General features: G+C 63.9%; 2 protein-coding genes across 6 annotated transcripts; one reads left to right on the forward strand and one right to left on the reverse strand.

The window, feature by feature from the left end:
- The first annotated feature begins 24,980 nt into the window (after nt 1-24,980).
- On the forward strand, nt 24,981-52,124 carry NKD2 (NKD inhibitor of WNT signaling pathway 2). 2 transcript variants are annotated; one of them, XM_079916764.1, is made up of 10 exons: nt 25,004-25,199; nt 25,310-25,345; nt 25,679-25,776; nt 46,783-46,843; nt 48,040-48,167; nt 48,426-48,521; nt 49,232-49,379; nt 49,820-49,904; nt 50,393-50,520; nt 50,694-52,124. In XM_079916764.1, exons 1-10 carry the CDS (start codon nt 25,175-25,177, stop codon nt 51,257-51,259), a joined length of 1,371 nt encoding a protein of 456 aa, XP_079772890.1. In that variant the 5' UTR covers nt 25,004-25,174; the 3' UTR covers nt 51,260-52,124. The 2 variants fall into 2 exon arrangements, with proteins under 2 accessions (XP_079772889.1, XP_079772890.1); XM_079916763.1 differs by having other exon boundaries at nt 24,981-25,199; nt 48,040-48,521.
- Nucleotides 52,125-55,554: 3,430 nt separating this feature from the next.
- On the reverse strand, nt 55,555-97,994 carry SLC12A7 (solute carrier family 12 member 7). 4 transcript variants are annotated; one of them, XM_079917613.1, is made up of 24 exons: nt 97,848-97,994; nt 83,473-83,567; nt 83,074-83,196; nt 80,280-80,426; nt 79,004-79,058; nt 77,918-78,048; nt 77,453-77,694; nt 76,613-76,824; nt 75,942-76,109; nt 74,387-74,485; nt 73,771-73,828; nt 73,291-73,465; nt 72,527-72,645; nt 72,204-72,302; nt 71,791-71,910; nt 70,874-70,978; nt 70,261-70,429; nt 65,153-65,348; nt 64,751-64,920; nt 64,290-64,421; nt 63,557-63,664; nt 61,793-61,971; nt 58,118-58,251; nt 55,555-57,005 (listed from the first exon to the last, which is right to left on the reverse strand). In XM_079917613.1, exons 1-24 carry the CDS (start codon nt 97,969-97,971, stop codon nt 56,914-56,916), a joined length of 3,252 nt encoding a protein of 1,083 aa, XP_079773739.1. In that variant the 5' UTR covers nt 97,972-97,994; the 3' UTR covers nt 55,555-56,913. The 4 variants fall into 4 exon arrangements, with proteins under 4 accessions (XP_079773739.1, XP_079773741.1, XP_079773740.1 ...); XM_079917615.1 differs by lacking the exon at nt 97,848-97,994 and adding an exon at nt 92,294-92,313; XM_079917614.1 differs by lacking the exon at nt 83,074-83,196.
- Between the last annotated feature and the right edge of the window lie 40,162 nt (nt 97,995-138,156).

Consider the following 138,156-nt stretch of genomic DNA (forward strand, 5'->3'; position numbering starts at 1 on the left):
TATTTTCAGTGTTAAAACCATTTTAAAAAGCTCCGTCTCTTCACACCCGACCTGAAATTCTGTCTCAATCAACAGTGACTTCCTGAAATCCTGGAGTCCACTGACGGCTTCGCACCCCTGCCACGCGGAGTTTCATATATTTTAACATCTCTTAGGGAAAGTCACTCCTTCGTACTCTGTCTTTTTAGGACTTCCCTGGCTATTATTGGATTCTTTTCTCCAGATAAACTGAAGAATTAAATTGTTACAAGTTTCCAACAACGGCCATTGGGATTCACTTTACAGGCCAGTTTGAAGGATGTTCACTGAACACTGCGGACAAGTGTCCCACCTTCTCACGTGGCTTCTGGTGTGTTTGCTTTACCCTTTGTCTTACTGAACATTTCATAAAGCTGGTACCACGTGCTGTTGAAGCCCGAATGAATGAACTGGATTCTTCCTGCACATCACCACACACAGGTGCGGGGATGCCACACCGCAGCCCCTGGGGCAGTTCCTGTGGCAGCCCCCGTAGCCCGGCCCGCACCTTCAGCAAACAGCCACTCGTCACACTGGGAGGCGGTCAGGGCCACCACGTCTGCTCGAGAGCCTGTCTTTGTCCACGAGGCCCCTGTGACAGGGCAGGAGGGGACACCGTGCTCTCAGGCAGGTTGTCCTGGGGACCTGAGTGCTGGTGAGAGAGTCAGGCTCAGAAACGAGGAGGCCACGTCCGCTCACGGGAAGCACGTGACTCCTCCCAAATCCAGTTGCATTTGCAGACAGCTGCTGGGACGGGGTGTAGCCGTCGAGCGGTGGCGAGGGCCCAGTGGGGTGTGGACCCGCCCCGCCCGGCAGGTCCACAGGGACCCGCGGGGTGGCTCCTGGAGACCTGCATTCCTTTCGTGCATTTGCTTTTCTTATTTTCATGCATTTATCAGTTGTTCCTTCCCTACAGCGAGGATGACGAGAGCAGTTCTCAAGCCGCCGTCCGCTCTCCCCTGAATGGCCGTCAGCTGGGAAGTCGAGGGCTCCGTGGCCCGCACGGCAAACATCTGCTTTGTCCTTGTGGGCGCTGCCTTTTGAAACGGGAATAAGTAAAAGTTGTTCTGGTTCACTGGCTATACTTTCTTTTCCTCTCGACTTTGGTAGGAATTGTTTCTTCCTGCTGCCATCGAGCTCTAAAAGATGCCGTCAGAGGGAAACGTCAGCCCGCTCCCCGTGAAAGCCACAGCGGCGTGAAGCGGGCAGAGAGGGGGGATCAGGCCAGAATGTGTCTGTAAAAACAGCCTAGTCTGAACGTTTTCAAATAAAGGATTCAATTGTGCGCCTCTCTTCCTCTTGTGCCATCTTGGCTGGAGGGCCTCGTTAAAGCTTTCCTGGAAAACAATGCGTTCCTCCTCTCCGGAGCACTTTGGACGCCCCAGCGGCTCCTAAAGGGCCCTCTGTGGGGCTGAGCCTGCGGAGGTGATGGGAGATGGGCCTGGGGGGGCACACCTGTCCCCGCCCCCCCCCCCCCGCAGCTTCCACACCCCTCAGACCCTCAGGGGTGGGCTGTGGGCGGCCGTGGACCCTCGGGCGTGGGGCGGGGCGAGGCCACTACAGTGAAATGGACCCGAGCACCCGAGTCGCGTGGCCTGGACAAACGCACCGCTGCCCGTAAGGGAAGTCTTCTCAGTAAACGGTGTCCAGTCGACCGAGGATCTGCATGGGAGGGGAACACGGACCGTGAGCCACACTTCACATCAAAAACGAAAATAAGTTTGAAATGGATCTGAAAGGACACAGGAAAATAGCCTCATGACCCGGGGGCAGATTCCTCAAACCGGGCAGAGACAGCATGACTCAGAAGAAAAGAGGGAGGAACGGGGCAGTATGAAAGTTGAGAACGTCTGTGCATCCAGGACTCCAGGGAGGGAAGGCCAGCCCCAGCCCGGGAGACTCCGGGACATGCGGGTCTGACGCGGGCGGCTGGAGCCCGTCAGGAGGGAGCTCACTCCGGACACGAAGGCACATCCAGGGGCTTTTCCAGGCCAGAGCAAGGGTTCCGTGTCCCATTAAGCCGGGAGACACAGCTCAGACCACAGCAGCAGACTCTGCGGAGGCCGCGTGGGTGGTGGAGCCCGAGGGGCAGGCATGGGGGCCGCGGGAGGGGAGAGTCGGGCCTCCCGCCGAGGCTGCACCCGCAGCGGGTGAGTTCAGGGCCTGGCCACCCCCGGACGGAAGCTGCACCGACCAGAAGCCAGAGCGGAGAGCAGCCGCTCCCGGGTCGGGGGTGTGGGGGGGGGGGGGCGCAGCCCTCGGCGAAGGCAGGGACCGGGGCGGGCACCGCTTCCGTCTCGGGTCAATCCAGCTGCACGTGGGAGCCGCCCTCCCGAACGTTTACCCGCGTCGAACAGGAGAAACAGACGCACACTGCTTGCAGGTCCTGCCCCGGGCACCTTCACTCCCGAGGAAACCACGCGTGTGTCTGGGGGCGGAGCCCTCCGCCCGCACCCGAGTGAGTGGGCTGCTCCTGGCCCTGAGCTCTTCCCTCGGGTGAAAAGGGATTGGGAGAGAAAAACACACGGTGAAGACGTTCTCAGGGGCACTCAACCACCCGTTTCCAGATTGGGGCTCCCAGGGCCACGGGCAGCCGAGCAATGCCGCCTGCTGTGTGTGGGCGGCTGCGGTGTCTCCCGTGCAGAAAGCAGCAGCGTCTCACCCTGAAAATGGCTCAGTCCGCGCTGGCGCTCGCCATACACTCCGTCTCTGTCTCTCTGTATCTCTCTCTGTCTCTGTCTGTCTCTGTCTCTCCGTATCTCTGTCTGTCTCCGTCTCGCTCTCTGTCTCTGTCTCTCTGTCTGTCTCTGTCTCTCTCAGCCTGGGCAGGGCTGAGTCTGCTCTGGGTGCTGCCGTGAGGGTGTGGGTGAGAATGGGAATGAAATTCAGCAGGAAGAATCCATGATTCCCTGAAACTCCTCAGAGGAACTTGTGGCCCCTGGGAAGAGGTGGCATCAGGCATCCGTGCACACTTCCCAAGGTCACCTCTGCGCCCATCTGAATATCCGTGCATCTGAATGCGGGATGCAACGGCCAGAACCCGCAAAGACCTCTGCGTTCTAATCCCCGGACCCGGGAGCAGATACGTTAGGCTATGTGGCAAAGGGGGATTAAGCTCTGACCAGCTGGCCTCGAGGTGGGGGTGTGATCCTGGGTCATCGGGGTGGCCCGGTGCAGTCACAGGGGTCCTTCCGGGGCGGGGGGAGACGGAGAGTCAGAGGGTGCACTCAGCTGCGATGCCGGCTCTGAGATGGGGAGGGCTGTGAGCCCAGGGCCACGAGGGGCCTCAAGAAGCCGGGAGGGACGGGAATGGAGTCCCCCCTGTAGCCCCTGGGGTCCGGCCCCCTGCACACCTGGAGCGGAGCCCAGTGAGACCTGCTTTACGTGTGGCCTCCGGAGCGGTGGGGCAAGAGATGTGACGTTCGTACCTGGTCACCAAGGGCTCGGCCCCACAATCCATCAGGATGGGGACCTGGGGGGGGGGAGGGGGCAGGGGGAGGGGAGGCCACGGGGGAGGGGCCAGAGCTGAGCCCTCCTCCTCCCTCAGGATCCTTCCCCGGTACCTTCCCCAGGGGCCCCTCCTGCCAGGCCGCAGCCCAGTTCCCAGGGAAGGTCAGGGTCTTGGTCTTCAGGCGCAGCCCGGCCCACGGGCAAGGGCTCGAAACAAGCGGCTGCCCTACCGATTCCATGCGCTCTGTCCTCCTGCGGCCCCTAACGTCTCACACACACGTCCACTTTGTGTCCAGAATGTCTTGCGGTTGCCGTAGACACGGGGCCTGTGGTGGCTGGTGCGGGAAGCTGCCCCTCGGGGTGCCCTGCCTGATGTCCCCCGTGACCCCTCGCCTGCCCCGTTCTCCCGGGGGATGTCAGACGGCCCGACAGTGTTCCTGGGCGGGGCGGCAGCTTCCCACAGGGCCGCAGCGGGCGGGAAGGGCAGGGCTGCACGGCGATGCCCACTCCAGGCCGGAACTCTTGCTTATGTTCCAGAGCCTTCTGTTCATCCCCGTCCCTCTGTCAGCTCCAGCTGATGCAGCTGGAGGGCGGGGGGGGCGCGTCCCCATGAGGGCAGGGGGCACGTGGGATACTAAAGGGGACGCAGACAAACCACGTGCCCACGTGTTCACACAGCCAGATGTGCAGACAGCCCGCGTTCCCCAACTGATGCTCGGGTAAGCCGGGTGTGGCCCCCCTGCAGTGGGATCCCCCAGCCGTAAAGAGGGACGGGCTCTGGCGAACCCCATCATGCATGAGCCTCGAAAACGTCGTGGAAGAAGCCAGACACACATTCCATGACTGTGAAATGTCCGGAACAGGCCAATCACAGAGGCAGGAAGTGAGTGGGTCAGCGCTGCAGGGGCTGGGGGAGGGGGGGGGAGAGGCGGGGCTTCTGTTCGGGATGATGAAGATGCTGTAAGCTTCGATCCAGTTGATGGCTGTGCAACTCAGTGACGAGACTGAAACCACTGGAATATACACTTGAGATGGGTGAGTGGTGTGACTTATATCTCAATAAAGCCATTAAAATTTTAACAAGACCTCTGAAAATAATAATGTTCCCACAACTAGAAAAAAATTAATGTAACATTTTTCGGTAGATTTTAAAAGATTGAAACAGTATATGCTCAGTGTAGAAAAAATTTTAAATATAGAAAGCTACGAAGAAGGACATTAAAACTGCACCTAGGGCTTCCCTGGTGGCGCAGTGGTTGAGAGTCCGCCTGCCAATGCAGGGGACGCGGGTTCGTGCCCCGGTCCGGGAGGATCCCACATGCCGCGGAGTGGCTGGGCCCGTGAGCCACGGCTGCTGAGCCTGTGCGTCTGGAGCCTGTGCTCTGCAACGGGAGAGGCCACAACAGTGAGAGGCCTGCGTACCGCAAAAAATAAACCCCAAAACAACCACACCTACACCTTTCAGTGTAGGTACCACGTGTTTTCTGGTTTTACGTCTGACTTACTCATGTAAAATTACGAGTGTCTCCTGTGTCAGCAGAAAGTTTCTCCGACGGCATTTTTACGTCTGCGTGGGCGTCCGTGCTCCGGTCACCAGGCTTCACCAGCTCGTCCCCGCTCGTCCCTCCCAGTGTGTCCCAGGCCTTCACTGCTGTCAGGACAGCCGTGAAGAACGTCTCTGGGCAACAATCCTTCTGTTCAGTGGTTCCTTAGAAATAATATCTAGAAGTAAAATTATTGAATGAACGAAAATGGACTGTATTTTAAAGACCTTTGAAGAAAAAAGGGAGTAAGCGTCCCCAGGCTGTGGGCTCCTTTGGGCTCTAGTGTGATCGACGGCACCTCAGTGAACCTGGTGGATTCTGGCCTGAGTAACGCTGACGTCTCTGACTGTCATTTGGCCACAGCAGACAGCGAGCCGGCTGTTTTCTGTGGAACGACCTTACTGAGGTTAGAACAACAGCGGGGGTTAATGCTCTTTCCTCGTAGACAGCATCTGGCCGCTGGCTCCTGGGATCTCTCTGCTTCTCCAGCCCCTGGCAAGGGCGTTTCCGGGGCCCCAGTGGGACGCTGCGGGGAGCCAGGGCCGCCAGCTTGCCCGCGGCCAGCAGGGATGGCCCCAGAGCACCCCCCGAGCAGGGCCACGCAGATGCCCCTCCGGGGGCTCCCGTGCGTCTCACCTGGCCCTTCCCGGCCTGGGGGAGTGCGTTATCATCCTGAGATGGCCCGGAACTCACCCGGGGGCCAGCCGGGGTCCGAAGCCAGCTGCACCCCCTTCTGCCCCCGGGGCCCCGGGATCATTACCGTTCTCGGGCCTGGTCTCAGAGAAAGCTCCAGGGCTAGTGGGGGAGGCAGGGAGCCTGGGGCGCCAAGGCCTCCCCAGCAGGGCTGGGCGTGGGGTGGGGACCTCCTCCTCCGCACCCAGGGCAGCCACAGCGGCGCCTCCCCGACGTGTGTCTGGGTATTGCACCTGCTTTAGGCCAACAGTGCAACCCAGCAAAGGAAACCCTGCCGTGGGCATGACCCCTCCGTCCAGAGCTCAGTGTGCAGAAGCCCCCCTGGGGTGGTCTCCGGGGCCTCCGTGCTGGGCCCACCAGGTGGGTGTCCCCTCCGTGCCCTGCTCTGGCTGTTGAGGAGAAGCCAGGCCACACGTGGTTGGCCCCCAGCCACCTGGGCCTGAGCTGTCGGGGAGCACGTCTGTTCCCCACCACTGTTAGGAGTTCACTCTCGCTTTTGAAATTCAGGGGGAGGCCGTGACCTTTGGCTCTGTCATGAAAGGGTCAGATGGCAGACGTGGGTGTCTGGGGAGGGGACGTGTAGCGGCTCCCTCTGTTCCTTTTTTTTTTTTTGCGGTACGCGGGCCTCTCACTGTTGTGGCCTCTCCCATTGCGGAGCACAGGCTCCGGACGCGCAGGCTCAGCGGCCATGGCTCACGGGCCCAGCCGCTCCGCGGCATGTGGGATCCTCCCGGACCGGGGCATGAACCCGTGTCCCCTGCATCGGCAGGCGGACTCTCAACCACTGCGCCACCAGGGAAGCCCTCCCTCTGTTCTTAAGGCCTGGAAGGCTTGGTGATGTTGCGCACAGCTGTGTGTGCACGCGTACTTGTGTGCGTCTGCATGGGCACCACGGGCATGTGTGTGCCGTGCGTACACCTATGTGTGTGCACGGGTGGGGGCAGGCGCTGAGCCATCCCTGGGTCCCCCGGCTTCTCGCCCCTCGAGCCCTGTCGGCTGCTGCCCTGCTCTCCTGGCACCTGCAGGAGGGACAGAACACGGACCAACGACACCTCCCGGGGTGAAGGGCGCGCTGGGGGGTGCAGTGTGCCTGCAGGGGAGGGGCCGGGTCTCCAGCGGGGAGGGAGGAGTGACAGGCGGAGGGAACTGCTGAGATGGCCTTGTCCACAGGTTGGCCCCTGGCCTGGGGGTCCCTGTCCTCTGCTCAGGCCCCTGGTCTCCCTCCACACCACATACCTGTTGCCCTCTCAGCACGTGTGCAGCTGAGGGAAGTTTGGGGTAAAGGAACGAAAGAATAACATCTTTTCTTCCCCTTCAGCTTTGCTTGGGTCTGGGCCGTTGGTGTCTTTAAAGCCAGAGAGAAGCTCTGTTTTTCTTTCTCTTCACTGAAGGAAGAACACCCACCTTTCCCGGCATGACCTGTGAGGCTGATTTACAGAACCACCTGGAAAGAGAAAGGTCTGCCCGTGGGCTGTCCCTGCAGAGCCCCCGTCCCCCTCCAGGCTGTGGACGCAGCACGGGGGCTGGGGGTCCAGGGTCCAGCCCCCGACGGTCAGAGAACCAGCCCAGCGCTGGGGGTGCGGTCGCCGAACGGAGGGTGGCGCCCAGAACCCAGCTGCTGGGCTCGACGTCTGCCTGGTGCTGGTGACACCGGCCTGACCATCGCGGCCCTGCGTCGGCTGTCACCCTGGACATCGGCGGAGGATCTTGGTACTTATTCTTGTCATGCGTTCAAAGCCAAATGAATAAACCTGTACCCACCCAGGCCACGCAAACTCGGGTCCCATGCACTGGTCTAAAGGAAACCAAGCTCTCAAAGCATCTCCTTGGCCTCTCTTTCTGGAATTGCCCCTGCCCCTTGGCCCTCCCTAGTGGAGGCTGCCCTGCCTGGAGCTGCAGGGCTAGTCGGTTACCTTAGAAGCAAGGCCAACTGCCTGAGCGCTGGCTAACCAGCTAACCAGTCCTCTGAGCGAGACTGCCCTGCAGCGGGATCCTTGCCCACCTCAACCCCACACGCAGTCCCCGGAACGAACGCTCCCGGGCAAGAGGGGGCCACACTCTGCCACGCTTCAAGCCTTCTCCTCACACTTGCAATTTTTAAAAGTTTCCCCCCATCTATTTAAAAAAATGTGTTTATTGTAGAAAAGAAAAAGTCCAGAACTGAAACAAAAGTCTCCCACCCCCAATAGAAGTAACTTCTGCTAACAATTTAATGTGTGTCTTTCCAGAGGTTCCCCACGCAAAGGCAGACAGAATGATTTTTGTACAAATAGGATTGTGGCAAAAATATGTTCTGAGACCGGCTGTGTTTTCTCTCAACAGCGAGCCCTGGACACTCTTCCTCACGAGCTGGTGCAGGTTCTGACCGTTTTAAGGGCTGCGTGGTGTCCTACCCGGTGGTGTGGTCACTGTGCTTCTTCCCATTGGCGAGCTTTAGGGCGTTTCCAACTATTTCATCTATTAAAAGCAGGGCTGCGATGAGGACACACACGTGCACATGCGCACACGTGTGCACCCCCAGGTGTGTCTGTAGGGGGAGGTCCCGTGGGCGGCGCCCCTGCTTCTCCGCGGAATCCTGGGCCTGACGAGGCCACCACGTTCCCGCTCAAACACCGCCCCGGATGAGCCCGCCTGCTGGGAGAAGGGGTCGCCAAGCCCTGAGGCCCCTTCCTTCTCTGTCACGTGTGTCCAGTGCCCGCCCAAGCCTCGAGGCCTCATCACCGAGATCAACAGAAGCCCCTGGGGCTCGGCACTCAATGCAACACGGCCCTGGCATTAACAGCTGTCAGAGGCCAGCGCTGGGCCGTGGACGCAGCTTCTGAGAGGTGGACGGAGCGCCTGGCCCAGCCTGGGTCCTTCCAGGCCACCGTGAACATGGGGCTGAATTGAGTTCACGGCGCCCGCAGGGACATTGAGGGGACCACCGGAACCGAACTCTGTCAGCCTCATTCGGGGCAGCAGGTCCCAGTCTGGACAGCCGCCATGACCGTGACCGCAGTGGCCCCGGGGCAGACCCAGCGGGTCTGAAGGGTCAGGAAGCCTTGAACTAGGGAGGCTTGGGCCCCTCGGTGGGACCCCCACGGCCATGCCCTGGGAACTCCTCAGAGCGGCTGAGAGGCCCACTCCCGGAGGCCTGGGGGCCCCGAGGATTCCGGGTGGCCTGCAGTGCACTCAACCGGGGGTCACTTTGCTCCCCTGCCCCTTTCAGGGAGGAGGGGACACTTCCCGCAGCCGCCTCTTCAGGCCGACTGGCCACACAGGCCGGGGTCATCCTTTCTCTCTCTTCTGCCTCTTTCTGCAAATTCTTCTGGCCAGCACTTGCCCGGTGCTTCCCAGAAACCAGCCCCCGGGTGGTGAGAGCCCAGAACGAAGTTTTCCTGGGTCCCCGAGGAGGGGCGCTCCAGTGAAGGTCTGAGGGGCTCACGGGGAGGCCGGCCCTCCACCTGAGAGGTTCTACTTTCTCCAGGGGGACTGACCACAGAGAGGCAGCACCTCAGCGGAGGGTGTCCCCAAGGGCGTTTGACTGCACGTCCGGGACCCTGAGACCCTCTGCACACCAAGGGGGCAGCCTGCCCTGTCCCCTTGAACCTGGGGGATTCTGATGACCTCAGAGAACAGAACACAGCACAAGGGACACCCCACCCCCCCGAGCTCAGGCCCAGGCCGGAAAAGACCAACCTTTCCCCTGCACACGCCGAGGGCCTTGGGCCTCCAGCACTTCCAGGTGTCCCGGTGTCCGGAGGAGGGGATGTGGCATTTGGACCACCCACTCCTGGGGACCCCGTTCCGTCACCCCAGACGGAGAAACAAGCACAGGGGTAGCAGGTCGGACCACACCCTCGAGGTTCCTGAGAGAACATTTCAGGGGATCCGTCACACGTGGTTCCCACACGCCTCCCCCATCCAAGGCGGACGTCCACTTGCAAACTGCCCAGGACAGCTCCCTGCCCCAACCTGAATCAACCTGATACGTCCAGGTTCCCCCCGTGGAGTCGCGTGGGAATGCCTCCCCTTCTAAGCTGGACTTGGAAGATCCTCGGGGGCCCCCTTGGACCAGAGTATTTCCCCGCAACCCCCTAGGCGTTTAGAATTCTCAATTCATAAAGTTTCTATTGACCACGTGATATGATATGAATGGGATGCCGTGTCCTGCCGGGTTCACACATTGAAGCCCTAACCCCTCCGTGAAGGTGTCTGGAGGTGACCCGGGGGAGGTGAGCCCGTGAGAGTGGGGCCTCCTCGGGGGTCAGTGTCCTTGTGGGGTCGCGAGGGAGCCTCCGCTCTGTTCTCTGCCCGCGAGGCCACGGCGAGAAGGCGGCGTCTGCACCCGAGAGGCCTCACCGGAACCCCACCCCACTGGCACCCGGTCTCGGGCCTCCAGCCTCCAGGACTGTGAGAAATAAGACCCCCCCCCCCAGCCTGTAGGTTTCTGTTAGGGCGGCCTGAAGGGATTAAGACACACAGCCTCTCCCAGATTCTATATCCACTGGATATAGACTTCGCCTGTGAACGCAAGTGCAGGTGATTCCCCTGAAAGGTTCGCTCGCTCTTTTCACTCGCCCATTCACTCGTTCACTCATCCAGCAAGTGATTTCTCAGCACCTGTCCTGTCTGGGCAGTTGTGCAAACATTCAGATTCCCAGGCTCCATGGAACTTAGAGTGGCCGGAAAGTGTGTTCAGGCAGTAAACAAACACACAAGGAGGAGGGGGCTTCCTGGGGACCGAGGACGTGCCAGCCACGTGGAGGAGGTGGGGAGGGGCCGCAGAGGTGTGGGAGGGGCGCCCCAGCTCCGGGCCGCGCGTGCAGAGGTGCCGAGGCGGGGCCGTGCTGGCACACGTCCTACAGGCAGTGAGGCCGCCGTTGCTGAAGCAGAGGGGCGAGGACGCTGCAAGGGGCGTCCGGTCAGAGGGGAGCGGGGAGGTCTTGTGGGTTCTGAGCTGGGAAGTGGCCTTGCCGCCCCACTGGTTAAGGAGTCCCTACGCCTGGCGGGCTGGGCGGCAGCAGCAGGGACATGGGAGAAGGTGCTGCCCTGCCCGGGACGGGGCCCAGGAGGCCGGGGCCACAGCTGCCGCGGGCTGTGAGAAGGGGCTGGACGGCGCGTGGGCACCGCAGGCGGAGCACACGGGCCACCACAGGTGTGAGAGACAGGAACAGCTGGAAGTTTCTGTTGACTTGGGTGGATGCGAGGGGAGATTTGGGGGAACGGGAGTTGGGCTGGGACCCTCTGAGAGTGTCGTCCCCCTAGACAGCCAGGTTGGGGGGCTGCAGGCTTTTGCTCTCCTCCCTGTGGTCACGTGTGGGGGCCTGGGGGATGCTCCCACCGGGTGCCGTGGAGGCCATGAGGACACCGCCCGAGATGGGCCCGGCCCGTCTGGGCAGGTCTCTGAGCCTCAGAGGGGCCAGAGCCACCCCTTCAAAGCAAATCCTTTACGTGCTGTGTGCCCTCGGCGAACTCAGAACAGCAACCGTGTGGCGATGCTGAAAAAGCAAAGGCGGGCAGAGCGCGGGCGCCGGCTCAAGCTTCAGGGAGAAGGTGGCTGAAAGCTGGGGGACTCGGGGGCCCCTCTGGCTGCCTGGGGGAGGCGGCCCCCCGACACTCCCCCAGACGCAGCCCCGCCGGGACGCCCCGACACCCGGGGCTCCATCTCCCCCAGGGGGCGAGCGCGCCCACGTCTCGGGTGCCAGACAAGCCCAGCGTCCCGCCTGCTGACGGCTGCCTTGCCTTATCCTCACCACCCGTGTTTGGCTGGAGAGGCCATGATTATCCCCATTACAGGGGTGACAAGGCGGAGGGACCGCCCAGCATCACGGGGCCACGCAGAGCCCTGACCCCGGAGCCTCCCTCCCACTCGCTTGGCTACACACAGGCAGGCCTTGAGATACAGTGTACGGGGCCCCCACCGACCACCGACTCAGACTCCTGGGAATCTGGGGGGCTCACCGGACAGGATGAGAGAGGCGGCGCCCCTGCCCCCGCCCGGCTGAGGAGGGAGCAGGTGCACAGTGGCCTCAGAACAGGGGTCGCAGCAGCACGAGAATCCCCTGCCCTGGGCCGTCCCGGGGCTGCGTGTTCTCCCACCTCCTGTATGTAGACACCACTCAGGGAGGCGCTCGGGAGACTGGAGGCCTCGCCCTAGGTGCCCCCCATGCCCTACCCCGGCCAAGCTGCACTGGGGAGACAAGAGACCCTCTGTGACCGTCAGGCAACAGGAGCCCCGGAACATTCCGGATCTCCCCGTGCTGGTCACCGGGGCCTCTCCCTGTGCTGGGTCACAGGCCTGCCCCCCACGATCGCCCAGCTGCCCAGCAGGACACCAGACACCCAGACGGCCGGCCCCCCTGCGGCCGGGGCTTCCCCGACTCCCTCTGGCCACTGGGTGGCTGGGTGTCACGGGGCTCGGGGGGTGCGTGGGGCCCGGGGCCCGGCCTCTGTGTCCGCCCAGCCAGCTCCAGGCCCTGCGTGGCCTCCGGCCGTGGGGACTTGCTTACCGTGGCCGGGGGCAGGGGCAGCGGGGGAGGCGGGAAAGAGAAGGCTCTGTGTCGACCCTTCCGATCGCCGAACGGAAAGCAGGTCGTGCCCGGCGCCCCCCACTCCGTGGCCTCCCGCAGCCCCCCAGGCTCCTGGCCGCCTCCAGCTCGGGCCTGGCCCGGGGCCTCTCTACTCTGTCTCCCGCCCCTGCTCCCTGACCCGCGTCTCAGCGCTCAGATGTGCACCCGGCTTCCCCCGAGTAGGGGGCCGACAGGAGGGCCCTGGCCCCGGGTTGGCCCTGAAGGTCGGGGGGCGGGTCGAGCTGCTTCCCCGCTCCCGGGGTGATTTACGGGACTGAGCTGAGTGGGTGCCCAGCGCGGGGATGGTCCTTCATCCTCCCCCTCCCCACCCATCTGCTGCTCTCAGTAGCACGCGGAGCAGCCAGTTATCACTCCGTTTCCCGTGTCTGCGGGCGCGACACTGCCCCAGGCAGTCAGGGGTCAGCACGCGAGGACTGAGCCCCCTTTCTAGGGGAGCAGAGAAGCCCAGCAGCCGGGGGTGCCCCCGTGGGGAGCCCTTGCTGGAGGTCCCGTCGCTGGGCTCCACGCCGAGGCCTGGGAGGAGAGGCCGGGGGAGGCAAAGGGAAGCACAGCTGGGAGGGGCTCTTGTGCCTGTTCTCAGCCCCACAAAACTCTTCTGAGTCCTCATCGAGCCCGGAAGGAGGGACGTGGGGAGCAGAGACAGACTTGGAGGCTGGGGCCCACTGGCAGCAAGGAGAAAGCGCCCCGAGGGGCCTGGGGACACTGGGAGGGAAGGCCCCCAATGGAGACCCCTGTGCTTGCCTGAGGGCATCGAGCCAGGTGACCCGGGGCAGAGGGAGGCCCTCCGGCAGCAGGGACTCAGTGTTTAAGGTGCGTCCCAGCTTGGGATGTCTAGGACCCCGGGAAACCCAGGAAAGCAGAGGTCAGTCCGGCTCAACAGCGCAGCACCGCTCGTAGGCCCTACTGTGTGCCCTGAGCGTGACAGGGCCCGCCCTCGGGGGCGACGTAATTCTAAGTTCCCGGGGGCTGGCTGGGGCTCCGAGGTGCTGAGGACGGACTGGACACAGGGGACTGAGTCGCGTCCCCCGAGGCCCGCAGCTTCCCCAGTAGCCGCCAGCTGCCGGTCGCAGGCTACACATCCCCCGCCCAGCCCTGCTCTGAGGGGTTCTAGGACTGGTGGCCAAGGGCACCCTTGTCTGGCGCCAGGGTCCCCACTCCCAGCCCGGCGAGAGAATCCTGGCTTTGGGCTCAAGGCCCTTGTGGTACAGATGAAGGAGATGATCCCCTGTTAACAGCTGGCCCAGCACGGGGCCCACCTCCTCGCCTGCGTCCTGGGCCCACCTCCTCGCCTGTGTCCCGGGGGCCACCTCCTCGCCTGCGTCCGGGGGCCACCTCCTCACCTGCGTCCGGGGCCCACCTCCTCCCCTGCATCCTGGCTGTTCCGGCAGGAACGCACCCGCAGGGCAAGCACTGGGTGGGCACGGGGCGGAGGTCAGAGTTCAGCCCCCAGAGTCAGCCAGAACGATGGAATTTGTGGCTATTTCCTAACAGTCTTGCGCAAGCAGGAAGCAACTGGAATGAGGTGATGACAGCTTCAAACCCGCTTCAGTTTCTTGGTTGATTCCAAGTTTTGGAGGCTTGCGGTCGCGCTGGCCCTGCCTCTGCTGCCGGCCTGGAGGAGAGACGGGGCTGCGCGGCAAGTGGCCGAGGTCCCTGCGGGAACTAGAGCCAGGATCCCACGGAGGGGTCAAGACAGCGACAGCAGAGTGTTAAACCAAGCGTGTGGCCCAGGAATCGGGGACTAAGTGCAGAGGGTGGGGGGCCCTGGAAAACACCGAGGGCGCCTGTTCCCACGTGCGTGTATGTGCGTGTTTGTGAGCACGCGTGTGAACGTGTGTGTTTGTACAGGTGTGTGCACATACGTGTGTGCATGTGAGCACCTGGGGGGAGGAGGGAGGAGGACCCGCCCCACAATCCCCTTCTGCCTTCCGGCCCCGAGCTCACCCGGCCCTTCGGGGGGACACCGTGAGGGCCTCCGCATGGGACCCTGCAGGACCCGCCCCCCCCAGCCAGTCTCCTGAAGAAAGGCGATGTGGGCCCCTATGTGGCTTATTGAGTGCACGCAGGGCACTGGCCAGCAGGCGGGCCTGGGGCCCGGGAAACCGACTTGACGGCACGGGAGCAGGTGGCATCCTGACCAAAGGGCCGTGAGGAGGCCCCTGGAGCAGGCTGACGGGAGGCTACGTGCGGCACCCCTTTCACCAGGGCAGCTGGTCCGGCCCCATCGAGAGGCAGCCTGAGCTGAGGCCACCCAGCTCCTGCCAGCGGCTCCCAGGGTGCGGGCTGACTGGACCCCCAGGGCCGGGAAGGGCGACTCAGACAAGCAGGGCTGTGGCCGCCTGGCCAGGCTGCGTCCTGCTCGGCCACGACCCCACAGCCCTCAGGGAGAAAAAGCGTGCGTCCCCACTGCTCGGAACTGGCCTGGGGAGCTTCACCCTGGAGTCGTGTGACCTGGGCCCCTCGGTAGCTGGCCAAGGACATCAGGCGTCCAGGCAGGCGGCCGGGCTTCCTTCCTTCCAGGAAACCGGGGGTGGGCCTGGGCCCACGGGGGAGAGACGTGGTGACTGGGGAGTGCGCAGAAGACCCTCGCTTCTATGTCTCCTCTGATGGGGCCTTTTGGGAGCCGGGGGTTCCGGGGCTCCTCCCACCAGGGTCTCCCTCTCTGGCCGGATGTCCTGAGCTCAGGTCATGGGTCCACTCTGAGCCAGCCCTACCACCGGGACTGCAGGAGACGCTCTTTCCCTCGGGACAGCCCGGCCCCGTGGTGCTCCTGCTGGCTGGAGCTGTGGGCACACGTGCAGGACGACACAACGCCCGTCACTCAGGCACCCCAGCCCCAGGCTCGCCCTTGCCCTGCAGCACATACTCGGCCGGGCCCCTGGTGCTATGAGTCGGTTTCTAGAAGCAGGTGAGCCTGAAAGGGTGACCCCACTGCCCTCCCATCCTGCCGAGGCCGCCAGTTCGGGGGAGAGGAGAGCCAACGGCCTGGTGAGCCCTGCTGGACCTCCAGGTGCTCCAGTGGTGGACAAGGGGTATGGGGACACCACTGGGTGGTCACTGTCCACACCAACTGTAGAGCAGCCTGCTCCAATGGGCAAAGGCTCTCCAAGGATAAACACTGTTCAATTAAATAAGAAGAGAAAATGTAGGTTGTTTTTTTTTTTACTACATAGAAATGTTAAACTTCTGTAAATCAGAAGAAAAAAATACAAAAACCAAGTCTAATGTGGCATATGTATACAATGGAATATTACTCAGCCGTAGAAAGAAACGAAACTGAGTTATTTGTAGTGAGGTGGATGGACCTAGAGTCTGTCATACAGAGTGAAGTAAGTCAGAAAGAGAAAAACAAATACCGTATGCTAACACATACGTATGGAATCTAAAAAAAAAAAAAAAAAGGTTCCAAAGAACCTAGGGGCAGGACAGGAATAAAGACACAGACCTACTAGAGAATGGACTTAAGGACACAGGGAGGGGGAAGGGTAAGCTGGGACGAAGTGAGAGAGTGGCATGGACATATATACACTACCAAGTGTACAACAGACAGCTAGTGGGAAGCAGCCGCATAGCACAGGGAGATCAGCTCGGTGCTTTGTGACCGCCTGGAGGGGTGGGATAGGGAGGGTGGGAGGGAGGGAGACGCAAGAGGGAAGAGATATGGGAACATATGTATATGTATAACTGATTCACTTTGTTATAAAGCAGAAACTAACACACCATTGTAAAGCAATTATACTCCAATAAAGATGTTAAAAAAAAAAAACAAACAAAAAAACCAAGTCTAAGAGCAAACTGCGTGAATGTTTGCAACAAAATGATGGGGCAAACATATCCTTCATATACAAAAAGCTCTTACCCATCAATAAAAATTATGCCATAATAGCAATAGAAATGTAACTGTAGACATTGATACAGAGGCCCACCTTGATCATAGCCAAAGAAAGAAATATTGAAACAAAAATAAAACTTCATTTTCCAGTTTATCATGTTTTGGAATGTGATGAGCTTGCCTATAGGTTGCCGATGGAAGTGTAAACTGGTGAGGGCTTTTGCAAAGCAATGTGCCTCTAGACATCACAAGTAAGAGAGGTTCCATACCTCTGCCAGGCAGTTCAGGGGACAGTTAGAACAGAGACAGTGATTTGTGACAGAGGCCAGGTGTGACGATGTCACCTGCAATCATGACAGGAGGGAACCAGTGATACATGTCCTATGGTCGTGCCACAGAGCATCAGGTAGAAGTGTAAATTGTGCTTTTTAGAGACTATTCAGGTGTACAAGAAAGTGACCATGAAACAGCTTTCGGTAAAATGAGCAGAAATAAAGCCCTGGATAATGAAGCGGTTGTATCTCAGGGAGGTGGCGTCGGGGACAGTTTTATTGCCTTCTTCATATTTAATTTCTACATTTTCTAAATTATCTATAAGGATCAGCCAGAACTTTTATAATGAGAAAAGGTAAGGAACTTCTCTTTTTACAAAAAACCAACTCTCATAAAAGTGGATAAGGTATATTGTGAGTATCATGAAGCTTTCCGATCCACACGGGCAGATCTCCAAAACCGCAGGTGTTGCTGCCAATGTGCTGGCCCTTGGGCACTGCCGGGCCCCTGGGTGGCTCTGGGCCCCTGCTCCTGCCTGGCTCCCCGGGGGACTGGCCATCCCATATTGGAAAACCTTTCACCCTCCGCTTCACGGACACCTGGCTTGAATGGAAATACCCACCTCTGCCCAGCTCTGCTGATTCAAAGGCACTGGGTATCTGCGGTGGGAGGCGTACCTCCATGTGGTCCTCTCCCCTCCCTCGAGTTACACGTGCCATCCTTTCTGGAGGAAAACATTCAGTGTGGCTCTATTTGCAATAACTTGAGTCAGTCCCACTCGGCGGTGACAACAGAGGAGATCGGAGGGCTGAGGGTCAGAGACCGAGAACTCGCCGCGCTCGCCGGGCCTCCTGCTTCGGGCCGGAGGCGCTTTCGGGACCCAGCAGGTGAGGGTGCTTATTGACAGAGGGCTCTGCTGATCCTGGTCCGGCCCAAGTTCCCTAAATGAATGGTCCAGGCACCTGGAGCCGCCACAGGACCACAGGCAGGAAGGAGGCTCCCGGGCCGCTTCCCCGGGAAGGTCCCGGCTGGCTGTGGCAGAGCGGGGCCCCCGCAAGCTCGCGGCCAGCTGTTGGCTGCCACCCAGCCAAGTGCTTCTGCCCGGGAAGGGGCCAGGCCCTCCGTCCTGCGTCCTGTGGGGTGGCCCGTCCTGGGGGTCCTTACGGGATGCTAGGCACGTCACAGCACACAGACCCAAGCCTTTACTAACATGGTCAGACGGAAAGCATTTCCATTTAGCAAAAAGGACGCCCAACAGACGCCTGGCCTGAGGCTCCGGCGGCCCCGTCTGCCCCTCGAGGCTCTGGTGAGCTTCCTGCATGCCTGTGCTCGGGCCTCCCTCGGGGCGCGGGGTGTCTGGGCCAGCACTGCCCTCCGCCAGCTGCGTGTGGGCCCCTGTCCGTGGACGTGGGTCCTGGCGGGGGGTCCCAGGGCGGCCACCCCTCCCCCCAGCACCCAGGCGAAGGCTCGGGGTAGGCGTAGGGCCCACAAACTGTGCTCCCCAGAAGTCGATGCAGGTTTTCAAGATCGGCCACTAAACACACTGGGGGGGAGGGCGTCCCCACGATGGACCCCAGCAGCCACGAACCCCCACGCACCACCCCCTCCCCCGGCCTCTGCACTCGCACGATGGGGAAAGAAGCCCCAAAGGAACGCAGGCGTGTGACCCCGAGCCCCGCGGCGTGGAAGGGTGGGAAGGAACGTCCCAGATCCTGAGCTGGGGTAGGGCCGCTGTGCCCACGGGCCCACCCCCACCAGCCGAGCCCCTCACAGCCATCAATGGAGGCCACGGGCAGGGCATCCTGGGAACACAGGGCCCCCAGGGCTACGACGCATTTCAGAGCAGGAAATCCCCCGGCGAGCTGAAAGCGTTCTGGATCCGGCGTCCTCGTTGCCTGCAGCTCTTCTCAACGGAAACTCTCCCCGTTCCCCGCCCGCAGATGTGCTGGGTGAGGGCCGTGGGGAGGACAGAGGCCGAGCGTCCCCCCTCGGGCTCACCCCACCTCCAGACGCGTCTCCTCGTCTTAGAGACACGCCTGGGCCCTGATGCGATCGTGCCGACGCAGATTTATGACTAGAGACGCAGCTTTGGCACAGCTCTGCCCTTTGAAAGTGCTGAGAACTGATTTCTACCAACAGTGGAACTGTCCCAAAGGCGCCATGCCTGGAAGGGGGCTCAGGACGGGGGCAAGGTTGCCTCTGAGTGAGCCTGAGCTGGTCGCAGCTTCCGGTCCGCCCCGGTTCTCCACCGGCAGAGGACAGGACACTGCAAGTGTCCCCGCCCAGACTGCCCATCCGCGGGGGGCCAGGACGCTCAGAGGGGCTGAGCTCAGCAGAGGGGAAGGGGCCTCGGAGGCACAGGGGGCCCAGGCAGCGCGCCCGCCCTGACAGTGGATGGCGTCCCACAAACGGGCTGTGGCGAGGACACACCAGTCAGCGCCACGTGAGGGGGCCACACGCAAACCACACTGGTCTGAGACTTGCGGGAAGAACAGACGGCAACCCTGCAAGGGTTGCATCATAGCGAAAGCACCAACGCAAGCACGATGCCCACCGAACCAGTGGGCGACAAGGAGAGGCCGCCCCAGAGAAAGTCCAGGACAGGGACAGTGGCCAAGCCCACCCCTGCCGACCGGGGTAACAAAGAGGGCGCGGCCGCGTTGCACTGTGAACGGTCACAGCGGCTCCAGGCCTGAGTCTCAAGAACGCGCAAGCTGGGTTTCCCCGGTGGCGCAGTGGTTGAGAGTCTGCCTGCTGATGCAGGGGACACGGCTTCGTGCCCCGGTCCGGGAAAATCCCACATGCCGCGGAGCGGCTGGGCCCGTGAGCCATGGCCGTTGGGCCTGCGCATCCGGAGCCTGTGCTCCGCAGCGGGAGTGGCCGCAGCAGAGGCCCGCGTACCGCAAACAAAACAAAACAAAACAAAAAAGAATGTGCAAGCCAGCGGCTGTGCTGGGCCCTGGAGCTGGTGGCACATCCTGTAGGGACCCCAGCTTGGCCCCACCTGGGGGGACGGTCAGAGAGGGGAAGGGGCCAGCAGGTGCCAGGAGCTGAGAGTCACGGCGTCCCAGGGCCACCTTTGAGCGGGGATTGCCGGCAGGGTGGGGGACTGGGGTCCAGTGGAGGGTGGGCGTGAGAGGTCTGGGTTCAGCTCGGGGTGCCCGTCCCCCAGGGATCCGGCCCCTCCCCTGGCACCAGCGCATGTGAGCTCTCTCTGGGACCCGGGGTGGAATCCGTGAGCTGGCTCTGGGTCAGAGCTCCACCCCTCGACCGCTATCAGGGCTTCTTGTCTGCGTCCGTCTTTACATGCGGGGCACTTTCACGTGGCGTTGGTGTCTGGGCTGTGGCAGGCGCTCTATTCAGCTGTGCACGGTGGCACTGGTCAGACTCCCAGCGCTGTTGCCAAGTGTGTGTGCTCAGCCTGAGGTCCTAAGTGTGCATCAGCAAAGAGCCATCTGCAGACTCTTAACTTGGAGGCTCCTCCTGAGAACTGAAGCGATTGCTGCATCAGTGTGAGCAGAGACCTTGCCTTTCCTGCATCCGTGCCCTCCAGCTGGGCGCTGCCAAGGTCAGCGGGCAGGTGGCCTTTTTCGGGAGCCCAGGCTTGGCTGGGAGCCCGCGGCAGCCTGCAGGACCGGGAGCCCGGCTGGGGGACGGCACGGGGTGTGGGGCTCCGCGGGGAGCCTGAAGACGGATGGAAGGCAGCTTGAACCAGCTTCCGCTGAAGGGCCTGGTGGCCTGGGGCCAGACGGCGGGCGCAGCCTCGGCCCCCGGGGCCTCGTGGGCTTGGTCAGTGATCTGGCCAGGACTCACCCTTCGGTGGGGAGGCTGAGGAAGCAATGCCATCGGGACAGGGGCGGGCACAGTTAGAAGATAGAATTTTCAGTGTGTTTTATGGAGAAAAGGGCCTCCGAAGGCCAAAGTGCCCGGTCTGGGCTGCTGAGCCCAAGAGCTGGACGGACGCCCGCATCTTCCAAGCCGGCGCTGCAGACCCTCCTTCCTGAGCTCAAGCAGTGAGTGCACCCCGAAATCTGGGGGCAAGGGCTCCCCTCACCTCCCAGCCCCCCTGAGCCTGGGGGCTTGCCGGACCCTCAGGACACCCGTGGCCCTGTGTGGACGACGAGGGACACGCACAGGACCCACCCGCGTGGGAGGCGCCCGTGGGCACTGACAGCCCGGCCAGGAAGCTGAGCTGAGGAGGACTGCGGGCCCTTCCTGCCCCTCAAGGCACCCAGATGCCACCCCGAGCCCAGGGAGCGGGCAGAGCAGGGCTCGTGTCCCTCCTGCAGTAGGGGGAGGGCGCTGCGTGCCCCGTAGGGACGTGGCCGCAGCCTTGCCTGGTTGGGAAGCACAGTGTCCCGGGCCGGAGGGCCTTTCCGGCGTCTCTGAGGTCAGCGCCCCCGGACAGGGGACCTAGGTGAGAAGGGAGCCCGTGCTCATCCCTGGAGTCGGCAGACGTGTGGTCTGAGGCTCAGGAAGGACCACGTGGAGTCGGGCGGAGTCGCTTTTACAGGTGGGAACAGGAGCCCTGGGGGCCTTTCCGAGGAGCAGGTGGGGGTCGCCAGCGGAGGTGATGGTGGCACGAGACAGCGAGTGACCAGGACGCAGGAGACACGAGCAAAGCACAGCCTGTGGCCGGGCCCAGCCCATCCTAGCTGCTGCCTGGGCCTCGCCGGGAAGGGTCTGCTGGGACCTGGGCCTGAGGGCAAAGGGGGCCTGGAGCCCAGTCTGCTGTCTGCTCTTCTGTCAACGATCTGCCTGTCCAGCTGAGGGCACTGCGGTAGCAAGGGGGGTGGGGGGACAGTGGCCATTCTCTGGAAACTTCAACCCATGCACCCACTGTGGACCACCTGGGAGCCTTGCTGGGTGAGGCTGGGAAGCCATGGGCCACTCTCCACCCAGAACAGGACCAAGTGGTGGACACAGGACATTGCAAACAGACAGCACTTCTGCCTGGCCGAGCCACAGACGATTCAGGATTTCATAGACGGTGCACGGGGCACCGTATTGCCTCTGTCCTGGCCAGGACCCACACTCAGCTGGGGCTCTGTGAGGTGACGGCCGTGGTCCGTGTCAGTCCTGCCCCTCCCCCTTCCGCCATCACCCTCCCCGCACCAAGCACAGGAGTGGACGTTCAGCAGGCTGACGGCCACTGCACACAGGCCCTTTCTTGGGACCTTTCCAGCCAGAGCTGGTGGGACCGTCCTTGCTTCTTCCGCAGTTTTGGGTGTGAGTGGGGCTGCTGGAGCTGCCGTGGCCGTGTCTACACGCACCGGGGGGGCCCAGAGTCTTCGGGCAGAGAGACGCCCCAGAGTGTCCCGGTGGCTGAGTCCCCTGTCCCGTGCCCAGGCAAGCCCCACCTCTGCTCGTCCGTGGCTCTGGTTCGTGACCCTCTTTGGGGTTCAGAGAGTCTGAGTCGAGTCTCTTGCAGTTGAGAATTCCCGGCACCAATAAGCTTGAGGGACTTCCCAGGATGACCAGCTGTGCCCTGCCCCCTGGCTGCAGCCACGTGGGCAGAAGGTCAAAAATTAAGACTCAGAGAAATTGGAGGTATGCCACCAAAAGCACGATCAACAAAAGATGAAATGGATACACTGGAAATATCAAAATTAAAAGGACACCATTAAGAAAGTGAAAAGACAACCCACAGGATGGAAAAACATATTTGCAGATCCTACATCTGACAAAGAACTTGCAACCACAATATGTAAAGAACGTTTACAACTCAGCGACAAAAAGGACAAAGATTTAATAGACATTTCTCCAAGGAAGATATGCAAATGGAAAAGAAGCACGCGAAAAGGTGCTGACAGCGCCGCTCATCAGGGAAACGCAAACCAAAACCATGTGAGACACCACGTCACACCCACCAGGACAGCCAGGACCAAACGTCACAGGACGGCAGGGGCGCGGAGCCTCCCACACGGCCGGCGGGCTGTGAGGTGGGAGTCCACGTTGAGAACTCCTGGTGCTCAGTGGGCTCGTTCCTCTCGACGCGAAACAGAGGCCCCACGTGACCCAGGTGCGAACCCAAGAGAACTGGAAAGCTGTCCACAGGCTTGTGCGTGAACACCCACAGCCGCCTGAGAGAAGAAGCAAGCCAGGTGTCCACCAGCAGATGAACAGACCAACAGAACGGGGTCCATCCACACCACGGAGGAATGACGCCCTGACAAGCTGCAACGTGGATGAACCCTGGACACGCTACGCTGAGTGAAGGAAGCATACGTCACGGGACGCCCTTCACACGAAATGTCCCAAACAGGGCCATCCATGGAGGACGAACACAGGTCGTGCGGCTCCCTGGGGGTGGCGGGAAGACGGTGGGTGGTGGACTTGCTCTCTGAGGAGGGCGAAGATGTTCCGAAGTTGCCAACGATGGCTGCGCACATCTATGAAAATGCTAAGAATCATGAGTTGCACACGCCACGTGGGTGGATTGCGGGGCATGTGAACTAGATCTCCATACAGCTCAAGAACGAATTTAAAGAAAACAGTCACCAGCGAGCCCAGGTCAGGGTGGAACAGGTGTGGGGTTTCTGCTTTACGGTCCCACTGCCTCACGCCGCGTGACAAGGTGGCCGTGAGGACAGACACCAGGCAGCCCCAGCCTCACGCCACCCGCCTTCCCAGGACCCTCGCTCTCCCTCTGGGCCTTCTCCAGACCTTGTGACATCTGCACGGAACAAGAGCCAGAAAGAACGAGGCTCAGTGGCCTCTGCCAGCACACCTGGTTGGGCTCCCAGCCAGCACCCCTCCGTGGAGTGCGGGGAGTCCGGCTTTGCAGCCGCTGCACCAGTGAGCATGCAGGTGTCACGCACAGCCCCATCCAGGAGCGGATCTGCACACGGCGTCGCACGCCTACCCGAGCTGCCGCCGCACGTGGACATAAACACGATGCCTTTGGAAAGGCTGTAATCCCCGAGTGGTCACTTTCACAATAGCGTCATCATTATTGTTGTTGCAAAAACATTAACAAGACACATGAAACCACAAGATGACGAGCCTTTATATTCTCAGTTGGGATCAAAGGCGGTATGGATGGTGGAGAAGGAGAGGGAGGGCTGGGAAGAGCCTGGAGCGCTGCTGAGAGAGGCTCCGACCCCGGCCTGGAGCTGGGTGCCCCATGGAAGGCGGCCGTCACCAGGGTCAGAGCCTGGGCCGCCTGCAGGTCCGGCGGAGACCTGTCCCCCAGGGCTGGGGACGTCTGCTTGCATGGAGTGGCCCACTCTGCGGCCGGGCCTTTAGAAGGGACGAAGGGAAGGGCTCATGGGCCAGGCTGCCCACAGCACTGTTCACGCCTGTGTTCACAGCCCCCGGGTGCAGCTTGGCTCCAGGCTGAGGGTCGGCCCGGGTCACAGGAGCAGCTCTCCAGTTCAGCCTCCCACCCTGTCGCTGACCAGCTGTGCGCCTGCGGGAACCACGGGGCCCCGTGGGCCGCTGTAAAATGGGGCGATGCCAGCACCAGAAACCACACAGCCTGGAACCTGGACCAGATGGTGTGTGTGAACTGCCCCCGGGCTGCCTGGACAGTAGCTCCTCAATGTGTGTTGTGCGGGGGCTGGGCGCTGGGGGGCCAGGCAGCGGGGCGGGCTGCAGCGGTGAGCTGGGGAGGCCCAGCTCCGTTGAGGGGCTGACCTCAGCCACCCACGGCAGCCCACCTCCAGGGCTTGGTGCCGGCCCTGGGCTATGTGAGGTCACCACACCACCACAGACTGGAGATACGGCAGTGACACAGAGCGACGGGCACCTGCTGAGCTGAGGCCCCTGCAGGAGGTTCAGGTGCTTGGCGGGTGTTCGGGGGGTTCAGCTGAACGGAAGGGAGAGGCAAGCGGGGGCCCAAGCAGGAGGTGAGGCAGGGCAGTCTCCGGAGGCAAGCGGGTAGGGGCCGATGCAGGGCAGGCGCTGCAGGGAAAGAGCAGGGAGAGCGCCCAGGGGCTGGGCGATGCGGAGGGGGCCGAGCGCAGGAGACCCCCTGCCCACTGCCCAGGAGTCCAGCCAAGGCCAAGGGGATGGGGGGCAGGGCGAAAGCAGCCCTGGAGCCCCACCCCAGCCCTTCCCTGTCCTTGATGAACCCGAGGCAGAAAGAGGCCAGCGGGTCCCCACCAGCCGGGCCAGGACCTGCAGTTGGCTTTTCCCAGAGACCCCCTCCTCTACCTCCTGTTCCCGCCAAAGGACCCTCCCCAGGGGCCTCCTGTCCACTCGGATCCCCCCACCGTCTCTCCAAGACCCAGGCTACCACCAGACAGGGAAGCCGGTTGCCTCTGAAGTCCCGGGTGGTGCCCCAGGGTCCTCTCCTGCAAGTGGAAGGGCCTCTCGGGCGCCTCCAGAATGGGGGGTGCGGGGACACGGGGTGAGAGGTAGGGTGGGGTGGGGAGCTGTCCCCCAAAGGGCCCGCGCAGAACCGCGGGGACTACTGCACCCTCGACACCCTAAGAGGCCGCCTGCCCCGGGTCCTCGTCGCCGCCTGGCGCCAGCCGCCTACGCCCCTGGTTTGGCTCCGCCCCAGCGGGAGGAGGGCGGGAGTCCCGGGGGCCGGTGCGCTGCGGGCGGCGGCCGCGAGGGGCGCTGCGGGGGCCGCGGTTAAAGGCCGGGCACGGGGGCGCGCGCTCAGAGGGAGCCGCGCCGCCGCCGCCGCTGCCTCCGCCGCCCGCCCCCGCTCCCCGCGGCTGAGAGGAACCCGGTCGCCGGGTCCCTGCCGCCCCCGCGGACGCCGGCCCCCGCCCCGGACCCCAGCCCGGCACCTGGGCTCGGCGCCGGGAGCGCGCGCGGGCGGGCGGGCCGGGGGCGACATGGGGAAATTCCAGTCCAAGCACGGTGAGATGCGGGGCGGCGGGCAGGCGGACGGGCAGGCGGGCGGGCGGGCGGGCGCGCGCCAGCCACTCACTGTCCCTTCCCTCTCCCCGCGCCCTCCGGCCGCGCCGCAGCCGCTGCAGCCTTCAAGCGGAGAGAGAGCCCCGAAGGTGAGCGCGCGGGGCGGCGGCCAGGGCGCGCGACTGCCACCGGGGCTGGGACCCGAGCACAGAGCGCGACGCGCTTTCTGCCGTCGAGGCCGGGTGGGGTGGGGTGGGCGGGGGCGGAGAACCTTGCCTTGGGGCCTCCGGGAGCGCACAGGTTTCCCCGCCCCAGACCGCGACCCCGGTCCCCCGCCGGAGCCCCGCGCCCCAGGCCGCGCGGCGAGGGGTGGGCGCGCCTGGCGGCGGGGCATCGTCCAGGCGCAGCTCCCGCGGGCTTACCGGGCGTCTCCTTCCCTCCTCGGCGCCCCGTTTCCCGCGCGTCCGCCCACGGGGCCGCAGGGGACAGCTTCGTGGTGTCTGCGTACCTGGGTGGCCGCAGAGGCACGGAGGAGGCGGAGCGGCGGGGCTGCGTGGAGCACGGCACAAGGGACAAGCAGGTAGGCGTGGTGGGCCCGGCGGCCCCGCCGGGGCCAGGGGACCTGAGTAGCAAAGTTGTGCCCTCTGACCCGGACCCAGGACCCCAGGACAGAGAAGGCGAGGGCCCCGATGGCCCAGCGAGAGTGACTCGGGCTGGGCCAGACGGCCCCTCCCTCTGGGGGAGGGGATGTGGCGCGAGGCCTCGCTCTCTCAGGCTGGAGGAGTGGGGGCAGGGCTGGGGAATGACCTGCTGTAGGATCAGTATACCGCACAGCAGTGGCGGCCACAGCGTTAAAGGCCACCGTGCTGCCCATCTGCCGTGTGGGTGACCGCAGGCCTAAGGGGATGCTCACGGGAAAGCCCAGGGACACCCGGGCTGCAGGTGCTGTCAGGGGTCGCAGGGGTCCCACTCAGGACCCAGCGCCCCTGAGAGTGGATTTGGAAGGGTGTTCCGTCCAGGCCTGGGGCACCAGAGGGGCCTTGGGCAAACCAGACTGCGCACGTTCGCCCGGGAGGAGAGAGGCCGGTGGATGGTCTCGGGCGTTAGTGTGGACTGGAGTTGGGTCGGTGGCCGTGCCAGACGACGGAGACCCCCTCCTCCACCACTGCTTGTTCCCCTCAGAGTCCCCCGCAGACAGAGTACAGCAGCGCATGGACGTGTCAGCTCTCCTTTTGGAAAGACACTTTTCTGGCCGGTTGATAGATGAAAAGTTCTGAGTGTATTTGTAAACACTTGCGTGGCCTCGTCCCGAGAAGGGGCCCAGATACGCCCTGAGATCAAACACACAGTAGAGTTATGATTCCTGTGTCTGGGAGTGAAATTTGAATCCCACGCCTGTGAAGGTAGGAACTCCAGTTTACAGTGTTTGCTGGGCACTCATGGGAAGGTTGCGTGGACATGTGCTCCTGCGCACCACGGGGCCGCCCCAGCTGCTCTCTGGCCCTCCTTTGGTCTGATTTAGTTTGCCTGGGCAGGTGGGTGCTGATAACGGGACGGTGTTTCCTTCCCACTTGGTCCTCCTGTGTGTAGGGGGCGGCAGGCAGTCCAGAGCGGTGAAGGGCATGTCCACCACCTAACCCTGTCTTGCCAGCCACCCGGCGGGGCCGTCGTCAGCTCAGCACAGCAGGTCCCACACGCAGGCGGTGTTCGTCCCGGGCTGCGGGCTACGGAGATGGAAAACAAAACGCTTCCGCTCTGGCCGCGGGTTAGAGTGCCAGGTTATGACGGTTTCTTAGGCCAATGGATTCCATGCCCTCGGGACGTTCTTGAAAGAACAGTGTGGGGTTTGGCTTGGGTTGTTCCCTTGTTGTTTTGTTCGCAGCTGTGGTCTGAATGTTTGTGTCCCCCCCAAAATTCATGTGTTGAAACCTACCCCGCTGTGTGATACATTCAGAGGCTGGCCTTTGGGGAGGCGATTAGGCCCCGAGGGCAGAGTCCTCACGACGGGATCCGTGCCCGTATGCGAGCCCCAGAGCACCGCGCGGCGTTACAGGCAGAAGGCCAAGCCTGCCGGCCCCTCGGTCTTGGACGTCCAGCCTCCGAGACTGTGAGCGATGAACTTCTGTTGTTTATGAGCCACTGCTCTGTGGTGTGTCGTCGCCGCAGCCTGAACGTACTGTGACAGCCTCATTCATGACGCCACGATGTAGGAAGAAAAGAATCTCAGGATAAGGGATGGGCCTTTAAATGTAATACATTTGATCTTTTCTTGCCTTTTCCCATCTTTCCTCATCTGGCCATGGGGCTGTGAGCCACGCTGGGAGTTTAGACCCCCCCGGCCCAGGTGCTCAGGTATCTCGCTGCCGCACCGCCGACCCCCCTCACCGGGCACCTCCACTCCTGCCTCTGCCCGGAAGTTGCTCTGTCGGGGGACATTGGGGTGTCAGGTCCTACGTTCCTCCTGTTTCCTGTCCTTCCCCTTGTGTGGTGTCCAGAGCCCCGTCACCGTCCCTGCCCTCCCAGGCGATGTCCCAAGGAAGGCCAGCCTGACTGTGCAGTGCCCCCAGAACACCTGACTGGGGTCAGCGAGGGGACATGTCCTCCTGTGCTTCCACGCAGGTCAATCCTGGTGCGCCGTGTTGCCGCAAGAACTGTCCCAAATGACCTCGTGGAAATTAAGTGCATGTCCCCCACCTCACTCTCACCTGCCCTCACTCACCGTCCACCCCCCGCCCCAAAAATAAACGAAATTAGTGAGCCGTGCTGGCCCCTGGTGCCCGCGTAGTGCACGTCTAATAAGGTCTCTGGTAACTATTAGTGTTTTCGGGCAGGTAGATGCCCGCTTCACGGTCTAGAGTGGTCCTCCTCCTTGATTCTGAGAGACGCTGCCTCACTTCATTGCCGCGGGCCCCCAGGGGCCTGGGGTTGTGACGCGGGACATTGGCAAGAGCGGCACAGAGGGTGCAGCAGTGGGTGACTGAGGCTGCATGTGCGTTACAGTCCGGAGGAGAGGCGGCGGTCACAGCGTCAGCGCTTGACTGCGCTGTTCCAGAGGTGGGGCTGGCGGAGGTCAGGGCGAGGCCCTGTGGGGTCCAGCTGCCCCTCCCGGGCACGTGCTCACTCGCCATCTGCCCGTCTGATTTCTCCATGCTCCCTGCGGGGCGGGAAGAGTCCAGAAGACAAGAATCACCACCAACAACTGAAACTTTGCTGTGACTGAAACCCAGATTTCTATTGAGTAAGCGCAAGAAAGGGGATTCCAGCGGCTCCAGAGGCGTGGGGGCGCCCCGAGGCTTCTGGCTGCCCCCGTCCCAGTCACCGTGGAGCCACGGTGTGCGGCGTAAACCACACGTTACGGGCTGTATCCTGTCCTGTGGACGCCAGGGCTCCTCCTCAGCCGTCGGGCCGCAGCCGCGTGGAAGGAGCGGCCTGGGTGGACAGGTGGTGGCGCTGCAGCCACCGTGCAGCTCCGCAGGCCGACCCCTGGCCTTCCATGACCCGTGCTCTGGGACGCGTGATCTGTGGAGTCCTGGCCTGTGTGCGGCGTCTGGGCACCACTCCAGGAGCAGCCGGGGGGCTTGGCTTTCTCTCAGGGGCCCTGTTTCTGCCCTTGGATGTGGCCTGGCCGTGTGCGAGGCCAGCCCAGGTGCGCACGCAAGCCTGGGGGCTCCTCTGGGTTTGGGGGGGCACCAGCCACAGGCCTGAGGGCCCAGACCTCACAGATCGGCAGGGAATCCCCCCAAGGTCGGGTGGTGTCAGTGTCCCTCCCCCCGCCCAAGCTTCCGGAACTGCAGATGGCCTCCCTGGACGCCGCTTGGCCTACGGATGGGCCAGGTGGTCCTGACTGAGGCACCTCTGGGGGGCCGCTGGGCTGGGGACCCTGGAGCCACAAGGCCGCTTTGTGGGAAATGCCTGGAGCGGGCGGGGAGGACGGGGCGGCCTGAGGACCCCGGGAGGCAGCCAGCTGCTCAGTGTGTCCAGGGGTGACTGGCCTACGTGTGCCTCTTCCTCACCTGGAAACCTGGGTGGGTGCTGTCTGCAGGCGGGCCTCCCGGCGGGGAAGGGGACCCACCGTGCCCCACTGGCTGTCCCCGGGGTCGGGGGTGCAGGAGGTTGGGGTCGTTTGTGGGCCTGCAGCCAATGGCATCTGACGGCCAGTGGGCGTCGAGGGCACGCGGACGGGCCAGACGCCACGCACGGGGCACCCGCCCCAGCCAGGCACCCAGGGAGGGCGCGAGGGCAGAGCGTGTGCCTGCCTGGCACGTGCTCTGGCATCCTCGTGTGGTTGGCAAGGGCTCTGGGATGTGGACCCGGCGAGGCTGCGGCCGGCGCCCCGACCTCAGGGCCCGGGTGGTGGATGGTGTTCGTCGTGGCAGGGCCGGCGGGCAGAGGCTGTGCCCCAGGGCAGGACAGTGGTGGACGCAGACCCTGCCCTCGGGGTGCTGGTCTCTTGAGAAGGCCCCAGGTTTGGTGGGAGACGTGGCATTTGCCTGCCTGCCCTGGGGACACATTGGCACGTGACACTGACCCACCACTCTCGCGTGTGCCCTTGGGGGCAGCCCCCGAGAAGCCCCGTGTGCAGACCAGGGACGGTGGTCGGACGGAGGACGGGGAAGTTCATGGAGCGCCCCAGCTCGGGGACACCGTTTTGAGAGGAGGAGCCTGCAGGACGGTGGGGGGTCTCGAGCAGCCCAGTTGGCTGCTGGGTGAGCAGAAACACCAACTTTGCAGGAGTGAAAGCAGAGACCCGCCGTCACCCTGCTCTCCTCAGGGCGTGACAGGCCGCCGTGGGAGAACATGGTGCCCCATCCAAGCGGCCCCTGTCCCTCATCTCACCTTCGCTCTCCTTCGTGGAGAAGTAGTTAAAGGAACGACTTAGAGGGCTTTTGTCGAAGTCTTGCCTGTTATCTTCTTTGAAAATCCATGCCAGTCTGCAGTCTTCAGAAATCAGCCCTCAGCTCTGGTAGCTGCCCGGCGAAACTACCAGCTTTTAAGCGGGGGTGAGCGCAGACCCAGATGCAGTGGGAAACGCAGAGCGTCTGCGCGGCCGGCTCGGAGCTCTGCTGAGGAGCGAGCCAGGCCCTCACAGCCTCGACGCTGTGGGGTTCGCGGTGAGGTTAGGGCCGTGAGCGCCAGCGAGTAGATTCTGTCCTGGGCGCCGTGGCCCCGCCGTGTGTGCCGAAGCAGACTGATCTCTCATCTGAGCCACAAAGTGACCAACGAGATCTGTAGTTCAGCTTCACGTCCCTTGTTGGCGGCACCTGGTTCTCCAGCCGCCGTCACCTGGGCGGCCAGCGCTTGACCAGAGCTTGTTCGCGGGGCAGCACGGCCGTGGCTCAGCCGGTCCGCAGACCCTCCCTGGGTGGGGAGGAGGCGGACGGTGCTGCCCTGCCCCTCTGACCTGCCTCCCCAGGGGTCAGGAGTTAGGTCATGAGTCCCCATTCCCCAGGCCGGGCCGCACAGCAGGAGGTGAGTGGCGGGCGAGACAGCGAAGCTTCACCTGCCGCTCCCCGTCTCCCCGTCTCTTCCCCACCGCTCCCCGTCGCTCCCCATCGATCCCCATCGATCCCCTGTCGCTCCCCGTCTCTCCCCGTCGCTCCCCATGTCTCCCCGTCGCTCCCCGTCTCTCCCCGTCTCTCCCCGTCGCTCCCCGTCTCTCCCCGTCTCTCCCCGTCTCTCCCCGTGTCTCCCTGTTGCTCCCCGTCTCTCCCCATCGCTCCCCGTCTCTCCGCATCTCTCCCCGTCTCTCCCCATCGCTCCCCATGTCTCCCCGTCGCTCCTCGTCTCTCCCCGTCGTTCCCCGTTGCTCCCCGTCTCTCCCCGTCGTTCCCCGTCACTCCCCATCTCTCCCCGTCGCTCCCCATGTCTCCCTGTCGCTCCCCGTCGTTCCCCGTCTCTCCCCGTCGTTCCCCGTCGCTCCCCGTGTCTCCCCATGTCTCCCTGTCGCTCCCCGTCGTTCCCCATCTCTCCCCGTCGTTCCCCGTCGCTCCCCGTCTCTCCCCGTGTCTCCCCGTGTCTCCCTGTTGCTCCCCGTCTCTCCCCGTCTCTCCCCATCGCTCCCCGTCTCTCCCCGTCTCTCCCGGTCGCTCCCCGTCGCTTGCACTACTGCCTGAGCCATCCCCCACCCCCGTCCGTGGAAAAATTGTCTTCCACCCCACCAGCCCCTGATGCCAAACAGGTTGGGGACCGCTGGGTTAGGCCGTGTCTTCCTCTGGAGGTGAGACATCGAGGCCACCCATGTCCCCTGTTCTCACTCCCACCGTATGGCCAGGGGGCAGCCAGCCAGGCAGCCCCAGCAAGGTTGTCACAGAAACACTGCCCGCAGGTGACGACTGGGAGCCCCGTGACGTGGCCCTTTTGAAATGTGGGCGGCTCCCCCCACCCCCAAGCCTTCCTCTGTCCCGTTGTCCACGGGAGGCAGCCTGCGCAGTGGCCTCATTGCCACCCAGACCCTGCTCTGGGCCTGGAGCTGCCCGCCTGTCACTTGCCCTCACGTCTCTGGGCCACAGCCTGTGCTCCGTGGCGCGGAGGCCGCATGCCCCTGCTTGGGTCCTACGAGGAGACGTGAAGCGAGGGACGTGTGGAGAGCAGGACGGGAGCGGGCGCTGGTGCCGCGGGGCAGGGGCTGTGGTGGATGGCAGCCCACCCGTGGTCAGTAAGCGTGACGGGCCCGAGCTTCCTGCCTCTCACCCCAGGGCCCTGTGAGCTGCGCCCTCAGGTCAGCAGCCCCCCGAGAGACTGGGTGCTCCAGGCGGGCCCGGCGGGCGTGGGGTCGTGCTGGCCCCTTCCTCTCCTTCTCCCTGAAGAGGGGAGGCCTGTGGCTGCCGTCCCCAGTCCCCGGTCCCCGGAGTGGAGGTTCGGTCCCGGCCAGGCACGGCCCGTCTCCTGAGTCTGTCCTGCGCTGGGTTCGAGGGAAGCCGCCTGCTGGGTTGCTGCATGTCGCTGCCCTGGGCCTCGGGCCTCCTGGGCGTGAAGTGGAGCCTCTCCCAGGTTTACCCTGCATCAGACAGTCGCTGGCTTTGGAAGAAAACGCCTGTGTCGAATGGAAGCCCTTGAGAAGGATGCCGCGGCCGGAAGCAGGCCTGGCGTGCGGGTCACCGCAGCGCCGCCGGGTTGGTGACCAGCCCCCAGGAGTGCGCGGCGGGCCTGCCCTCCCCACGGGGCCCGGACGCCTGCGGCCCTTCCTACCCAGCAAGGTGCCCTCTGGACGGCTACGCGTGTGGAGCGAGGGGCTGACAGCATCGCAGCAGGAACCCTGGCTGCTGGGAGGGGAGGAGGGTGCCCGGCCCTCGCGGGGAGAGGTGGCGATGGGCCGAGTATGGGTTTCCTGGGGCAGCCGTAGCAAAGCCCCATGGACAGACGGACAGGCGGACGGACGGGGTGGCGGCCTGCTTGTCTCCATCCCGGAGGTGGAGGGTCCAGGTGTCCACCTGCCACTTCCCACCAGGGCCTCGCTCCCCTGCCAGGAGGCGCCGCCCCCCCCGTGTCCTCCCAGGGTCACCCCCCTGAGACGTGACGGTCTCTTCGTCAGGACACAGGCTGTGGGATCCGGGTCCGCCCCGGTGACCTCATCTTACCAGAGGGCCTCCGCGGCGACCCCACCTCCGCACACGGTCACCTTCTCGGGAATCGGGGTGCGGTGCGGCCCTAATGGGCCTGAGGCTTTCCTCGGCTCAGGGCCGGCTCTATGCCCTGCATGTCCACCCTCCACGTGCACCCCGTGCAGGCCCCGCCGCTGCTCTGACAGCCGACACTCAGCCAGCTTTCTGGGCTCTGCCGTCCCGACCAGGCCGGCGGCTTGAGTCCCTGTGCCGGTGCATCTCTGGGGCGGGGTCTCCTGGGGACAGAGGCCCGAGGGGGGCCTGGGCCTCGCACAGGGGAGGCTCCCGTGGCCGTGCTGACCAAACGGTCATCCGCCCTCGTGCGGCAGCTGCCTTTGCACCCCCGCTGGGAGCTGCACGGGCGTTGCTGCCCCGGGTCCCCCTGGAAGGGCTTCGGGGAAGTGGGGCCTGGGGGAGGGGACCGCGTGCCTGCCTTTCTGGTTCCTGCCTCCAGAGCTGAGGTCTGTAATCCTCCGGTTGTCGTGCTTGGAAGAGGGTGGATATTTCTACGCTGGTTCCACGGCCTCCCTTTAACAGCTCTCATAAAAGAGCCTCCTCTGTTCTGTGGAGAAGAAACCCTTGAAACGCGCCTCCCTCCCTGAGCACTGATTCCTTTCCCTGCAACCAGGAGGCAAAGAATCTCTAGGAGGGCCGGGCCCTGGGGTGTCTCACAACCCCGGGTCTAAGCCTTGCCCGTGGGGGTCTGTCTGCAGCTCCCGGTTTCACCCCCTCCGCTCTCTTCTCCCCCCACCCCTTCCCTTCTCCCCCTCCCCCGCCTTCTTTGGGCTGTAGGAGGTTGGCGACCCTATCCAGAGGCCAGTGGACCCTGACATCCTGGGGCACGTTGCATCCTGGCCTGAGGGCCATCTGCCCCTCAGATCTTTCTCCCCTAGGAGGACGGAGCCGTCCCTGCCTGGGGGGTTGCAGATGCCCACGTGTACACCCTAAACCCACGAGGTGCCGGCCCACTGCCCTGGGGTCCCTGGATCCTCAGGGGAGGGTTGAGCAGACCCCAGACCTCACCGGGAGGCGTTGGGAATTCTTCCTGAGGGAGGCTGGACCCGTGATCTTCCCTGTGGTCAGCAGGCACTGGGGCATCTGACCGTGGACCTTTCCAGAGTTCTAGGTCTTTGATGGCTGAAAGCACACGTTGGGAATGCCTTAAAGTTAAATGTTTTAAAGTAGTTATGTAGAAGAGAAGCCTTGGGCTCCCTTCGTGGGTCTCCTGGGGTGGCCGTGACAAAGTACCACCAACTGGTCGGCCTAAAATGACAGACGTTTACTCTCTCACCGTTCTGGAGGTCAGAACTCGGACATTGAGCTGTCCCAGGGCTGCGCTCCGTCTGCAGGCCCTGCGGGGGGCCCTCCCTGCCTCTTCCAGCTTCTGGGGGCTCCAGGCCCGTGAAAATGTAGTCTAACGCCGCGGATTTCTACGTGGGTGCGAAAGGGATTCCGACACTTTCTTTCCGCGAGCTGGTCGGGAAGAGGCCCTGCACCTCGCGGCCCGCAGGCCCGTCCGGGGCACCTGGTTTCTGTGTTCAGGGCTCGCGGCCTGCGCCCTTTCCTCCTCGGTACGCGCCCCTCGGTGGCCCCTCTGGCCCTTTGGCAGCAACAGGTCAAACGTCTGCGTTGGCCTCTCCCCGGCCTGGGAGCACCTGTCCGGCTGCCGCTGGGACGTCCACTCCCCACAGCCTGGGCAGAGCTCCTGATGCACCCCTGGACCTGCATCCACAGCCTGGCCTGCTTGGGACAGCCCCGTGGTCCCCGGGCCCTCAGTCTCTGGCATCCCCATCGCTCAGCAGATCTGCCAGCCCCCCGGTCGGCCTGGAGTCGAGAACTGCCCATGTGGGCCGCCTGCTGGGCCTCTGCGCCGGCCAACTGACCACACGCGGCCAGGTAGGCACGTCCCTCCGCCCAGAGCCGCCTGCTGCCCCTTGGAGCCTGTGCCGACCGACTCCCGCCTGCCCCCCCGGCCACCCTCGTGTCCGGTCTGCCGGGTTTCACGTGTTGCTCCGGCCCCTGGGACTTTTGCTCAGTCCTTGGCCTGGGCCCTGCCGTGGACATCTGGCCTGTCCGGGGGGCCTCAGGCTGCCTGCTAGGACTGTCCGCCTTGCCTGTTTCAGACCCCTGCCCTCTACCTGCCCGACTGAGTCATCTTCCCAGCACTGGCCAGCCGGAGCTGGGTCACTGAGGTCCCAAGGGTCCCGGGCCGGGGAAGCCCCGCTGCGGGGCCAGAGTCCAGCTGGCGACCTCTGTGACCTCGGCCGATCACCGCGTCTCCACCTGGGGGTGGGGGTGGGATTTGGGTGCTCCCAACCGGCGCTGGATGTGGGCTGTATCCACGCGCCCACAGCGGTCGCTGCCGGCCACGCTGGTGCCTGGAGTGTGGCGAGTGCCAGGGGAGCTGGATTTCTAACGTGGTTTCATTCATAAATTCAAATGTAAGTAGGCACACGTGGCTGTGGCTGCCACGTGGACAGCACAGCTCCAGAACGCTCCATTTGATGTCTGCTAAGCCCCGGGGCCCCTCCCCCTGCAGCTGCAGTCTGGAGAGTGCAGAGCCCCAGTGAGCTTGGCGGGTCTCACGTATCTCAAGGACACTGTCAACGGCCAGTGTCCGCAGGCATAGGCAAATCCCTGCTCATTTTTCAGCATGCTGGAGGTTTGGGTTTTCACATTGGCCGGAATCCTTTTAGATGCAAGAAAGCAAGGCAGATCGTTAGCACCAGGGGTTCAGTGGTTTTTGTTCGGTGAGCATGCAATGCACCTAAATGTACAAACGTGCAAATGGGGGCGAGGACCGTCGGAGACGCACACCTTGGCTCGGCAAGGAGGACAAGCTGAAGTTCAGCAACATTGACCCCCCTCCGTCCCTCGCTGGGGCCGTGAGCAGGGAGAAGGCCGTCCTCGGTGGTCTCAGATCCAGGTGATACGCCGCGGTCTGCTTCTAGCCCACAGGACCCTCTCCCCAGAGGGGTGTCAGCAGAGCAGCAGAAGCGGTGAGGAGTCTGTCTCACACCACAAATCAAATTGGCGGGGCCGCTGCCGAGGGGCCATGGGAGAGAACACGGGCGGGCACGGCCGTGCAGCGATCGTCCATGTCACGGCTCTTCCCACACCCGCACGTAAACGCACCCGCGAAGTCAGAGGTGCTGGAGTTTGTGGGTGAGGAAGGAGGACGGTGAAAGGAGATCTTGGAAGAGAAAGTCTGGGGTCCAGACTCCACTGGCATCAGCGTCCACGGCTGTCGAGTACACGGAACCCTCCCGGGCTGCCCGGGCAGCAGGCGGAGGACGGCAGGCTCAGGGCTCCTTCACGGGACGGCACACCCGCATCTGAAGCTGGTGTTCGTCTGGGTTTTCCTGAGTCACGTGGGGATCCCAGGTGGCTGTAAAGGGCGCGCAGAGGGTGCTAGGGTGTCCGTATGGTGGGGCAGCTCCTCCAGGGGTACTGAGTGCCCTGGGATGGAGGACCCCATGCCCACCCATGAGCCCGGACACCCGCTTCTCCTCTGAGGCTTCTTGAGGAAAACCTGGAGAAGGGCTGTGAGGCAAGAGCGGGTCTCCTGCGCTCAGGGTTCTTCCCATGCTCCCCAGAGTCTCCCAAACCACGCGGCTGCCCTGGGCCCGGCGTTGCTTCTGCGGCGAGATCATCGTTTAACAAAGACGCTTTTCAAAGGAAGAAATGCAGGTGGCCAACAGGCACACGAAAAGGTGCTCAGTAGCGCTAATCATCACGGAAATGCAGATCAAAACCACAAGATGTCACCTCCCACCTGTCAGGTGGCCACCATCGAAAAGAGAAGAGATAGCAAGTGTTGACGAGGGAGTGGAGAAAAGGGAACCCCCATGCACTGCTGGTGGGAATGAAGATTGGCGCAGCCCCTGTGGAGAACAGTCTGGAGTTTCCTCAAGAAGTTAAAAACAGAACTACCACGTGATCCAGCAATCCCACTCCTGGGTGTGTATTCCAAAGAAAGCAGAAACACTAACTCAGAAAGATAACACGTGCAGCCCCACGTTCACTGCAGCACTGTTCACGATAGCCGAGACACGGAAGCCACCTGAACGTCCGTGGATGGATGGATGGATGGATAAAGAAGATGTGGTGTGTATATACAGTGGAATGTTATTCAGCAACAAAGAAGAAAATCTTGCCCAAAACATGGACGGACCTTGAGAGCATTATGCGAAGTGAAGTAAGTCAGGCAGAGAAAGACGAACGCCATGTGATCTCTCTCGTATGAGGACCAGAAATATGCAGAGACGAGAGCTCTGATTGCCGGGGCTGGGGGTGAGGGTGGGAGGAATGGTTGAAGGAGGGCTTAGGCAAGGCGAGTGCAGCTCTCTTCAAAACACTTTCTGTCTTTCACGGGTGGGGTCTCAACTCCGTTGCTTGAAGGGTGGGTTTTGGTTCCTGTGTGTAGAATTGGGGAGGGGGCGCTGGGCTCTGTCGGCCTTGACACACGGGGGCCGGAAGCAGCCTCAGAGCCACGAGGAGGTGTTTCCGCCTGACACCACACAGGTACTGCCAAAGAGAGGAAAACCCTGATCGCTCTCAGAGCTCGGCCCTCGGGCTCCGGAGCCGTGACCAAGGACAAACCGTTAGCGTCTCCAGCCTGTTTATCTCTGCTGCGGGCCCTGGCATCACTCGTGGACACGTGAGGCCTTCTAAACTAAAAACGCAAGTGCGTGGGGTTCTTTTCTACTTTGGAGTTGATCTTCCTTTGAAATAGAAAACATGAGGCTTAAATATGAATGAAAGAATGAAAAGCCCAGTGGTTTTTCCAGAGGAAGAAGCCAGATAGAGGAAGATGAATCTGGGTCTGCAGCCCAAACCCAGTGGCGTTAAACGCCGTCTGAACGGGAGCGCTGGAGGGCACGGTGGTTCAGGCACGTGGGGGACGAGGGTCTTGTTGGTATTCTGCGTGTTGTGACCGCTGCGGCCAGGAAGCTTGGAGGGCAGCAGCAGGCCCTGGAAGGATGATCGCCCGCGATCTTCCGTGTTCTGTGAAGTTTCTCGTCGTTAGCTCTGAAGATGGAAACAGGAGCGGCACGACCGGGAGAGAAGCCGGTCTGCAGGTTTGTTGCGAAATGGTTTCGTGTTAAACAGAAAACAGAATTGCGGGCTGCTGAGAACTGAGTCACTGAAGACGTTTTTGGCGTGTTTTATGCGCACTTCTCAATTATCTGGGGTAGAGATTGTGGGGGGCATGCGTGGGCCTGCATATGTATACGTGCATGTGTGTGTGTACACGCGCATGTGTGTCTCCGTGCATATGTGTATGTGTACATGCACGTGTACACACGTGTATGCATATGCAGGGTGTGTGTGTGTGTGTGTGTGTGTCTTCTCACTGACCCTCCGCTTCTCGTTTTCCTTGCGCATGTCTTAGGGTGGAGTTATTTCCCCAGCAGGTGGCCTGTGTGCCCCCACCGCCCAGCTGTAACTTATTCACAGCCGTGGGCTGTGGACCAGCTCCTGGGCTGAGTCCCCCGGGGGGCGTGTTTTCAGGCTTTCCTGCCGCACGCGTGCCAGCCGTTCTCCGGTGGGGTAAGGTGACCTCACCCAGGAAGCAGGTTACGGCTGTGCGGGCACGTGAGGTCTGTAGGCATTTATTTTAGGATACCCTTTGATCCTCAAATGACTGAGTTTCTAGACCTCCAGTTCCAAATGTGGTTATTACCAGCCCGGTTAAACGGCGCTAAAGCAGGGGCACCGATGGGCAAATCTAGAAATGCCCCTTGGCTCCTGAAGTGCGGTTGTAACTTGGAAAGCAAGACGCCGAAGGCCTCTGTGGTTGTGGGCAAGTCCCGCACCGCCCCTCCCCCGAGGCCTCGCTGTCCTTAACTTTCGCTTTGAAATCAAGAGGTCACAGCCACAGCCGCCGTGGCCCCTCGAGTGGAGACCCTCTGTGGCGTCGTTGCACCTGAGTAGGAATTACTAAGCCCCAGAGCTGCGTCGTCACACCTGAAACTGTTCCGCCGCTGAAGCCGAGACTCCCACCGCCTGGCGTTTCCAGACAGACGCGCTGGCCCGGCGCCTTCCAGCCAGTTCTGCCCAGGCTGCCTCGGTCTCCCTTGCGGGTGTTTCTGAGATGTGTGCCCACCAGGCCTTCAGGCAGCGGGGTGGGCAGACCCCCTCTGCCCTCCGTTCTCTCCCGCCTGAGGCCACTGTCCCCCCTCCTCCCGCTGTCCCACCCTGCCTCCTTCCCCGTCCACTCTGCTGTACCCCTGACCTTTGACTCTGGGGCGTCTCCCCCGCCCAGCGCCCCAGCCCTTGGGGTTTCTGCCTTTGCCTTCTCGCGCATGGCCCAGTTCTGTCCAGTGCATGGTGAGCCCAGGCCTCCCCACCTCTCACCCCACACCAATCCCGCCACATCCGGCGTCCTGACAGCCCCGAGCTGGAGCCCGGCTTCCTCTCCGGCCCCCCCACTTGGCCCAGGTCGCCCTTGCCTAGATGTCACATCACCCCCGCCCCTTGCCCAGCCCCAGGCTCCTCCCAAACTGCCCCGAAGTAGCCTTGGTCGCCTTGGTCACTGACGTAGCACAAGCCTGCTGGGCATGTCCCCTGAGGACCTGCCTCCTCGCTGAGCCCCCGAGCCCCTGGCTGCCTGGGATGCCTGCTCCGGCCCCGCATCTCCACCCTCTGCCACGACCGGGTCCCCACCCCGGTCCCCAGCGGGCCGCCCAGCACCCGGGGCTGTCGTTTGCAGGATTAACCATGGGCGGGGCTGCCGTCCAGGGCGGGTGCGGCTGTCCTCGTGGCTTCTGGCGAGCCAGCTCCCTGGCAGTGCTGACCGCAGAGCCGGAATCAGTGTGGCTCCGACGGCCCCTTCCAGCCGTCCCCAGGGCCCTCCCCACATGCCGCTTCAGAGCTACCTGCTTCAGCTGCCCAGGGCGGGGAGGTAAGGCCAGGCTCTGTCTCTGATGATCAGAAACCCTGCTGGACTGATCGACATTCCACGAGGGCCGACAGCCCACGCGGGGGGCCGGTGTGAGCCGGGGCCGGGGTGGAGAGCCCGTGGGGCAGCCAGGCGGTGTGGCTGGAGAGGTGCCCTGCGTCGCTGGGAGGGGCTCGCTGGGGTGGTGGTGCGGCAGGAGCGATCCATCTGGTTTCCGAACGGGTGGGAGCGCGTGGTGAACAGCACCTTTGGGATGGTACCTGTGACCCTGGGCGTGGGCCCCGCAGGCCCCGGGCCCCAGGCGTCCTCCTGGCATTGAGGCCACCCTCTCCTGAGGGAGCTGGGGAGCACCAAGGATGTCCTACCAGGAGCCATTCGCTCTGGAGGGCGCCCCCAGCTGGCCTGCTAGGTCCCCCTCCTCCCCGCGGCCCTCCCGCTGCTCCTCCGGGGGAGCCCCTCCCCTCTCCCTCCCCCCTCCTTTCCCCTCCCCCATCTCTCTTCCTCTCTCTGACTTCCGGTGTTGTTCTCCTCCCCCTGCTTGAACTCCCATCCACACTGGGCCCCCCTCCTACCGCCCCCCCCCCGCAGACATCTCACCTTGGGACTCCGGAATTCACCCAGTCCAGGCTCTCAGAAGCAGCCTTGAACTTACATCCCATGGGACTGTATTTCCAGACCCCAAGATGCTCTATGGGCTTTAGCTCCTGAGCTGCAGGGGGGCTGCAAACTTCCCTGAGTGGATCACCCCGTATTTTTACTGTTCCAAGATCAGCGGTGGGACCAGAGCCGTCCCTGGGGGTGGGTGCATGCAGCCTGGCTCTCGCAGGGGGACCGTCTGGATTCTTGAGACAGCAACGTGTCCTTGGACCCTCCGCAGAAAGGAAATTGGACTCAACACACAGAGCTAGTTTTCCGTCCTCTGGGGAAAACTGGTTCTCAGAAACGCAGGCCTGGGGCCCCCTCGGAGTCCAAAGAATCCACTGTGGGAGCAGACGCGGCTCTCAGTCCGCCCTCGCGGTTTGCGTTGTGACCCTGGCTTTGGAGCGGGGCTGCGGTCTCCCCACCCCTGAGGCCGGAGGAGGGGCCTGGTCGCAGCTGGGTTTCTGGCCAGTGTGCTTCCCTGTCTCCCCTGCTTCAGGAGAAGGCCCTGTGGTGAGCGTGTGCGTGGGCAGTCACTCTGCACCCCGGCCTCGCGTCACTGGGAGGACAGCCGAGGCCGCGCGGCCGGCGGCCGGTTCAGGATTCTCAGCCGCCTTTCGGCTTCCGGGCGGTGCTGGACTCATTCTCATCCCAGGGCCCACGACTGTTACCTCATATGGAAAACGGGTCTCTGCAGATGTCATTAAACTCAGGATCTAGAGACGAGAGATGGTGCTGGTGGCCCAAACTGCCACCAGGTGTATCTCTGTAAGAGGAAGGAGGGGGGCGGGGGTGCTGACCCAGAATGGAAGATGCGCCCTGGAGAGGCCGCGTGGCCACAGGGCGGAGGTTGGCGGGATGCGGCCACGAGCCCAGAGACGCTGCGGCCCCCGGGAGCTGGGAGAGGCAGGAGGGACCCTCCCTGGGGCCTCCGGGGGAGCCCCTGCCACACCGTGGTTTCTGTTTCTCTGTTTTAAGCCACCCAGCTGGTGGCCGTTTGTTACGGCCGCCCCAGGACACGGACACACTGTCCTCCGGGCCCTGTGACCCTTGACAGCTCCTGCTTATTGAAGCCCAAATCCCCCAGACCCCCGCGCTAAGCCCTGGCGAAGAATCTGGGTTGAATCAACCTGGCTTTTTGAAGGAAACACAGTGCAGGGTCATCTGTTTGGAAAAGAGGAGACGCCTGCCCTTGCTGGAGCAAAACAAGGCCTGAACTAACCCCATGGGCTGCTGCCTGGAAGGGCCTTGAGTTTTCCCGGCAGCATCGGCGGGGGGTGGTGGCGGAAGGCCGGGATGTGAGCCCCCGCCCGCCCTGAGGCTTGTCACAGGCCCGCGGCCACGCCAGGACCCTGGGTGGACCCGGGTTCAGAAGCCAAGCAGCCCGGTGGACGCCGGGCGCCCCTCACGGCCGACTGCAGGGAAGCAGGTTCCCATGCAGGTGGGCGGCCACAGGAACGGGCGGCCGGGCCAGAGTGGCCGGGGAGCTGGGCTGCAGGATCGACCAGGAGGTCCCCCTGGGGTCTCGAGTTTGCAGCGGATTGTAAGGTCCTTCCAGGATGCCCAGCATGTTTGTCGAGCAGTTTCTAACCAGACCCTTTAACAGGCCGATGAGGAAGCAGGTTTGTAAAGGCCATCTTTTCACATGCTCCGCCCCGTTCACGGCTCCATGGGAAGAGCAGAAACTCCGGCCGCACCGATTCCCTCGGGGATCTTCCCGGGAGTCGGGGGGCGGGGAGCCTCTGCTCCGTCAAGAGTGTGGGGTTTCCAAGGAAAACGGGCGGCCCCGAAAACCCGGGAACATGTTTCCTAAGGCCGCAGAGCCGCTGAATTTTGAAGGAATATGTGAACGTTGACGTTTGGAAAGCGGACGGTGTTCAGGAGGTGATCGTTTGCATCACCGAAGGCTTCTCCTTTTCAATCAGCCAGACATCCCCACATCCACGTGGCCTTAAACAGGAGCCCATCTCCTGCCGCGCAGCCAGGCTCGCGTGAGGGGTGGACGGCCCAGCGTCGACAGCTCTGGCGGCTGGAGGGGGCACCCTGGCCGTGGGAACGTGCGGCCAGACCTCTTGGCTTTCTCACGGGAGGCCAGGGTCTGAGCTTTCAGGTGGTATGTCCCAACACCTGTGTGCCTGTAGGCCTCACCTGGGCAGATGGGCCGTCCCGGGCCTTTCGGCAGGACCTGGCCAGGCCAAGGGCCACTTGCTGGGAAGGACCAGGAATTCAGTTTTGTGCCGTGGCTCATGGAGCAGATGTTCTCGGGAGTCTGAGCTCAGGACAGAGGCACGGCAGGGTACGTGGCCTCTGGGCCCCCCCGAGAGCCCCTGCGGGTGAGGGGGGCACGGATGGGACCATGGGGACCCTGCAGCGAAGGCCGCGGCCACCCGATGTTGACGTCCAAAGAAGGACAGGGAGAATAAAGCTTCAGGATGCGTGGGCCCTGGTGCCGTCCCGGGGGCCAGCAGAGCGCCTGGCGGATGCCGGAGGCTGAACGCAGATGCTGCAGGGGCGAGGGCGGAGCTGCCCCTGCCTGGTGCCCCGGGGGTTGGCAGGGGCTCAGGCCCCGCATGGATCGTAGAGCATGGCGATCTCGTAGGCCCTGCTGACTGATGTGGGAGTCCCGGGGCCGCATGGGGATGGAGCCCGTCACCAGGAGAGTCAGGAGGTGGTTGGTGCCCAGGACCATCCGGTCAGGCGGGGAAGCAGGAAGCGGGAAGGTGGGGGCCGGACCGGAGAGCGAGGTGAGGGTGGAGGATTCTGTATGCAGGAGGCCGGGGCTCCTCTGGGGGCGCAAAGGGGAGCGAGGGGGGAGGTTGACGCTGGGGAGGGTCTGCAGCGGGGGCTCAGAGCAAGGGGGTGCACGCCAGCACGGGAGGGGCATCCCAGGAGGGGTGGGGCTGGACCGCCCTGGGGCAGGCGCTGCGGCGGAAGCGGGGCCCTTGAGCGGGGCCATCAGAAATGGGGCGTCTGTGTGCACCCCGGTCGTGCTTGAGGGCCCCGGTTTTCGGGCCACTTAGGAGGTCGCCCTGCGGGGCGTGGCCGCGCATCTGGTCAGCAGCCCTGCGGGAGGTTTTTTATGTTGCGGTTAAAGCCCTTGGCCCTTGTGTTGAGCCAAAGCGGTGCAGATTAAGGGGCATTTTGGTGCAACCAGGACGGATGTGAAGGCACCAGCCGCGGGAGAAGCTCGGTTGCGTTCCCTGCAGCGCTGTCTGTTCCCTGAGTGCCGTGCATTGCAGCGGTTGCTGTCGACTCAGATCTTAAACGCTGCGTGTTCTAGCCTCGGGGTGTACGTGGATGAACACGCGCAGCCGTATCAGGGAAGGAGGTCACGACGGGCTGTCGTATCCGTCCTGGCCCGTCGTGTCCTGACTGTGTCTGTGATTGTAGGCGAGCAGCTCAGGGTCCAGCCAAGGGTCTGTGCAGACCGTTTCTGTCTTGACCCTCCCCCAGCCCGAAGCATTTACCGTCTTGTCTGTAACCAACACAATACGCCAAAAGCAAGTCTCAAATTATTTTAGAACAAAAAATGGGATGAAGTTTTGAACTTGCAACTTTTTTAAGCTCACACGTAGAGGACTTGGGTGGGTCTTGTTTTTCCTCTGACCTCTCAGCCGGGCCAGGCGAGCGATGTGGAAACCCTGGCTTCCTGCCTGTCGCTCCAGCTGCTGGTGGCCGAGGCCTCCGGGCCAGCCGCCCCACCAGCCGTGCGCCCGGCGCTTTCCCAGAAGCGCGTCTCGGGGCCTCAGCCGCTCCACCCCGAGACTGGCTCTTCTAGCAAGGAGTGCTGTGCTCTGTTGCCAGCTGACCCGCAAGCCTCCGGCGCCTGGTCCGGAGGCCACCGCTGCTCCCCACAAATGCCTGGGACCTCAGCTTCATGACTTATTTTGATTTTACAGAAAACAATTTAACCAGAAATCAGGTTTTCAGGAAAAGTGACTGGAAGTTATCTTAACGTCCACCCGGGAGAGAGCTCAGCCCTGTCTTTGGGCGGGAGAGGACCTTGTGAGCCCGGGCGCTGCGTGTGCAGGGCGTTCACAGGACCCCAAGGACGCTTGGAGCTATAGGCGAAGCGGGTGCTTTCGATGCCAGCAGGCTGGGTGGCCGAGGGAGTGGCGTCTTAATAATCGGGTGACTTCTTCTTAAAACAAGTTCACTGCCCACCTGGCGTGCTGAGAGAACTATGGAAGTAGCCTTATTCTGAAGGGTGTGACGTGGAGGGGGTTAGGGCAGGGGATTAGGAGAGAGGAAGACGCCAGGGGCACCTGTAGGGGCTCTGGAGACAGGCGGCAGGGGTCCCCCTCCTTCCTGGGCCCAGCGACACCGTCTCCACCCCGCATCCTCCTCGAGGCTCCGTCTGGGCAGCGATGGTCCCTGCACCGTCTGGGTGCTCCTGTGGTGCCCACGGCCGTCAGAGCCCCAGGCCAGGTTCCCTGATGTCACGTGCGTAGGGGCCCCCAGCACAGCCGGGATCTCACCCAGAGGAGCCCGCGCTCTGTCCCTCGGTCCCGCCCTGCTGCACCCGCGTTCCTTGGGAGACCCCAAGGCCTGGGGGGGGTTCCCTTCCCCACGCAGAGCGGGGCATCTGGGCCGGTCCTCACTGAACCCAGGGCAGCATGTGCGCAGAACAGGAGGTGTGCGTCTGTCTCCTCGTTCCCGTGGACCCAAGTGTCTTAGGGTGTGTTTGGCATCAAGGTCTTCTTCAAAGTAATCAGTCTGAAGATCTGGGTAACAGCATTCCAGGTGTTTTTCGTGGGGTTTGTTTTGATTTGTTTGTTCTCACAAAGAACAAGCTAGAGACGCAGAGCTGTGTTTGAGGCTGGCCTGCGTCCCCTCTCCTCCTGCCGACGGACACGGCCATCCCGAGGGCACTGGTGGGCCTGGCACGAGGGGCTGGGTCTGGCATCAGGTGGCATCAGGCCCCTAGATGAGGAACCTGGGAGCAGGGACCAGTGTCACAGCCGCGTGGGCCGAGCCGGCACAGGGCCTTCTGCTGTTCCGGTGGTGGCCGGGGCGCCTCGGGCTGGCAGAGGCTCTGGCACTCACCGGCCAGGGCAAGGATGCCGCCAGGCCGCCCCCGCGGGGCGCAGGCGTTGTGGCCCCCTCTCCCTGCCGCCCAGTTGGTCCCGCACGTGGCCCCTCCCGGCCGGGCCTGGTCAGCACCCTCCGAGGCACCGGCATGGGGACACTGCTTCCACCCCCAGTCCACCTGCGTGAAAAGGCGACAGAGGGACAGTCTGACCCAACACCACCACCACGTGGAGATGACGTCAGGCCTGTTTGTGGACAGGTCGGGGCTGGTCCCCGGCCACTGCCCGCAGCCTGAGGGGCAGCGGTCGGAACCCTCCACCATCCCCTGCGGGGCCCCGAGCTTGTGGGGTGTCAGGCGACCTGGCGGGGCAACCCCACTGGGTCTCCTGCCGAGTTGACTCAGCCTGGGCCTGAGCCCTTGGGAGAGATGAGGGGCCCCAAGTGGCCTGGAGGTGCTGCGTCAGGAGGTGTGATAGCGCCTTGGGGCCCAAGAGGGCCGCGTAGCCAAGCAGCTGGGGGACCGTGTCCTCACACACATCTGAGCGTTGCATCCTTGGCCGGGCTCGCAACAGCTCTGTGGCTTCGGAGTCAGAACGGAAACGGGGGGGACAGAGACGTCCGTCTGCCCAAGAGTCACCTGGGGAAACACCCGGGTCCTGGGGGCGACGCCACGCGACCCACCACTGGGACACTGGATGGAGCCGGGCAGCTTCCCTGGCCGTGTCGCCCCTTCTTCCCGTCTCTGTGCTCTGACTTTTGTGGGCTGTCTCCACGGGCCACGTGAACTTCTGTTCTGTGGTTTCCTGGCTGAAACACCCTTTGGATACGTTGGAAGTCTTGTCCCGTTTTTCCGTAACGGGTCTTGGGATCGGCCCTGGAAGCCGGGGGCTTCTGTCTGTGCCCTCGGCCCGGCCGCCCTGGAGGAGATGCCGTCCCCCTGCAGCCCCGGCCCCTGGGTTCGCGGGGGTTTCGGGGGCAGGTCACTCGGGTCCTTGCCCGGCTGTGACGGGAGGTGCTGCGTGCGGGCCAGGGAGCAGAGGGCAGGCGGCTTCTGTCCGCAGCCCAGGCTTCTGGTCTGTGCCCACCTCTCACAGCAAAGGCCAGGCCGCAGCTTCGTTCTCACTGCGGCTGCGCCCTTGGGCAAAGGCCGTGCCCCTCGTGCGGGGCTCCTGTTGAAGCCCCGGCGCGCTCACGGGCGCCACGTCTCGTCCTGGAGACACTTCTCGTGGAACCAGACAACATCCAGGGATGTGCGTGTGTCTTACTTTCAAAAACCTGAGGCTTAGTGAGTGTGGAGAGGTTGGTATTTCTAGACCAAGAACTCTTGGCGCCCCAGGAGGTGGGGTCCGGTTCCGGCACCCGGAGCGCATGTGGGGGTGCACACCGTCTGCCCTGTCCTCTCTCCCTGCAGGGGCTGCCTGGCGGGGACCCCAAGGAAGGACCTTTCCGGGACGACCCGTGTCCCCTAGAGGGTAAGTCCTGCTCTCCAGACCTCACTGACGCCACACCGTACCCCAGGCACCTGCCCCCAGGACACCCTGGCAATGGGGACCACCCACACCCCACGCTCCCCGACGTATCCCAGCACACCCAGGCCAGCCCTGGCTGGTCGCGGGTCCCCACCGGTGGCCGTTTGCAGGTGCAAGCCAGGTTCCCCGGTCTTAAAAGCAAGTTGTTCTGAGATGTGCTTAGAAACACATCTCACGTGGGCTCCTCCGTGGAGCAGATGACGTGGACTTCGGTCTGGGGGTTGGAGAAGCAAAAGGCGAATCTCAGGGCCTGCGCCCGTCCGCGTCCCTGGAGTCCCGCGAGCCCGTGGGCGGAAGGACAGGTTCCGCACGGGTGTTTCGGTGAATCCACGGGTCACCTGTGGGTGTGATGTGCCGCATTAGCGTAAGGCGTCCAAAGTGGTCTGCGTGCGAAGCATGACCGCCCTAGTCACCGCCACACATGTGCATCTGCCGTGGAGTGGGTCCCCATGGCGTGTGACAGTGACCACCAGGCTTGTCCGAGGGTCAGGTGCCGGGTGAGTGTTCTCAGCATTACGTGGGCGGGGAGGCTGACCGCAGGGCTGCCTTCGGAGGGGCTCCGCGAGCCCTGCCCAGGAGCTCAGGCCCTGGGTGTCTCCTGGCAGCTGCGTGTCTCGCAGACACGCCCGGCTCCCGTCCTGGGGAGTAAGTGAGCCTGGAGACCAGGGAACTGCTTGTCCGTCGGGCCCGGAGATTGGGGAGGGGGCTGCCCGGCGCACAGGCAGCCTCCCAGGGGCTGGTGTTGCGGGCTGTTGGGAAACCGGACCGTGTCGCTGGGGAGGGGAAGCCAGACGGTGAGTGCAGCAACCCTCCCGGGGGCCCCTCGGGCCGGGCTGCCTGCCTGTGGGCCTGCGGGGCCGCCCTCTCCCTGCCCCAGGCTTCGAAGCCACTGCAGCCAGGGAGGCAGGAGCGCGCGTCCGGCCGCGGCTCACCCCGGGGAGGGCCGCCCTGGCCTCCGCTCAGGTCCCTTGATGCCGCGTGTTGCAGAAGCCCAGGCCCTCAGCTCAGACCCGTCTGGAGAGGTCACAGGCCCAGCAAGGATGCGGTGGCCCCGGGGCCACACCCCCTCCCCAGCCCTGCGTCAGCCCCCGGGCCAGGCCAGGGGAGACGGGCCCGTCCCACCCCTCTCGTCCCTGCAGTGGCCCTGCCGCCGGAGAAGGCCGAGGGCCGAGAGGGCCCAGGACAGCTCTTCGGCACAGACGATGGAGAAAGAGCAGTGAACCGCGAGGGCCCCCGCGGGCCGGGCAAGCGGCGCCTGAACGTGGACGTAGGTCTTTGCCCGGCTGCCCCTCCTGCAGGCGGCCAGCGCCGGGGGAGGGGCGCGTACCGCGCTAACATGGGGTCCCTGCGCCCTGCAGCTCCCACGCCGCAGGCTCTGCTGCCCGGCCCCAGTGCCAGCACCACGGAAGCGACCCAGGAGTCGACTGTGCAGACCCCTCAGCTCCCCAGCCCCCCGCGGTGGGGGTCAGGGCCCCGGCGCGAGGGCGAGGCTGGCCCTGGCTGCCTGTCCCCGTCTCCCCTGCAGGCGCTCCAGTGTGACGTCTCGGTGGAGGAGGACGACGGCCAGGAGTGGACGTTCACACTCTACGGCTTCGACAACAGTGGCAAGGCCACCAGAGAGGTGACACTCTGCGTCTGCACCCCACGGTCCCTGGAAGGGCGCTGGCCGCAGACAGACAACGATGCCCGGGTCTCCACGATGGGGACAGGCTGAGCCCCTCCAGGGCGGCGGGAGAGGCTGGCACCCTTCATAGACGGGCTTGCGCGGGGCGGGAGGGGAGCCACCGCAGGACCCAGGTCACCGACAGAGCCGGCTGGAGTCCGTGTCCCCTCCTGCGCCCGGCTGCTGTCTGTACGGTTCCTGGCAGAGCCCTGCACGCCTGTCTCTGCCCCGGCCAGCAGCCCCTCCCCTCCGCGGGGTGGTGAGGGCCCCAGGGGTGCCCCCGGCGCTCTGCTCTGCTGGCTTGTGTGTCCAGGAGGGGCAAAGTGCCTCTTGAAAGGAAGCAGGCACGTAGGATGACTGAAATAAGTGGGTATGAGTTAAAAGCAGAATCTGATAGCTTATCTGACTGCTAAGGCTTTGAACATAGATCGGTTTGAAATTTAAAAGGTCGGAAAGGTGTGATGCCAGCAGGGCTGCTGGCTCAGGTTGCGTGGTGCATTCGCAGGATGAGGAAAGGCGTCTCAGATGAGCTGCCTCCTTTAGCTGGGCTCTGCTGGGATGCCGAGTGAATCAATCAGGCAGGCAGCCTGGAGGTGGCAGCAGGCAGTGTGGGTGGGGCGGTCCTCCCCCCGTCTGCCTGTGTCCGTGACGTCCGTGCCCGCCCTCAGGACATGTCCAGCCTGATGCACACGATCTACGAGGTCGTCGATGCCTCGGTCAACCACTCCTCGGGCAGGAGCAAGACCCTCCGGGTGAAGCTGACCGTCAGCCCTGAGCCCTCCAGCAAGAGGAAGGACGGTCCCCCCGCCAGCCAGGGTGAGGGCCTGGCTCCTGAGCTGCAGCAGCTCCCTGCCCAGATGCCCTGAAGACCCTGCTTACACGTCAGCCCGCCCCTCCTCGCAGGCAGGCTTCCTGCCCCCCGCTGCCCCCACACTGCATCTCCCCAGAGCTCCCACCCACCCTGCCGGGGGGTGTTAACTGTGTCTACTGTTCAGTGCCCCCATCACAGAAAAAATCTCTATGGCCTCCTGAACATGGAAGGCGGGGCCTGGCACCTGGCGAGGGCTCGAAGCTGTTTGTTCAGTGAAAGAATGAGTGCGTGGGTGCCTGAGTGAGTGAGCGAACGAGTGAGTGAATGAATGAATGAGTGAGTGAACCAGTGGGTGATTGAATGAGTGAACGAGTGAGTGAGTGAGCGAATGAATGAGTGAGTGAACGAGTGGGTGAGAGAACGAGTGCCCACCTGCCTCTTTCAGACCGGGAGCCCACGCGATGCAGGATGGAGGGGGAGCTCCCCGAGGACCCCAGGGTGGCCGACAAGAGGCTGTCCACGCACATCAGGTGAGGGGCTGGCGTCCAGCTCTGCCCTCCTGAGATGCGAGCAGCCCAGCCACACTCCTGCGCCCCACAGGCCTCAGGGGCTGTCCCCTTGGGGTGGCCCGCCAGGGCGGGCACCTGGGCACAAAGGCCGGATGCGGCCAGGGAGCCCCGGTCCCTCCCTGCCATCGGGTGGGCGGCCGGCACTGAGGCTGGAGCTGGGCGCTTCCAGTGTCGTCTGAGAGGCCATGGGGCTTGAAGGGCAGCAGGCGTTTGGCCTCCAGACCCTCAGCCCAGCTGCTCCTGTGCCCTACGGCTCCACTCACTGGGGCAGCAGCCACGGAGCCCTAGCTGGCATCCTAGGTGACACAGAGACAGCAGAGGACACTGGGTGGGGCCGTGGTCCTGGGGTCCCCTTGGGGCCCTGCTTGTCGCAGCGCCCACCCTTTCTGGGTGGGCATGCTGCTCAGAGCATGAGAGAGCAAACCCTCGCCCCCCCCACGCTCCACCAGGAGGCCCACCGCCGACCCCCACCCCTGCCCCGAGCGGGGGCCCTACTGTGTGGACGAGAGCACGGAGCGGAGGAACCACTACCTGGACCTGGCGGGAATCGAGAACTACGCCTCTAAGTTCGGACCAGGTGGGTCCTGGAGACTGGGCCCCTGGCGCCAGGCCTGAGGGTTCCAGGCCCCTGCGGCGACCCCAGCTGGGGCCCCGAGTCCCAGAGTGGGCCGTTCAGGTGTGCGGGCAGGACCGGGTCCGGGTGGGACGTCCCAGGCCCTGCGAGGGGTCTCACGGGGGCCGTGTCTGCAGGGTCCCCCCCGGCGCAGGCCAGGCAGGAGCCCCCAGCCCGGGCCGCGCACCCGCAGGGCCGGTCCCGCTCCCAGGAGTCGGACGCGCACGCCGCGCACCATCGCCGCTGCCTGGGACCGGCCGAGCCCGCTCTGCTGGCCGCGGAGCCTGTGCCGCGGGCCCTGGACCTGCCGCCCCGGCCGAAGGGGCCGGAGAGGCCGTTCCTGAGGTCCCCGCAGGGCTCGGGGCGGCCGCCCGGCGCCCCCAGTGGGGGCAGGCCCGGGAGAGCGTTCAGCTTTCATCCGCCGGCCCCCCAACCCCAGGCCCCGCCCCAGGACGGTCACCATGTCCCGCAGTCCCTGCCCCCGCCCTACGGCCACAGGCGCTGCCGGCAGAGGGGCCGGGAGGGCCACTCGCCGCTCAAGGCCGCACCAGGCCAGCCCGCGGCGCTGGAGCACGAGGCAGCGCGGGAGCTGCCGCCCGTGCTGCTGGGCGAGGCCTGCGCGGTGCCGGCGGTCCAGCGCCACGAGCACCACCACCACCACGAGCACCACCACCACCACCACCACCACCACCACCCGGCCTAGCGGCCCCGCCGGTGCCGGGGACCCACGCGGAGGAGCCGCCTCCCTCCTCGGCGAGGAGCGTCTCCCGCCAGCGGCGTCCCCGTCCCGAAGCTTTCTGCGTCATCCATAAACACATTTGTACACTCGGACGCCTGCCCCTGCTCCTGTCGCGATGCCAAAGCAAGGCCCACGGGGTCGAAGGGACCCTGCTCGGACGGCCTGGGCGTGTTTTCCTCTCGGAGCCCCGCTGGGGGCGCTTCTCCTGCGCGGCAGGGGGCGCGAGGCTTGTCTCTGGCCCCGGGGGGCCGGGGGCTTGTGGTTCCCGTGGCTCATCCACCCTGAACCGGGGAGGGGCGGCTCGGGGCAGTCGCTGCTCGGGGCCGCGTGTGCGAGGCCGGCACGGATCACGGGGAGAAGGGTGGCCCCGCGGGGGGCCAGGGAAGCGGCTGGAGTCCAGAAAGGCGGAGGTGAAAGCCAAGAGGAGGGGCGGCCAGGCAGGGCCACAGGCGGTGCCGCTAACATCCTACGAGGACACAGACGTGGCCGGCGGGGCCAGGGAAGCGTGGGCGCCCCCGAGAACCGCACACGCGTGGACAGCTGGACAGGAGGCGGGCACAGCCTCAGCTTTGGAAAAGCACGAGTCCCTTTGGGAGGCTGGGAAGAGGGCCGCAGGCGAGCAGGACGCCTGGGTGTCCTGGAACCTCGGCCCGCGGATGCCCCCGAGGCAGGACGTGCCGCTGCTCGTCTGAGGTGAGCAGCTTGTGAACTGGTGCAGCTGGTTTTGTATTTGGCTCCTTGGCGCTGTTTTTAAGGATACAGCAAAGTGGTGGTTGGTCTGTGATCGAGTTATTCCCCCGTCATAATAAAAATACGTGCATTTTGTAACATGTCACACCTTGTTTTAAAGTGAGTTTCCAGTCGAATCGGTCTGATCCCCTGCACCAGCGTGTGGCCACGAGTGCAGACAGCTGGCCGCTCAGCCGGGACGGGCCCACGGTGCTCGGAGAGAGCATGGCCGTCGCTGTTCATACGTTTGTAGAAGTAAAATTAACGCGCACACAGCTCCGCATTTCTGCGTAACTCTTCCCCCACTTCACTGCTCTAAAAGAGCAAGATAAAGCCCTGAGCCTGAGGTTGGGTTCGTGCTGTGGGGACACCCCACGCCTGTGTGGGCTGCGCAGGTGAGGCTCGCGTGGAGATGCCGGCCCTTTGCGGATGTGCCCCGTCTCCACCTCCTCCGCCCCCTTCTAGGCGCCGTGTTCGTGGCTGCTTAAAGAACCCCTCCGGGCTTCCGAGTAGCTGGCGTCTCCGTGAGCTGCACCCGCGTGCTTAGGGAGGCGCAGGCGTCCCACACCTCAGGGCTCCGGGGGTCTCAGGAGCAGACGCAGGCCGGGCCTGGCTGGCCCAGGGGCCAGCGGCCGGGTGTGGCCCCGCGCAGACGAGTCCACGTTCCATTCTGTTGTCGTGAACCCAGCTCCACGTCACCTGCCCCTCGGCACGAAATGTTGGCCCCGACCCCGGTCGCTTCGTTTGTGTGCAGAGCTCCTGCACCCGGTCCCCACGTGAGGGGACTTGTAGTCCCAGCAGACCCATCCGGCCCTGCCACCGCCCACACCGCCCTCAGGCGGAGCTCGCTGGCCGGCCGGGAGTGTGGTGAGGCCTCAACTTCAGCCTGAGTCCAGACCCCGGTTTTAAAGACAAAATGTAACTGAAATGCCATTGAACGGACCAGCAGCTGAGTGTGTGTGTCTGCTGCCTGTGGGTCCGTGGAGGAGAGAAGCCCACCCTCCCTGCCGCCAGTGCGTGTCCAGGACGGCTGAAAGGGACAGAGAAGCTGTTTGAGAGCAGCGACGAGAAAGATCACTTATGAGCACACAGAGGGCGCCATGTGGCCGTGGACACAGGAACTAAACGTCCACATGTGGAGAACAGCTCGTCTCTCGTGGACGCAGCTGCTTGACCTGGGGCGGGGCCCCGGGACCACATGCATCAGGGGAAGCAGCTGCCCTCCTGGAAGAAAGGCTGTGAGACAGGTGGCCGGGGTCAGCGGAGCTGTCCAGCCTGCTTTGGGGGCAGCTCCTGCCCGCTGGGCCTGGGCGGGGGTGACGGGGAGGAGGCCCCAGCGCCGAGTCCACCAGGGAAGCCTCGTGGTGACTGGGCAAGTACAGAGAGATGCCTTCTGTAACGGAAACAAAGAGCCTCGTTACTTATTTAAGTGTAGATCTGGCTACTGGACGATCCCAACTGGACCGACCTGAGTCTTACTTCCTAAGGAGGCCCTCCCGGAGAGTGTGTTGCCGGAGAACCTGGCACGAGCGAAGGTCTTCGCGACACTAGGGGGCGTGGGCCCTCGGCATGGCCACCCCACCTCCTGGTCCCCGGTCTGCGCGCCGGCCTCCCTCTTGCCCCCTTCCCGGGCCCGTGCTCCTGGCCGCTCTGCTCGTGCGTGTGGCCCCTGCCGGCCCCCGAGCCCGCGAGTCTCTTTCCTCGTGTTCCTCTGAGCACAGACACAACGTGGTCACTTATGTCTCTGCACCCGGGGCACCTGGTGTGGGACGTGGGAGGAGACCCTGGACCCCACTCCTGCTCCCAAGGCCACTCTCTGCCTCATTCCCTCGCTTCTGCCCTCAACCCTCGTGCTTCTCTGCACCTGAGATGAGCCCCGTGCCCCGACCCCGCGTGCCGGGCCGGGCTCGCCTGTGCCTGCTGCCTGCGGGCCCCGTTTCCGTCTGCTCCTGGGGGACCCACAGCTTGTCCTGGGACCAGGCTCTTCACGAGGGAGCCCAGCGAGCATGGAGGGTGAGTGAGGGAGTGAGTGGGTGGATGAGTGAGTGGACGCCGCCCGCCACCACCAGACGCAGGACGGCTGCTGCCCAGTCTGAGCCTGGAAGGATGGGGTGGGTGGTGCCCGCCACTGGCCATCGTCCGAGAAGTGGGACCCAGGGCCTCCCATGGGCTCCGTGAGCCACACGCTCCCACCGTGCGTACGCCCACAGCACCTCTGTCAGGGTTGGGGGTGGCTGGGAGTCGCTGCCCCAGGGGGGGCCAACCAGGGACGAGCCGGCGCCCCCAGCTGCCTCTTCGCCCTCCGAAGCGCCTGGCGCCGAGTCTGGCGGGGCTGCACCCCCACGGCGACCCCAGGCGCTCCAGGCTGCGGGTCCACGTGCACCGCGGCGACGGCTCGACCGCTCGGCGCCTCTGCAGACTCGGCGAACAGCAGGTGGGAGACACAGCAGGGCGGCCGGAGTTAGAGCCGCTGCTGGCGTCCACGGCGAGGGGGCAGCACGAGGGGGGCGCTGGGACGGAGCAGGGGTCGACGTTGCCAGGGAAACCGGGGAGGCCCAGCCGCCAACACAGAGGTGGGGAGGCAGCACCGGGGGCAGCGGCCGGGGAGGCTGAGGAGTCACCACCTTCTTAGAACATTTCTCTTCACCCTAAAGAGACCCCGTGCCCGCCACGGACCCCCAGTCTCCACCCCCGCCCCTGTGGCTGCACCGTCAGCCAGTCTGGCTCTGGCTCTGCCCACCCTGGACGTGTAACGGGAGCGTGACGGTCGTGCCCACCCTGGACGTGTAACGGGAGCGTGACGGTCGTGCCCGGCATCGTTCTCACAGCAGAACGTTCTCGAGGCTCAGCTGTATTGCAGCACTTCATCCGTCTCAGGGCTGCGTTACACACCGTCACACGCGTGCACTGCGCTCGTCCACGTGCGTCAGCGGACAGGCACGTGGGCTGCTCTACAGCAGGGCGGCTGTGAGCGCTAGGAACCGGCGCTTCCACGTCTGCTCGGGCATCCGTTCCTCTTGGCTTTTACGTCCAGGAGTGGAACTGCTGGGTCTCCTGGCTTCACACACTTAGGAGCTGCAACGCTGTCCCCACGAGCAGTTTCTCTACGTTTGGGCAACACTTGTCAGTCTTCCTTTCTTTGGTCACGCCTACATCCTCGCAGGCGGGAAGGGCCGTCTCGCCGCGAGCCCGTGTCAGGACAGAGGGCCCCTGGTCACAGACTCTTTGCCGATTCCACCCTGATAGAAAGTACAGGTGGAGTCGTGTCAGCCAGCAGCAGGATCTCACTGCTGTGCTCCACACCCAGCCGGGGGGGGACGCAGGGCAGCTCCCCGTTGACAGCGGTTTGGTTTTTACTTCTTTCCGCCAATTCACGTGCTGACTCTTTCGCCATCTGAGTGTGCTTTGGCTGATAGACCTGAAATAAAGTCCTCCAAGAAGAGGGGGAGGGGGGCACCTCCAAACGTTTAATTTCTACGCTGAGCGAGTCACGGGAGGCCCTTCAACATACTCAGGTTTTATACAATTTTATTCTTCTACTAACAAAATCATACAAAGGACCTAAAAAAGGAAACCGTGAAATCAACTTTAAAATGGCTGCAGTTACGGTTACACAGTTGACAGTGTGGAAAGGATGCCCCGTGTAGACGGACACAGCAGGAAGCAGGTGGAGGGCGCGGGCACCTCCGTTCCACGTGAGCCGGGGTCATGTGACTTAGGAGAGGGACTGGCGGGCCCCTCCCCAGATGCGCGAGGGGTCTGGAGGCCTAACTCGGCACTGACCCGAGACCCCCCCACTCCCCAGCCCAGCTGTGGCATTTGGCACACGCTGTGGCCGCCGGACGCTGCCCAGCCACCCCTCAGAAGCGTCTGGAAGCACATGCCTAGCCCCTGCCTGACCTGAAATCCATGCACCAGGCCGATTCCCTTGGGAGCCCACGGAAGCCAGAGAAGGCCAACGGCTGGTCTGTTTGGAGCCCCTTTCACAGAAGCTATATCCTCAGGGTCAACTTTTATCACTCAGACTCCCCCAGGTGTTTAAATAAATAAATAAGCCATGGGGAAGTGAGGCACAAATTACTGCGACAATATACAATGGACGTGATCACGTGTGTAAAGTGCAAACAGTCCAGGATCATTGGAAGGTATCGTGTCAGTGCCCCCGATGTCGCTGGGTCCACCTGTCAGTGCCCTCAGTGGGGCTGGGACCACCTGTCAGCGCCCTAAACACAGCTGGACCACCGTCGGTGCCGGTGGGAGGGGACACACAGGCTCAGCTGACAGCCGGTTGCTGTAGCTGCTGACGTCACGGGCCCTCCCGCGGCTGCAGCCTCGTCCCCTTTCTCCAGCGTGAAGCGTGGAAGCTGAGCTCACAGGGGCGGGCGCATGTCAGATGCTAAAGTGTGTGGCGCTCCCGGCCCCGAAGGCTCCCCCTTTGCCTGCAGGTTCCCGGAGCATAAACGCAGGCGGACACCCAGCTGGGAAGCGCCGGGGCCTGAGCCCGGGCCCCTGAGGAGCCTGCACCCAGCTGCCGACGCTCCACCTCAGTCTGTGCGGCTTCTCGCGGGTCGGGGGGATCTGAGTGAACGTAACTGCACGACAGCCCGAAGATCCAACCCAGGGAAATCGATTCTAGAATCCAAGGGGCTTCCCACCTCCTCTGTCACCACGAGACAGCCAGCCACGTCCCAGGTCACGGCCAGCCTCGCCGGGGCGGGGGGGAAGGGGGGCACGAGGGCTTCGCGCCTCCCCTCGGCCGCGAGGAAACCTCGAGTCACGTGCCGGCTCTTGGCCTGGACAGGAGAGCCCCCGGGGGCATCAGGTGCTGGTCCGCGAGCATCGCAGCGCCATCCGCACACCGCCGGGCACATCCCCGGTGCGGCCGAACGTTAAGAGTAGATGGTGACCACCTCCCGGCCGCTGCCCCTGACCAGGAGGACCCTGTTCAGCCCCTCAGTCAGGACCTCGAGGAACTCCATGTCTGGGGGCACCGAGTTAAGGACAAAGCCAACCCAACCAGGTGCGTGGCTGAAAGGGTGAACGGAGCACCTTCACCACCCAGGAGCCCACGGCCAGTTAGGCCTTGGCTGGAGAAAGAGACGAGGACGGGACAGGGAAGGCCGGGACCCAGGGCCTTCGGGGAGGAGACGGCCAGTGTGAGGGAACGAGGGGCACTGACCCTGCCAAGGAGGGGCCTGTCCACCCCCAAGACCCTGGATAGGCCGGGGAGTCCTGGTTACCACGAGGCACAGACCCGTGAAGCGTGCGGTCAGCCTGAGGCTCAGAACCCGGGACAGGCTGCGCGCCTCCTCCCACCTCGTCCTGCCCCCGGGGGACCGGCCTGTGACCCCGAGGCCAGGATGACAGCCTCGCGCCCCGCGGCTGACCCACGAGGGCTCCACCCGCCAGGGGGCTTCAGGGCACCTGGTGCCGGGAAGGGCTTGGGGGTGGAGCCACGGCTCTGCCACGTCCTGGAGACGGGCAGGGAGGGACCCGGCCGGGCGGGAGCTCAGAGCCCGGCGCCGACGAGGACCCAGAGCCGGAGCTGCAGCAGGAAGGATCGGGGTCGGTCACGCGGTGACTCCCCGCCGGGTCGGTCTCTGAGCCCACGTGCTCCTCACACACCACCCTGATCCAGGGGCCACTGTGATCCTCGTGGAGGCCCCGGAAGGCCCCCTCCTCAGTCACGTGGCCACACTGCCCCTCGGCCCCACTGCTCACGCCCGAGGCGATCAGGGGCGACTCCTGGGGCTCCCCCGCCCAGCTGCCCTGGGGCCCCAGCAGCTCAAACGTGGGACGGAGAAGCACACTCGCCCCCTGGCTCGCGGCCCCCTGCTGGCCACGAGGGGCCCAGGCAGCCGGCAGGAGCCGCCCGCTCGCAGCCTCTGCGTGCGCCTGCCCACGGCCCCGCGGGCGGCCCGGGGCAAAGCGGCTCTGGTCTGGGCCACCTGGGCTGGCCGCCCCGCCCGACGTCGAGGGCCCTGCGGCTCCTGACCCCTGGCCCGGGTGTCTCCGCTGAGCAGGAGAGGAGGGGGTGTTACCCTGCTGCGGCAGCGGTGCCCCGACGTGGGGACGGCGCCCGGGAAAGGATACAGTTCTCGTCCCCCTGCCGGTTTCTGGGGGGGCCCGGCATGTTCAGCAGGACCAGCTGGGCATCCTGGGACTTGTCAAGGACGACGCCGTTGAGCTTCACGGCCGTGTGCATCCTCCGCACGTTGGACTGGTCCCTGTGGGAGGAGGACGGTCACTCGGCACCTCCAGCCGCGGTCCTGGGTGCCGGGCTCAGGCCCCACCCTGCCCGCTCCACTTCCGTCAGGAAGGCCGGGTGAGAACAGATCAGACCCGCCACCCGGAGCACCCCCGGCACGGCGACTGCACGCGGAGGCCAAGATGACAGCCGGGCACGTCAGCTTCTGCTCCCCGAGCACCGCCCCTTGGGCGGGAGCAGCCCCTTCGACGGCACAGCGTGCACCTCCTGGTCACGGAGTGTCTCCCGTTGAGACCCCTGCCCTGCAGCTGAGCCTGCCCTAAACGCTGCCCCTCGCTGCTTCCGACGCAGAGGGTGAGCGAGGAAGGGCCCAGCCCTCCACCCGCTCTGGAGGCCCCAGGTCGTGGAACAGAGCCAGAGGTGCTGGCTGAGCGTGTCCGCCATGAGGCCCAGCCCCGGCTCCGTCCACCCGGCCGACAGCTGAAAGACGAGAGCCCCCGCCCTTGGAGACCCGGACCCTGTGCCCGTTGCTCCCTGCCTGCCCGGTGCCCACACTCCTCAAGGCGGGCGGGGCATCCACTGCGCACCGGTGGTTCTCGAAGCGTCCCGGGCAACCAGGTCTGGCAGCGGCCCCCAAAGCAGGATCCCCAGGGAAGCAAGACTGGGGACACCAGGTGCGCAGGCACCTGCGTGCTTGTCCTCCCCCCTCCCCAGGTCCCTCCCCAGTGAGCTGGGTTCCGAGAAGCAGGGGGCAGACACCCCGGCTGGGAAGACCCGCCTCACCGCACCAGCACCCCGCCTGCGCTGGGCGCTCCAGCACCACCGCCAACCCTGGGGCCGCACACAGGATTCGTAGCTCAAAGGCCACCCGTGCCTCAGACATAAGAAGGACGGGCGGATGGGCAGACATACAGACAGAGGCCGCCACACAAGGAGAAAGGCCCCCAGGATGCATTCCAGGCCACACCCTTTGCTCAACGCAAGCCTTAAGCTAAATAAACCCAATTACAGCCTCCAATCACCAGGAGGGAAACAGGGAGACGGAGCTCTGCTTTCCTCTCTCCAATTTTATCTGGTAAAATTACAGGTTGGGTCTCTGTCCACAGCAGTCAGGAGTCTTTCATTACCAGAACCGTGAATCAGGTGCCAGGACGGACCACAATTACCAGTGCGTTTGGGGACAAGGCGATCCCAGGAATGCGTGTGTGACACTGAAGGGCCTCTCAGGGTTCACAGTCTGAAAACACTTATAATCTTAAAATCAGGAGTTCGGGTCTGGACAGACCCGCAGCTCCAAGATGACAGGCCCTGTGGAGGTGAGAGGGGCGCGGACGTGGGGCGGGGCAGCCCGTGTGTCCAGGAAGTTAACGGAAACCTGCACTGCCTCCACAACCGGCCACGAGGCCACCAAATGGAAGCACGTGGCCATGTGCTGAGCCTGGAGAGGGGCTTCCCACATGGGGTCCTCTGAGGCTGGGAACTGCGGCTGCGGCGGGGGCCGCCCGGGGCAGAAGAAGGCTCCGTGGGGGCAAAGGTGGAAATCCAGACCCTTGGCTCCAGACGGAGACACGGAGGAGGCTGGCGAAACAGAGATGCCCACACGACCGGGGGCCAGCGAACCTGCCGCAGGGCACCCACCGTGGGGAGCTTTAGTTGGGCACGTGCCACTTGTGGGCCGACCTCCAACCTTCCGGGAGCCCCTCCAGCCCACCCCGAGGAGAAGCCAGACGGGAGTGGGGTTCCGTCCGCCGCTCGCACCCTGCGGACCCCCGGCAGGCGCACGCGGGGCACGGGCCCACGGCTCACCGCGCCTTCTTGGGGGGGACACGCACTCCTGTGTCCACGGGTTTGTTTCTGTCTTTTTAATTAGGAGGCTTTACTCGTAGGACACTTCAAGGTCGTGAAAACACGGCAGGAAGTGCAGGACTCGGCCCAGCGTTCCCCGACTCATCTGCACGTTTTGCTCCCTCAGGGTGTGATGCACTCGGGTTTCGGGGCTGGAACAGGAAGTGCACCCCAAGTCCCGAGGCTCCACGGAGCACGCTGGCCGGGCTCCCACGGGAGGGACAGCAGTCAGAAAATCATGGGGGAACAAGGGGTGGACAGATGCACAGACAGACAGCAACCCCAGGCGGGCCCTGCAGGCCTGGCCCTAAGCCTTCAGGGGCCGGCCACGCAGCGGTTCATCCACATCCCTTCCCACGAGACTAAAGGTGGCAGCTTCCTATGGGGCAAAAAGGCACCCGGTGCTGGGCAGACAGGAGGAAACGCCGTCCTGGACGAGCTGAGATGAGGTCCGAACCCCCAGCCCCAAGGGATGTGGGTGAACGATTGCTACCAGCCTCAGGCACAGCACACGCTCTGCTCCGCTGCAGAGCCGCTCAGGACCAACCTCCCTCCAACCTCAGTCCTCACGTGCTGCCCAGAGAAGGGGTTTGGGGTGCGCCCTGAGCCGCTCCAGACAGAGTGAGCAAACTAAACAGGCGAGCGCCACCTGCACGCGGACATGCGCACGTGGCCCAGGCACATATACACGGACACGCACACACGGGCCGGACGCATATACGAGGACGTGCACACACACCCGGACACATACACGTGGCCCAGGCACATACACGTGAACACGCACACACAGACATGCGCACACGGCCGAGGCACACACACACGGACACGCGTACACACCTGCTGAGCACACATACTGGGACGTGCGTGCACACACAGAACTTGGCACACACGTGTACACGGGCACACACACAGGGCCGAGCACGTATGCATGGACACATGCACACACACCGGGACGTGCGCACACATGTACTCACGGGCACACCCACACACGGGGCCCTGCACACACACAGGGCTGTGCACACACTCGGACATGCACACTCGGTTCACGGGGGCTGTGCGTGCAGCGCATGCCAAGGCAACCACGGCTACGAGGTCCCGCGTAAAGGGAGTGACTTACAGGCTTCCCCATTCTCTACATGGAAGAAAAAACAGAGAGCACGTTACTTTAAGCGGAAACACGACACACGCTTTGAACCGCTACTCGGCTCATCCCCGCTGCCCCTCTCATCTGACTGTGGCCCTCCTCAAGCACACTGACCCCTCGGGCCCCCTCGGGCCCCCCAGGCCCTGCCGATGACTCAGGGCTCCAGGGCTCTGCTCCGCCACCGAAGACCCGGGAGATACTGTCCTAGTCTCCCACTCGGGACCCCTCCCCAGGTCCAGCCACGCCACCGACGGGCACCTGTGCCAGCCCTGGGGGCCCTCAGCTCAACAGCACAGCCAAGAGCCGAGGAGGGGGACGGGCCCCGGCCCGACGGGGAGCCTGGACGTCACCGCGGGGGTTCAGGCCTGACCCCTAGGTGCTGGGACACCCACCAGGAACACTGACGGTGGCACCGCCGCCAACCCGCCACCCACGTCCCCGCTGACTGGCGCTGGAAGGAGGCTGCGGCCCGGGGCCGGCTCTGGCCTCTCCGAGGCTGGATGTGCCCGCCGCTCCTCGCGGAGGCAAAGGGGCCCCTCGTGGCTGCGGGCTGCTGCAGGTGGACACTCACGGCTTCAGGCTGAAGAGGTCCTTGAACCCGGACACGCCGGTGTCCTTGTTGCGGTACTTCTCGGCGACCAGCTTCTCCTTCGTCCAGGTCATCTGCACCTTGTCCAGCGCGCACGGGGCCTGGGTCCTGGCGGCCACGGCAGAGTGGGAGGTGGTGTTCCTGTCGTGGATTAGCTGAGCCTGGAGGGAGAGCAGGACAGTGACCAGCCTTGCCGCGACGGCAGGAGCCCAGCCCGGGGGAGGGCGCGTGCGCGGGGCGAGGAGCCGGCCAGCCCCGGGCCCCACACAGAGCACAGCCGACGGGGCCTGGGGACATCTGGACCGGCCCTCCCAGGCCCCTCCTCCTGGGCTTCCAGACCAAACCCATCGTTACATTTCTGTCTCCTCCTGTCCCAGCTCTGAAAGCCCCTGAGAAAGGACCTCTTCAGACGTGCTGACAGGAGATGTTGACATGCACGTCTCCACACTGCACATAGCCCCGCCCCCCGCACACACAGGCTCTGCTCGACCTGCTCATCCTTCCATCGATCCATCTGTCCATTCATCCGTCTGTCCAACCATCCTTCCCCTCACCCACCCACCCATCCATCCATCCATCCTTCCACCCATCCACCCACCCATCCATGCTTCCATCTATCCACCCACCCACCCACCCACCCATCCATCCTTCCATCCATCCATCTGTCCATTCATCCGTCTGTCCAACCATCCTTCCCCTCACCCACCCACCCATCCATCCATCCATCCTTCCACCCATCCACCCACCCATCCATCCATCCATCCACCCACCCACCCACCCACCCATCCTTCCATCCATCCATCTGTCCATTCATCCGTCTGTCCAACCATCCTTTCCCTCACCCACCCACCCACCCATCCATCCATCCTTCCACCCATCCACCCACCCATCCATGCTTCCATCTATCCACCTACCCATCCATCCTTCCATCCATCCATCTGTCCATTCATCCGTCTGTCCAACCATCCTTCCCCTCACCCACCCACCCATCCATCCATCCATCCTTCCACCCATCCATCCATCCACCCACCCACCCACCCACCCATCCATCCGTCCTTCCCCTCACCCGTTCACCCCCCCTCACTCGTCAACAGCAAAGGGGCTGTCAGGGAGCCCACATCCTTGGGGTGGGGCTGTGAGCGCCATGGAGTCTGGGGAAGGGGAGGTGCAGGGGGAAGGAGCTCCCATGTCACACGAGGTGCCCGGGAGCTGTATGCAAAGATGGCACTGACGACAACTAGGAGCCGGAGGCCTGTGGGGGTGAGGGGTCAGCGCCCCCAGGAAACCGCAGCGGCCTGTGTGGCGAGGGCAAAGGTCACTCAGGCAGGGACAGGGTCGGGCCGTGCAAGGCCGCAGGGACACGTGAGCCGGGGCAAGGCTGGGAGGGGTGTAACGAGTTGGTGGCTGCTGGTTTGAGAATGGAGGGACAGGAGGAGGTGACCAGTCGGGATATGATGTAAGAGAGACGGGGCCGTGCACGAGCAGGACGGCCGGGCAGACACGGGCCCTGACCCCAGAGGCCTGTGAGGGCGTGACCTCGAGCCACGTGGCGAGGGGAGGTGGGGGCAGAAGTCGCGCCACCAGCTGTTCACAAAACCAGGTGTGGGGACAAAAGCTCGAGGAGGCCTCAGGGACGCTGTCCTGACAGTCACACGGGGTCCGGGAAAGGACAGGCCAGTGCGGCACCGGGGGACACAGCCCACGCTGTCCAGGGGCCCGGCAGCACCCCCGTGTGGCCCCACGCACCTCCCGCTCCTGTTCCGTCTTGGACAGCTGCATCTGCTTCAGCATCTGCGACCTCTGCTCCATCACCAGCGTCCGCTCGTAGGTGAAGGCCGAGATGTCGTTCTCAACCTACAGGTTCCGAGGCACGGAAGCAGACACGAGCACAGAATGATCACCACTCACCCCCCGTCCCCCAGCGAGCGTGCTGCGGGCCCGGGGGCCCCCGGGCCGCCCTCTGTGGCTCACAGCCCCGGCCCCGGCGTCCCCACCCCTACGTGTGAGCGTGCAGGTCACGACTGAACGCCCTCCACCTACCCCGGGACCCACATTCACTGACACACGAGACACCCCCGAGAAGGCACCACAACCGTGGGCTCCGGGCACAGGCCGGCCCACACGCGCCCCACAGGATCGACCGTAACCCTCCCGCCGGCCCCGGAGCTCAGATTCCTCAGGAGGCGGCCAGCCCCGTGGTCAAGCCCGGTCCAGCCGGGTCCTCCTCCCGTGAACCCACGACCCAGTCCAGCCACGAGAAAAGCATCAGGCGAACCTAAACTGAGGGACTCACTACACATCGCCTGACCCTCCTTGAAGCTGTCGAGGTCACGGAAAAGGAAGGAAGGAACCCGAGCCGCCGTCACAGCCAGAGGACAGAGAAGATGCCGCGACGGCCCAGCAGACCGGCCCTGGGCTGTAAGGGCCGTGGGGACCCTGCAGGTGAGAGTTGCGTCCGCCCGGTGCCCGGCTCCCTCACCATCTCCACCACCTCCACCTCGGCGCTGATGCGCAGGTGGTACAGGAACGTCTGCAAGTCCTTCTTCATCTGAATGCTGTTGTCGTGCACCTGGGCCACCGTGAAGATGCGCATCTGGCACCTCCTCCACACCTGGGGGGCGGGGGGCGGTCACTCCTGCCCGCTGTCCACTCCCTTCCCCAGTGGGGCCCCTCCCCCGTGTGGCCCCTCCCCCGTGACCCCTCCCCGGTGTGACCGCCCTCCCCCGTGTGACCCCCCTCCCCATGTGGCCCCTCCCCCGTGTGACCCCCTCCCCGTGACCCCGCTCCCCGTGTGACCCCCTCCCCTGTGTGGCCCCTCCCCCGTGTGGCCCCTCCCCATGACCCCGCTCCCCGTGTGGCCCCTCCCCCGTGACCCCGCTCCCGTGTGGCCCCTCCCCCGTGACCCCCATGACCCCGCCCCCTGCGTGGCCCCGCCCACACCTTGTGCTGGCGCAGCAGGAAGGGCAGCAGCATCAGCAGACCCCCGTCATGCACTATCCACCACACGTCGATGTGCCCGTCGCTGAAGCGCTCCTGGTTTTGCGGAAACAGATCCACGTTCTTGGCCACCAGCAGGGCCTGCTGCGCCGCCGTGGTGTCACGGACGGTGTCTGTGGAGAGGCGGGCAGGTCACGGGGTCACAGGCCCACCCGGCAGAACCGAGCGGCCTGGACTCACCAGCGGGACGGGGGCAGGGGAGCCCGGGGTCCCCACGAAGCCCCTCGTGGGGCACGCCCCCTCATCACTCTGCGGCCCAGCCGGGGCGCCCCCGGGAACCGCCCAATGGGGGCAAGGCCAGGGGGAGGGGCTCCCGTCACGCGGCTTCCGAACGGCCCGACCCACCAACGAAGTTCTTCCAGGAGAAGGGACTGTCCTCCCGCTTCCAGGCCTCGGGCCAGGCCATGAGCACCGTGTTATGCTTCATGCCCCCCAGGCCAGCCGACTGGATCAGGTGGGACATGCCGTCCCGAAGGTTGGACGACACCACCAGCTGGCAGAAGCCCTTGGCCTTCTCGGCGCCCATCAGGGCCCGGATGTTCTGCAGACACAGGCGGGTCGGGCTTGGGGTGAGGGGTGGGCTGGGGGCAGCAGGTCCCAGCACACACTCGCCTACCACACGGGGCCGGGCGGGCCGCAGGTGGGCTCACAGCCTCACGCGTGGGGGCCAGAGGCTCAGCGGGCGCCCCTCGGTACCCGAAGTCGAGGCCAGGGCCCGGCGCTCTCGGGCACTGCCTGCGTGTGCACGTGAGCACCAGTGCGCACACGCGTGCGTGCCCACAGGAGAGCGGGGTCACAGGCCACCCCGTACGGCACACGGACACCCTGGCCCTCACTCCTAGCTTGCGGGAACCTTGGTCAGAAAGCATCAAACCACACAGCGCTTCCTAGAAGGTGGTGGTGCGGGAGTGAAGTGCCCGGCGGGTGCACTGCGGCCGCTCAGCCGCATGCCACGCGCTCGACTGGGGCAGCTCCGCGGCACAGCGCAGCCCGGCACACCGTGGCCACGGCAGGCCTTCTGTCGAGGTAGCGCCGCCTGTGAAGCGGGTCCTCTGCCGGCGCGCCGACCGGCCCTCGGGGGCCTGGCTTGGGGGTGGGGCCTCAAGCCACAGGGAAGCACTACCGCCCGACACCAAATGGAACTGCCCCCTGGAGTCCAACCCCCCGGCTCCTCCGATCTGTGCCTCCCCGGCTGGGACGTGTCCCCCGTGCAGGTCCCGCAATGCACTTTGAAACGCGGACTGCTTATCTCCGAGTCGCACAGGCTGTGGGCAGAGGGGTTCTGCCCAGGATGGACTCCACTCAGAATCTCACCCACACCTGAGCCAGGTGATTTAGAAGACGAGATTTGGGACCTTTGAACTGCGGGTACTTAGACGACATTCCTCACTTACTTGATGTTGTAAGGGGTTGAGACTTGGGAGGATGCAGTGATGAGATAAACGTACTTTGCACATCAGGCAGGTGTGCATTCTGGGGGCCAGAGGACAGACCACAGTGGGTTAATTGATGGTGGCCCCCAAAAGATACACCCACCTCCTAATCCTGAGAACCTGTGAATGTGGCCTTATTGGAAAAAAGTCTTTGCTGATGTAATTAAGTTAAGGGTCTTGACGTGAAACCATCTTGGATTATCCAGGTGGTCCCAAATCCAATGTCAGGGACAGGAGAGAAGACAGGCACAGAGAAGCCACGTAAAGACAGAGGTGGAGGCTTCCCTGGTGGCGCAGTGGTTGGGAGTCCGCCTGCACATGCAGGGGGCGTGGGTTTGTGCCCTGGTCCAGGAGGATCCCACGTGCCGCGGAGCAGCTGCGCCCGTGGGCCGTGGCCGCTGAGCCTGCGCGTCTGGAGCCTGTGCTCCGCAACGGGAGAGACCACAGCGGTGAGAGGCCCGCGTACCGCAAAAAAAAAACAAAAACAAAACAAAACAAAAAAAGAGGTGGAGACCGAAGGGACGTGGCCAGGAGCCCAGGGACACCTGGAGCCCCGGGAGCTGGACGAGGCAGGAAGGACCCTCCCCTGGAGCTCAGGAGGGAGCTTGGCCCTGGGGCACCTCGATGTGTGACTTTTGGCCTCAGAGCGGAGACAGAGTGAATCTTGGTTGTTCTAAGCCCCTGTTGCTGATACTTGGGATGGACGCCCCAGGACCTCATATGGAAGGTTGGAGCCACGTCCCCCCTCGACCACCCGGACTTGAGCCACCACGTCGAAGGGCTGCTGGCTCAAGAAAGAAGAGTCCAAACAGGTGCTTGGATGTGACCCAGGGCTGCCGTGGTGCAGCCGCAGTGCAGTTCAGGGATCCCTGGACCCACGCTTCCTGGAGACCAGAGGCCAGGGGCTCGGCCCCGTCAGGACACGGTCGCTCAAGGGGCTTAAAGGTCGCATGCTCTAGCTTTGAGACCAACAGCTTCTCAGGTCACTGGTGGAGATGCTGACCTGATGCTATGGCTTCAGGGAGACACAGCGGGGTTTTGTGGTTCTTCTGTCCCGCTGCTGGAAAGCCCACTCCGCTGCCTTGTGAGGTGTCAGGGCCCCCGCTACCCTGGCCTCGCGGGAACTTCGAGGGCCCAGCGGTATCTTCGGGGCCTCGGGCACTACCTCCACACCCAGCTCCTGGGGCCCTGAGGACCAGGCCCTGTGGGACCTCAAAGTCAACGTGTGAGCCCTTCCCTGCCCCACAGAAGACGAGCCTCGTTCACGCCCCCGGGAAGGGGAGCGCAGAGCACAGCCTCTCCCACATCCCGGCCAGCGCGTCTCAGCTGCTGAGCCATCTGACGTGAGCTGCTCAATCCCCCTAACCCAGCAGGAACCTATAGGGCTCTACCCTCACGAGGCCTCTGCTTCCGCGGCGGGACACACGCTGAAAAACTCGAGGAAGGTCCAAGTGCACTGCCCGGTCTTCGACCTACAAAACCGGGTGGGTGCCCAGTGACCCTCCAGCGGGTGAGACGCTGTGGGCTGCACCCGACTGCAGCATCCCTGGGGTCCTCACCCTCTGAGACCCCGTGAGTGCCTCCACCCAGCCCCTCCCCTCGGGAACACACTTGGCCCTGAGCTGCATCCGTGCCGGACATCTGGGGCGAAACCCCGCTGTGCCGTCCTCTTCCCATGGCAGCAACGGGACAGAGCCCTCCCAGTAAGAGACGCGGCAGAGAGGGGTCTGGGGTCCCCCTGTTCCCGGCCACACGGACCGGCCTTTACGTAAACTACCCGGCAGACCAGAACTGGAACCTGGCTCAGAGCCTCAGGGGCACGGCACCAGGGAGGGAGGCTCTAACCCCAAGAATCCATCCTAAGAGCAACCCCCGTGGACTACATCTAAGTGGTGCTCACACCACACTTCCTGACACCGAAGCAACGGGAACCACCTCCGTCCCCAGGACAGCAATTCCACGGAACAGAACTCAGAGCACGTCCACGAAACAAACACCGTGCGGCCGTCGTAAACAAAACAAGCACCCGGCCGACTGGAGAAGCAACAGTTCAGAGCGAAGTAAGTGTGTGAAACGGTGTTTCTGCGGGATCGTCTGTTTAAAACAAACCAACAGGAGAAAGTCCAAAAGGACACACACCGGGCTATGACGTCCTTGTCTGGAAAGAGGGCTGTGAATCCAGCCGAGTCAGCGCCATCTCAGGCAGGGGCCCGGAGCCTTCGACCCCCTGCTCGGCGCTGGCGCCCACCTCCCCAGCCCCACTGTGCCCCTGCCCATCCCCGGAGACGCTGGGAGGACAAGAGGACCCGCGAGTGTGCGAGAGGGAAGACGCTCCATCGGCGCCTGGGCAACGTCACAACGAGAGCTGGGACCTTCCCACCCTCGGACACGGGTCTAGAGCTTCTTCACACCGACGCAGGGAGCTGTCGAGAAGGTCGAGGCGCCAGCACAAGGAGGCTGTCCCACCAGCGAGAATGACACACCACGCCTACACCCAGGGTCACGGCCACGACCCCGGCATCTACACCCAGGATCACGGCCATGAGCCCGGCATCTACACCCGGGATCACAGCCACAACCCCAGGGTCCACACCCGGGGTCATAGCCATGGCCCTGGTGTCTACACCGACATCACGGCCACGACCCCAGCGTCTACACCCAGGGTCACAGATGTAACCCCAGTGTCTAAACCCAGGATCACAGCCACAACCCTGGTGTCTACACCCATGGCTCACAGATGGCCAAGGTCACCAAAGAAAATGTGTGAGATCACCCAGGGAACTGTAAACCCTAAGGGTTGGGCAGGGGAAAAGCAGTCCAAGAGTGAATGAAACTGGAATACCAGACAGGAAGGATACAATTCTCAGACAACCCTGGCATCTACACCCACGGCTCACAACCAAAACTGGCATCTACACCCAGGGTCACAGCCATGACTCCAGCGTCTACAGACAGGATCACGGCCACAACCCCGGCGTCTACACCCCCAGCCAACACCAACAACTACCCCGTTAAAGCTCTGGGTCACGACGATGCTGAGAGAATGGCTGGTGCCGCTGGCTGCCAGGGCGGGTCCCCGGGGGGCCGGCTGTCCGGCCAACCAAGGAAGGGGCTGTCGACGCCTCGGGCTACACAGGCCACGACCCCCTCCAGCAGCCGTGCCTCCCCCAGGTGCTCTGGAGACCTCTGGGCGCAGCCCGGTTTACAGACGCCTGGACAGCAGGGCTGACCCGGATGCCCGGGCACAGCGGGCAACCCTGACGTGGGGACGGCTGACGAAGGACCCACCCGAGAGCAAGACCCCGACGCCCCAGCCTGACGGGAGCCGCCTGAGGCCAGCAGCCGGCAGGCTGGACACGGCCCGTGGACGGACGGGCGTGGTGGGGCTGCTGTGAGAATCGCCTCCTGTTTCAGAGACAGACACGCGGGGTCTGGGGTGAAGAGTGAGTGGTGGGCCGGTGTTGACACTCCCGGGGTGGGGCGGGCAGGCAGAGGTGACAGGACGTGGGCCACGCTGGGACGGCCACGTGGTACATCTGCTGTTTCTACGTGTCTGAAATTGCCCACGAGACGGGGTTTGAGGCTCAGGCCCTGGGGCTGCCCCGGACCGAGATCAGAGGTCGCAGCGGCACCAGCTGAGCATCCGAGTCAGGGTGACGGAGGCCTGGCCTGGGTGCCTGTGACCCGCCGCCCCCTCTCTGGTCCGTGGAGCCTCTGGACGGGCTGACCCGGCAGCACAGGCCCCAAACGTGGGAGCAGATGCGACAGGTGTGGGGCCCGCCTGTCGGGAGACCTGCCCCGAGGCTGCTCTCAACAGCCCGGAGCCCCACCGCCGTCTGAGGTCCTGGGGCCACGCACGTCACACTCTCCTCCGCAGGTTTCCCTCCTGCTGGTTTCAAACTGAAAAAGTGCCGCCCGGGTTGAGACAGGACGCGGCGCGACACGCGGGGCTGCGCTCGGGCGCACGGCTGGAAACGCGACGGCGCGGCCCCGCCGCCCCCTCCCTGGCGCCTGGCCCACCTCTTCGGCCTGCCGGGCCTCCACGTGCTGGTCCAGGAAGGTGCCCTCTAGCACGGAGCCCACGATGGTCAGGCCCTTGCCGGCCTTGAGCTGCGAGGTGAAGGACAGCAGGCGGGGGTGCTTCACGCACTGCTCGGCGTTCAGGTTCACCAGCACCAGCACCTGCGGCCTGCCGGGGCGGGGGGCAGGGAGCTGTCACCACGGCGACTCGCCCCCACTCTCACGCCAGGTGAGCTGCGTGAGCCCCCTCCCGGGCCACGTGCCCCAGGCTCCCTGCTGGGCAGCAGGCTTTCCGTGCAGCTAAGCCTCGGGTTCTGCAGGGGCGGCCTCCCCTCCCTCCTCCCAGAGGCGAGAAGACTGTCAGTGCCCTCCATCCACGGCAGGCCCCCGGGTGGGTCAGCTCGCCGCCCTCGTCCCCCTCCACCCCCGATGCGTGACCAGCGGGCGCTGAGACCCGAGCTGACCAGCCCAGGCTGACGCAGGGACAAAGGTGCTAACAGCTTCCTTGACAACCGTCTCCTGACGGGGGTGGGGGGGGTGGGCACCGTCTTCTCTCTGCAGCCTGCCTTTAGGAACAGGCATCCGTGGGGTCAGAGGGCATGGGGACACTCACCTCCAGTTCTTGGTGTGGAGGGGGCCGTGCTCCACGTGCAGCAGGGCGTAGCGGGCGGCGTTCAGCGACAGCCCCCGGATGCCGTCACCCCACTCCTTCTCCGCCCTGCGGTGGGGGTGCAGTGGTGAGGCCCCGCCCACAGCGCACCCAGGTGGCCACTCAGGGCCTCTCGGCGCTCCTGTGACAGAGGAGGGGGCTCCCCAGAACGGGCGGGAGTACGAAGCAGCAGGACATGGGGAGGGGCACCTGGTGGCACGGGGAGGGTGGCGGCGGCACTGGCACCCACGCAGGATCTCAGAGTCGGGCCATCGATGGGGCAGAGGAAGGAGAGGACGTGGGGTGGGGGGGGACTCTGACTCACAGGCCGTGGCCCGGCTCACCAGCAGGAGTGGTCACGGCCCCCAGACCCTCCTTCCAAGCCACCCTGGAAGAGCTGGGAGGGACTTCAGGCAGTGTCCCTGGAGGCCCTCCCACCCGCCGTGCCCTGAGAAGCCCACCCCAGGTCCCACCTCCCCAGGGCCTCGCCCCCTGGGGGGGTCCAGGGGGTCCAGGGGAAATGCCCCAGTGACGGACCAGGGGCTCTGAGATGCACTGAACCTGCCCGCTGCTTCGGTTTTTTACGGTGTACCTTTCAGAAACGTCTATTTCTGAAAATCCATTGCACATCAGTGCTACTGTTAAATAGATTTCAAAGTTTACAAGGAGCACTGTTACACTTACACACAGATACACGTAGATAAACCTAAGGAAACGTCGTAACAAACGACGTCAATTAGAAAGAGTAAACGTGGCCATCCACTGGTTAGGAGCTACAGGCAGGAATCCACGCAGCCCCCCGCAGGAGGCACGGGCTTTGACCCCTCCGCCGCTAGAGGCCCCTGAGCCCTCACCCGGGAGAGGGGCCGGCAGCAGCTCACCCACGGTACTCGATGTACTTGTAGATGCAGCCGGCAATGAGCATGGCGCAGAGCGCGTAGTACCAGGAGCAGATGAACATCAGGGCGAAGCACAGGCTCATGCCCAGGAAGGAGAGCGTCCTGGGGGACACGCAGCTCAGAGGGGGCCCGCCTCACCGCCCAGGCCCCCAGGCCGGCACCTGAGCAGCCGCCTCGGGCCCCAGCAGAAACCCTGCTTTGGTCTCATCAAGAGCACGGCAAGGCTGCTGGGACCGGCTTCTCCACCCGGACCATCCCAAGGGCTGAAACGGCCCCTGGCTCGGAGACCGGGCCGGTCCCACGAAGGCTAGCCAGGGACCCGGGTGGCAGCTGGCCCCCAAGACGCACCGCGTGCCCCAGAGGAGGGGGGGGCCGGGCTCCCCACGGCCACTCACCAGTGGTAATACTTGAAGCGCGGGCGCCAGTTGGGCGTGCGCAACAGGGTCTGCAGGGCGCAGGCCAGGTTCACGAACATGTAGCACATGAGGAAAAACCTGGGGACGCGAACAGCAGCGTGAGGGGCGGGCCAGGTCCCGCAGGGTCCCGCTGAGCTGCCTGAGCCCCGTTGCCCACATCGCGGTCGCCTCCCGTGGGGTCTGCCTGCCCCGTCATCCACCACCTGGCCCCCTCCTCTGCCCTATGCCCTCCCGTCTGCCGTCCCCTGAGCAGGGGCCTCACATCCCAAGGGTGGCTGCCAATGGGGCCAGTGGCCACTCACATGGAGAGAATGGGGGCCACACTGTCCAGAGAGGCGATGAGGATGCCGGTCTCACAGATCAGGGCCGTCAGCAGCAGGGCCCACGTGGGCTCCCCGTTGGCCTTCCCGTGGCCAAACACCTGCCAGGAGAAAGGCAGGTGGGCTGGGGCCACGGGCAGGTGGCTTCGGCGGGCGTAGGACGCAGGAGAAAGAGCTCGTGTTCAGGCGAGAAGCCGAGCTAGTCGGGTCCAACCCGAAAGCGGTCTCGGAGTTGTGGCAGAAACAGACGGACTTTTCACGACATGGCCTGGACCTCACCCAGCCACGTCCGGGAAGAAAACCCGACACTCAGAGGGCAGACGGCGGCCCAGGTACCGTCAGACCCCAGACGCCCTCATCGAGCGCAGGCAAGGAGGCGACACCCTCGAGCACTGGACGGGGCTCTCCCCACGGCACACACCCGCTGGGAGGATTCTGTGAGGGCCCGGCTGCAGGCCCTGGGTCCTGGAGCACAGCCCTGCGGGAGGGCAGGGCTCAGGCTTTCCCACCAGCCTTCCCCCTGCACGGCAGTCCTGAGAAGGGAAATTCAGAGCATACAGCAGACACAGGGTGGAACAGAAATGCAGGCCTCGGGGTGGGCTGCCAGTCTGGAGGCGGGGATGTGGGTCCCACCATCTTCAACCGTAAACATCACGCTCCCGGGCAGGATCTCTGGCCCCTCCTGACGCGCTCCTTCCGGGGTGGGAGTGGGGGGGGGCGGTTCCCGCTCTCAGCAGCGGGCTCACCTGAAGGAAAGGGATGATGCCGTCCCGGGCGATGGCCTGCAGCAGGCGTGGGGCCCCCGTCAGGCTCTGCAGGCCAGCCCCACAGGTGGAGAAGAAGGACCCAATGACGATGACCCAGGGGGACGGCCAGGCCAGCATGCCAATGACGAGGTTCCCCTGCAGGGCCTCCCCGAACCTGGAGGGGCGGCGAGCTTTCAGACACGAGCTGGAGACGGAAACCTCCTCCCACCTGCTGAGTGGGAACAGCCTCTCCCGGGAGCTCCCACACCCCAGCTCTACCGGGGTCTGAGGTCACTCTGCGGGCCCCCAGCTCCAGGCTTGAGCGGGAGACAGACGCACAGATCAGACCCCAACACGTGGCCACAGGGCCACCTGCGACAAAGCTAGAAATCCTGGGGTTCTCAATCTCAAAGCTAAAATCACCTTCGAGAAAACCAGCCCTGGCCCCAGGAGTTCCCAGAAGCCATAAATGAAACGTACTTATCCCGTAAGATCACGCCTTCGATGCAAGCTCCGAAAAGCACGATGCAGGACAGGTCTGCGGCTCGGGTCAAGGACGCGGTGGGCACGATGCAGTAGCTGAACCAGCCCCGGACCGACCCCACGCCCTGCCCAACCCGCCCTGGGCCCCGTGCCGTGTCCTTGCTCTGGGGACCTCAGCTCAGCCACGATGGGCCTGGCCTGCAAGGTGGCCACCACAGGCACCGGGCTGGAGACCTCGCCGGCTGGAAAGGGATGAGCTCAGTGAGAAAGGCTCCATGGGCACCTCAAAGCCAGGAGCCCACCTGACAAGACCGTGACGTGAGCACACGCGTGGCTACACCTTAGTGACACGTCACAGTGTGGTTACTACGCGCGGTTCTCGGACAAAGCCATGTTCTACCACCAGCCCAGGCTGGCGTCCAGGAGTCTGTGCTTATTTTCCTAAGTCAGGCCAACGCCAGCCCAGCCCCCTCTGAGAACGGGTGTTGGGCCAGAACTACCCAAAGCAGGGAGGCCCGCCCGGAGGCACAGAGGGCCCGGCAGTGAGTGGAGAAGGGCACAGAGCCGTCGACCCTCAGCACCTGGCCGCCACGCTCGACCCCCCCAAAGATACAAATGAAAGACGTGGTCACGATGGCCAGAATGGTTCCAGTGGGGATGGACTTCTGGGCGTCCTTGAGGTCCCCGGACCGGTTAGAGCCCGCCATGATGCCTACGGAGACGGAGGGAGAACTGATGGGTCACAGGGACTGATGGCGTGTGGGAGATGCCACCCGCCTGCCCGCCCACCCTGGCCCATCTGGGGCAGAGTCAGAACGGGCCTGGGACCTCCTCACGACGCAAAGGAGAGACCCCAGCCTGCGTGCCGGGCCGCACAGAGCCAGGCTGGACCTCTCTGCATGTCTTGGGCAGGCTGCTGCAGGGCACGTGGGCAGGTGCCCAAATGTCCCCCACGCTCTCCACGGGGACAGCCAGCCCAGCTGTGGAGCAGCCTCCACGGTGCAGGCCAGGGCACGGCTCATCCCAGACACTCGCCACGGACGCCAAGACCAGACCATCGGCCCCGACCGCATCCCCACTGTGATCTGTTGATCCCCGCGGCCGGGAGTGAGAAACTCCCTGGAGAGTGAGGCCAAGTGCTGACTCACTTCTGGGGCCAGGCCTGGGTCAGAGCGTAGCCCAGCCTCAGCACAGACTCCTCGCTGGCCTCAACCCTCCTCCTTCCCACGCGGTGACTGGCCACCACCTCTGCCGCCGCCGCCCCCCACCCCGCACCGGTCACTCCACTTGGCACATAAAGTGTAAGTGATTCCTACCGGGATCAAAGAAAATCCAGGTGGCGGCAGGTTCGCTCGACACCTGCGATCCCATCCCAGGCGCGGCCTGACGCGCCAGCACAGAGCCCGTGGGCGTGCCACGGGGCGTGGAAAGACCCACATCCACAGAGGGGGTGTCCCCACCCTGATCACCGACAGCGGGGGACAGGAGTACAGGAGAAAGACCCCCCAGGGGCCGGATCCACAACCCCCCACGCCCGTCCAAGTGGCGCCATGACCCCGCCTTCGCGGGGAGGGACCTGCCCCAGCTCCGGGCCTCGGGGAAGGCGGAGATGAAGTTCGGAGCGGGGCAAGCAGCCCCTGGCAGGCCAGCCTCCCGGAGCATGGGGACAGGCCTGAGTGGGGGCCAGGCGCGAGGATGGCCCCGGGCCCCTCGGTTGGCCAGCGCCAGCCTGGGGGGCCGGGGCTCCACTGTGCTGCGCCAGGCTGAGGAGCCCCCAGGAGCAGGTGTGCGCCCACGGGTGCGTGTGTGAGCGTGCGGACCAGTGTGTGTGTGTGTGTGTGCACGTGTGGGGGACTGTGCACCGGGGCCCTCCGGGAGGTCAGCAGACTCTCTCATAAGGACAAGGACGCTGCAGTTCCCGGCCTCTGACGGCCCTCGGGTCCACTGCTAAGGGTCAAGGTCGCAGGGCCGCTCCGAATAACCTGGCTCTCTCACAAGAACACGGACAAGCCCCTTGACACCCACAGCTCCTGAGCCCCCGGCTCAGACACGTGGGGAACGGAGACCCCGAAGCTCATCTTTGAGCCAAAAGGAAAAGAGAGACGGGGCGGGGGTGGGCGTGTTAGAGCCGACGGGGCCCTGACCCGCCGGGAGTGCCGAGGCCTCACCGGTCACGGAGGGGAAGTAGATGCCGACCAGCATGGTGAAGTAGGTCGTGATGTCGGTGAGCACGTAGGGCAGCCCGCCCGCCCTGCTCTCCTCCGGCACGGGCACCGACGGCACGCCCTTCTTCTCCACAAACACCCCCTTCTCCGCGTAGGCACTCCACAGGTTATCTGGGGGGAACAGGCGTGTCACGAGACTCCACACCTGCCATCAGGGCTCCGGCATCGGGTGCCCATCCCCACCCCAGCCTCCAACTTCACACCAGGACAAGGACGACTGACCCGGAGAAACTGCCCTCTAAGAAAACCATCCTCTCCTGATCTCTGAATGAAAGATTTTGGTCCTTAAGTCAAGTCTGATGAAAAAACTTACCTCGTACCCCTGAGAGCTGCCTAAGGGACCCCACCCGTTAATTATTTCCCTTATCAACATGCGAATCCCCCGTGCCTGCCGCTTTGCAATTCTAAAGATAAAGGGTCAACTTTGAAGCCCTTACCTGCTGCCTGCAAGATTCGCCTGGTGTCTATGGCTCTGGGCAGAATCAGCCCAGAGGGACCCCAATGGGCCAGCAGCTGGGGGCGGGGTGACGTGGCCACAGGTTGGGCGGAAGGACAGGACCCAAGGGACTAGGCTCAGAAGGCCCGGCCGCGGCGGAGACCCGCCGGACGCTCACCCAGGAGGACGCCGCTGACCACACCGGGGATGCCCTGGACCTCCGTGACGTTGTTCTGGGCGAAGTACTGGTCGCAGGAGATGCTGGCCGTGGAGCCGTTGCAGAAGAGGCCCCAGAGCGCAGTGGTCACCGAGCCATTGCTGGTGGCGTGGACTTTGGCACAGACGTCGAAGCTACGTCGGGACAGCGTGCGGTTCCCCAGCAGACAGACCCTGGGTGGGAGCAGGGGGTGAGACGCCTCGCCCACCGCTCTTCTCCGTAACCGAGTGGAGTTCGCAGGTCCCTCGTGAGGCGCTTCGGACCCCCTCCACTCAGGGCGACAAGGGCATTCGCGTGAGGGACCGGCCCTCAGCAGGTTTCCGGCAGCACCGGGCCCCGGTCCATCCTGCCGCCCTCCGCTCTGGGGCGCCTGACGCGGAGTGAAGGGCCCGCGTGGCGTGTCCACGTGCGCAGAGCGGCCGCCCCCCACCCCGGGCTCCTCCTGGCCCAGCCCGTGGGGCCGCACAGGGGCTCGCGCGCTTGCTCTGTGACCCGGAGCTACCCCGTTCCGCGCGGCATCCTCTCCCGGCAGGGGACAAGAGAAGACCCTGCTCAGGGGCTTCCATGAGGACAGGGCCACGGCCGGGAGGAGCTCGGTGCTGCTGGAGTCACCAGGCCTGTCCTGTCCTCGCAGCCAGCACGGCCACGAGAGCACCGTGACCTGTTCGCCCTCGACCTGGCCAGAGTGGGGACGTCTGCGGGCACAGGGCGCCATGCCCAGCCCAGCCAACGTGGTCAGCGGTTAAGGCCCGGGCCACAGACTGGGCCGGAAGCCGGCCCGGAGCCGGGCGGAGGACTCACGGGATGTCAGGTGGGTCGAAGGCGGTCTTGATGACGCCGGCATAGATGGCAAGGATGGACAGCACGACGCAGGCCAGGAACACCAGGGCCAACTTGTTGACGTACTTGACGCCCACGAAGACCACCGTGGCCATGAGGGCCAGCGTGCAGGTCCCGTACACACGCATGTTGTGCAGCAGGGCTGTGGCCTCGCCGCCCGCCCCCTCAGCGCGCACGATGGCCGCGCTGGGGGAGATGTAGGTCTGCAGGGCAAAGCGAGGTCACCCACCCCTCCCCAAGATGACCGCACGGGAGCGCAGGGCCAGGCGCGCCCCTGCACCTCCCAACGGGCCCTCTCTGAGGGGGCGCGGCACCGGGCTCCCCCCGCCCCGTGAGCCTCCACGCCAGCAGACGCCTCTGGGACACACCCTCAGGTCGCGCGTCTGCGGCCTGGACAAGGGAACCCGCCCGAAACATAGCACTTACCAAAAAAATCTCAATGGTCCCCAAAATGTACATGGCCCCCGCGAACGTGGTGCCCAGGTAGAAGCAGAGGCCCACGGCGCCCCCGAACTCCGGCCCCAGAGACCGCGATATCATGTAGTAGGAGCCGCCCGCTGCAAGTACGCCAAACGGGAGCAGCGGGTTACGGACCTGCCGCCGACCGCGAGCACAGACTCCCGGGGCAGACGGCCTCGTCCGCGGGGCGGGGAGCCCGGCCGCGAGGGTGGGGACACGCGCCTGCGTCCACGGGCGCCCTCCCCCTGCTGGCGGCCGTCTTTGGAAGCTGTGACTAAAGGAGGGCAAGCCACAGTCAGGGGCCTGGACCCCGACGGCCGTGCCCGTACGGAGCCTGCGGCTGACGTCGCACCCGAAACCTCCACTCAGCTTTCGCCAAGAAGATTTAAAATACCAAGAGCTCTTCGGTCATCCTCTGTGTGTCACACCTACAGACACAGTGACACCCGCGGCCTCGCCAGCCCGTCCCCGGTCGTCCTGTCGGCCGGCTGAGACCCCACTCGGACACTGACCAGGGACCGTGCGTGACACTGGGCACCTGGAGGACACCTCAGGGTGCAGCCCCCCCCAAAGAGCAAGTAGTGGACAGCGTGAACGCGACAAGAAAATCCCTGGAGGCATTTACGTAGATTCCCCGAGGAGAACCCCAATTTCTCAGGGACCCCAAGCGCACGGGCAGGCTCTGGGGGACAAGCCGCAGGGGTCACCCCTCCCTGGCCTTAGAAAAGCCCCACTGTGCCCTCGATGGGGGGGCACGCCAGGGGGAGCGTCAGGTGCAGGTGGGGGCCGGGAGCCGCCTGAGTTCCGCTGCCCAACGGCAGGGTCACTGCCGACGGGGCCTCCGGAAGGGAAGGGGCTGGCTGCACCACGGGGATGTCCGCCCCTCCAGATGTGGGGATCCATCCTGCAGGCGGGTGAGGGCGTGTCCGCGCTGGGACCCGCCCTCTGCCGCCCCTGAGGCCGCCCGGGGTGAAGGGTGAACGTCACACTCCGTCCACAGCGGAGCCCGCTCGCTCACTCCCCGCCATTCCCAGCTCCCCGCGGCACCCTCACCTGGGACCATGCCATTGGTCGCGATCGCACTCATGGAGATTGCGGTCAGCATCGTCTGCAGAAAGACGGGGGCCTTTTAGAAGAACGAGCATTTCCAAGAGCCACCCCGGGAGGCGGACGGCACCAGGCCTGGGGCGGCGCCCGCCTGCCGACTCCCGGCTGCCGACCTCAGAGCGCTGCTGGGTAACCGGGCGCCATAATGCGCAGGACCGCAGCCCTGCTCTCTCCCACTAACCCCCAAAGCCGAGCTCCCGTCAGCCCCCAGGAAACACCCGACTCGGGACCGCCTCCTGCTTCCAGTGGGCGCCCGCTTCCTGATGGGATGCGGGGGGACCCCCTGTAGGCCCCCACCCCACGGGGCTGGGGGACTGTCAGAGCCTGTCCAGGGCGGGCCTTCTCACCCGCTGCTCAGGAAAGCGGTCACACCTGTGGGCTGGGGAGCAATTACTTCACAACCCGAGGACCGGAAGAAACAGCCCCCGGGAAGCCTGCAGCCTCAGTGCCCACCTGACTGGCTCCTGCCAGGGACATTTCTAGCTTGACAAAGGCCCTGCTCTGTCTCCTGCTTTTCATCGGCTCTTATTGGGGGAGAGGCGGGGTGATTGCTCCAAAGACACTTCCAGGCTCATTAAGCGAACGCAGCACGTGCGGAACAGCGAGAACCTTCAAGCAAGACCTTCAGACACGACAGCACAGGAGCGGGAAGGCCGTGGACAGAGGCGGCCCGGGGCGGTCGGGGGACGCAGCTGGGGGACAGGCAGGGCAGCAGGCTGGGGTCGAGGGGACCCTGGCTCATCTGCGTCGTTGGATTCTTTCAGGCAGGTGGCACTTGGGGGGCTCAGAGCAGCGGAATCACCCTCCTCGTAACAGCGATGGAGAAAGGGGAGGAGGGAGGCGGGGTGGGCAGGTGTTGAGGGCCACTTAGGGGTTGAACCAGGCACGACAAGCTGTCGCAAGAAAAGGCTCCTGGGCCGCTAAGGCAGACGGGGACGTGGGTGCGGAGGCCATGTGGAGGAGGGCCTGGTGAGCCGGGTGCAGGGCTGAACGCGTCACCAGCGGGCAGGGGACCTGGTCTAAATGCAGGACAGGATGGCCGTGAGTGGTGGCCACCAGGGGACGCTGACCCTTGGCTTCTGCGGAGGCGGGCCCACGAGACCGCCCCCGGCCCGTCAGCAGCCGGGTGCTGACCTGCGCCCACACCAGCGCAGGTGAGGGGTGCCCTTGGGGCCGGGGACCCCGGAAAGCCCCGACGTCCAGCTGCCCCCGCCCCACTCACGCAGGTGCAGCACATGGACACGATGAGGAAGGACTCCAGGACGCCGGCCGCCCCCACGATCCAGGTCAGGCGCAGGAAGAGGATGACACCCAGGATGTTCTGCAGGCATGGCAGGTAGACGCCGATGAGGGTGCCCATGCGGGGGCTCTGCAAGAGATCGGAGCAGGTTCCGGGGCCGGCAGCGCCTCCCCAGAGCCCCCCTGCCCCCGCCGGGCGCCGAGTCCACACCGTGGGTCCCAGAGACTGCGAAGAGGTCAGGGGACAGGAAGACGAACGAAGACCAGCAAAGGCCCAGCTTCAGTTACGTGGAAGGCGGCTGACGGGAGGCCAGGGCTTGGACAGAACCCACAGTAGGACCCTTGAAACTGTGTACAAGCCCCTGGGTCCTCGTCTGACTCAAGAGTGAATGATTGGGAAACGTGAAGACGTATCAACAGAGACAGACAATAGCTGTTGGCCTGGGGAACTGGCAGTAGTTCAGACTATAATTCTGCCGCGTCTCAGAGTCCTGAACTCCCCGTTCCCCGAAACACATAGATAAAGGCCTGACACACCTTCCTAAGTTGTTTCTGCGGGAAGCAGATGCCCCCCAGATGGAACCTGCAGATGGAACCTGCTGGCCACAAGCACACAGACCCCAGACCAGCTGAAACCAGAAGGCGGACGATGCTTGAAACTTCACCTTGATGCCAACCAATCCGAGAGCTGTCCACGAGCTGGCCACGCCCTGCTCCACGAGCTGACCACGCCCTGCTCCTCGACCACTGTAAGACTACCCCTGCAGGGTGGGCAGTTCCTGAGGCGCTAGCCCGCTGTGTTCCCTCTTTGCCTGGCAAAGAAATAAAGCTACTCTTTCTCTTTCCTCCAAAACTGTCTCCGTATTTCTATTCAGCACTGGCGTACAGAGGCCAAGATTTTGGCAACGCCCTCACTGCCCAGGAGCAGGGGGGCGGGGCAAAACCACGTCACTGCCCCGGGGGAAGGGAGGGGAGGGAAGGGCTCGGCGCCCCCTCCATCAGGGGCACAGCGGGAAGGTGGGGAAGTTGGAGAGAAGACGAGGAGCAAGCCGACCTGGGCTCTGCCCGCAGCGACCACAGCGCAGGTCCTCAGGAGAGCGCGAAGTGGGGGGAAACGAGAGGCCGGAAGGAAGGGTTAGGGACCGGCCACCACTCCCTAGGCCGCAAGGGCGCAGAGGCACCAAGTCCAGAGAGAAATCTGCCGCGTCTTGACCCACCTGGAGAAGTGCCCAGCGAGGGGAGGGGACTCAGCGAGAGTTCAGAGAGGACGAGCCCCCTGTGAGCGACCCCCTTCCCGAAGGCCCCGCAGCACGGCCGACCAGATGCGGCCTGAGAGGGTCACCCCGCCGCGGGGTAACCGCAGGAGGGTGCCTGACAGAAACGTCTTCCGTAACCCCAGACAGACTACAGCCGAGCAAAGCTGCCCAGCGGAGAGCTCGGGAACGAGGCCGGGGGCCAGCCCATCCTGCCCGCCGGCCAGCGTGACGGCAGCATCAGGAGACACAGCTGGGATTTGGGGACACCTGGCTAAAAGAGCAAGAGAACGTTTAATGGGGAAGCTGCTTAAACTTAGGTGAATAAAAGGAAAAAAAGCTGGAAAGATCTGCTTTGGAAACATTTCCCGTGAAAGGGGACAGGCTGCCTGAAACGAGGCGTCCTGTGGAGGCTGGGGAGACGTGGCCCAGCCCGCTCGCTGGGCCGAAAGGCGGACCCCCCTCAAAGGAAGCCGGGGGGCTTCTCAGGGTGAGAATGGAAGGTCGACCCACAGGAATGCCCGCAGCGAGAGAGTTGGCATGGGGCTGGCATGGAGCAGAGACCCCGGGGAAGTAACCCAAGGGGGCGCCCGGGGAGCATGGAGGTGGGTCAGAAGCCTTGGGCAGACTCGGCCTGAGGCCTGGACAGCACCCGGCAGCTGGCTTTTCACACCTGGGCCCTGAGCGCCAGTGTCCGGGGCAGCCCGCCCCCCCGCAGACCCGTGTCCTGTTTGTGGATGACGGAAGCGTGGCGGTTCCTGGCTGGGCGCAGGACGGTGGAGAAGGGTGAGGGCAACACAAGCCGAGAGCAGCTCTGGCCCCTGCCTTTGGCTCAAGGACCGTGAAACACCAGAAGCAAACCCTCCAGTCTCACGGGCGCGGGGCCCCCACCCGCCTGGCCCGGCCCTGTACAGTGGCGAGATGACCCTGAGTTGTCCTGAAAGGCCGTGACGGGGCCCCCGGCACTCCCATAGAAGGCAGCTTTGAAGGATCAACCTGGCCGGTTACGAGGCCCAAGATACTAGAGGCGCCCAGACCCTGGAGAAGGCACTTTTGGGGGACCGAGCCCCCATCTCTGTGCCCCCTGGTCAGAGGGATAACAAGGGCCGCTCCCACGGACCCATGCCCGGGGGTGGGGCGGCCGGGTCATCCCGCCAAACCCGCCCACCTGGCCACACACGGTCGTGCTGAGGGTCACGGGTGGCCTGCGTCAGCCTCTGGCACAGGCTCCCGGGTGCCCTGGGGACAGAGGCCAGGAGCTGCCCGCTCGGGTCCCGATCTGCCCCACGCACTGCGCGCAGCTCGGCAGGCTGGGCTTACGGAACCGCCCCAAGGTCTCTGCACAGAATCCTCGGAGAGCTGGGCGCATCTTAGGAGAGGCTCCCAGAGGTAAACCCTCAGAAATAAGGCTCCCAGGAAGGTGGCAGCAGGACAAGTCCCGCGACTGAGAAGCGAAGGGGGGGGTTCCAGGGGATCCGGTGGGGGAGGGCGGCCCTGGCGCGGGGCGGGGCCGGGCTGGGGCACCTTGGCCTGGCGCCGCCGGCTGTCCTCGGCCTCCTCGTGTTCCACCACGCCCTGGCTCAGGTTGGTGTAGTTGGCCAGCTTGTTGAGTAGCGAGGACACCATGGGGTTGCTGTCCATCTCCTCCTGTTTGGGGCCGAGGCGTGGAGTTAGTGACTTCCCCACCCCGAGACGCCCCAGACCGACCAAACCAACCTCCCAGCAGGGCTCCCGCTCTACGTGCCCAGCGGGTCAACGGTCAGGGCTCAGGGCCCCGGGGCTCCCCAGACGGCCCAGGCCCAGCCCCTCCGCGGGGCTCCCTGAGGCCTCTGCCCGGACCCCAGGGCACCGTTAGGCCGGGCTCTTCTCTCGCGGGCACTGCCGCCTCCGCTCTGAAGGGGAGAGCAGGGGGCGGTGACCCACCTCAAAGAGCGCCATGCTCTTCCTTTCGAAGGCTCTCTCTCCGTCCACGTCCACGCTGCCGATGAACGGGCTGTTCTCCCCGGGGTTTCCATCTCCTGTGGGGAAGGGCTCGCTCAGATGTGAAAGGAATTAAAGGCCACGAGGGAACAGGAGGAGGGGCCCGCCAGGCGCTTGTCTACGTGCCTCGGACTTTCCTAAGTTACCTGTCAGGGGGCGAGGGGCCAGGTAGAGAGAAGGCCAAAGGTGGCGCTGGGTCCAGGAACCTCAAGTCCCACCCCGGCCCTTTTGGGTCCCGTGGGACAAACGGCTCGAGACCAGCAGATCCGGACAGGCTGGCCCGCGACCGTCCTCGGCGGGGACGGGGTGGGGACCAGCACTTGCACCAGGCGGCACAGAGGTTCGCTGCTGTGTTCTGACAGCAGCTCAGCTTTCCAATCCCCCCAATCCTGGTGGATTACGGCGGCCTCACTGGCGACCCCATTAGCTCAGAGCACAGTCCCTGCGGGGAGTGCCACGGAGCCCACACGTAGGCGCACGGCCGGCAGGTGGCCCATCGCGGCTGCTGTCTCCATGGCTGTTTCTGTCAGGAAGCCCTGGCCCGCCGTCCCCAGCTAGAGTATATCAAGGCCCTCGGTGTGGCCAGGCCACAGAGGAGCGAAGGGTCAGCCCCGACTCACCCTGGGAGCTCCGCCCAGATCCTGAAACGCGAGCCTTACCACGTTCTCCCATCAAAGCAGAGAGAAAAACCCGATGGCATCGCTCTGACTCCCAGCCCTGCCCCATCCCACCGGACCTGGAGCAATGCCATCCCAGAAGCCACCCTGGGCCCACCTGCACGTCAGCCCCACCCACAGGCCTTCCGCGTGTGATGTGGCCCTGTATCAGAATGACCGAGCGAGGACACCAGGAAAAAGCGCTCCAAACTGGCTTTTCTCGGGCCCCCAGGGGCCCTGGGGCAACCCGGAGCATGACCTTAGCGGGGAATCACCTGCTCACCGGGTCCCGCCAGAGGTGACACGGGACTTCCTGATGGAATCTCCCAACCCCCCAGAAGGAACCAGAGCCCAGACGCACAGGGAAGGGGAGCCCACAGTCCGTCCCCTGTGAACTCACGTGCCTGTCCCTCACAACGGACACAAATTCGGGAGCCACCAGGGTCCAGGCATCGCCCCTCACCCCCCACTCAGCTGTCCAGTCCCCCCGAAATCCACAGACCCCCCCCGGAAAGTTCCCAGGGTCCGGCCCGCGGAGGCCGCATGGCAGGCAGAGCCCTGCCCTCCTGCCGGACGGACCCTGTGCCCCTCACTGCCGAGCCCCAGTGACCAGCTCAGGGGCAGCAGAAGGCCCGAGGAAGCCAGTGGCCAGGGAACCGCTTGGGAGGGAACCACCAGCAGATGCTGGGACCAGGGGCGACACCTGGAGGGGACGGGGCAAGGACCCCCCCCCACACACCACGGCCCCACGAGCCACCTGCTCAGTACCATGGGGCAGGGGCAGTGCCAGGAAGAGCTGACCACCCACCGACCCAGGGGTCAAGGTGAACACGAGGGTCACAGGCTGACTGACACCCAGGGGAGGACATGACTGCCTGGGTCCCCGGATGCCAGCATGAGGAGCTTGAAGCAAAGCAAAGGAGCCGCCGGCCCTCTTCAGAGGCCTCGGAGGACACGGGCCGGCTCCGGAACGTTCTGGAAAGAGGAAGAAAATGGAAGCAGCCCGATTCTTTCCATAAAGGACATTATTGGGCTGACGGCAAGATCTAAGTAAGACTTCAGTCAATGAAAACGTCCTGACTTTGGAAACCGTACTACAGGCATCATGAGAGGAAACGTGCTTGTTTTAGGAAACACACAAAGGGCATCGCACCTGCTGCCTGTTCTCAGCACATCGGGAAGGAACGTGTGAAGAGGGGGAGGGGGAGGCAGAAGGCAGGTGGGACCAGTGCTCAGGCAGATGACACGTGATCCCGTGCTCTTGAAAGTTTTCTCAAGTCCAAGTTCTGAAGTTGGGTCAAAACAGCTTAAAAAATGCAACCACATTCAATTAAACAAGAAATCCCTCCTGAGCGCCCTCCCCCGCTCTGCAGGCATCTGCGGGAGGGCGCCAGCCTGTCTCCCTCCTTCCTGCTTCAAGCGGGCTCCTGCCCGGCACCTTCTTCCTGGTGATAATGACTGTATTTTTCTGGTGGTAACAATCCTGTTTCCGACTGGGTTTCTGGTGTAAACGGAAGCCGCAGAGAGCTCTCTGCAGACCAGACTCTGGAGGACACGTAGGCCGGCTCTGTCCCGGTCAACAGGCTTCAGCCACGCAGGCCAGGGTGCCGGCCACCCCGGGAGGGGTGTTGGGTTCTCCCTCTGCCCCAACCTTGGACAAATTCCTGGCTCCCAGGTCTTGTGTTTCTCGTCCAGGGAGAGGCGGCCACCACGGACAGGGCCTCCACTCAGCTCAGGCCCGGCTGCCCCGGTGCCCCTGCCGCCCCCGCCCGGGAAGCACAGCCTGGTCCAGGGGGCTCTGGGGGTCTGTCTGAATGCCCACCGGGCATGGGGCAGATGGGCACCTGCAACCACGTTCAATCCACAGAGACAACATCTTTCTTGGAGCATGTGATGCTCCTGCTGGCTGGGAAAGTGAACCACGACCTCAAACAGGAGCTGAGACAGCTGGCCCATCCGCCGCGATGAGGGCCGGGGGGTGGCCCGGAGCCGAGGGTCGGAAAGGAGCAGAATGGGCGAGAAGCGCCTGGGCGAGGGGCCCAGGGAGACGGCCAGGATCAACTGATTCGAGGCAGGTGGACGTCAGTGGCTTATTTACACACAGGACGACCGTGGAGACCGGGGAGTGGGAAACGGTGCCGTGAACGCCCCACAAAGGCCAGGATGGCCCGCCCCGTGGGGACACGTGTGCTGGGCACGTGTGCACAGGAAGCCCGGGGACGGCCAGGACTGGGCTGTCAGGCCGTGAGGCTCTGGTCTTCCGGCTCGCATAGAGAATGGGGGAACACACACAACGCACCGGGGGAACAGCAACGCACGCCCCAGCGTCTCCGTAAATCCCCCCACCCCGACTCCCCTGGTTTGGGGGCTGCACCACCCACACCAGAGATTATGGCCAACAGGGAGTCTCCTTATCCATCGTAAACCACCGTCCTAATCGCTAATCCTTTAACGAGAACACGTTTCCCTTTATTTCTGAGAAGGCAGTCCTCGGGCGTGCTTTCCGAAGCGCTGGGGGACCCAGCGGAGAGAAGAGGCTCCCGTGGGAGCCTCGGGCAGCCATCTCCTCCTCGACCTGCTGGAGCCGAGACTCTTGGTTAAAAACCAAATGCTTCGGGCTTCCCTGGTGGCGCAGTGGTTGGGAGTCTGCCTGCCGATGCAGGGGACACGGGTTCGTGCCCCGGTCCAGGAAGATCCCACATGCCGCGGAGCGGCTGGGCCCGTGAGCCATGGCCGCTGAGCCTGCGCGTCCGGAGCCTGTGCTCCGCAACGGGAGAGGCCACAACAGTGAGAGGCCCGCGTACCGCAAAAAAAAAAAAAAAATCAAACGCTTCTACCTGAGGGACACACCTGCGATCCCATCCCACAAAATGCAAAACCGTCACAAGCTACCCGGGTGAGCCTTAAAATTCCCTTAATTGCTTTCACCGCTGGAGAACACTCAAATCTCAGTTCTTATTTTTCAAGGGAGGGGCAGGTTACAACTCAAGTCTTCACAAAGGAAACTGGTACAAACCCCCCCAGGGCCTGAGCCCTCGGTACACGCTGGGGGCTCTGAAGACCTCAGGCTCCGGGTGGACACCCCTCCCGCCTCCACCGGGACTCTGATGGCGCCCGGCGCAACCCTGCCAGGCCCGGTCGCGGCTCTGAAGAGCAGGGGTCCTCCTCTGGCTGAGACCCTCCCCCCACGTTTCGGGGAGGAGGCCGCTCACCTGGGCTTGCGCCGGCTGCGTACTCTGCTTGGTCAGGACAATGAGGACCCAGGACAAGCCCGAGCAGAGGGGATCCCGGGGGCGCAGGGCCCGCCTCACCGGCCCCGCCGCCTCCGTCCTCCTGGGGCGGGTCCCCCGTGGTGCCCCCGCCGGGCACCCAGCCCGGAGGTCACCGGGCGCCCTCGCTGCACAGCGGTGGCTGCCGGGCCATGTGGGAGGGGCCCCCCGAAGGTCAGGTGTCCTGGGCCACGCCGGCCGGGAGGGCAGGACCCACACCTGCTGTCTCCGGGCAGGAGCGCTCAGGCCTCGTTCACCTTTCACCTGCTCTAACGGACGGGCAGGGCTGGGCCGTCAGCTGTGTAGTCAAACAAAAACGGCCTGGAGGCCACGCGATTAACACTCCCCACCACCAGCAGAGCTGGCGCCCCGCCTTGCGCACAGGTGGGGCTTTCGGCCTGCTCGTTTCACGCAGCAGGGGCGCCGCCGGTGGGGCTCACTGCGCAGAGATCACAGCCTGACGCGGTCCAAGGTCACAGCCCCCCGCAAGCCCGGGACCCCCGGACCCCTAGTGTCCAGCCGGGCGGGCGCAGTGGGCGGGGAGGCCCTGCCAGGCTGGGAGGTCCCTCAGAGCCCAGCCACCTTGTATGTGACTCACCCCTCTCGTCACCGAGGAAGGAGACTGATTCGGTTATAAAACAAGGATCCTTCGGCCAGTAAACCCACGGGACACCATGGCCGGGACACGTCCAACCGGCGGGGGTGCCCGTGTGCTGGGGACGCCCGAGAACGGCCACGCTGCGGACGCGGCACCAGGAAAGAGGGGCCGAAGGTGCCCGGGGCCCGAGGGGACAGGAGGGAACTGGGGGTGACGCGCAGAAACAGCTGACGACCACGCAGGACACGCCCACAGCACCGCCCCACACGCCGGCATGGGGAGGGCGGGCGCCCGCGCGCAGAGCTCTCCGCCAGGGAGTCCGGAGCCTGGGACAGGTGACCCCCAGCCCGCTCACAGCTGGTGAGTTCAAACAGCCCGGGGGCCGCGGGCAGGTACCACATGGCCCGAGCGCCGGCCGCTCGGTTTACGGCCCCTTGGCCTCTGGCTCCACCACCAGCTCTGGACTGCCGACGTGCACGCACACCCGAGTTTTGCTTTCCCAGGACACCGCAGCCAGGTGCCGTAACTAACCTTTTTAAGCCTTTACGATGTACATTTACCGGCCGCCCCTGCAGCGCGGGCAGCGGCAGGCTGAGTAGGAGGACAGAGCGGCACCGGGCGCTGGCTGAAAAGGAGGCGCCCACAAAGCCAGGATCCACTCGTTCCAAAGGCTGGGGCGGGGGTGCTGCAGAAAAGAGAGGCTTCACGGCAGAACCTGACGGACACCCCAGGGCTGAGCCCCGGTGCCGATGAGAATTCACGTTCCCTCTGGGGCCTCCCGTTAAACCCACACCCCGCCGAGCCGCGAGAAAACCATCAGACAGATGCCAGTCGACGGCACCTGCAACACACCTGGCCAGCAACCCTCAGAACTGCCCAGATCACAAAAACTAGGAAGCTCTGAGACACCGTCACAGCCTAGGAGTGGCCTGTTCAAAGCCCCCACCCGTGCTCCCGGCGCCCCCCGCGCTCGAGGAGCCCGAGGAAGCCAGCGCTTCAGGGGTGGCTCCCAGCGCGGCCCAGCCAGGCCTTAGTGTCCACCCACCTGCTGGTCTCCCTCCAGGTTCTAAAGAAAGTTCCAGGAACCTGCAGCACCTTTTGAACACGGCACAGCAAGCCCACCGCCCCCAGGGGCCGGGGCGGCATCCTGCCCTGGGCTCCCAGGATGACTGGCCAGCAAGGCCGGACCAGACCAGGCCCAGGACCCAGAGCTGCAGACCAGCCTCGGCCCAAGGCCACTGAGGAGCCCCCCCAGAAACGGGCGGAACAGCGGGTGCCTGGCAGTGAGAGCCCAAGGCCCGGGGAGCAACCGTGGCCAGGAAGGGGCGAAGTGGGCAGGGCAGCCCTCCTCCTCCCCGTGAGGGGAGGCAGCAGCGAGCTTCGCATGAGGCCGTGTGTCTCGTGTCATCACGGGCGTCCTGAGAAGCCCCCGCGCCCGCAAGCGCCGGCCACACGTCCAAGCGGACCCTCCCCATCCGGTGCAGGCCTGACGCAGCTCAGAGCGCCGCTGCCTCCACCAGCCCGCGCGCCCGGCCCTCGGAGACACACGGCCCCCCGCCGAGGCGGCCTCTGCTCTTTCCACCCGTCCTCGATCTGCTTCTCCCACATCCGTTTTGATGCCCGGTTTCTGGCTCCATGAAATGCAAACTTAACCCTGAGTAAACGTGGTGGTCACCAGGGACAGCGTGGGACCTGGTGCTCTGGACGAGGGGGCGGGAACAGGAAGCCACCAGGAGAGGCGCGTGCGTCCTCAGCATCGAGCGAATGCAGCAGGGCCTTCGGGGCGGGAGGGGATGGCCCAGGCCAGAGAGGCAGGCGGGACGGGGGCGCCAGCTCGGGTGCCAAGTGGAGCCCGGCAGGCCCGGACCCAGTGGTCAGAGCCCCAACCCCACTGAGGGTCCCGAGTGCAGCGTCCTCCGTCTCTGGTCACAGCCTCCGCCAGCCCCGCTGCAACCTCTGCGCACAAGCCCTCCCCTCCCAGTGCGCCAGCCTCCCCCACACCCTCAGCCCCGGGCCAGCGTTCGGGATTTCTACCACCGTCTCTTTCTCTTCGGGAAGAGCTCCCAGGGGAGGAGCAGAGAGTGACCTCTGAGGCTCAGAGCCAGAGGCGTTCCCGAGGGTCAGCTGGGCCGGGCCTGCACCGAGGCACGGGCAGCGGGCGGCCCGCAGTCCTGCGCTGGGGCCGCGGGGCCACCTCCCACCTGCCAACCTAACAGTGCGTCCGACTGGCCGGCCCCCGAGGCTGCATCCCCTTCCAAGTGGTTCAGCACTGCAGCGGAGTTTTTAGGTTCCACGACCCTCGGGGTTAACTAATGCCCTCTGGCCCTTGCCCCCTGCCCTCCGTGCTTTGCAGCCAGGATCAATGCTGGATCTGAAATCCAGCGGCCTGGCCACCTGGGCCAGTGGACTCCCCGAGGGGCACAGCCTGAGAAGAAACCGTTTGGCGTCCGAGCCAGAAAAAAAGGAAATGCTTGAGGTCGGGAGCTCCCGTGCTTTCACAGCAAGTCTCTGGCTAAAACAGAAACCCGTTCTCTGGCGAAGACAGGGGAAACACTGACAGGACAGGAACCACCCACAGCCCGGCCAGCGGGACGCGGCCCCTCGCCGGGGCACCTCCCAACGTCCTCTCCCGGAGGGCTGCCTGGGCCTCCCACCCAGGCCTCTGGAGCGAGAACTGCCTGCCCACAGGCGAGAGCCCAGAGGGCAGGAGGTGGATGTGCCCCTGCCCCTCGGACCTCCATGGGCCCTTGCCCAACCCTCAGGCGTGGCCTGCGGGGGCACCTCGCCGGCTGGAGGCCCAGACGTCCAGAGATGCTACTTCCCAAGGGCCTCGCCAGGTGACCCTGTGCGCCTGGCCCCCAGCTGCCCCCACCAAGCACAGACCCCGCTGCCTGGGGCCGGAAGCAGCACCGTCCAGGCCCAGGACCACGGGCACGCGGGTGGCGGCAGGCCGGCTCCGCCCTACCCGAGAGTGCTGTGTGGGCACCTGGAACCCAGCACCTGGCGGGGCGCGGCGGGTGTCCGCTGGGAGAGGCGGGCAAGGCCGGATCGCAGCACCTCTGCGAGGCCTTCCGGAAATGACACAGCCCTCACTTCTGGGAGCACCCTGCCACCAGCGCCCCCCGTGACACCAGGTCCCAGCCAAAATCAGAAGCAGGCGGCGCAACCGAGGGGAAAGAGCCTGCCTGGCCCAGACGTGCCCCTGCGCCCGCTAAGCTGCCCCTGCCGTGCCCCCTGCGCCCGCTAAGCTGCCCCCGCCACCCCGCGCCCGGGGGAGGGTTCTCCCGGGCGACCCCAAGGACCGGGGTGCTCGCACACAAGGACTCAGGAAGGCTGCGGGCACTGGAGGGACACAGCCGCCCTTCAACCCGGACCAAGGTCACGGCCACCGCCCCGGTGTCCGCTGCTCCAGCCAAGGGCTTCGGCCCAGCCATCGGGCCAAAGACACCAGCTCTGGCTGGCACCTTCTCCTCAAACCTGACACTCGCACAGTCGAGACAACAAGGAAAGTACCGGGATTCTCGGCTACTAAGAGGCAAGAACACAGAGGAACCAGCCAGCCACACACGTTAACACACGTGTGCAAGCACACAGAGGCACACGGGGCACGGCTGTGGGCCACGGCTCTGTGAGCTGCTCCCCCAGAACAGTAAGTGTTTCAGGGACTTCCCGCCCGTCCAAAGGACCTGCCCTCCCAGGCTGGACGCGCTCCCTCCTGGGCGGCGTGGGCCTCCGGTGGACTCGGGGACCCGGCTCCCCGCCACCCCTCGGGGTCTGCTGCCGATCCGACCTCTCCCTCCTCGGGAGCTAGCAGTCGTGATCCCAGCCTGGGGGTGGGGGGAAGGGCTCAGGACGGCAGGGCCGGCCCAGCCGGGGCAAAGGCGGGAGGTGGGCAGCCGGGAGCCCCACCAGCCTCCCGGGGCGGCTCCCGTTACCGACTCAGGCTCCTGCCGGGCTGCGGCCAAGACCCTCCATCAGAGGGAAGAGGAAACCCAAGAACCACCCGGCGCGTCTCTCCTCTGATATCAGCTCCACAGGCTCCCTCCCCAGTGACCGTCCCGAGAGCCTCCCTGAGAACCCAGGCCTGACCCGTGGGCACCGTGACCAGATGGGGCCCAGGACACGGCCACCTCTGGGACAGGCCGGCTCCAGGAGAGGGAGACAGGCACACGGAGAACCCCCAGGACGGCGCGGGGCCTGCACAAGGCCTCCCCATCACCCTGGGGGGGCGTCCCGCTCACGTGGACTCGTGGGGTGCCCCCGCCTCGCAGACGGCGCCAGGCCACAGGCACACGCGGACGCCCAGACGGGCTCAGCTGCAGGGCGGCTGCAGGCCGCTTAGACGGGAAGCAGTTCTGGCTGCGAGCAGTAAACGCAGGCCCAGGAGCCCAACACCCAGCAGAGACCCCAGCGCCACAGGCACAGGGAGCCAGGGACTGCCCGAGAGCAGCCCTGAGCACAGGGAACTCACAGCTGGTCACGGGGCCCACTCAAGCCTCAGGAAGCTCAGAAACAGAGCTTCCCTCTCCTCCCCGATTGTGTTCTCAAAGAGAGAACCGCCCCAGGAAAGAAAGAGGAAACAAACCCAGCCCAGGGCCCCAGGGCCTTGCCGCTGAGCCTGGCCAGAGGCGCGGGCAGCGAGGCCACGCAGACCTGGCACCCACACTTCACCCCCTTCCCGGCCAGGAGCACGGCCCTGCAAACCCGCCCAGCCACAGGGGCACCTGGACAGGGCCCCTCACCAGCGCCCCCGGCACAGGGCTCCAGGGCCGACACGGCGCCGGGGGCCACAGACGGAGGAGCGGCCATGGATCGGGGGACCGGGGCGCCTCATTCTCCGGCTGGTCCTGCTGAAGCTGCAGGCTTATCTGCACAGACCAGACCTCTGCTCTGAAGAGGGAGTTCCCGCTTTCTCATAAAAGCAAGGTGTAACCCTTTGTGCTCTGCTCTCTGTGCCGGGCGGCCCTGCCCCAGGGTCCCCCAGAAGGGAGCCCAGGGCAGCCACCCGCTGGAGCCCGGACGGCCCCTGACCGTCACCCTGGCTGGCCTAACACTCCCAGAGCCGCTTGCAGACGCCTGCTCCCCGCCAGCAGCGCTGCTGCAAAGCGACTACGAGAGGGACGCCCCCAAAAGGCACCTGGCTGCGCGCACGGCAGCTGACACTCACGCCAAACAGCAGCCTCTGCCCTCCAGCCTCACGCGCCCAGCAATGCCCAGCCCTTCAGGGGGTAACGGGAGACTCCCAGAGACCAGCCAGCAGCACCGTCTTCCCATCCGCCTGTGCCTCCAATGTCCGCCCCGAGCATGACCACAGTCCCGCTGCTGTGCCCCGAGGACACTGGCCCTGGGAAGGAACCCCCGGCCCAAGGCCACCCACCGCCCAGGGCAGGAGCCCGGGCCAACCCAGTCAGGTGCCAGGACCTGCTCGGGTCCGCTCAGGACTGTGGCCACAGGCCTGCTGAGCAGAGGCCTCCCTCCACAGCCTGGTCTCCCGGGGGCAGGGAAAGGACAGCTCCCTCGCCTACGGGGTCCGACCTGGCAGACGCCCCTGGCCATCCCGGCCGCCCCCTGCTCAGTCTGTGATGCCCTGAGCTGCAGTAAATCAAGACCCTGGGTGACCTGGGCCCACACAAGGCCCCTCCCCGTCTCTAGGCAGGTCCCTCCTCCAGCGGCCCCGCGAGAACTCCCCCCCACCACCGCCAAGCGGAGAGTAAGCCCGCTGCCCACCTCCAAGCAAGGGACACGTGGGATCAATTATTTGAAAACAACGGGGTCCGCGCGGAGACCATGGGCTGCGGGGCCATTCTGGTTCTGAAGCCCTGGCCGTGTGACCGTCCGGCCAGAGGGGCCTCTGAGCTGCAGGCTCTCTGTGCGGTGGGGGCCCCGTGTCACTGGGAGCTGCTCTGCCCAGGTGGGGCCACCTGCCCCCGTTCATAAGGTGGTTGTGGCCTCAGGCGCGGAGCGGCTGGCCCTGCAGACAGACCCCCTCTGCTCGTGTAGCCACCTCCAGTGACATGGGCACTCTCGTGGGCCTGGCCGCACAAGGGGACCGGTGGGATTCAGCCTGTCCATGTGCAACAAGGACCAGCAGCAGCCTGTCCCCCGAAATTCAGCCCCCGGGATGGGACGGGGTGAGCCGGCCTGAGACAGGCCCCTCGGGGCAACGAGTCAGGGTCTGACGCCATGGGGCGCTGAGCTGGCCCAGGGGGATTCCACAGACGGGTGGCATGGAGCCAGCTGGGGTGGGGCTGTCCTGCCGCGCGCACGCGCGCGCGTGTCTGTGTGCATCTGGGAGGACTGGTGGGAGGACTGCCTGGTGTGTGTGTCCTGGGCGGCCCCTGGCAGAGCGGAGCCGTGGGCTTGGCTGGGCTCTGTTAGGCAAGGAGAGGGCCCCAGCGGCCAGCAGGGCTTGCGTGCGCCGAGCGTCCTGGGGCACGCTAACTGCCTCTCTGCCCGCCGCCTCCTGGGGGCTGGGGGGCAGTGGGATTCCCCGCTGGTTGGTGATGCCCTGTGCGCTGCTGGAGAATGGGGGACCCCTCCTCGCCCTGGGGCCCCGGGAGACACACGGCACCGCCCACTCTTCCCTCGGTGGGTGAGGTGCAACCGACGTTCAGGGGTCAGCCCTTCGGACAGCCTGCGCCGCCTGCCCTTCCTGCTCAGACGCCCCCCGCGCCAGCATGACGCATCCCTTCCTTCCTGGACCCAGTGGCGGAGCAACGCTCGAGGCTCTGTCTCGGGCCCACTCTCCGGCCGCACTCACGTCCCAGCGCCCAGGGCCTCGGCTTTGTGCTCTGACCACCCCAGCGGCAGCAGACCCTCGAGGGCAGCGGGCACACGCATCGGCACACATCCCGCTCCCCGTGACCCACGAGCCCCGCAGGACGAAGGTGATGCTCCCAGGGCTGCCTGGGTCAGTGGCTGGGGGCGCGGGTCCCCTTCACAGGGGGCAAGAGAAGACCCCCGGGTGACCCACGGGACCTGAGCGGCAGAGCATGAAATCACGGGAAAGGAATCCAGAAAGAGGAACAAGGAAGGAAGAGGAAGCCCCAGCAGAGCTGTGGGCAGCTCCCGGGAGGAACCGGCAGGAACAGCGGCCCTCCAGGGCCCAGCCCACGGGCCTGCGGTGGGGGGCAGTGTGGTCGGGGCCACCCCTCTGGGGGTGCACGTGGACCCCCCCACCTCACTGCCCGCAGGCCACCTTCCCACCCCTAAAGCACCAACTGTGGGCCTGCCGAGCGGACACGGCCAAGGTCAAAATAGCAGGGGCAGTTCAAGGTCAACACGTGGTATTGGCCACCGCAGCCTGATGAGGCCCAGAGCCTCCGACAGCCAGGAAACAGGCCCCGGCTTCACAGGCTGACAACGGGGCTCCCCGGCAGGCCCAGCCTGGACACAGGGACCGAAGGCAGCCCAGGCGGCCGCCCCGTGTCACAGGCTCACCGCCTAGGCCGTCAGCCTCAGGCCAGGCACAACCAAGGCCGGTCCCACCAAGCTCTGGGTCAGCCAGGTGGGCCTGCAGACGTGAGCGCGGGCCCCCCTCACCTCCCTCCCACCCTCGTCCTGGCATCCCACGCTCCCTATTCCCACGACAGCCCCAGGTACGCCTCGGGAGGGTATCCCCAAGCCTGCTTCACCAGCACCACAGGGAGGCCCACCCAGAAAGCCAGGTGCCTCCCTGGAGGTTCTAAGGCTGGCCACGGAGTCAGGAAGGAACTTCAGTGACTGCGATGAGCAGGTGTGGCACAAACTGGACCACAGGGTAAGGGCCCCGCACGCGGGTCTTCAAAGGGGCTCCACGCAGCGGTTCCGGCTCCCGCAGGACTGTCCCACCAATGAGCAGGGCGTGGGGCTGCGTCCCAGGCTCCCCGTCACGCTGGCGTCACAGGGCCTCTCCGGGCACCGACTGGTCTGACGGCTTGCGTTAAAACTCAGAACCCAGCTGAGCAGACCCCGAAAGGCAACAGCACGCCTGCCTGTGACCCCGTAGCGGGCTCCGGCCAGTTCCCCAACGCCTTCTGCGGCTGTCTCTCTAAGGGAGCACGAGGACGAGCGAAGAACACAGGCTTCCCAGGTTGAAGTTCTGCGCCAGCTCGTCTAAGTGTCACAGGTGCAGCTCAGACCCTAAAGGGTTTTGTTGAAAAGCATGCAGGACGCCCACACTTAGCGTTTGCCGTCCGTCCCGCCTCTGAGAGCACACAGGCAAGGCGGGTTCCAGACGAGCCGGGAGAGGGATTAGGGCTGAGAAAGCAAGAGCCTTGGACTGAGGGCAGCTGGGGGCTCAAGGCCAGCCGGGCAGGCGACACCACGGCCCTCCTGGCAGCCCTGAGCGCAGGCCCAGGGGCACCGAGCTTACAGAGAGCCACCGAGGCCCGTCCGAGAAGGAGCCGGCAGGCAGGGGCCGCACACCCGGGAGGGCTGAGGGTCCCCGAGGACACGACGGCTCCTGGTGGCCGGTGAAACGCCACTCGCCCAGAAAGGCCACACCGGGACGCGCTAACCGGAGCCGCAGTGAGAGAAAGGCTGGGCTTATGGACTCTGCCTTCAAGTCCGGCCTGGTTCCGGCCTCTGTGCCCACTCCCACACCCACACCCACGTGCAGAGGAAAGCCGGCGGGCACCCGAGGGGTGGAGCGGGACCCTGCCGACCCGCCCCTGCCCACTAGGACGGCGTGCTGCCCCCAGGGGGTGCCCGGCCTCTCCTGCCAGGCCGCAGGACCTGTGGCCTCCACTGACCTCGCCCCTTTTCCTGCCTGGAGCAGGATACCTCTTCCCCAACCCTCCATTTCTAGAGGGGTGCTGAGCCCCAGATGAAGCAGCGGACTCAGGATGACCAACCTATCAGCTGCAGAGACGCCCGGGCCTGGAGCCCAGATGATGGAGGAACAGGCCTGGGGATGCCTCGCACCAAGAGAAAGTGAAAGTGCCAGAGACCTCCTGATCCCAGGAGCGAAGTGGGCAAGGAGGACCCTCAGCCTGAGTGCAGCTCCCCCCCGCCCCGGCAGGGACCTGCAGTCCTTCCTGCTCAAGACCCCCCGGAGTGCCGGCCTGTCCCCGGTCAGCCGGGCTTATCTGACTGGCGGCCCTTTGCCCCACCGCCCGAGAGCACAGACGAGCAAAGCAGAGGTGGCTGGGAAGGAAGCAGCCAGGCGCTCCTGCCCCGAGGAGCCTTACCACGGGTGGGGACCCCACCGGGTCACCGGGCCTGGGGGGCCTGGCAACTCTCGGAGGAAGAGCCCCTCCTCGGTCTCCACAGCTACCCAGGGCGTCTCACACCTCCCCAGGGGCCCACCCCGAGCGGGAGAAAGGTGCTTCCTAGGCCCCGGGGGGGGGCATGGGGGCGCAGCAGAGGAGGGCCCACCGCCCCTGAAGCCCTCGCCCAGCGCCTCCACCACTAAGCCTGGAGAGGGGGCTCGGCAGGCAGGAGTCGGGGGCGGTGAGACGGGAACCACAGAAGCAGGCAAAGCGGTGGAAACTAGTGAGGAGTGAGAGGAAGGCGCGGGCTGGGAATCGGGGAGGGGGAGCGGAGAGCAGCCCCACACCCCTTCCTCGGGCGACGTCCCGGGCCCAGGTCGCCCCCCCTCCCTGCCACCCATGCCACCCCCTCCGCCGCGGCCTGCCTCCCCTCCCCCTCCTCCCACCCCACCCCCTCCCTCCAGGGCCGCCCCCTCCTCCCTCCCCTCCCTCCCTCCCCTCCCCTCCCTCCCTCCCCTCCCCTCCCCTCTCCTTCCCACCGGCCGCCAGCCTCGCGCAGCCCGGCCTCCGCCTTTGTCCCGCGGGCAGGTGCGGCCGCGCTCACCCTGGCTCGGGCAGTTGGGCTCACCGCCCTCGGGGGGGCCCGGCGCCTCGGTCTGCTCGGGACCCTCATCCTGGCCGCCGTCCGCCCGCGCCTCCACAGGCACCACGGTGAAGTTGGTGGGCATGGCTCGCCCGGCGCCCCGGCCACTCCGCGCGCTCCCGCCGACGAGGCCGGACTAGGGCGCAGGGGCGGGGTCAGAGCGGTCCGCCCCCGCCCCGCCCCGCCCCACGTGACCGCACCTGGCTTCCCCGCGAGCCCTGGAAAAGTTTGCGCTCGGTGGGCCGGGGCGGGGCTCCTTCCGCTGAGGACCCGCCCCCAGCCTGCGTCCGGGCGCTGCCCGCGCCCCCGGACCCCCAGTGCCGCCCCGCCCCCAGCGGCTGACTTTCGGTTCCTGCATAGCCCGCTCCCCCGCTGCCCCAGGCAGGCCTCTGGCCGGTCTGTCCCCCTTGCCCCCGCCCGCATGGCCATCCCCCTGCCCGCAACTGTACCCCCCTCCGCCCTCACTGTCCCGCTCACCCCGAGAGTGGGACTGTCCACCCCGGCCGAGATCTGATCTCCCCCCCCCCCTCCCCCTTGCCTGACTGAGGCTCACCGAGCGCTTCGTTTAGGGAAGCGCTTCCAACTGAAGGGAGCCACGGTTAGCAGGGCGCCGGGTCCACAACGGACACAACCGCGAAGCCACAAGTCACCAGGGCTCTGCGGCAGGACCCCGCCCACCGGCGTCCCCAGGCCCATCCCTGCCGGCTCGGGGGAGACCTCCCCTGCCCCCACCCCACTAGGTTCTGTCTGGGGAGGCCCCCGGGAAAGGAAGCTTGTAGGCTAGAGCAGGGAAGGCACAAGGTGGGACTCCACACCCAAGCCAGGCACTCCCCAGGATGCCACCTGCCTTGTAACCTGCCATCACCTGGTAGTTTCTTAAAGACACAGGAAATCTGTGGCCAAGTGTCCATCAAAGAGAAATTAGCCCCCAAAGTTGTAGCATTTAGGTGCAGTGAATCACCCCAAAACAGTTTTACAAAAATAAGGCAGAAATACAGGTGGTGTGGGCAGAAACGGTCACGACGTACTGTAGCAGAATAATCCGCCGCTCTGACCCTGTTTGAAGGTGCACGTGAGTTTCTATGAAGACGGGGGAGGCCCATGCCTGTCTCTGGGCAGGGATCGCAGGGAAGCGCCTTTCCCTGCACTGTGCTCTGTCAGCGACCAATCGCAGAAAATCAAAACCCGAAAAGCCGCCGCCTCCAGGCAGGGGGCCCAGGCTCCCACCTCTGTCCCGGGTTCCTGGCAGAAGGGGGCCTGGCCCCCCGGGAGTGCTCCCCTGTCAGCAGCCCCACCCAGGAGCACACCAGCCTCCTGAGGCGGGGGTGCCCTTGGCCTGGGCCACGGTCACAGCCCACCTTGCACCCAGGGGGGGTCTGCAGGCCCGCGGAAGGGGCGGCAGTGTCGGACGTTAGAGATCAGGGCTGCGATGGTGCTGGGTGGCGTCAGCAGCTCTCCAGGTCAACAGCGTGGAAGGTGGGGAAAGGGCCGCCCCCAAAGGACGGGAGCGCTTCCAGATGTCCTTCGGTGAGGGACCAGCTCCATGGGGAAGGTGGGGGCGCCGCCCCGGGGGCAGCACGGAAACAGATGTGGCGCTGAAGGGGGTGGGCGGAGCACAGACCCCCTCCCTGACGTTGCCCACAAGGACCCCATGTCTGACCCCCATGTGGTGGCTCAGAGATGGGCTGTGGCCTCTTCCCTGGACCTGCGGCCCTCTGCGCAGGGGACCCCGGCCCCCGCACACCCTTCCGGACAGCAAGTCCCAGCCTGGAAAGATGAGGCTGCAGCTGAACCTTGGGCAGCAAAGTCGGAGGACCAAACACAGGCTCTGAACAGGAAAGGAGATGCCCCCCCAACCCCTGCCGACGACCCTCGGCCTCTAGCCTCGGTCTCCTCATCTGTAAAATGAAGGGGCTGGACTTGCTGATGAGCTCCCGTGGTCACCAACACAGCTGGACGAAGCTGAGACCCCCGGTCTGTGGGGAGGCTGGCAGCCCCCTGCCCTCGGGGCTCTGCCGATGAAACCGCAACCCCCACTGCCCCCCAGAGGTGGCAGTAACTTGGGGTGGCAGTCAGTACTGAACTTGCAGAAGCCTTTGTCGGTGACCCTGCATCCAGCTCCCCACTGTGACCCCCTCTGTGGCCCCAAGTCCAGGACCCCCACCCTGGGCCCCGGCTGTGCTGACCCAAGGCCCACCCACGCAGAAGCCCTGCGGCCAGGCTGCCTGCCCAGGACCTAACTGGCCCTGGGTTCTGCAGAACAATGGCCTGGCCCCTGAATCACGTCATTGTCACCTGAGAAGCAAAGGAAACCCAGCCCTCAGCAGGTGAAAGGCCTGAGGGGTGGATGGGACGGCAAGGGCAGATGTCAAGGACATCACCGGGCTGAGTGCATGTCCTTGCACTATTCTTGCGCTTTTCTGTACGTTTGGAATTTTTCAAAATAAAATAATTTTATAATTCTAGGTAAATAAACTTCCTTGTTTCACTACACGTAAAATGGATAAACGACAAGGACCTACTGTATAGCACAAGGAAGTATACTCAGTATCTTGTAATAAACTTTAATGGAAAAGAATCTGAAGAAGAATATAGATATGTGTAACTGAATCACTTTGCTGTACACCTGAAGTTCACACAAGTTTGTAAATCAACTAGACTTCAATTAAAACAACAAAATAAACAGAAGTTCCTTGTTTCTAAGTGACACGCAGCCGTATCTTGAAACTCGGTCTCCACACCCTCCTTTCCTCCTGCCCCCAGCTGGCCCCGCTCTGCCTGTCCCCAGCTCAGGACGTCATGTGCCTGGTGGCTGGGTGTCCCACTCTTGGTGCCGCGATGCCCCAGGCTTGCCCACCCTGCCCCTCCGCCTCCGGGATCGGGGTGCGCACACAGGAGCAGGCAGCACCTGCCCCAAAAGTCCCTGTCGGGTGGCATCTGAAGATGTGCAGGTGGGACCCCCACCAGCACCCCCCCCCTCGCCGAGAGACCTTGCTGGGCGGAGGAAAGGAAGTGACGTTAAAAGAACACACAGGTAGGAAGCACAGGGCTGAGCACTAGAGGGCAGGGATCCAGTCATAAGGCCCACCCTCTGGGAGACCCCACTGGGCCTTCCGGGGCATCTCCTGGGGGTGGGGGATGGGGGATGGGGGTGGGGTAAGGGGATGGGGAATGGGGTGGGGGATGGGTGGGGTAGGTGTTGGGGGATGGGGGATGGGGGTGGGGTAGGGGGATGGGGGATGGGTGGGGCAAGGGTGGGGTAGGTGTTGGGGGATGGGGTGGGGTAGGAGGGTGGGGTAGGGTAGGGGGATGGGGTGGGGTAGGTGGATGGGGGGATGGGGTGGGGTAGGGGGGTGGGAGATGGGGTGGGGTAGGGGATGGGGGGATGGGATGGGGTGGGGTGGGGTGGGGTGGGGGGCACAGCCCTGGGAACCCGGTTTTGCCCGAGTTCCCCCAGGAGGACCCAGAGCCCCTTGACAAAGAGAGAAGCCCCCACCCTGAGAAACCTTTCCCTGTAACCTGAGGAGTTTGCAAAGAGCTTTCCAAAAACCGCAGGGAAGGAACGCAGGCCAGCTCAGCAGAACCGCGAGCGACCCGGCCAGGCCCAGCAGGACTCGCGACAGTCACCCCATGGAATGTTCTGACAACCGGACAAACTCAATCACCAACCAGGGCCAAAGAAGGCTGCTCTGGGCATGACTGGTCTCGGGGAGTCTCCTGCCGGAGACTGGGGTCTTCCCACCAGGAAAGTGAGAGTGGGTCCGGGAGGAGGTGGGACATGGTCCAGGACAGGCCAGAGAGGACTTGGGGGAGTCGCCGGCTACAGGCTGACCCCAGACAGCCGCACTCAGAATGAACTGAGCTGAAACCCCAAAGACGCCGACCGTTCCTGGGGGTTCTCCCCGGTGCGCCTGGGCAGCTGGCGAGCCTCGGCCTGGCTTACGGGAAGAGAGTCGGGGTCCGACCAGTCGTGGGAGGGACAGGGAGAGAGGCAGGCCCGGCTCCCGGGAACCCCGCAGCCTCGGTGATCAGAGCCCTATTGTTTTAATTCTCAAAAAAAGGAAGTGGTGGCTCCCCGTTGCCAGAGGAGAGCACGGCAGACCTCCCCGCTGGCGGACGCACGGTCTGGAAGAGGGTGGAGCTGCATTTTATAACTGGGCCAGCAAGGAGGGCCCTGACCCATTTTTGTGAAACCGAAGTCTGGTATGTGAAAATTCAACCTGGGAAAGCACAAGTGCTCCTAACCTGAGACCATAGGTGCTGGAGGCGAAGACGTGCTAGGCGAGCTTAAAGAATTCGTTCTCTGATTCGCAGGACATGTGAAGTCTCACCGGTGACGCTGAAGGAAGCACCACTGACAACACAGCGTTTCTCAGGCAACTGGGATCGGGGATGCAAAGGCCAGACCCATGGTCACCGCTGCCACCTTCCCCAACCCTGTCCTGGGGGCCACAGCCGGAGCCCAGACGCCCGGGGCCCTCGCCAGCACCCCACGGTGCTCCCCAGAACCCCCGAGGACCGTCAGCTCCATGGAAACTCTGGGAGCAGGCGCACGCCTCCGCTTGGCAATGTGCGCGTGTGAAACCGTCTCCCGTCCACTCCTGTCCACATACAGCTATCACGCTGCCCGTCTCGCCCATGGTCAAGTGCGCCAGGGCCCCGGCAGCCAGTCCCAGCCTCAGGAACAGCCGGGACTCTCAGGGCATCAGGGGTCCAGGCCGCGTGTCTCACCCACCCTGCCATCTCCGCGCCAGCCCCCAGCCCCCTGGGCTCCCCTGCCTCACACCCCCAGGCCCGAGATGGCTCAGGGCGCCGGCAGGGGTCCTCCCACCCTTCCCCAGGAGGCCACATCTCAGGGTGCAGGGCAGGGACACAGCCACCCCCTCTGGACTCCCCAAGAGTTCCAGGATGGGCGGCATGGGCTGGCCCCGGCTTCCTGTGCCAGGACGAGGCAGGGGCTGGGGGGACAGGAGCACCCAGCTTCAAGCTCTAGTGCTTCTGACCTCCCTTCAGGCCCAACGGCTCCCCTTTGCTGCTCTGTCTTCCCTCCAAAATCCTGTCCCCCGCAGCCTGGCACACGTGCAGGCGGTTCCCAGCCTTGCGTTCCCACTAAAAGCCGTCAGGTTCCACCACGTGGCACTGGTGTCGACTTGGGACCTTTCTGCTGACGTGGTGGCCAGGCTCCCCCTTTCACCCTTCTGAGTGCCGTGGGTCTCTCTGGGGCTGCAGTGAGCCTGGCCTCCTGGCAGGCTCCCAGGGCACCCTGTGGGGCGGCCCCTAGGTTGGCCAGCCCGTGAGGCCATTGGGGAGGCCCGAGGCCTGCAGGAGCACAGCCTGAAGTCAGGGCTGCAAAACACAGAAGTACACAGAAGTGATGACTGGGGACTCCTTCGTGGCCTGGAACCCTCCATGAAAGGAAACTAAGCGGTCTTCAGTAGCATCAGACACTGCTCCTCAAAGACGCCATCGGGGCAGGAAAGTGGGCCCCAGAGCCCAAGGCCGCTGCCAGCCGTGTTACCGACCCAGGCCTGCCCGGACTGTATAAGGACCACTGATACACTGGGGGTGTGGACTCCACAGTGGAGGTGGGGCAGCCCCTCCAGGGACGGGGTCCACCCATCACTGCAGGAAGGCCCACTGCGGGCCAGGGCGGGACACGGGGACTTCCTGACACGCCGGGCATGTAAAACAGGCTCCGTCACCACCCGGCGACGCGTGTGCGCCAGAGACACCCAGGACGGTCCCAGCAGCACCGTCGGGTCGGCCCAGCTGTGAACACGCACACGCCCATCAACAGCGACGGGCAAACGGGACGGCGCGTGCATCGGGTGGGATGCGCGCGGCCACGGGACGAGAGGAGGCTGCCCCGTCCTGCCCACCAGGTGCTCCAGGGCAGGAAGACCTGCGCGTGGCCAGGCGCCAGAATGGCAGCTCCCAGGCAGGCAGGCGCGTCTGGAGTGCAGACCGGGCCCCGCTCTGACCAGGATGGGGCTGCGCGGGCATCCCGGGCACAGAACACTCAGGGCATGGAACGGTGGGCGCATCCCTCACAGGAGAAGGACAGCAGGGCTCTGAGGCGTGTTCTGAGCCAGAGTCAGGCTCAAACCGACCCGTGGCATCCAGTCCCGTCTGCAACTCGCAGGGAAGAACGCGGACCCCTGAATCACGGCAGGTCCGCACCCCTCATCTTCCTGGCAGCTTCTGTCCGACCGTAAGAACAGCCAGCAAACACCTGTGACATCACAAAGCCGTGTGCCCGGCATCGGAGCCCATCGGAGGTGCCTCGGTCCCCAGAACACGGTCTGCTTAGCCCAGCCGGCAGGAGGCCCTGATGGGGCGGGCGCCTGTTCCCCTCAGGTAGCTCACAGCCTCCTGGGGAGGGTGGGGCCGGCGTCCAGGCCCCCAGCAGGGCTTGTCCCTGGCGCTCCCTGAGTCAGGGGCTGCTCGGACTCTTCGTGCAGAGGACCTCAACTAATCACGGAGGAAGAAAAAGACGACCGACCGCAGGCACAATAAAGACACCCGTTCTGCGGGGCCCAGAGAGGCTGTGCGACTTGCTAGATGTCACACAGCCTATGGGGGCTGGGACGGGGCTGTGCCTTTCCTGGACACGAGCCCGCTGTCGTCGGGACCTCGCCTGGCCCACATCCACGGGTGTGGATGTACGAGCTCTCCTAGGGAAGGACAGCTATGTGCGCACGCAGCCTGGGAGGGGCCGGGGCAGTGGTTTCCCTGATGGGGGCCGTGAGAGGGTGGGGTCACAAGGCTCTGGGGGAAGCGTGGGCTCCTTCACTGACCAGTTCCTTCATCAGCTCAACGCTCCATCCCCCAGCACTACAGCTGAGGCTGGACACACAGCATGGACCAGCAGGGCCATCTGGTCTGGGAGGCGAGTCCCCAGGCTAGAAGACGGAGGTGGACCAAACACAGGGCACGAGGAGTGGGCACAGGGGGAAGGAGGCCCGGCCAGCAGGCGGATGGAGGGGCAGCGGCGTGGGGAGGCCCTGTGGTACCAGCTTGGGGCCCAGGCCCAAGGGGAGCAGACTGCAGGCATCTCCCCGGACGGGTTGTGGCATGGGGGCTGGCCAGGAGGCCGCCGGCTGCGCTGGGCGCTGCGTGGACGGGGAAAACGGAAGACGCCGGGGCGGGGAGGACGTCTGCCTTCCTCTGGCCAGCGTCTGCTCGAGGCATCTCGCCGGTCACCTGGGGGTCTGTGCCCCAGACTCCCAACCCTGGGGCAGCTGAGTAGGGCCTCTAAGCCTCCTCAGGGGACTGGCCTGCCTGGGGGCCAGGAAGCAGGCCAGGCGCTGTCTCAGAGGTGAGACCCCTGCCGCCCCAGCCCCAGCCTCAGCCTCCGTCACTTCCCACCCTTTCGGGGCTCCCTGTGCTCAGCGGGGGACACCCTCTGGGTCCCCGCAGCAGTGCTGGGCGGGGCCCCCACCTGCAGGTTCCTGAGGGGTCTCAGGAAGGCTGAGCGTCGGGCACTGCAGCCCTGGGGCCCGGGTGGGGCTGCAGTCCTGGCCCCTCTGGTCCCAGCGTCCCTACTCTGTCTCTCAGGACCGGCAGCCACGTCGCTCCCCCTCTCCCCGAGCCCCCACGGGGGATGGCCGCTGGGTCACTGGGTCAGCCTGGAGTCCGCCACCGGCAGACACAGCGTCCACCTCTGACCCCCTCGCAGGCCCGGTGAGGACCAGCTGAGGTTTTGGGGTGCAGCTCAAACCCGCCGAGTGTCACCCTACATCAGCGGGGACCTCGGGCTGTGGCTCAGAAACGCATCACACCGTCTACTCCTCTCAGCTTTTCTTTCCCTTTTTAAAAAAATGAATTTTGTTTAATTGTGGTCAAACACCCAGAACATAAAGTTAACCATTTTAGCTGTAATTGAGTGAGCAGGCCAGTGGCATCAGGAACTCTCACGCTGGCAACCACAGTAAATCAAGGAGGCCACTACGTGGGGTCACTCTGGTGCCCTGGTGGCCGAGACGTCAAACGGAAGCCCAGCCACAGTCAGAGCGGGAAGCGCGAGACCCCCGTCACACGGAGCCACCGTCACAGAGAGGGGGCTCCCCAGGGAGGCCACACCCCGGCTAGGCCCACCAAGCCCTGCTGTCTCCACAAATGCCCCCATTCCTAGCGGGTGGGGCCCCCACAAACACTGCCAGATTCAGATCCGTGCTCACTCACACAAGCTCTGTGCCCCCGTGTATCTCACCTTTCACCATGTGGGAGTGCGGCCATCACCGCCTCCATCTCCGGGGCTCTTTCATCTTGCAAAGCCCTAACTCCCCGCCCCCTCCCCGGCCCCAGGGACCCGCCACCGCCACCCTGGTCTCCGTCTCTATGGACCTCATTCCTCCTGTCCTTATACAGGGGACATGCACGGTGCCTGTCCCTTCCCGACCAGCTCAGCAGGGTCCTCAAAGATCTTCCCGTTGCAGCTTGTGTCCGAATGTCCTTCCTCTGAAGGCTGAATCATAGTCTGTGGTCTGAACGGACCACACTGTGTTTGTCCGTCATCCGTCGATGGACACCTGGGTTGCTTCCACCTCTTGACTATCTGCTTTAGTACATGCTTTCCCCTGTACAGAGTGGTGGGGAACACTGTCCGGGGTACGTATCTAGGTAAGAAACACGAGCATCTGAACTATGTTCCCCTTTGCGTGAGGAATCACACAGAGGTGCGCACGCATGCGCCCCCCCCCAACCCCCGGCTCCGGGAGGAGACAGGCGGCATCTCCACGGCTGGAGGGGAAGGCGCTGGATGCTTTCCTGGGCCTGCTGCATTTGGGGGCATGTGCCAGACTCACTGAGACAAAAATACTTTACAATCTTTTAAATTAAACAGCTGCTGAAGCCCAGAGATAAGCAGGTCACCCTCCAGCGCCCGGGGCAGTGATTTCTATCCTATTATTACCCACAGCACAGATAAAGTGACCGGGACCTGTCCCAAGGTCACACCAACGGTCCTGAGGCCCAGGGAGAGGACCTACCGCCCACGGGCTGGGGCCCCGCGTGGCTCTGGGCTGAGACCTCCGCACACGAGCCTCTGAGGGACGCACGTGTGCATGTCTGGGGGCCGCGGGGACACAGACCTGGCTGCAGCCGATTCTGCCAAACGTTTCCCAAGCAGGCTGAGCCGCCACCCCAGGCTTTAAACTTCAGATCTGCTTGGCAAACTGAACCAAACCCACCTCCTCTCCTTGGCTTTCTTCTGCTCCATGAAGAGACAGAAGGGAAGTATGTCTTTTTTTTTTTAAATAGATCTTTGTTGGAGTATAATTGCTTCACAATACTGTGTTAGTTTCTGTTGTACAACAAAGTGAATCAGTTATACATATACATACGTTCCCGTATCTCTTCCCTCTTGCGTCTCCCTCCCACCCTCCCTATCCCACCCCTCTAGGTGGTCACAAAGCACCGAGCTGATCTCCCTGTGCTATGCAGCTGCTTCCCACCAGCCATCTAGTTCACATGAGGTAGTGTATATATGTCGATGCCACTCTCACTTCGCCCCTGCTTCCCCTCCCACCCCTGTCTTCAAGTTCATTGTCTATGTCTACCTGTTTATTCCTGCCCAGCAACTAGGTTCATCAGTCCTTTTTTTTTTTTTTTAGATTCCACATATATGCGTTAGCATACAGTATTTGTTTTTCTCTTTCTGACTTGCTTCACTCCGTATGACAGTCTCTAGGTCCATCCACCTCACTACAAATAACTCAATTTTGTTTCTTTTTATGGCTGAGTAATATTCCATTGCATATATGTGCCACATCTTCTTTATCCATTCATCTGTTGATGGACAGCAAAGGAAACCATAAACAAGACAAAAAGACAACCCTCAGAATGGGAGAAAATATTTGCAAATGAAACAACAAAGGATTAATCTCCAAAATATACAAACAGCTCATGGAGCTCAATACCAAAAAAACAATCCAGTTAAAAAATGGGTGGAAGACCCAAATAGACATTTCACCAAGGAAGACATACAGACGGTCAAGAGGCACATGAAAAGATGCTCAACATCACTAATTATTAGAGAAATGCAAATCAAAAACTACAATGAGGGATCACCTCACTCCGGTCAGAATGGCCGTCATCAAAAAATCTACAAACAACAAATGCTGGAGAGGGTGTGGAGAAAAGGGAACTCTCCTGCACTGTTGGTGGGAATGGGAATTGGTACAGCCACTATGGAGAACAGTATGGAGGTTCCTTAAAAAACTACAAATAGAACTACCATATGACCCAGCAATCCCACTACTGGGCCTATACCCTGAGAAAACCATAATTCAAAAAGAGTCATGTACCACAACGTTCACTGCAGCTCTATTTACAGTAGCCAGGACATGGAGAAGGCGAGTATGTTTGGTTAACAGTTTCTGAGTTAGATAACTATCTCTCAGTTTACCTCATTTAAACCTTAAATTCTTGGCTTGAATCATGTGAGAGCAGAGAGGGCTGTGCTAGTAAGAATAACTTACATCCTGCTTTTACAGAGAACAGCTTTTTGTGTGTAAATACTGCAAGCCACTAATTTCTATTTTCTCAGGGCAATGAGTTAAAAATACATTTTAAAAATAAGCTCTGATTGCCACTGAAGGCCAAGGTCGCTCAGAATCCGCCAAGCCAATCTGTGCCCAACGCAAGAGCCCGATCCTCCCAGAGACAAAGTCCAGGGGCCAAACTCTGTGATGCAAAGGAGTGCTGAGCACAGAGGAAAAATAAAATCAGGGATGAGACCGTCTAACTGCTACAGTCGGCTCCCGAGGAGAAAGCGGATGCACATCAAAAAGGCAAAACCAGAAAAGACGTGCAGCTCCAGCTTGGGAGGCAGTCAGAGGAGGGACGAGGCCAGAGGGGACAGGAAGAGTGTTTAAGGTGCCCAAGGAAAGCGGCTGCCCACCCAGGTGCCCACGCCAGCACATGTGGTGGTTGCAAAGGAGAGATGCCTGCACCCCGATGTTCACTACAGCACTAATTACAATGGCCAGGACATGGGAGCAGCCTAAGTGTCATCGACAGAGGAGTGGATGAAGGAGATGTGGCACACATACACGATGGGATACCACTCAGTCATAAAAAAGAGTGAGATGATGCCATTTGCAGCAACATGATGGACCTAGAGATCGTCATGCTAACTGAAGTAAGTCAGAGAAAGACAAATATCATATGATGTTGCTTATATGTGGAATCTAAAAAAAAGATACAAGTGAACTTATTTACAAAGCAGAAACAGACCCCCAGACATAGAACACAAACTTATGGTTACCAAAGGGGAAGTGGGGGAGGGATAAATTAGGAGTTTGGGATTTAACATGCACTCACGACTATATATCAAATAGATAAATGACAAGGACCTACTGTACAGCACAGGAAACTATACTCAGGATTCTGTAATAACCTACAAGGGAAAAGAATCTGAAAAAGAAAATATATATGTGTGTGTGTGCTCACATGTGGGTGAGCTGTACACCCGAAACTAACACGACATTGTAACGCAACTCTGCTTGCATTTGAAAAAAGGCAGGCAAATAAAGACACCTCCAGACGAGCAAAACCGAAGCATAAGGACATAGGGAAATGGGCCAGAACGTGACTGCAGAAGCCGGCAACGGCCACGGCGTCAGTGTCTAAACGCGCAAAGCCTCAAACACATCGGTGGGTTAAACACAAGCAATGGCGTCCAAGAGGCGGGGGGAGTCCTGGATTCCTGGGCTGTGTGGAAAGTGCTAATTTCCCCGAACAGGCAGAGGGCAACGCCACCAAGAACAGGAGGACACGTGACTAACCAGCTAACGGGAGACAGCACAAGGGTAAACATACTGGAGACCAAAGAAGGCGGTGGAGGGAGACCCACTGAGGGGGGAGCCCCCGGCCCCTGCATTCGTGACAGAGCCCCACACGGCAGGGTGACAGAGGAAACGAGGAGACACTTCACTCCGACAGAGAGCCTGAGATGCCTCTCTAGCGATAGGACAAGTGGACCAAAAAAACCCCCGAAGCTGTAGAGATAAAGACTTGAACCACGCAGGTAACGAGACGGACCTAACTGACAGATTCCAGAACACGCACCCACCAACCACAGACCCTCATTCTCCCCAAATTCACTAAAACAGTAAGTAAAACAGTAAGCAAAACGGATCATGGTCTGCACCACAGAGCCAATCTCAACTGATTTCAAGAGTGAAATAACACAGCCGCATCCTGGACCCCAGACACACGTGCAGGAAATCAGCCTGAGAAGTAATGGGGATCCCCAGGTACCCGCAGCTCAGCAGCTCATTCCAAGAGACCCACGTGCTGGAGAAGCAGCCACAGTTGAAGGCAGATAATATTTTGAATTAAATGATCATGAAAATACAGCCTAGCAAAACGTGTGAGAGCCTGCGAAAACGACAAAGGCAGCGTGGTGGGTCCAACTGGGTCCCCCAAAGACGCGCTGATGCCCTAATACCCAACCGCTGTGAACTTGGCCGTATTGGGAATAGGGTCATTGGAGAGGCAAGTGAGTTAAGGTTAGGTGGTAGGGGTTGGGGTGGCCCTAATCCGGCACAACTGAGGTCTGTAAGAGAGATTTGAAGACACCAGAGGAGAGATAACAGGGCAGGAGGTCAAGCGTCCACAGAGGCAGAGGGCAGAGAGATGCAGCCGCAAGCCAGAGACACCTGGAGCCCTGGGAGCTGGACCGGGCAGGAAAGGTCCTCCCAGCGCCTCTGGAGGGAGCGCACACCTCGATTTAGGACTCGTAGCTTCCCGACTGTGCGAGGGCACATTTGTGCTGCTTTAAGCTACCAGTTTGGATCATTCGTTGCAGTAGTTTGAAGAATTTGATACGGATAGTAAGAAGATATCATGGATTCACCTCCAGGATCCCCAGCGGTGGGAAAGGGGTGGCCTCCAGGTGCCCGGCCGGCATTGGCCGCCTCCACCCCAAATGCCACTGGCCTCGATCCAGGGCCGGGCCAGGGCCTCCGAAACTGCCACGGAATAAACATGAGAGCACCCAGGAGTCATTGTCTTGGGGGAAAGTTACAGCCTGACTCTGGTGGGGTATAACTGACATGATTAAATTGGAAGGAAATAAAAGATCCCGGCTGGGATTACATTCACAAATGCCAGACAGCCCGCTTCCACGGCGCTGCATTATTCCTCTGCCCCGAAACCAGGTGATTCAGAAGGAGAAGACGTCTGGCTGTCGTCAGAGGCTGGGAATCTGTGCTGCGCCCTGTCACCCGACTCCTGGGCCGCGAGCCTGCAGGCGGGGGTCAGCCCACGTGGGAGGGACATCCACGCCAGGGCAGTCCAGGGCACCCGATGCTAGTCTCCCCGAAAAGGAAAGTTAAAAAGCCCAGGAAGCCTTTGATGTCACCTCCATGACTTTATTTCTGGATGTGGTTCAGAAAATAGGGTGAAAATCACCGAAAATGGCACCTGTTTGGTCTACACAAGGCTAGTGACCTTCTGCTGCCCATCAAGGTGGCAGCTTCGGCAGCTCCAGGACCCTCCAGAGGCCACGGCACTGACTTCTGCCCAGTGCCCTCGCGTCGACAGCAGGAGGAAGGGGAGAGGCTTCCGCCCGTCCCTGGACCTGCAGCCTCGGACACACCTGGACGGGCACCAGTAGAGAACCCTGGGCTTCCAGGCCGCCTGGGGCGGGGGGGAGGCAGAGGATGAGGGCCACCAGAGGCGACAGGGGAGGGGGCCGGGAGGGGACACGGCCCAGCCTGGCATGGGGGAGGCGGAGCTGCTTCCTCTCACCAAGGGGAACCCCTAGGCCAGTCTGAGGGGTGCAGGCCAGGGAGCCAGATGGCGGGGGCCAGGGGCCTGTAGGCATCTGTCCAGGGAGGGTGGTCTGGGGGCCGGGGGCGGGGGAGACACCCTGAGACGAGCTGGGGGGTTGGCAGGAAGGGGAGGGCCCAGGAGTAAGTAAGGATGGGAGGTGGGACTGCAGCCTTCGGTATCTCCTCCCCAGACCCCTGGCCTCCTGCAGGATCTGAGAGGAGCCAGGGAGAGCGGAGGTTGGCCCGCGGCCCAAGGAGACCCGAGGACAAGGCAGCTCCCAAGGAAACAGGCTGGGGCAGCAGGACCAGGTGTGACTCGGAGCCCCCGTCCACACGGTCCTCCCCGACCCTTACCGGCTGTCCCGTTACTCGCCCGACGGTCACCTGGAGGCCCGGGGCCTGGACGCCGCCCTCGGCGCTGGAGCCCCGCTGCAGGGCTGAGGAGGAGGCCGATGTCGGCTCCACATGTGGAAGGTTCTGGAAACTCACGACCCCCCTCGCCAGCCTCGGGACACACACAGCCCCAGACGGCCACCCCGCTTGTCGGTGGTCACCCTGGGCCCTGAGGACAGCAGAGGCGGCCAGTCCAGGGTCCCCACCCCTGCTCCGTGTTGGGGACCTTCCCTGCCCTCTCTCACCTCGCCGTCCTCACCCGTAACCAGGTGCCGCCGGGGGCCGCCACCCTCAGCCCCACGTCCCCTCTGGGCGGGTGGCAGCCGAGCTGGGCCCCGGCCGGACTCCGGCCCTGAGCAGCGGCCAGGCCTCCTGGGCACTGGGCGCAGCTTCCCAAGAGCGACGGTGGAGATTTAGGGACGAACGGTGTGCTGGCTCCGTCCACTCAGCCTGCTGCGCTGACCTGCCTCTGCTCTTTCCCTGCTCTTCCCGGAGACGCCGTCCACTCTCCAGACTCTGCCCCTTGGGCATCTCCCCAGTCCCCGAGGTTGTCCCGCCGCCCCCTCCCCTGCCGTCTCCTCTGGCAGTTCAGGTCCCTCCCGCCAAGCGTGGTCCCGGCCTCCTTCCCACCAGGGCCTGGGGGCACCACCACGTCCTAAAATCACTCTAGGGTCAGAGACAAGACGGCAGAGCAGAGGGACCTCGGCCGTGAGCACAGCAAACTCACAAGTAACCGCTGAACGACGTCAGCCAAGAGGACTGGGTCAGCCGGAAACCATACTCCACGTCCAAAGACACAAGGAAGAGAGCCAGCGAGACGGCGGGAAGGGCGCAAGAGCGATACGACAGATGCCATACCCGGGGGTGGGGGGACCTGCAAACCAGAGAATAATGACGCCGCAGGGCTGCCCCACAGGAGTGAGAGTTCCCAGCCGCAGGTCAGGCTCCCCAGCCCGGGCTCTGGCAGCGGGAGGAGGAACCCCCCCGAGCATCGGGCTGCGACGCCGGCGGGGCTCGACTGCAGGAGCTGCGCGGAACTGGGAGAAGCAGAGTCCGCTCGCGCAGGGCGCACCCGGGCCTCGTGCGCACCGGGCCTGACCAGCCTGCGGGTCTCGGAGGGTCTCCCGGGGAGGCGGGCTCAGGGGTGGCTGCAGCCCTCTCTGAATCGCTCTGGGACGACGTCCACGGTCACAGGGCACCGATGGGGGTTGCCGGTAAACACACGGCGCCCGGTCAAATTCAAATTTCCAGTCAATACTGGTTTTTTGGTACGTGTGTCCCACACGTTGCTCGCCCTAAGAATTATTCGTGTGTATCTGGAGCTTGAACGTAACGGTGCCCGTGCCACGGGCTGGGCCTGCCCGCCCTGCCCGGGTGAGGGTGGAGGTGTGGATGGGCAAAGCTGGCCCCGCCGCTGAGGTGTGGCAGCCTCGGCCTCGAGGTCTCCGGACCTGAGCGGAAGATTCTCCAGTGGCCGGGGACTTGGCCCGCAGGCCCCCCGGGGGGACGATTAGGCCAGAGGAGTCCAGCAGTTAGGGGCGTATTTTCATCTCTTTCGTAGGGGACGGGACCTTGCAGCCGGGGTTGGGGGCCAGGGGTCGGGGGGCGTCCCAGTAAGTGCCTCCCGGCAGCAGACCCGGCCGCGCCGGGGGTCATCACTGACCAGTGTCTACACAGTGGCATCCCCCAGAGAGCGGGGGTGGGCAGGAGGCTAGAGGGGCCTCCTGGAGAGGCTCCTGCTTCCGACTGGACTGTCAGGCTTCCTCAAAGAAGTCAGAGACTGGGGGCTCGGCTGCTACGCTAGTCACCTCCCCGGGTACCTCAGGTAGCCGAGATACGTCCAGACCACGAGGCAGCGACCGTGTGACAGGCAGGCAGAGGCAGTGCCCCGCCCCCCGCCTTCAGGTGCGCGTGCGCAGCAGGGAGAGCGGCTCGGCCGGGCACCGCGGCTGCTTTCGGGACAGCCCGCCAGAGCCCGTCGAACGTAATGGTGCCGCGGCCCTGAGCGAGCCACAGCGCTGGTCCCCAGGCAGCCCCAGCTCCCTGACCTGGGGCAGCACACGTCCCCAGCGGGTTAGGAAACCTCAACGCCCGTTAGGGTGGCTGTTATCAAGCAAACAGGCTAACAGGCGAGGACGCTGAGAAGCGGGAGCTCCCGCACGCTCTTGGAGGGAACGTGAGGCGGTGCAGCCGTCCTGGAAAACGGAACGGAGGCTCCTCCAAAGATTAAGCGGAGCTACCGTGTGGCCCAGCAATTCCACTCCCGGCACCGACCCAAAGACCTGAAAGCAGGGTCTCGAGAGATGTACGTCCACCCAAGTTCACAGCAGCATATTCACAATAGCCAAGAGGTGGAGGCAGCCCAAGTGTCCATCAGCAGATGAAGGGTAAACACACGGTGGTCCGTTCACACAGCGGAACATTATTCGGCCTTAGAAAGGAAGGCAATTCGCACACAGGCTTCCAGCACGGATGGACCTTGAGGACAGACATTATGCTCAGTGAGATACACCAGTCACAGAAGGACAGATCCTGTAGGATTCCACTCACGTAAGGGACCCAGAGGAGTCAGATTCCTGGAGACAGAGGACGGTGGGGCCGGCGGCCGGGGGAGGGGGAGGAGGAGCTAGTGTTCAACGGGTGCACAGGATCGGCTTAGGAAGATGAGAAAGTTCTGGAGAGGATGGTGGTGATGGCTGCACAGCAATGTGGGTGTGCTCAACAGCAGTGCCAGCACTGGCCCAGTCTCCCGCTCACCGCAGGCATCCTTCCTGGCCCCTGCTGGACGCGCACTGCTGCCCAGGGCCAGGAGATGAGTGGGTCCTTGAGGGGGTGGGGAAGGCAGGCCAAGCTTCCCAGCTGGACATCAGGGTGTGGGGCTGTGCCCCTGGGGCAGGTGTGGGACCCCTGGGGCAGCGGTGAGCCGGGGGTGGCCGGGAGGGGAGCCTGGAGAGAGGAACAGCGGGGTCTGGACAACAGAATGGGCACCGGCAGAGCTGGACGGCCTCCAGTGCCTGCCCTGCCCAGCCCCAGGACTGGAGGGAGGACGAGGGCAAAGGGCACCTGTGTCTGGGGTGTGTTTCCACTACCTCGGCGAACCCGCAGGGGAAAAGGAAGGATCCTTCTCCAGACCCGCAGGCCTCCGCGAGATGCCGAGGGCGTCTGGGATTGTAGGACCGTGACCGTGACCGTGGCCGTGGCCGGGGCTGTGACCGCAGCCGTGCCCGCAGCCGTGCCCACAGCCGTGGCCGGGGCTGTGACTGGAGCTGTGACCGGGGCTGTGACCACGCCCGGCCGGGTGAAATCAGCTCCTCACACCCTCCCAGGGGCCTGTGTGGGGACCGAGCTGCTCTGCCGGTTACACCGCGGGTGACTCATGACTCAGCATCCGTGGGGACTTTTCCTCGGAACAGAATCGCACCCTCCTATCGCAAGGAGGCCAGGGACCTGGGAGAGAGGCGATCAAGGCCCAGAGAGTGAAAGAGAAAGCGGTCGACACGGGCCGCCTGGCCAGCTCACAGGTCGGGGGTGTGAATTCTCCAAGCCGGCGGCCGGCCTGGCTCCCTCCAGTTGCTGTTTGGCGGGTCTGCCGTGGAGGCTGACACCTGCGTCCCCAGGCCCAGGCCTCACCCTTCAAGTCACGCCCGGGTGCCTGCAGCTGCAGGGACTTTGTTCCGGACTAAGTGCCTCTCGGTGAGCCCCACCACCCGGCTGGCAACTCTCCCTTGGCCATCACGAGGTTCCAGCTCCCCTGTGTCCACCCCACACAGGCAGGGCCGCGTGTTCCCCTCCGGAAACCTAAAAACGTGCCAACAGCCGGAACATTCGAGTCCCGCTCCGCACGCAGCCCCGTCACCTGCCCCAGAGACACCGAGCGCACGGCAGCCGGACCACAGGTGACCACGGCTCCTCGGCCCACGACCTCTGCAGCCACCAGCCCAGAAGCCGAACTGCAGCCTCGGCAGCGACGGGCCCCGGTCAGCACCAGTCTTCTTCCAGCTCAGGACCGACCACAGAGGCTCAGCGCTCCCCTCACCAAGCTTGTGGGACGCCACCTTCCAGCCCCCCTCGGCCTCCCTGGGCCACGGCCCCTGTCAGGGCACCCGTGCCCGCTCTCGGCTGGGATGCTCTCCCCCGCGCCCGCCTGGGGTTTTCTGCCGAACAAGGGATTGGCGGGGCCGCCCCCTCACCCTGTGAGCTCAGCAGGTCTTCACTCACATCCACAGCCCCATCCTGGAGCCGGCACTGCCCCAGGGCCTTTGCACTTGGCAGCCAAGGACACATCTTCCTGGAAGTGGCCCTTGCAGCTGAGGCCCCCCTTCTCACCCCAGAGCATCATCAGAACCCACGGTCAGGACGGAGCGGGGAGACGGCCGGGCACCGACATCTGAGCTGTGCCCGCGGCAGTCAGATGAGGGCCCCGCACGCGGTAGGCAATCCATTCCCCCGGCCCCGCTTCTGAGACCAGGGACGTTTTGCACCCCCACTTCGCGACCTGCCTTTAGGTTGGGGATAATCGCCAGGTTGAAGCTTATGACGCCCGGGCAGGTGCCGCTCCGGGAGAAACCACTGGCCTCCACGGGGCAACCCCACTGTGCTGGGCGGCTCTGGGGCCTCAGCCAGTCCGAGGTCCGCCTGCCACCCTCACTCCCTGTGCTCGGGCCACCAGCGGCCTCTGCCGGGCCCCACACCCTCCCGGCCTCTGAAGCCGGTGAAGGTGCCCCCCCGGGGTCTGCCAGGCTTTACCTGGACAACGCAGGGCCCCTCTGAGGCTGCTTGCGGCGGGGCCGCTCCCTCCGGGGGTTGCACTGATTCGAGGGCCTTCCGGTGGGGAGGGCTCGCCCACAGGCATCCCGTCACCCATGAGAGGCGCCAGTCGGCACCACCGCGAGTGGTGGGACTGCCATCAGCAAGCCCTGCGAGCGCCCTTTGCCGTCAAGTAAGAGCGAGTGAGAACGAGGCGCCCGCTGCCCCGCCCAGGCACCGCCCCCCGCTTGGGCGGACGGCACCCGCGGGTCCTCACCCAGCTCCTCTCGCGCACGCGCTCCGTGCCAAGGATGCTGCGGTGGCCTCAGCCTGGGGCGGCGCCCTCCGCACCCCCAGGACCGTTGTCCCGGCTGCCCCTGACATCATCACTGGCAACCCTGGAGCCGCCCCCGTGCTGCCGCAGCAGCGGGCGGGCGGGCGAGACACTCGCCCCACAGATTCCGGGTCACGACCAGCTTCCGCGCAGAGCGAGTCTGTTCCCAAATGTGAACCAACTTCACGCCGCCCGCGGTCACCGCCGGGACAGGACACAGCGGCCAGGGACGGACACGGCCCCGCTGAATTCCAGGGGACACCTTTGTCCCTGCAAGCCGGCAGCTGATGCGAGAACGCTCACGGCCTGTGCTCGGTGCCGCGTCCCCGTGGACACCGTGAGGGGCGCTCGGCCGAGGCGCCGGGGGGGACCCCTGGGTCTGAACAAGGGTCTGCGTGGGAGGGCGCTTTGGCCACGGGGAGCCGGTGGGGGTCCCTCCTGCAGGGCTGCTCTGAAGGCTGCGGATCACCGAGTGGCACTGGGGGTGGCGAGGCTGCAGGGCACCGGTTGGGGGTGGCGCTCCGCCACTCGCCAGGTCGCAGCCTCTGTGAGCTCCTCGGGTCACCCCTCAGTCCCGCTCTCTCACTGTCCAGCCCACCGGCTCCAGGACACAACGATCCCCTCCCACTGGTTCCAGGGCCGCTTGGGAGCGGGTCCAGCCCCCTCCTCCTGGTGTAAGCAGACAGTGGGAGTCCCTGAAGACAGAGAACCAGGCACGGCTTCCTTGACCTCAGAGAAGATGTTTTTTGGCCTAAGCCACTTCGTCACTGAAGCCTGGCCACAGTGCCTGCCCTTGGACAGGTCTCGGTAATCAGTGATCTTTAGGGAAGTGAGGGAACGTCGGAACAAACGACAGTAGTCAAGGAACAGGAGTTCAAGGAACGCCAGTTCCGTTCATCCCTAGTTCCTCCTCGAGGGACGTACACCACAGCCTGATCCAGCCTCTGAGCGGTCCTGCAGGAACTGCGGCCCCCACCCAGCGGAGGAGGGACAGCGTGATGATGCGGACCCGCCCGACTTCAATACCTGCCCCAGCTCTGTGCTGATCTCTCCTCTGCTCAAGCCCCTTCCGGGAAATGCATGTCCCGTTCACTTGAAACTGCCCCAATCTTGCTTTTCGGGGAGACCCTGCTTTGGGGAAGATCCCGGGTGTTCTCCTTATTGCCGCAAGCAGTAACACATCCTTCCTCTCCCGCCCTCTGGCTTGGTTGTGCCTTTGGGCTCAGCACCCACCAAGAGGCGGACCCGGTTTTGGGGTAACACTGGGGCTGCCTCAGGAAGCCCTGTGAGCCCCAGGGAAGGCGGGTCCGTGGTTCTCGGGGAGGATGTGCAGGGCTCCTGGGCTGCAGGGTGGGCGCTCCAGGACGGGCTGTGGGTGCAGGCTGGGGCCTGCTGCCCCCTGGCTCCCCCTCCAGCTCTGTAGATGCAGACGGTGGCGCTGCCCACAGGCCAAACCAGGTGCCCAGAGCAGCGAACGGAAGACCCCTGGATGGCGGCCACACGAAGCCACGACGATGCCACACGGCGGGGATGCCCTCGGAAGTCTGGGGAGGCAGGCGCAGGCGTTGTGCCTAGTCTCCTCTGCACCCAGGGGGCTCAGGGAGCCCCAGAGACACCTCCAGGCAAACCCATCTGGCCCCCAGTGGCACCGCTCAAGAGCCCGTGTGAGGGTCCTGCAGCTGCTGTGACCCGGAACCAGGAGCCGGTGGCTTAACTCAGAAACGTCCGCTCCCGGCTCCGGGGCTGGAAGTCTGATGGCGCGGTGTCGCAGACTGCTCCCTCCAGAGGCTCTGGGGGAGGGTCCTTCCCGCCTCGTCCAGCTTCTGAGGCTCCAGGCGGTCCTGGGCTCGTGGCCGCGTCCCTCCAGCCTGTGCCTCCGTCTTCACGTGGCCTCTCTTCTGTGGGCCTGTCTCTTCCCCTCTGTGTCTCTTAAGGACACATGTCTTGGATTCAGGGCCCTCGGGTAACCCAGGATGACCTCATCTCCAGACCCTTAATCACATCTGCAAAGACCGTTTTCCCGGTAAGGTCCCATCACAGGAACCGGGGGTCAGGGCAAAGGACACATCTTTTGGGATCACCATTCGGCCCACTAATAGCCTCAGAACCGGGTCCCACACACATGCCCAGAGCAGGGGCTGAGGGCCGTGCACGCAGGGTGGGCAGTGCAGAAAGCAGCGAGTGCCCTGAGCCCCCGGCCCCCCCGTGGGGGGCACAGCCCGGCAGAGACTTGGGGCAGTGAGGCCTGGCCCGCCCAGCAGACAAGGCTCTCTGACACGTGGTCCCAGACGGGCGGAGAGGCCTCGCTGGACCCCTGGGCAGCCAGGCTCCGCATCCGCGACCTGAGTCCCCCACCGCGGGTCTGCTCATCTTACGTGCATCCGTGAGCGCCCCTCCCCGTCGTCCCAGCCCCCCACGTTCTGAGGCCCTCACGATCTGCCCTTAAAGCGCGTTTCCAGGACCCCCTGAGTGCCCATGCTTCCGGCCACCAGGCCCGGGAAGTGCGCAGCTAAGACCTCTGGCCACAGATGCGCCGCGGCCCCCGGCACATCCTCGTCTCAATTCATCGTAGGCAGCGGACACAGACACCTCCAGCCCAGCGTTTCAGACCGAGGTGTGATCGGGGCTTCCCTGCAGCGGTCGGCGCCCCGAGGCAGCCACCCTCAGCAGACCCGTGGCAACACTGCTCTCGTCAGGGGCGCCGTGAGGACCTGCAGGCACTACGCGCGTCGGACGGCGAAACCCTGCAGGGCGGCAAGGACCAGGCAGGTTTGAAGGTCGGGACCCCGCAGAGGGCGTGCAGTGGGCAGGTGCCCACGCCCTGCAGGCCACCACAGGGACCTTGTCCACCGGAGGCAGGGGTCTCGCCTTGTGCCATCTGCTCGGGGGAGCACCAGGCGCTCAGGACCTGCAGCCCCTGCCCAGGTAGGGGAGCCGTGGCCCGTGCGGCGCGGGCAGCCTGGCGGCAGCCGGCTCCACCCGTGCTGTGGCCCAGGGGCCCCTGAGGTCCCGGGGGCAAACGCTGACCGCTCTCTGAACACGGGCACATCTGTGTCTGGTCCCCTCGGCTCTCTAACACCCCAGGCCAGTGGACACAGGTGGGTGGGACGGAGGTGGGCTGCTGGCCTCACCTGCCAGCTTCACGGCCCCTCCCGCCCCCCCCCCAGGGAGGTGGCCTTTGGTAACAGGGGATGAGGGCTCAGCGGCTGCCCAGTGTGCCCGGCACGGCCTTGGCCTTTGCTCGTAAGCACGGTACCGCCTGCTCTGCTCAGTCTAATCCAGGCGGAAGGAGCGCTCGGGTTTCCAGGCAACAAGAACAGGAGCCCGGCCCGGGGGAGGGCTCAGGTGGCCGGCAGGGGGCGGGGCCAGGGTCGGCAGGGAGGCTGAGCTGAGACAGGCCCGCCTACGGGGACGGAGGCCGCGACCCGCTCACGCGTAACGAGCACCTGTGTCCTCCTGCGGTCGTCCCTCTGCGCGCGTCTGTGTCCTGAGCTCCTCTTGTAGGGACGGGTGCGACGAGGGCCACTCTAGTGACCTCCTCTACCTTAATTGCCTGTTTACAGGCCCGTCTCCAAAGACAGTCACATTCTGAGGTCCTGGGGCTCAGGGCTCCGATAGAAGAATGTTGGGGACACAAGCCGGTCTGCAGCACGGCCGTCACGGTGTCACAGCCTCACAGTGTCACGATGTCACGGTGTCACAGCTGCCCCTGGTCCACCACCTGTCATCTCCTGGACGGAAGCCCCGAGGTCCCGGGGTTCTGTTTTCTCCTTTGCTGTGTCCCCAGCTCCTGGACTGTCTGACTCAGCAGCTGCTAAGCACACGTGGTCAGTTAAGCTTAAATTTAAATTAATTAAAAAATTTAAAAGTTAAATCCAGCTCCTGGGTTGCACTGGCTGCATTTCAAGCGGTCAGTGGGCACCTGTGGCCAATGGCCGCCATACGGACAGCACAGACGTTCAGTAGGACACCTCCGCCCAGGGTACAGGGCTCACAGGAATGAATGAATGAACGCACGCCAGCATGGCCTCCCGTGCCACGCGGTGAGAGAGAAATGAACGTTCACTGTGTCGAAGCCACTGTAACTCGGAGACCCAAGTCCCATCCCGTGAGGCGAGTCGGAAGCGCTCAGGGGTCAAGGGCTGTGGTCACCACCTGGAACGACGGCCACTCCCTGCAGACCCGGGAGCTGGGCACGGCCTCTGTCGTGGCCCCGGGGCCTCGGGGCCGAGCCTCACCCCAGCCACACTCGGCCACGGTCACGCTGCTCTGCCTCTGGGCCCTGCGGGGCCGGCCACCCTCCCGGTGGACAGGGCCACCCCACAGAGACCTGGACTGACCCGGTCCCTACACGCTCCACGGGCCGGAGCGGCACAGGGCTGCAAACCCTGGTGACCTTCCTAACGGAGGAGGAAAGCGTGCTCTCCCCCCTTCTCCCCAACCCCCTCCTTCTCTGTCTGCATCTCTCTGTCTCTGTCTCTCTCTCTGCCCCCCTTCCCCAGGCTGAACTTACTGCCCAGAAAACCTGGCAGTGAGCTGCCCGCTGACCCGCCCCGGGCCACTGGCCATGTGGTACCACCCCACGGGGCCCATCCCCCCACACCCCCACTCTCCTGGTGGCCCCCGCTCTCCACGGGGCCCATCCCCCCACACCCCCACTCTCCTGGTGGCCCCCGCTCTCCACGGGGCCCATCCCTCCACCCCCGCACTCTCCTGGTGGACCCCGCTCTCCAGGCAGCGTGTGTGGAGCTCAGGGCAGACAAACGCAGCTGGACAACCAGAGAAGAAAACGGACTTTACTCCCCCGTTCCCACCGCAGCGTGGGTGCCGGGTCCTGAGCGCTGGCGGAGGCCAGCAGGGGCCGAGGAGGGCGCGGTCCTGTGCATCAGGAGACGCAGTTCCCCTGAGGGAGGCCCTGTGTGTGCCCCGCCTGCCCCGGAGCCTCCAGCACCCCCGGCAGCCCCCCCGGAAGGCGGCCGTCCCCACAGCCCCGGAGGTGAGCCCGCCCACGGAGCTCCGGAACGTCCCAAGCATCCCTCCCCAAAAAGCTGGAGATGCTCTGAGCCGTGTGGAGTGTGAACCTCCCCGACTCTTCTTGGGTCCCGCCCCGCTCTCCCACCCGAGCTCCAGGCAGGGAGGCAGGGAGGCCGGCGCCACACACCTGCCTCACTCAGAGGCCGCCCGAAAGGACCGGGCAGCCCCACAGAGGTCAGAGGGCGGCTGGATGGCGGGAGGGGAAGGCTGCCTGGACCAGTGGGCTCTGAGCCCCTCGCAAGGGCCTCGCCGCCACACACATGTGCACACACGGACACTCGTGCACACAGAGACACAGGAGCACATAGACATACATGCACGCGCACGCACGCGCACACACACGCACGCTCCCTGCCCGTGGTCAAGACACAGCACACACGTCAACCCAGGGCACCGCCCGCCTGCTGGGTCTCACCTCGCGTGTGGCCCCTCCAGGGCACGAAGCCGGGACTGGAGCCCCCCAGGCCGACTCTGAGCAGGGAGGCTCACCGCGCCCCGAGCGGGCAGCAGCGTCTCCCCGTCGCTGGGCAGAGGACCCACAACCGCTGAGGCCGCGAGAAAGGACCCCGAGGCCGAGAGCCCCAGGGCGCCCAGCACCCAGCACCCACCCTTCCTTCCACCAGAGATCTGGCCGCCCGCCCTGTCTGTGGTTGGGGACCGCCAGCGGGAGAGGGAGGGGGACTCCGGTCTGTGCCGCCTGCTGAGGGCGGCCCTGGAGCTAACAGGGGCCAGTCTGCAGAGACCCCCGGGCGTCCGGGGGAGGGGGCGGAGGCGCCTGACGGGACGCCCTTCTGTTCCCGCTGGGTGACCGAGCCCCATGGGGAGCCGGTCAGGGGTGGCAGTGTGGCCCGGGGCGTCCTGACCTGTCGCCCCCCTCCGCTGCCAGGACCAGGAAGGGCCACACAGGAGGTCACTTGAAACAGGAAGGTCCCTGGACAAACACACGCCGGTAAGAGGCCTGGCCTCGCACCCTGCAGAGAGTAATTTCGATTAAAAAGCACCACTCCTGGGAGAGCCTGCATGGTGTGAATTGATTTAATCAACGTGGCCTCTCCCGGAAGACAAAAGGCCAGGGCTCCGTGGGAGGAACGGGGCCTGGGGGAGAATTGAGTTTTCCTCTCAGCCCAGCCCTTCTCTCCTGTTTGCGTTTTTTGGGTATTCTTTTGTATTATGGTAAAATATATATGGTAGAAAACTACATTTTCAGCCATTTAAAAGCACACGGCTCAGCAGCACTGAGTACATTCATGTGGTCGTGCGACCATTACCACCATCATCTCTAGAACTTCATCTTCCCAAACAGACGTCTGTCCTCATTTAACACTGACTTCCGCTCCCTCTGCTCCAGCCCCTGCCCCCACCATCCTACTCTGTCTGTCTCTATGGACTTGGTGCTCGGGGGACCTCACCTAAGCAAAACCCTACAAGGTCTGTCCTTTTGAGCCTGGCTTATTTCACTGAGCATGATGTCCTCAGGGTTCACCCATGCTGCAGCAGGTGTCAGATCGTCCCTCCCGTTTAAGGCTGAACCCCATCCCATCGCACGTAGAGACCACGTTCTGTGGACGCACGCACGCATCCGTCGACAGACACCTGGGCTGTTTCCACAGGGCTGCTGTGAACACGGTGCACAGGCGTCTGTCCAAGCCCCCGCTTTCAGTTCCTTTGGGTGCGCCCCCAGGAGTGGAGCCTCTGAGTCAGGTGGTAATCCTATGTTTAATTTTTGGAGGAATCGCCAAATTGTTCTCCACAGGGGCTGCAGCATCTTCTATTCCCATCCGCAGCGCACGGGCGTTGCTATTTCTGCATATCCTCAGCAACGCTTGGTATTTTCTTATAACAGCCATTCAAATGGTAGCTGGTTGTGGTCTTCATTTGTGTTTCCCTGGTGACCAGTGATGTCAAGCAACTTTCCACATTCTTACTGGCCATTCGTATGTCTTCTGTGGAGAAACGTCTATTCGAGACCTTTGCCCATTTTCTAACCGGTTGGATTTGTTGTTGTTGAGTTGTGGGAGCTCTTTATATATTCTGGATACTAATCCCTTATCAGACAAGTGAGTTACAAAGGTTTCCTCGCAAGTGTGGGCTGTCTTTTGACAGTTGCGTTTTTCAACCCTGTGTTTGTAGTTACCTTTTTACCGCCCCCCGCCGCAACATACTGGTCCAGTAGCCAGCACTGTGGACACACATCGAGAACTCCAGCCTGAGCCCATGTTTGCAGGCACAGCCCTGCTCATGGGGACAGAGGCCGGGTGGGAGGAGGCGAGGGCAGGGCATCTGGGGGCCAGGCGGGTAGCACAGGGCAGCAGGGCAGCAGGAAGGCGGTCCTGGCAGCGGGGCAGCTGCAGGGGCCCCCCTCTGTGGAGCTGACCTGTCCTCGCAGCCTCCGGTGGGTGAAGGACATCTGCGGTAGCCGCCCGAACACGACACCTCGTGTTTGTTTCCGGTGTGCACTGGCCACGTGCAGGACGGGCAGTGTGGATGCTGGGAGCCAGGCTCACCCAGGCGTCAGGGGCCGAGGCCCTGCCCCACTGCCTGTCACACTGGGCCCGGACTCTCTCATTGGGGTATTAAAGCTTCTATTTAAAGAAAAGTTTGATGCGTAAAGGGAGCTGGTGCCTCAAAACCCATGACGCCTCACCCCCTCCTCCCTGGAAGAGACCTGAGCTGAACGTTCGTTAGCAAAGAAGAGAAGCGAGGGACGCGCCTTGGGGCGGTTTAAGCCGCAGCAGGGATCCCTGGGCGGGAGCCCTTCGGCCGCTGAGCCACAAGCCTGCGAGCCTCTGCTCCTTCCCTCCGCGCTTACACATTGACCGGCGGCTGCGCTCTGGGAAATCCTGAAGCCGCAGGGGATGGAGCGTGCCTGGCGGGGCTGGGCCGCCACCGCCCAGACGGCTGCTGCGCTCCCGAAGGGAAGCTCCGATGCAGCCAGAGAAACAGGACACTTCCCTGAAACGCACCGGCCGACGCCCTGGATGAAGGCGTGACCCACATGTGCAGCCGTGTGAAGGCACACACGCACCGTCAGGGCGGGAGGTGGGCTCTCCCCGGGTCCACGCCCGGCACGGGGCCCGTCACAGAGGGTGACAGGGGAGCAGCTCCCCACGGACAGAAGTGTCGGGGCCAGGGCCTCCCTTCTGGCGCCTGGCAGAGGGGGGACAGCGGGCGGAACCTGAGGTCGGCTCTGGGCCTCGTCCCCTTCATGTCACCGGGTCCCCCGGGTCCCAACTCATGAAGGAGCTTTGTCCTCCAAGTTTGGGCCCCTGCACTGGAGGCGTCGGGTCCTCAATTGTTCTCCAGCCGGAGCAGTTCCCAAGGCTCAGTGGTCAACTCTTCATCCCCTGATCAGTGAACAGCCAAAACACACACACACACACACACACACACACACACACACACACACACACACACACAAGGACACACAAGGACACACACACAAGGACACACAGACAGACACACAGACACACAGACACACACAGACACCACGAAGCACACTCTCTCCAGTTCAGAGCGAGGAGCCTGCACTACAACCCTCCGGGCATAACCCTGCGGCTCTGCAGGACTCCGGCCCCACCAGCATAACAGCCCCAGCTTCAGAAGGACCAGAAGGGCCAACCCAAATCCGATCCGGTGGAAACCGGCCTGTACCAGGGCAGGATGGGGGCGGGAGGCACCGGGGCGAGGTGCCTTTCTGAGAGCCTTTCCGAGAGCCCAGACGCAGGGCAGGCCCACAGAGGCAGCTGAGCTCCCTGGAGCCCCTCAGCCTCAGGCCCCTGTCTCCCCCGACCCCAGGCCTGCAGACCTGCCCCGCTGACGTCGGGACTGGGACGTGGGGCCCGGACCAGGCAGGACAGAGGCTCCTAAGGCCCGTGCCCATGCCGCGGGCGCTGCTGGGAACCCTGGCAGAGGGCCTGCTGTGTCCACAACCCCCTCCTCCCCGGGCAGCTGTGGGCTGACCAGACCGGGGGCCTCAGCTCCTGCCGCCCAGAGGGACGGGCCGGCTGGTCCTCATGTTCCCTTGGCCAGTGCAGTGCAGACAGCCTCCCGCAGGCCCCGTCAGCCCAGGCGGAGACCCCCTCCCAGACGGCCCCCACGGAAGTGACAGGCTGCTGCCCACTGGCTCTGAGCCACAGCGCGGGGCCTCGGCCCTCGCTTCCAGAACCTTCCACTCAGAGTCTCTTTCAGCTGCGGCCTGCCCCAGGCCACGCAGACACGGAGGTGGCCGAGGGGAATCTGGCCCTGGGGAGCCAAGCTGACCTCTGAGAGGTGTGGGCCTCTGGGTGTGGGGCCCATGGGAGAAGGGGGGGATCTGGAACCCCTGTCGATCCTACCGAAGGAACTGCGCTGGCGTCTCTGCCCAGCATCCCTTCCCCGGGGAAGGGGGAGGACTGGTTCCCCACTCACTCCCAGGTCCTCCCAGACCATCTGTGACACTGCTCGTCCCCCGAGGCTGGGCCGCTCCTGGGAGGAGGCTGTGCGGTCGCCTCACCTGCCCAACTGCCCTCCAGCCCTGCGCGCTCGGCCAAGTCGGTGACCAGACCCGCGGGAGGCCCCCTCCGGGTCGTGAGCAGCCAAGAGGCCGGGGAGGGCTACTGACAGCCTCAGCCTGTGCGCCGAGAGGCCGGGTGTCTCCCGAGGATGGAAGCCCCACCCCGTCACCCAGCGCACACCTGCCAGTGAAGGGCAGTTCAGCACAGTGCCTCCACTCCACTTCCGGGCTCTGGCCCAAGGTGTGCCAACAGCCCGCATCCCTGTTCTTAAACTTCGCCAACGTTGTCTTAATAGCAGCGTCAAACAGTAGGTCCTTTGTCCTCACATAGTGGGAATGACAGAAAATCACTTGACTGGTCCTCGGCTGGCACTGTGCCCTGTAACTCCTGCACCACTGGAGCCCAGCTGTCCTTGGCCGGGCGGCCGGGCAGTGGCCGCGGGCTCAGCACAGTTTCCACACCCGAGGGCCGGACCGGGGAACGGGTGGGGTCCCCCGGCCCTGAGCGTCAGCAGGGGAGGGAGGGGCAGGGGGGAGGGAAGCCTGAGCTCCGACAGCCGCCCCACGAGAAGAGGTGTGTGGGTGTGGGGGGAGTCCTAGGGCGGGGGGCTCCCCGTTCTCCCACCTGCATCGTCAAGGACTCGGGGTGATGCCCTCCTTACACGTCAGCGTGAAGATGAAGACAGCAAGAGCCCGGCAGGGGGCGTCCCCAGCGGCTCAGGCCAGTGTACTGGGCACCGAGGGCGGGCAAAGCGGCGGGGCCAGAAAGGGCAATGAGGTGCAAGGAGGGCCTGGAGGGTCGGCCTGACCCAGGCCCTTCTGGGGTGAGAGCCGCCCTAAGCAGGGTGGCGCCCGCCAGGAGTCCAGCCAAGAGGCAAGGCTGCGGCCCGCGGAGGCACTGGCTCCTGTGGGGAGGAGGGTGGGGGGCCAGTAAGCCCAGGCTGGGGTCCTGGGGGAGCCTAGACCGGCTCCCTCAGGGTCCAGGAGACCTGGCGCCTCTACGGCTGCCGGCCACTCTCACCGGCACTCACGCTCGGGCTCCCTCTGTCAAGCCACTTACTTCCGTCAGGACAGACCCAATGCTGCATGGCACCCCAGAAGTAACGCACTGCTCTGACTCACGCTCGCCTGCTCACAGGGTTCCTGGGTATGCCGGAGCTGGACAGCCCAGCCCGTCTGGGGAGTGCCCTCCGTGGCGGCTGACTGAGGGCTGCCGTGGGGAGGGTCCCCTCCGCTTCTGGGGTTGAGACCACAGGTCACTCATCAGGTGCCACACGCACCCCTCCTGGAGCCCAAGAAATGGCTCCCGGGGCCAACAGGGTGACCTGAGAACCACCAGTGGTGACAAGTGTCCAGTCGCCCCTGACCTAGAGCTCAGAGCAGATCAGACGGGGGCATGTGCCCCACGCCCATCACCCTCCTCAGGGTTCTGGGACCGAAGGTGAGCTGCAGGCAGAAGTTCAGGGATTAAAGGCAGGGGTGGGGGCACCGGGGAAGGACACAGCGAGGGGCTGACGGGAGGGCGGTGCAGTCACACAAGCACATCGACCAGACAGGAGGAACCGGCCACTTCCTCGGCGGTCTCCAAGCCCCCTCCCCACACACACCGGAATGTGACTTGGCCTGGACCCCGCGCTCCAGGAGCAATGAGGTCAGAGGGCGCCAGGGGCTGTCACCAGCCAGTCCCCGCAGACAACCGCCCAGGACTCCAATTCCTGTCCAAGCCCCACCACAGGGCGGCCGCTGATGGGGGGCGTTAGCGCCAAGGTCCCCGGGGAGAGCGCGGAGGACGTGCGGTACCAGATCAACACCAGGTGGACACCAGCTCGACGCCACGCGCGGACCCCAAGGCCAGCGCCTGGGCAGCCCTCCCGCCCGACCACCGGCCACCGCCTGGGACCCACCTGACGCCCGACCCGGCTCCGCGCCCCGACGCGGAGGACGCCGCGCCCCGAAGAGACTGCCCGCACCTACCGTAGCGGCTCGGCTCGCGGCTGTAGTGCAAGATGGGCAGCGCGTCCATCCCCGGCGGCTCCGGGGAGGCTGCGGGGTCCGGATCAGGCCCCCGGCAGGGACTGGAGCTCCGGCTGCCGCCGCCCCCGGGTCTGGGCCCCGCGTTTCCCGCCCCGCCCGCTGCAGGGGTCACCACGAAGCGCTGGGACATGGTGGCCCCAGCGCCAGCCCCAGCCTCCGGTCCGGGCGGGCGCGGCGAAGGCTGCGGGTACGCGGGCGGGGCGGGGCGGGGGACGTGGGCGGGGCGGGGCGGGGCGGGGCGGCGCCGCGGGAGGAGGCAGGATGCACCCGAGCCGTCAGGGACCCGGGAGTGAGCGGGGGCTGTGTGGGCCTTGGGGGTGCCGGGGGCCGGGCGGGGCAGCAGGAGCGCGGCGGGGGGCGAGGGCACCAGGGAAAGCCGTCGGGCAGCGGGCGGAGGCAGTGCCCACCTTCGCCGAGGTCCCCTGCCCCCCGTGAGACACGGAAACCTGATCCGGGAGCCACAATTGTCCCTTCAGAAGAGCGCAGCCTCGGGGACTCCTTACAGGACCTTGGAGACCCCACCCCAGGCGCCAGGGCTCAGCGCCGGGGCCTGGTCTGGGGAGGGACAGGCCAGGGACGCTGGAGATCTGGCTTTGGTGTGGGAAGGTTGACCACCCCAGCGCCAGGCAGTGGCCCGGGGACCACTGAGGATGCCCACTGAAGGCCAGGACCAAAGATTCCAGGGGTGAGTGAGGGTGAAGGCCTCCCACGGGGAGGGTCCCGAGGGAGGGAGCCCTGGACGTTTGGGGGGCATTTCCACCCCTCACCTCTGGCCTCTTGGCCACCAGGGTCCAGCCATTCAGTCCCAGGAGGTCAGGCCGATGGCCTCCCTCAGAATTCTACCTGGTGGAAGCCCCCGGGAGGGCGGAGGTGGGGCTGGGGAGCCAGGAAGGCCCCGGGCGGGAACCAGCCCTTCTGCACGCGGACGCCTGAAGGAGGCCCCAGGGGTGCTCCAGTTTGCTGTCCCTCCATGGCTCAGGTTAGTCTGCCACCACCTCACACTTACCTGGTAGCAATTCATTCGTTCACTCACTCATTCATTCATTCACTCACTCATTCATTCATTCAGTGAATGTGTATTGGTGCCTAGCAGTGCCGTAAGGAGGCAGGAATCCCTGCTTCTTTGAAGCCTGCATTCTAGAGGAGAGGCAGCCGTAAGAGCTCTGATTAAGAGGCAAACAACGAAGGGGTCTGGGGGATGAGATTTTAAATGGGGTGTCTGGGGTGGCACCAGGAGGAGGTGAGATTCAAGCAGTGACTTGAAGGAGGTCGGTGGTCAGTTGCGTCTGGCTTCTACTCACTCACCTCATGACCCATGATGGCTGCTCCTGGTCCAGCCATCACATTTGTATTCCAGCAATGGGTGGAGGAAACGGTGGAAGGGCAACTAGCACCCTCCCCAAGAGCACGACCCAGAAGTTGCACACAGCACCTTTGCTTAACCCATTATCCGGAACGTAGTCATGTGGCCACAGCTGCCCATTAGGAAGACTGGGACGTGTGCCTGCCAATGTCTGGGGCTCTGCTAAGGAGGAAGGACGAGAGGTTAGGGTCAGCGGCACCTGGAGCACAGGAGGAGAGACGGAGGGCAGTGGACGGTGACACCCCCTTTCTTGCACCCATTCACGTGGCAGCGGAGGGGATGACCAGGCCCCAGGCTCTCCCAACGGCAGGCACACCTGGCCTTGGGCACACCTTGGGCTCTTCTGGGTGCTCCGGAGCCCTCCTGGCGGGAGGGGGGCCTCCACAGATCCCAGGCTTTCCGTGATTCGCGGGGATGGCGGCCCTGCCCCTCCCCCACCCCGTTCTTCAATATTTTCTAGGCCATTTTTGCCCATTGATTTTTTCTTTTTCCCCCAACATGAACGTTTGAATCATGGTGGAAAGTTTTCCCCCAAGTACCTTCATGTTTTGGTTGAAAAATCAATCTAAAAATAAATTTGCTGAGAACTCTCTTTATGGTGTCTGACCTTTCTACCCAGGTTCCACACATCTTTCTCGTAAACTTAAGTCATACGAATTCACATTTTTTGTTGCTACTGTAATGGATCTTGCAACTATGCTGAAATCTGTTAATAAAAACAGAAACAAGACCAACATGATTGGCCGTTGTGTATTTATTTTGTAGCCTGCTATCTCCCAGAGCTCTAAATTCTATTATTCGCTTGTTTTTCTAGTTTCCTCTGTGGTTTTCCTGGGACTCTTTTTACCTGTAAAGAATGATAGCTTTGTCGTTTTTCGTTGCTTTTACCTCTTCTGTTTTCTTCCCCCCCTTTTGTCCTTGTTTTGGAATTTTCTAGAAATTGCAGGGAAATAAATAACATGCTTGCTAGAGCTCCTTGTCTGGTCAGAACTGAAATGGCAACAGCACTGGTGGTCATCCCCGGTCATCAGAAGCCCCCCGATCTGGGAAAGGACCACTGAGCTCCGCTCAGCCCTGAGACACCACCCCTAAGACCGGAGGCGTCCTGGACAGGCTGGACTGTGGAGGCCTGGAACGAAGATGCCTTCTCTTCCCTCTGTCCAGGGCGCATCAGGTGAGGGGCCCTCCCGGCCTCTGCCCGAGGACAGCCTGCATCCCCAGACTTCCGTCCACGACGCCCAAAGTTGCTTGGTCCAGCCAGGCTCCCTCTCTGCCCACCCAGACCCTCAGGACGTGGCTGGGAATCCGGAAGACTCAGGCCATGCCGACCTCGGCTAGTGGGCCTCAGGCGAACGGGCTCACTGCATCCCCCAGGTCCTCGGCACCACGTGGGCGGGTCCTGCCTGTCCTGTGGCGTGGTTGGGACCTGACCCGTGGAAGCCCACCTGGCTCCAGATCCCGGCTCCACGGCAGCGAGAGAGGGGAGATGGAAAATATCTGTTTCTTCTTTAAAATGTTCAGAACAGAGAAATGCAGCCTGGTCCACGTAAGTTCTCCTGTGCATGGTGAGCGGAGAGGTGAAGGCTGGAGGGCAGAGGACTGGCCATCACCCTGCCTGCCCCTCCTCCAGCGCACGACATCCTGCTGCCCTTCTCATCACCTCTTCCTGTGCACACTTTCCTGCTACCGCCTTGGTCCGAATACTCAGTTTAAGAAGCCTGATCTGCATTGTGTCTTGGCAAATAAACAGAACATTGAAGACTAGAATTTTCCTCTGAAAATAGCTTTGGCCTCGTTGCTGAGGTTGGTCTTTTCTGAGCATCCTCTCAGTGTCACTGTTTTATACGTAAACTGTAATTATAATTTTATCTCATCAGCTAACGACCAGTTTATAGCCTCGAATTTTAAACATTTGTTTTTTATGTCTGTGTGTTTTCACTGATTTACTAACTGAGGTCTAACGTACAGGCAGGACGGTTCACCATTTCCCGGCGGAGTTCCCCAGGTTCTGAGGAATGAGACCAGCAGGAAAATGGAAATGGAAAATTGCAAAGCAGCATTAAAAGTGCCCATCCTGGCCATAAAAGCGTCTTAGGGAAGCACTTGTACGCACCGTCTAACTTCCAGAAGCCGGGCCTCCAGGCTGCAGTCCTGGCAAAGCACAGGCTCTTTCGGGGGACCCAAAACGCACAGCTTCAGGGTGGTTTGTGCGCAGAAGATGGTGGGCAGCAGGCACGCCTGCGTGGGACTGTGTGCGTGTGTGGAGGGGCTCTGGGCGTCCATGAGGGTCAGCGTGCCATCAGTCGTCCGAACAGGAGCCCCCTCTGCCCCTGCTGCTGGCCTGAGCCCCTGCCGGTCACTCCAGGGGCTCGGACCACACAGACCCCGCTGATGGCAGTGGCTGTCCTGGGCTGTCCCGGACCGCTGTGACCAGAGCAGAGGAACCGACAGCTCGGGTGACGGCAGGACTGTCTCTAGCAGGTGCGGACAGCCCAGGGCCCTCTGTCAGCCGCCCGAGGGAGGACTACCCCACTACACGCGTGCGCGTGCACACGCACACACGCACACGCACACGCGCACACACGGGGCGCCTCGGGGCTTCATTCCGTGGCCAGGGAGCTCCTCCAGGGCGGCTTAGGGAAGCCCACGGTCAGAGGCCTGAGCAACTACTCCAGGGGTCTGGGCTCTGCTACCTCACTCAGCAGGCCTTCTGCTGGGAGACCCTGGGGGCCTCATCGCAAACCTGGAGGCTGCACCGCACCCCAACCCCCGCTGCCAGCAGGTCCTGTGAGGACCTCGAGAAGGTGAGCGTCCCCAGGTAACATGTCCCCTATCCCACCCCAGGAGCAGGCTCCCGGGCAGAGAGAGCAGGGGTGTGGGCAGAGGAGGAAGAGACAGACACAGACACCGAGGAGGGAAACAGATGGAGACACAGAGAGGACAGAGAGAGGGAGAGAGAGACAGACGGGGAGGGGCGGGGCCTGCTGGCCCTCCTGCTGTCCCCTGAGCCGGGCGGGCCCTGCGTGACCCATGCCCTCCTAGCCTGTACAGCACAGGGCGTGCTTGGGCCTTGGGACCCCTCTGGGCCCTCGTGGGTCTGACTTTCCTTCGGAGGTGAAGAGAGGACGGGGAAGGGGGGAGATGAGGTGAGGGGTGCACAGCGCCGTCGGGGGGGATCGCCCCTCGGTGTCCGAGGCCAGCCCCCTGAGCCTCCCAGGCAGCGCGAGTCCAGGGTGTGGGAAGGCTTCGGCGTGGACCTGCACCTGACCCCACAGGCAGCCGTGAGGGCAGACGGGGCCGGGGAGGCGGCTGGGGCCCAGGCCCTGCGTCTGGGTCTGTGACTGGGCTGAGCCCTGTGGTTGCAAGGCCTGGGCCGGTACACCTGTGACGGCAGCAAGGATGCCGCGCGGCCGGGGCTCTGTGCGTGGGTCAGGAGCCCCTGCGGGGGCTGGGCTGTCGCAGGCAGCCCCCCGCAGCTCCTTACTGCAGCTCTTTACTGCAGGGGTCTGACCCTGCGGAGGCAGGCGGCTTGACCTGACGCCTGCCCCGCCCTGGCTCGGCCCGAGCCCCACACAGGTGGGTCCAACCCACCTGTGTCGTCGGGAACAAAACCCAGTCGTCAGAGGGCCTCACCTGCAAGTGACCCTTTTATTTAACAAGCCCAACCCCCTCCCTCCGTGGACACAAGCCCAAGGCTCCGTGCTCTCTCCCTCCCAGCTGAAGGCAGAGCTTCCCGGGGCTCAGAGAAGACAGACCCACCCGTGTGGGACGCGTGGTCCTCCCATGAGGGCGGGGAGAGGACGGGGCGCCCGGCCGTCCTGCTCTGCTGCTGGGTCCCCCGAAGTGGACGTTCTCTCCACTCCTTGGCTGTCTTGCTATTGCGCCCCCCGCACCCTGGGGCCCAGGCCTGGGGGGCGGGCAGCGAGGCCTCGGGCCCTCCCACCGCCCCGTCCCCACAGCAGTCCCTCAGTCCTGCCTTCTGAGCCCAGATCTGGGAGCCGCTCCTGCTGTCCTGAAAGCTCAGGCAAGTTCACAAAGGAGTGAAGATTACATCGTAACAGCCGCGCCAATAACGTGTCAAGGTCGGTTCGTCAAGTGTTATAAACTAACGGGTGGCGCCCCGAAATCCTGGTGGGGGGCTGCAGCCGTCTGTCCTTTCCAACAAATTTGTCTGTAAGCCTGAAACTGCTCTAAAAAATAAAGTCTGCAAGTTAAAAAAAATCAAGTGAATGGGGCAGGCAGCGACCGCCAGGAGGGGCTGGGGGCACAGGCGTGACGTCCAGGCCTCACGTGCCAGGCCCTCCACCGGCCCAAGGCAGGGTCTCCCCATCCAGGACGGAGGCCCCTGCCAGACGGGTCACGCGCAGCCCCCGTGTGAGCGGGAAGGCAGGCACACGCTGGGCCCTGCTCCGGCCCGAGGCGCTCGTTCTGCAGCCCTGCGAGGGCCTGAGGGGGCGCGGCCTTCCTGGGCCTGGCGGGGGCCCCAGCCCCGGACACTGGTAAGGGACCGCGCAGTGCGGCTCCCCCAGGGGCACCCGCCTCCCTCCTCAGGCCTCAAGGGGGCGCTCCCGTTTGCTCTGGACAGGACGCCAGGAGGCGCTCCTCCAGGGCTGCCTGGAGCTGCGGGCCGAGGCGCCCAGGCGCTCCAGGCAGAGCCGGCGGCCAGTCTGGGCTGGGGCCCCCACTGTCCTGCCGCCTCTGTGGCCGGAGTGGCTGATTTCCATCCCGCTCCGTCACGGGCCCCCTGGGAGTTTTTGGAGGACGGCCCTTCACGGCGGGGGGCTTCCTGCCCCAGTGGTGCTGGGTTGGCCAGGCTGGCTTGTTCCCCGGTGTCACCATGACAGGGACGTGCCCGGCCAGCCCACTGGCCCTGGAGGAGGAGAGCCGGGGGCAGGTCTGGGCGCACCTGCAGCCTGGCACCACGGCCAGGTGAGCCAGCGGACGGTGACGCGTGAGGGGAGGCGACAGGCGTAGTTCTGGGCGGCAGCTAAGGGGCTTGTGCGCTCTCAAAGCCTTGGCTTCCCGGCTTACGAGGTGGGGATAACAGTGGTGCCCCCCCTCAGGGCTGGCTCGAGTGCGAGGTGACTTGGGTCCTGGGAATTAACTGCGCGGCTCAGCGAGCTTCCAGTGAACGGGGTCCCCGGTCACCTGACAGGCCGCCAGGACCAGGTGAGACGGCAGACCGCCTGGTGTGTCCTAACGCTGTAGAGTGTCGTGTGACGCTTTGGGCTCAGAGCCGGGCTGTGCGTGTCCCAAGCTGTCGAGCATGCTGTTGTGAGGAAGACCCGCTCCCCCAAGGTGGACGCGTCACGGTCACTCCCTCACGTCTCCTGGGTTTGGTTTCAGATGGAGACAGGCTTCCTTTAGGGCTCCAGGCTGCGAGGGCCAAGCCCGCCTTGTCTGCAGAAGATGAAGCACAGGCCCACTGCTGCCTGTGATTCGGTGGAAGGCTGGGCACCGCGTTAGCAGCTCTGAGACTTTCCTGGAGGGGGACAGGTTCAGGGTTGGGTGTGTTATGGGCACGGCACTGCCCTCGGGAAATGGGGGCCCTGCCGGTGACAGGACACGAAGCCCCTACCTGGGGGGGCTTGGCGTCCCCAGCCCCGGGCGGGGGCATCTGCTGAGCAGCCCACCCAGCCTCAGCACTCCCTTCCCCTCAGCAGGGAGCGCAGAGGCCCACAGCGGCCACCCCCATCCCAGCCCTGGAGTCTGGGACGCTCCCCTGGGCCCTGGAGCACAGGGGCCGCTTTCTGTCCCAGCTGCCCAGCCCAGCCCTCTGTGGCTGGCCATGAGGAGCCCAAGGGAGGGGTGCAGTGAGGGGGTTAGGGGTGAGGCTGGGGTGGGGGTGTGATGGAGGGTGCTGGGTGTGTGCTGGGCTCTGACACCAACTGGAAGTGACTCACGCTAAAGACTGAGGCGTTGATGGGGGCCTCAGGAGGGGTCAGGAAAGCCGCCCCCCACGCCTCTGAAAGATGATTCCTGGCTGGAGGGTCCTCACTAGGCCAAAAAGGGGTGCCCCAGCCTTTCTGGGTAAGCAGAGGTGGACCCCTTACATGCAGGGCCACAGCAGGTGCCCCCCGGGGTCCGTATGGCAACCCACGGGGGAGTTGGTTTTCTTTCGGTTTCACCCTCCCGACTTTTAGAATGTCCTCCTTAGGCTCGGAACCATCCCAGTGCCCACTGGGTGGCACCCGTCAGCCCACCACACCCCTCTTGGACGACGCAGCTGCCTGTGGCCCTTGGTTCTCCCCAGAGACACTTCTGTATTACTTCCTGCTTTGCTCCGGCACCCAGGATGGTGTGCAGTGCCTCTGACATTCAGAAACGATGTGGAATGTGAGTGGATGGATAGTAGATGGATGGAGGGCTGAGCGGGTGCAGGGATGACGGATGCTGGGGTGAAGGCGTGGATGGATGATGGATGGGTGGATGGAGTGAGGGATGAAGGATGAAAGGACGGACGATGGACGGGGTTGGGTGGATGATGGATGGTGGATGGTGGATGGTGGATGACGGATGACGGATGGTGGATGATGGATGGTGGATGGTGGATGGTGGATGATGGATGGTGGATGGTGGATGGTGGATGATGGATGACGGATGGTGGATGGTGGATGGTGGATGGTGGATGGTGGATGGATTGTGGATGGTGGATGGATGGATGGTGGATGGTGGATGGTGGATGGTGGATGGATGGACGTGGTTGGTGGATGCTGGATGGATTGTGGATGGTGGATGGATGGATGGTGGATGGTGGATGGTGGATGGTGGATGGATGGATGGTGGATGGTGGATGGTGGATGGTGGATGGTGGTTGGATGGATGGTGGATGGTGGATGGTGGATGGTGGATGGTGGATGGATGGGTGGTGGATGGTGGATGGTGGTTGGATGGATGGTGGATGGTGGATGGTGGATGGTGGATGGATGGATGGTGGATGGTGGATGGTGGATGGTGGATGGATGGATGGATGGATGGTGGATGGTGGATGGTGGATGGTGGATGGTGGATGATGGATGGAGGATGGTGGATGGTGGATGGTGGATGGATGGATGGAGGATGGTGGAAGATGGATGATGGATGGTAGTTGGATGGATGGTGGATGGTGGATGGTGGATGGATGGATGGAGGATGGTGGAAGATGGATGATGGATGGTGGTTGGATGGATGGTGGATGGTGGATGATGGATGGAGGATGGTGGATGGTGGATGGTGGATGGATGGATGGAGGATGGTGGAAGATGGATGTTGGATGGTGGTTGGATGGATGGTGGATGGTGGATGGTGGATGGTGGATGGATGGATGGAGGATGGTGGAAGATGGATGATGGATGGTGGTTGGGTGGATGGTGGATGGTGGATGGTGAATGGAGGATGGTGGATGGTGGATGGTGGATGGATGGATGGAGGATGGTGGAAGATGGATGATGGATGGTGGTTGGATGGATGGTGGATGGTGGATGGTGGATGGTGGATGGATGGATGGAGGATGGTGGAAGATGGATGATGGATGGTGGTTGGGTGGATGGTGGATGGTGGATGGTGGATGGTGGATGATGGATGGTGGTTGGATGGATGGTGGATGGTGGATGGTGGATGGTGGATGGTGGATGGTGGTTGGATGGATGGCGGATGGCGGATGGCGGATGGCGGATTGTGGATGGTGGATGGATGGATGGTGGATGGTGGATGGTGAATGGTGGATGGTGGATGGAGGATGGTGGATGGTGGATGGTGGATGGTGGATGGTGGATGGATTGTGGATGGTGGATGGTGGATGGTGGATGGTGGATGGTGGATGGATGGATGGTGGATGGATGGATGGTGGATGGTGGATGGATGGATGGTGGATGGTGGATGGTGGATGGTGGATGGTGAATGATGGATGGTGGATGATGGATGGTGGTTGGATGGATGGTGGATGGTGGATGGTGGATGATGGATGGTGGTTGGATGGATGGTGGATGGTGGATGGTGGATGGTGGATGGTGGATGGTGGATGGATGGATGGTGGATGGTGGATGGTGGATGGCTGGATGGTGGATGGTGGATGGTGGTTGAATGGATGGTGGATGGATGGATGGTGGATGGTG

This window comes from Stenella coeruleoalba (assembly GCF_951394435.1).
Source record: "Stenella coeruleoalba genome assembly, chromosome: 3".
Lineage (NCBI taxonomy): Eukaryota > Metazoa > Chordata > Mammalia > Artiodactyla > Delphinidae > Stenella > Stenella coeruleoalba.

Coding starts and splice junctions, on each gene's coding strand:
- NKD2 (XM_079916763.1), top strand. CDS start 25,175: ATGGGGAAATTCCAGTCCAAGCACG. Junction 25,346..25,678: donor GCGGAGAGAGAGCCCCGAAG/GTGAGCGCGCGG, acceptor ACGGGGCCGCAG/GGGACAGCTTCGTGGTGTCT. Junction 25,777..46,782: donor ACGGCACAAGGGACAAGCAG/GTAGGCGTGGTG, acceptor CTCTCCCTGCAG/GGGCTGCCTGGCGGGGACCC.
- SLC12A7 (XM_079917613.1), bottom strand. CDS start 97,971: ATGCCCACCAACTTCACCGTGGTGCCTGTGGAGGCGCGGGCGGACGGC. Junction 79,059..80,279: donor TGTCCATGTGCTGCACCTGC/GTGAGTGGGGCG, acceptor GTCTTTCTGCAG/ACGATGCTGACCGCAATCTC. Junction 63,665..64,289: donor AGGTGGAGGTGGTGGAGATG/GTGAGGGAGCCG, acceptor CGGAACCTGTAG/GTTGAGAACGACATCTCGGC.